Source organism: Brachyhypopomus gauderio, chromosome 14 (assembly GCF_052324685.1).
Source record: "Brachyhypopomus gauderio isolate BG-103 chromosome 14, BGAUD_0.2, whole genome shotgun sequence".
Classification (NCBI taxonomy): domain Eukaryota; kingdom Metazoa; phylum Chordata; class Actinopteri; order Gymnotiformes; family Hypopomidae; genus Brachyhypopomus; species Brachyhypopomus gauderio.
In genome coordinates, this window is record NC_135224.1 from 2571239 (window position 1) to 2713607 (window position 142369).

The window sequence follows — 142369 nt, forward strand, 5'->3', positions numbered from 1 at the left end:
AGAGGGCCGATGTTTCAGAAGATCTCATGTCTGTGCTGCTCCTTTAATCAGACCTGCCTGGCCCATTATACAGTAAACCCCCATTTCACGTGCTGTAGTACTGGCCCATGTTTCATAATCTCTCCTCCCTTTCTGCTGTTGTATTTTTGCTGTTTCTTGATCCATGTGGGATGTGGTGATGTGTCGCACCCCAGACTCCTCCCCCTGCTTTAGCTCCTCCCACCTCCACCAAACATTGGCTCTAGGTTGCCTGTGCATCTGATCCTGGGTTGTTCCAGTACCAGATGGGTTCCAGACATATTTACACTCATCAGGCCCGGGCTGGGACTTTTAAGAACCCAGTGTAGACTTTTATGATTATATGTTCTAATTGCTGATTATGTTGAATGAATGAAATGTTCAATTTATATATAGCACCTTTCAAGATACTCAAGATCGCTTTACAGTTTTAACACAGGTACAAGGTGTAGGTGTTGTGATGTCTGTTGTCAGGGGAGGATGAGGACGACGAAGAGGATGGTTCTCCCTTTGAGTTGTGGTTCATTTCTCGCTTTCTTCCTCACATGCGTGTGGAGTTTTTTCTTTGCTACCACTCTGCGTTTGACTTGCTGAGTGGGGTCGTGGTGTAAACCTCGCACAGTGGACGCATCTCTACTGACTTAGGCAGTCACTCATTTATAGTGCAATTAACACAGTGACCTTTAAATGAAATTAATCTGAACTTCAGTGAGACGTAGAGGAGCTAATAGCATGCACATGCACACTTGATCATGCACACATGCCCCTCCTCAAGTGGTCAGAGTGGAGATGCTGGTGGAGGACTCTTTCACACTCATCCTCATTCTCAGCATGAGACGGCGCTCTCTCTCTCTCTCTGTACCGATTGGCTCCTCTCTTACCCAATGGCCTTCCCCTAAACCACATGACATCACAGCTGCTGCAGGGCACAGGTTTAGGTCTTAAAATGCATTTTATTAAAATGATATTCAAACGGTCACAGTATTAGTGTTTGCAGCCCAACATACAGACATAAACAGAGACAGATATCAAGAATCCATCAACAATAATCCAACCGAGGTAGCAAGTCCACCAGAGAAACACCATCCAAGCAAGATGGCAGAGATATTTAAAAAATTCAGATTAAAAAATAACAGCCAGTATTTCACTACTTACTGAACTTCAACTACACCCGTCGCTGCTTGTGGCGTGCTGAAGAATCCTGACATTCTGTGCGTGTGCACGACACCACAGAAGGATAACACGTCAGAAAGGTCAGCAGCACCGAGCAGAAGCTCGCGTGCTCGCGGTTTACCAAACTGCACGTTTCGGATTTTCATCTGTGCGCGCATGCGCGGCCACCCCAAGGCCTCTAGTTTAACCCGCACGCGGCCACGTCTCGCGCTGAACGCCCACGTGCACGTGACGCCCAGTAGTCTAATGCGGGTCTTCTAAAGCACAGCGCACACGCACACATGTTGCAGCATTAGGTATTAATATAGTTAATTAATTATGCATTATGGATACATGACACGCAAGTTAATGCGAGGAACTGTTTGAATTGCGTCACCTGCTTTAAGTTTTTCCTGTTAATTATGTGCACTTTTCACGCGTCGCATAAACAGATTTTTTAAGCAGGCACGACTCATAAATCGAGTTAACAAGACAAGTTTTTACTTTTTAATCAAGACAATTTAGACAAGTAAATAAATTAGAAAATGACAGATTGGCGTGATCAGCGCATCAAATAATTGCAGCTTAATCACACGTGAAGCCCGCGGTGAGCGTTGAGAGGCCACGTGTCCTCCAGTGTGTGTTATACTGCCATCTAGTGGACACACTGCGGAGGAACAGGCAACCTCGCAGTCTTGGGTCCAGCTTATCTAATGAAACAGCACACAAATGTAAAAGACATCTGATGTAGGAGAAACGTGAACCACCGTTTTGAGACCCGGGTTTTGGTTCCGTTTTGTGTGACTGACATCTAAATCAACCAGCTTCTGTTTCTGATGAGATCTGCTGCAACTCTGCGGGTTCCTTATGTCAGAGGTGAAGTGGGCAGTGTAGTCCATTAACTACACCACGGGCCTAACTGGGTCGGCAAACGAACGGTTCGGTTCTAGTTCGGTTAATGACACTTGGGATTTCCCCATGACCAAACCATAAACAACCAATAAACAAACAACCACGAGCGACATGCTTCTTAATGGAAGTGCGCGTGTATTTCCATTGCATGCAAATGAGCGTCGTTCTGGTGAATGAATGCGCACATTCAGGGCCGCGCGCGAGCGATTGCGCCTCCACGCGTCTTCACGAGCCCATCACACCTGGCACGAGGCTCGTGGACGTCCGTGCACAGCGGGCTCCTGTTTACCCGAGTTCCTGCACGCAGTCAGTGGTGTGGAGGAAACGGTGATCCGGAACGAGGGAATACCTCGGAGGTGAAGGGGGGAGAAAGGCTCCATTCAACGCTGGAATGACCAATAGGTAAGACTGTTTACGTGTGTGCTGTTGACACAAGTATGCGTTTGGCTCGGTGGGTTATTGCTCGGTATTCGGGAATAAATCTGCACAACCGGGGGCCTCATGAAACAATGTTAATCTGTTTGGGCAAAAAGTGATTTATTTCAAAGCGATGGTCCCTAATGGCTCACTTTTTCACTCGCTCATCCCAGCACAGACGAGCTTTGTAACCCGCCCGAGAACTTCACCCCTAATAAAGTGTAAGTAGGTTGTATTTTGCTGCCATGTGCTGCAGGTATCTCTGTAAAAGTCTCATCACCATGCGTGTGAGCACGCAGCTCTAAAGCACCTCATTAACTCTCCACCAGAAGATGATGAGAGGAAACGTGTCCTCCCATGAATCACGTGATCATAAATCCTAGATCTGAGCCTCTCCTCCACTATCGGTGGGTGATATAACGTGGCTCTACTGTCCATTAGTGTCATTTATATGGCAGGGTTAGTACCGACATATGATTGATTCAAAATAAACGTGTGTGTTCACACACATCTGCCTTCGTTCATAAATGGCCTTTGTGTGTTTATGTAGCTCTAACATCGTCATTGTCTTCTGCCCCAGCTCAGCTGACAGACATGATGGTGTAATTCTCCAGGAAAAATAAAACTGATAGGAATCTCCTGACTTGTATATGAGTTGCAGTGGTTAATGATGTTAATGATGCGTTTCCTGTTTTCTCCCTGGTGTCATCCTTCATCTGAACTGGGCTGTCCTCCTCCATCGTAATGGGAAATGTATAGAGTAACTGGTTTCACTTCCAGCCATGTATATTTCTGATCTCAGCCATTTAACTTCAAACGAAAGAAGACCTGACGTCTTCAGAAAGGCTTTGGTCTCACCCACTGCTGACATTTCCACGTCTCGCCCCACTGTAGCCAGACGTGTGGACGCTGATTAGAAGCGACACCTGATTGCTTATGTTAGGAAATGAATCTCCTCGTGAAGTCACTGGTCACTTGACAGACACACCTAGACACTCGGCACCCGGACACAGTCGGTCAAACAGTTTGTCCTCTGGACTTTCAGGTAGACACAGGCTGTTTCTCAATTCAGGGGCTGCAGCCTACGTAGACCGCGTAGACCGCAGCCCACGGTGGCCACACACTTCGAAGGCAGGGTAGGCTGCATCTCACGGCTGTTAAATGAGACAGTCTAGTCTTCGCAAGACGTATGTTTGCGTGACCACGCTCTGCCCCGTTTCATACGTTACATACGTGTTAGCGAGCTGTCCGACAAATATCACATCACCCACAAATGCCTAAAAGAAAATGCGTTGAACATGTATTCACGTTTGACGGGAAGTATAACTTCATAACAAAATTCAATGTATTTTTATAAACGTTACTTTTACGTTACTTTTACGGATAAACGTTTAGTAAATACTCAAAGCACATGTTTACCTGCAATATCATTAATAACTGGCATGTTATTTAGCATCTCATTGCAGTATAAATGTCCATATTTAAAAAATACCGACATTTAAAAATGAAATCTTCGGCCCGTACACTAGACTCCGCCTGTTTATTGTTCATAGAGCAATGAATCCTGGGATATGGTGGGACGCGAAGGATACTCAGATGCATCCTTCGTTTTCGGGGTTTTGAAGGCTACATTCGTCGGCCGCATAAGAAGGAGTCCACGAATTGGGACAGCCTCGTCGCGGCGCAGTGACGTAACCGGCCTACAAATGCGCACTTCGTGGGCTGCAGCCCCTGAATTGAGAAACAGCCACAGGCTGCTCTCTGTGGCACTGGGACCCTGAGGGCCTGTACTCTGGCCGTGCAGGCTGGGTTGTTCTGGTGTGGCCCCGGGCCTCACCACCGCCCGTCTGGGTCCCGGGAAGTTGGACTACTGCGCTGCTTGACTCTGAGCACACGGCTTCAGCCACAAGGTTAAATTAGGCGTAGTGAGATGGTTTGGGGTTCTGGTTCTTGCTCAGGGTGTCGTAGCCGGAGGAGAGGCGGCTGATCAACACACTCTGGAGTGTGAGGAGTGTAAATCCCATTCTGGACACATCACCCGTCACCTGCACAAAAGTGCTCAGGAGTGTGCACGGGTGTGAGCGTGCACGGGGCCCAGTGGGCGGTCTCCAGCGTGATGCAGGAGTGTTCAGGGTTTGTTTTTGCACACAAGCCAAACACCGATGACGCTCTGCTTGCGTCAGAATAAGGGGCCGAACACGATGTTTCCATCTTAGAATGCCAAAAGAAAAAAAAGGTGAATTTAGCTGGATGGATTCCTGCATATTTCTTTATTTTGATTCTGTCGAGTGTAATCTACTGGACCCTCAGTCCATTAACACCACAGTGTTACACTATACTGATGTCTTCAATATAAATCTTTAATTTCATGTAGTAGTTACGTGTATGAAATATAAGATGTGAGATGAAAATCTTGGACCCTGGTCTGGTAACTTCAGTCACAGTGATGTATTCATCCCAGATAAGCTTTTGCGTGGCTGATTACAGCAGTGAAGGATGATGTCTATTACTCCGTCTTCCTCTATGATCACAGATACTGGCCTCATCAAAGTATGCATAAACACAGCCATTATCTTTGGCTACGCTGGCCTCATCGTTCTGGGCAGACGGGTGTGTTTTGTCTGCCTGCCCCCATATGGGACCTGGCGGCTGGATAATCCATTTTCCTGTGATTAACAGAGACCAGGACTGCACATGGCCAACAGCCCTAACATCACAGTAGCATCTAACAGGGAGAACTACTATCGTACAGAAGGCCTCCGCTGAGTGGAACTGGCAGACGTGAAGGGTTCTGGAGAGCTGAAGATTCTGGTGAACACAGCCAAGGGAAGCCTAGAAGATTCTGGAGTGGTCCCAGTTCTAGTGGAGGGCTGGGTTCTGGAGTGTTCCTGGTTCTGGAGCAGGGCTGTATTCTGGAGTGGTCTCGGTTAAAGAGTGGTCCCGTTTCTGGAGTAGGGCTGTGTTCTGGAGTGGTCATGGTTCTAGTGGAGGGCTGTGTTCTGGAGTGGTCCCGGTTCTGGAGTGGTCATGGTTCTAGTGGAGGGCTGTGTTCTGGAGTGGTCCCGGTTCTGGAGTGGTCATGGTTCTAGGGTGGTCCTGGTTCTGGAGCAGGGCTAGGGGTCCTGCTGTGAGTGTCTGTGCTGTCTGAGGGCCTGAAGGAAGACCTGCTTGACTTGGTTCATCATGCTGCTGTACAGCTGTAGATCTTCTTCTTTGGCCTGCAGTGCGTTTTTTAAAGACCCCCTCAAGGCCTCTAGCTCCTCCTGCTGGACGGCAACCCTGGAGGGACATGAAGCGCTTTGTTTAGAAGGTCCTGAGGCATGGGGTGGAGTTCTGGAAGTGCCAAACATCTTTCTAAAGCATTTTCTGAAGGGAGTTCCCACAGAGGGGCGTAGGGGGGGAGAAGAGCCTCACTGTGTGCTGAGCTCACTCAGCTGTGCGTCTCTGGCTGGTTCTGCTCCTCTTCTGGGAGACACACCCTCCTGCTTGTCTGGCAAACTCAGGCCACTGTACGATGTTCCTGGAGGAAACACAACAAAGCATAAAGCACCATGACACTCTGGTGTACAGACACTATGAACGAGTCCTACAGATGTGTGTGTGTACCTGTCCTACAGGTGTGTGTGTGTGTACCTGTCCTACAGGTGTGTGTGTGTGTACCTGTCCTACAGGTGTGTGTGTGTGTACCTGTCCTGCTGCGGTTGTTCCTGTCTCCTCTCTCCGTGTCCAGTCTGGCTCTCTCCAGCTGTTGTTCCAGGACGACGGTGCGGCGTCTCTCCTCCCGGAGTCGCTGCTGCACCTCCACACACCTCTGCTGCACCTCCTCCTCCCTGCAGTGCCACACGGAGTGAACACCTCCCCTCAGTCGTCACACATCACCCACACGGAGTGAACACCTCCCCTCAGACCTCACACATCACCCACACGGAGTGAACACCTCCCCTCAGACCTCACGCATCACCCACACGGAGTGAACACCTCCCCTCAGACCTCACACATCGCCCACACGGAGTGAACACCTCCCCTCAGACCTCACACATCACCCACACGGAGTGAACACCTCCCCTCAGACCTCACACATCACCCACACGGAGTGAACACCTCCCCTCAGACCTCACACATCACCCACACGGAGTGAACACCTCCCCTCAGACCTCACACATCACCCACACGGAGTGAACACCTCCCCTCAGACCTCACACATCACCCACACGGAGTGAACACCTCCCCTCAGTCGTCACACATCACCCACACGGAGTGAACACCTCCCCTCAGACCTCACGCATCACCCACACGGAGTGAACACCTCCCCTCAGACCTCACACATCACCCACACGGAGTGAACACCTCCCCTCAGTCGTCACACATCACCCACACGGAGTGAACACCTCCTCTCAGACCTCATACATCACGCACACGGAGTGAACACCTCCTCTCAGACCTCACACATCACCCACACGGAGTGAACACCTCCTCTCAGTCGTCACACATCACCCACACGGAGTGAACACCTCCTCTCAGTCGTCACACATCACCCACACGGAGTGAACACCTCCTCTCAGACCTCACACATCACCCACACGGAGTGAACACCTCCCCTCAGACCTCACACATCACCCACACGGAGTGAACACCTCCCCTCAGACCTCACACATCACCCACACGGAGTGAACACCTCCCCTCAGACCTCACACATCACCCACACGGAGTGAACACCTCCCCTCAGACCTCACGCATCACCCACACGGAGTGAACACCTCCCCTCAGTCGTCACACATCACCCACACGGAGTGAACACCTCCCCTCAGACCTCACACATCACCCACACGGAGTGAACACCTCCCCTCAGACCTCACACATCACCCACACGGAGTGAACAACTCCCCTCAGACCTCACACATCACCCACATGGAGTGAACACCTCCCCTCATTCCTCACACATCACCCACACGGAGTGAACACCTCTTCTCAGACCTCACACATCACCCACACGGAGTGAACACCTCCTCTCAGACCTCACACATCACGCACACGGAGTGAACACCTCCTCTCAGACCTCACACATCACCCACACGGAGTGAACACCTCCTCTCAGTCGTCACACATCACCCACACGGAGTGAACACCTCCTCTCAGACCTCACACATCACCCACACGGAGTGAACACCTCCCCTCAGACCTCACACATCACCCACACGGAGTGAACAACTCCTCTCAGACCTCACACATCGCCCACACGTTTGTTTCAACTGCCTGGACGTTACTCAGATACTCGGAGATCAGAGCTGAGTGTGATGTTGTCGTTTTAAGAAGAATTTCACCAAATTTTCTTTTTCTACAGTCAATTTGTAGAACAGAAAACGGGATCCACCGATCTTTACCGAGTGTTACTGTGAAAGACTGCATGCAAGGTAAAAGATGTTCATGTTTGGTGTGGGTGCCTGTTGGATGTGTGGGTGTGTCCTGAGAGGCGGGGCTTAAAGGTGGGTGGTTCCAGCTGGGTCAGGCTCCATCATACCTCTTCTGCTGCACCTTGGCCAGCTCCATCAGCCTGTCTCTCTCCACGCTAGCAGCCTGGTATAGAGCCTGGAGCTCCGTGATCTGGGCATGCAGGGCGGGCAGCTTGGCCTCACACACGGGGCAGCAGGGCACCTCTGAGCGCTCCCTGCCATGACAGCGTCAGTCACATGACAAGTCACATGACGGCATCAGTCACATGACAAGGAGTGTCTAGTAAACACGCACGACTGTTGTCATGACTTGAGCAGAAGGTGTATAAGAGACGTCACCTGAGGTCTGAACCCGGTCCAGCCGACAGTGACGGAGCTGACTCAACAAGCTTATGTCCCAGTTTGGAGACAGACCTGCAGAAAAGAAAACGCCAATCCCAGTCCAACCAGTTCTCAGCTACTGGACCTCACTGGTAGTCTGAGGCAGGACAGGAAGCGCCATGTGTAGATGTGTGGTACCTCGCAGACGTGCTGGCCCTCCCTCCACCCGCCAGGGTGTCCAGGGTGGAGGTGCTCGTGATCCTCTCTGCTCCACCCTCCTGTTTCTGGAGGGACACACAGGCGCTTGAGAAAAGACTGTTTACAGAACATCTGTTTCCTTTTCCTTTTTGGTAGGACATGGAAAGACTTTTGAAAAAATGTTCAAAAGCAAAAAAACTAGGGACAATTAGTCACTTATTATAATTACACGAGTACAACTTTTTGTTAATGTCTGTCGCTGACATAGAAATATCCTCATATCATATCATCTTACATAAGAATTATTCAACATGATCACCACCAGTTCTCCATAGGAGGGACTCTCCTCTCTTAAAGTGCTGCAGCTGAGTACGTCTCACCCTGCGGAGTGGTGTAGTCCTGTGTGGTGTGTCCGGGTGTCTCACCCTGCGGGGTGGTGTAGTCCTGTGTGGTGTGTATAAGTGTCTCACCCTGCGGAGTGGTGTAGTCCTGTGTGGTGTGTATAAGTGTCTCACCCTACGGAGTGGTGTAGTCCTGTGTGGTGTGTATAAGTGTCTCACCCTGCGGAGTGGTGTAGTCCTGTGTGGTGTGTATAAGTGTCTCACCCTGCGGAGTGGTGTAGTCCTGTGTGGTGTGTATAAGTGTCTCACCCTGCGGAGTGGTGTAGTCCTGTGTGGTGTGTATAAGTGTCTCACCCTGCGGGGTGGTGTAGTCCTGTGTGGTGTGTATAAGTGTCTCACCCTGCGGGGTGGTGTAGTCCTGTGTGGTGTGTATAAGTGTCTCACCCTGCGGAGTGGTGTAGTCCTGTGTGGTGTGTATAAGTGTCTCACCCTGCGGAGTGGTGTAGTCCTGTGTGGTGTGTATAAGTGTCTCACCCTGCGGAGTGGTGTAGTCCTGTGTGGTGTGTATAAGTGTCTCACCCTGCGGGGTAGTGTAGTCCTGTGTGGTGTGTCCGGGTGTCTCACCCTGCGGGGTGGTGTAGTCCTGTGTGGTGTGTATAAGTGTCTCACCCTGCGGGGTGGTGTAGTCCTGTGTGGTGTGTATAAGTGTCTCACCCTGCGGGGTGGTGTGTCCGGGTGTCTCACCCTGTGGGGTGGTGTAGTCCTGTGTGGTGTGTCCGGGTGTCTCACCCTGCGGGGTGGTGTAGTGTGGTGTGTCCGGGTGTCTCACCCTGAGGACCAGCTGCTGTATCTCCCGCTCCAGCTCCTGGACCTTGGCCTCCCTGTCTGACACCATCTGCTGTAGCTGCTGCACCAGGGAGCCGTGGCGCTGGGCCTGGGTTTGCAGCTGCGTGTCCAGGCCCTCCTGGGCCTCCTGACGTAGCGCCTCCTTCTGGCCCAGCTTGCACAGTGCGGCCTGCAGCTGTTCCTGCTGCTTCTGTGGGGGGGGGACAGGGAGCATTTAATAAATGTGCCATAATCATGTAGGAGTCCATCCGTGCAGGGAAGGTAATGCATTAATCTGAGCCACATGGCATTTTCTATTAACATTGGGGAGGTCTGTGGTGGGAGGTCCGGGGGACGGGGACACGTCTCTCACCAGCAGCGCGTGGACGAGTTCATCGTCGTGCTTGCCCTTGTCCAGCAGGGCGGCGATCTGTGTCCTCAGAGCCTTCAGCTCGGTGGACAGAACACGAGCCCGACCACGACTGGCCTCCAGTTTCTTCTTCACGTCTGTGTGCTCGCTGAGCAGAAGCTCGTAGTCCGCACTGAGCTTCTGAACACACACACACACACACACACACAGCGGGATGAGCCAAATTAACCTGGGTTACTATGTGGCTTATAGGAGAACTGAATAAATATGAGTTGGAAAAACTGCTCAGTGCTTTAAATAAAAATACTTTGTAGGCTGTGCTTTCTGGAGAAAAATAAGCAGCTTTAAACAAACACAAATATATAGATTTGGAAACATTGGTCCAGAAAATCAGAAACAGGAATAAATTCAGACATTAGACACATTGATTGTAGAATGATTGGCTGTAAAGACTCTGGTCTTACTCCACCGCCCACACCTGTGTGTGTGTGTGTGTGTGTGTGTGTGTGTATATGTGTGTGTGTATGGTGTGTGTGTGTGGGCCTACTCCACCACCCACACCTCTGCGCTCTCCTTCCTGTCTCTCTCCATGGAGCGGATGTAGCTGTGGTTCCTGTCCTGGTTCCTCCGGTGGACTCCACTACCCAACGCTTCCTTCTCTGGACCAAGGTCACCTGACCTGCTGGAGGCCACGCTCAGCTGCTGTTCCAGATCTCGGACCTGCATCATCATCATCATCATCATCATCAGACAGGTGTGTGTGCGCGTGTGTGTGTATATGTGTGTGTAGGCTGTCTCACTCTGTTCTGCAGGACCAGGATCTGCTGGGCGCGTCCTCTCCAGTTTCCAGGGCTGCTCAAGAGTTGCTGCACACACACATCCTCCCCCACCTCAGTGCTCAGTACCTGTTACACACAAACACACACACTGTCTGATAGTGTGATGTCCAGGAGAGACAGTTGTGCTGTGTCTGATAGTGTGATGTCCAGGAGAGGCAGTTGTGCTGTGTTTGCTAGTGTGATGTCCAGTAGATGGTTGTACTGTGTCTGATAGTGTGACGTCTGGGAGGCTGTGTCTGATACCAACCTTGTGGGCTATCTTGAGTTCTTGCTTCACAGCTTGTATCTGGTTGCGGTATTCTGTCATTTTGAACTGGGCAGTGAATAACTTCTCCTGGAGGGACTTCACCAGAGGACTGGTCTGATTACACACAGTGACGCGTGTTGTCAGTCTGTATTCCAGGAACTAAACCATCCACCTGGATGGTGTTTAATGCTGACGTGTGTGGTGGTGGAGCTGCAGAGAGACGTACCTCCTCCCCAACGCTCCTCACCTCTGGCCTGTGGTGTGTCACCCCGGGAGAGTGCAGCACGGCACCCTGCAGCTGTACAAACACCACCGGCCCGTCACACTCTGCAGGATTTACAGCCATCTTACATACTCCTGTTTTGATCTTTTTTTTTTTTTACCTCTTTCTCTAGTTCTTTCACTCGGTTGCTTGCCTGTTTGGTCCTGGCTTTCTCTCGCTCGACCTCTGCAGCTAACTCACGCATCTTCTTCGACAGCTCCACGATCTTGATGGCTGCTGCATCTCCGGCTAGACCAGTCATGCCTGGACCAAGAAGATCCAGTTTAAATAATAACTGAACTAATAACTGAGTAATGATTTTTTATTGTTTTTTTTTCATGAATTCGTTTTTTTATTATTGTTTTTGGGGCGGCTGCATCACGTGACCGTACCCACTAAGGCCAGTCTGTCCTCCTCTCCCTTCTTCTTGAGATGTTTGATCTCGAACTCCTTTTCGCCGAGCAGCTTGCGGAGTCTCCCGTTCTCGTCCCCGAGCTCTCGCGCGCGCTCCCGCAGGTGCGCGGTCTCGTTCTGCCGGTCGTCGTCGTCGTCGGAGAGGTTAGGTCCGTCGTGGGTCACGTCCTCCCCGTCTTCCTTAGACGAGATCTGGCGTCTCTTCTCCAGCCTCTGGCGGGCACGCTGCGCCTGGCTGTCCTGGAGTGTTTGCAGCTGTCGCCTCAGACGCGCTTGGTCGTCGTCGTGACCGTCGTGGTCGTCGTCGTCGTGATCCATCGCTGCCAGAGACGTTAAGACTCACCGAGAGACCGAAAGAAACGGGGCTCCTACTGGCATAAAATTCACCAGTATCACAGGATAAGACGATAAAGCTACTAAAATCAGCTATATTAAAATCCCCAGGGGAAAAAAACTTTTAATAAATACGTTAACGTTAAGATTTGGTTTGGTACATTTTAACGTAAACATGAGACGACTGCGTTACCTGGTTACCTATGAGCGCGTGCTCACGGCTAACGGTCTTGGGCTAGCTACAACACACATTAGAGGCTCACACTGTCACACTTACCCTTAAATTAATATCCCTTCTTCATGAGCTAGGGGTTTTTACGGTAACTGTAAAAAACTGGGTCGTATTAGAAGAAACCGTCTAAAGTTAAACGGTTAGCTAGCACAAGTATCCTTGTAGCCTCAGGACGCGAGTGTTTCCCTGGCAACGCATCTCCAGGAAGTCACGGGCCCGCATCGCTGCCGGTGACGTGCCGAATTCAGCACGCGCGCCGGGAGACGCGCCCCTTCTCGGGAACGCGCGCTGGACCCACACATACTAGAATTAGCCCAGCCCAACCCAGCCCAACCCAGGGGCGGACTGGGGAGAAAAAGTGGCCCGGGAGTTCCTGACAGACTGGCCCACTATATATATATATATATATATATATATATATATATATATATATATATATATATATATATAATGTGTGTGTGTGTGTGTGTGTGTGTGTGTGTGTGTATATACTGTATATGAATCTATGTATGGCACGTAGTGTATATGACGGCGTTTATTGTCATATGGACAATATTAATTCCAGCAATAATATGATTACACAGCCACATTGTGGCTTTTAAATAGTCCACCATAAGACCACCAAACAAGTTGTTTTACGCATCCTAAAGAACAACCTACAACTCTAACGTGGGTATTTCTTCCTCTTACCTATTTGTGGTGGTTAGTTTTAATCTAAGAATTTCAATAGCTTTAAAAAACAGTGCGCAGTGCTCTGGAACCTTTAAGACCGCCACTTGCGTCCGTGTTAACCGTGTTAAGGTAATTTGTACATGGTACCTTAGACGTTGCAGAGGCGACAGCAGTACATTTAAAATAACATGTTATCTACAATTTAAACTGCTGTATGTTTTCGTAGTCCGGCCCGGGACAAGTTTTTTTTCTGATCTCCGCTGCATACCGTCAACCCGCCCAGTCCGCGGCCCGGTCTAACTCGTTCATGTGTTTACAGGATCAGTCCGCGCTGAGCAGGTAAGTCTGACTGGAGCGGGGGAGGTAATAACACCGTTATACAGCAGCGTGACTACGGGCCGGGGCCGCAGTGTAGAGGTCTGCGCGGGACTGCTTTTTTAATCCCGCTCCCGCCCGCTCCCGCTTGTTTTAGACCCGCTCCCGCCCGCACCGGCCAAAAAATCGCTTGTTTTAATCCCGCTCCCGCCCGCACCTGCTTGTTTTAATCCCGCTCCCGCCCGCACCGGCCAAAAAATCGCTTGTTTTAATCCCGCACCCGCCCACCACATACACATTTCTGTCGCCCCCGCCCGCAATCCTAATATGAATTGAATTAATTAGATTTAGTACTTGAAATTTTCTTATGTATTTATTAAAACAGCAATATAGCGATTGATCGCGCTGTCCCATTTCTTACCACAGTCCAAACACATCCCGTTAGGTGACGTACACCAACACTTTCTGACATGTATCACAACAAGCCGATTTCCATCTCCATTAATTACAATGGAATATGACTTCCATACATCAGACTTTCCTGTAGTTGGCTTAATTGTGGTGTATTCGCCTGTTTTAATAGAATTTTCCACAGCTGAAACTGGTTGACCGTCTACAGCAGGGGTCGGCAACCTATGGCACGCGTGCCACCATTGGCACACCGAGGCATAATCACTGGCAAGCGACACGCTGAACCAGCATCAGCAAAAATATATATTTTAATATAAATTATTATATTAATGGATTATACTTTCGCGAGTGACCATAGCGCGCGACTCCGCACGCACACCTCGCGCGAACGGCGGAGGCGTTTAAACTTGGCGATCGATCGCGATATAATACTTTTTGTGTCGATTTACACCTCCCCCCCTCCTCGGTCAACAATTTAAACTCGCCGCCATAGTGGCACACTCATTGACTGGACATGTTAAAGTTGGCACTCCATGTCTCAAAGGTTGCCGACCCCTGGTCTACAGTCTCTGCCATTTCTGTATCAAAATGACGCACACTTCATGTTCACGTGATCAGTTGCTTAGCCAATATTTTGAATTAGTTTATTGCTTACTTACTGAATGATTAGTTGTTTTCGTCCTGTTCCTTATGCATGGAAATCATTGCATTATTATTATAATTTTCTAGACTATTAATTTGCGGGATTTTTCTACATGTATATGCGGTCCCGCTCCCGCATCGCCTGGACTAATTCAACTCCCGCTCCCGCCAATAACAATTAAATTCTGTCCCACGCCGCAAGATATTCTGTCGGGTCCCGCGGGATTACCGCGGGAGTGCAGACCTCTACCGCAGTGCACGGCAGTGGCTCCTTCACGGGCTGAGTTAAACCACCGGCGGCCCACCGGCCCACTAACCCATCGGCCCACCGGGGAAATCCCCGGTAGCAATGTATGCCAGTCCGCCCCTGGCCCAACCTAACCCAACATGTGTGTTGAATGTGAGAGCACCTGTCGAGAAATGCAGCCCTCTCAATTCTGGCTACACTGGTGCTACATACATGAACCTCATGGAGTCAACATGGATTGATCCCAACTACACGCCTCTAAACTATACACCTCTAGTGATTTTGAGGTAGGATCAACAGTCTGAGTTACTGAGGAGGGGATGTATCTGAGAGTGGGGATGCTGAGTTTGGTACAACACCTGTTTTGGCCCTGTGGGACTATGATGCAGGTGTCTCATGGTTGAAGCATCCATCGTTACCCTTAAAACGACCTGCATGGAATCGGCATGAGCAGCCGGTGCCATGTCAAGAGTAGTGTTCAAAAACGTGTTATTTCTACTTTTATTTTATTTGGCTTATATGTATACAATAGGTTTTGGATTGCCAAAATACAGCCTACGTTTTAATAAAATAAATAATACATTAAAAAACGTGCAAATACATTGCGAATGGTTACCAAGGAGCTTGGATAATGTCGAGAAGCTCCACAATTACACACCAAGAGATAAACAGAGAACACACTGATGGCTACTGCTCTCTTGGCCATTTACGTACAAATAACTCAAACTGTATTTTAAAAACAAACTCCACCTGCACCATTAATAATAAAGGCTTGTTCATGTAAATCTGAATAAGGCTCGGTGTTATGCAACCATCCACTTCACCATAAAAGATAATTATAGAATTAAACATTATCTGGCATGTTTATCATAGTGATTATTGAACAAGACAACCCATTCTATAATTACTTTTAGTCTTGGTAACCAACAAAGATCATTTTACAATCTTAAAAACATTGGTTTCTGAGGTCTTAAAGTACTCATACAAACTGTGTACCTCTTCCCAAATAGCTGCCTCTGCAGAGAGCAGATCAGATCTTCATGGGAAGTGCAGTGATCTACAGCTCATCTAGGCTTCCTGTCTTTACCATCAGCTCTTTAGGATAGTTGCCTGTTTATTATATTCCAAAATAAATATTTTTTTTCAGCCACAACATCTTCAGATCTTCATCTGTTCCCCTATTCACACGACAGGACATTGAACATAACACAAATACGAGTCAAGACAAAAACACAATGAACATTCCACTGAAGAGTTCTTCCCGCACACAGCTTAGAAGTGACACACCCCCTGTAAGTGTAGTAGAACCCTACATGTGATCAAATTAGTTCTTAAATTATCTTAATCAAAATCCATTGAAACAGGCACCTTGATGTCACACTGCCATTTCATCATAACACCACAGAAGTGCAAAGACATTAGAAGCAGTAGTACTTAGTAGTACAAACGTCGCACTGCTGCCTTGTGAAGAGTCTTTATGGTTGGGTGAAACACACATTCTCCTGCTCATGAACAGTTCCATGAGCTGAGTGTGAGAAACACAAATGTTTCCAAAATGTGTAGACTGAAAACCACAGCTTTAAATACAGTCCTATTAAATAATATGTACATATACGTTACCTTGGTCGCTTGTGCCCAACATGCTGTGTGGCGCTACCTCTGGTTTCAAACAGGAAAACTGAAGAGACCCGTAAGAACCCCCTGAGCAGCTAGTTCCCCCCAGTGTGTGAGACGGCTGACGCTCACATGAGCACAGCATCAAACCATCAGTTAAATCACATAGGAGCCGCTTTGAAGACAAAAAACTAGACACCATTTTACAACCTGAAAAGAAACTAAAAAAAAAAAAAAAAACAATTAAATCTAATGATGAGCAGAAATAAAGTGACATATATGTACTCTAAATATGCATTAGGAAGACACCAGAGACCAGAATAAAACTAAAAAATAAAACTACTCTAAAATGAAAAACACACAAGCTTCTGCTCTTCATTTATGTGACGAGGTCTTCTCTTCCAGGGCTTTCCGTGCTTCTGCTGGCTTCAGAACGTAGTCTTTGTACATGGAGTAGATGACACCTGCAAGACACAGAAGACTGCTGCTCAGTTCTCCATGTGAGAACATTACACCTGCTCCCCATGTTGTACATGCACACAGTTAACCTTCTATTCAGATTCAATTACATTTTTTGAATGTTTGTTATTTTGCTCCCATATCTAATTTTCACAAAACTACTTCAAGAACCATGTTAAAAACATACATGTCTACACTGAATACCAAACCATACATGAGCAAATTCCTGCAAATGACTGTGTTCAGTGGCCCTTCATTGCAGGTCCCAAGTCTTGGAGGACGTTTTCAGCGGGTTTCTGTCATGAAGGCGGCTGTGATTATGGAAGCCTTACCCATGGTCATGGCTCCAACGACAAAGCCCTGTGCTGCAACACGCATGTGGATCAGATGGACGGACATCTTCACGTCACCCCTGTTCTTCAACTTTAGGAGTCTGTACGCCACGATCGCAAAAAATCCCGCCATTCCTACCAGGGAGGGAGACCAAGCAACATCTTTCTTCACTCAACCATATTAAAACGTAGACGTTGATTAAAAGTCAGAACCAGTTCACTGGACTGCACTGTTAAACCTGCTACAACGAAGCAACACTGTAGTTCATTTGTTCCAGTGAAGCGATGGGTACTCACCAACAGGAACGAACGGATTCTCCTTGGCTTTCTTGAGCAACTTTGACTCCTCATAGTCGTCGTAATCTACGGCAGACATGGCTTAGCTGTGAAGATAACAGAAATCAAATAAGATAAAATCTGGATCTGTGCTCTCTCATGTAAGCTATTGCTACGTTAATCACTGGAAGCCACATTAACAAACACGAGCCTTGTTTTCAAAGTCTATTCACCTGTGAAGTGTCTACACTTCAACACACAACCAGCACAAATGACTTTAGAATTGTGCTAGTGGGCAAGTGTACTTGGTCCATGCTCAGGAAGGGCAGAGGACATTAGTCCTACGGGCTCAGGACACTACACAGGGGACGTTAGTCCTACGGGCTCAGGACACTACACAGGGGACGTTAGTCCTACGGGCTCAGGACACTACACAGGGGACGTTAGTCCTACGGGTCAGGACACTACACAGGACGTTAGTCATACGGCTCAGGACACTACACAGGACGTTAGTCCTAAGGCTCAGGACACTACACAGAGGACGTTAGTCCTAAGGCTCAGGACACTACACAGAGGACGTTAGTCCTACAGGCTCAGGACACTACACAGAGGACGTTAGTCCTACAGGCTCAGGACACTACACAGAGGACGTTAGTCCTACAGGCTCAGGACATTACACAGAGGACGTTAGTCCTACAGGATCAGGACATTACACAGAGGACGTTAGTCCTACAGGATCAGGACACTACACAGAGGACGTTAGTCCTACGGGCTCAGGACACTACACAGGGGACGTTAGTCCTACGGGCTCAGGACACTACACAGGGGACGTTAGTCCTACGGGCTCAGGACACTACACAGGGGACGTTAGTCCTACGGGTCAGGACACTACACAGGACGTTAGTCATACGGCTCAGGACACTACACAGGACGTTAGTCCTAAGGCTCAGGACACTACACAGAGGACGTTAGTCCTAAGGCTCAGGACACTACACAGAGGACGTTAGTCCTAAGGCTCAGGACACTACACAGAGGACGTTAGTCCTACAGGCTCAGGACACTACACAGAGGACGTTAGTCCTACAGGCTCAGGACACTACACAGAGGACGTTAGTCCTACAGGCTCAGGACATTACACAGAGGACGTTAGTCCTACAGGATCAGGACATTACACAGAGGACGTTAGTCCTACAGGATCAGGACACTACACAGAGGACGTTAGTCCTACAGGCTCAGGACACTACACAGAGGACGTTAGTCCTACAGGCTCAGGACATTACACAGAGGACGTTAGTCCTACAGGTTCAGGACACTACACAGAGGACGTTAGTCCTACAGGCTCAGGACACTACACAGAGGACGTTAGTCCTACAGGCTCAGGACATTACACAGAGGACGTTAGTCCTACAGGCTCAGGACACTACACAGAGGACGTTAGTCCTACAGGCTCAGGACACTACACAGAGGACGTTAGTCCTACAGGCTCAGGACACTACACAGAGGACGTTAGTCCTACAGGCTCAGGACACTACACAGAGGACGTTAGTCCTACAGGCTCAGGACACTACACAGGACGTTAGTCCTCATTCTGGATCTTTCTTCACTCTGGCTAACGCAGCTAGCTCGCTAAGCTACACGTTAACTCGCTATTTTCGGTCCGGTTACCTCAGACTCGTCCGTGTTGTTTAAAGACTAAACCTCAAACACATTTGAGACTAAGAACTGGACCAAACGGAGAGTTACGAGCGCCGGTTCAGTTTCATTACTCGTTATTTATCACTGTTACTACGGTAACGTGATGAAGGTCAGCGGTCCAAGGCGCGAGACACCGGACCGGTCTGAACCGGACGAGACCGCGCACGTAAGTACAACATATGCATACATAAGTACTTAAGTACAACATTATATACACACACAAGTACTTAAGTTCAACGTTTAGTGGCGAAGCTACTTCAGTTTCTGGCACGCGCATCCGTAACGGCCTCGCGCCGAACTACGTAGAGACGAGCGCGTGAACCAGCCACGCGACGTTTCGGGTCACAGATTTTAGATTAAAAACATCTTAAACATCATTAAAAACATCTACTGTAATATGTTAACAATATCTGAGAAAACTTAGCTGGGTTACCGTTGGGTTTTTGTTGGGTTTTTTTTCTGAAACCACGAGCACTTCCTACCGGCTTCTGATCCGCTACTGACTACTGAAGCGGCGCCGAGAGCGCGTGAGCCGCGTCATAGCGCTGAGTCATCGTGACGCAACCGGCGGGTTACGACACGAGGTGCATTCAATGCAGCCTTGAAATCGTGTTAAGACGAACGAAACTAAAAGGTTTCGACAAGTGTTAAACATGCACAAATTCGACTCTCTAAGCTCAAAAGTATAAAAGTATTGTATATTTATGATTATTTATATTTTATTATGATTTATATAACTATCATTATTCATGGAGTTAAGAAATGACCGTTTTAGACGGCAGAGTAACGTCCGAACGTTATTTTATCTGTACCTATTCTACTATGGCCAATTTATTTTTATGAATTTGTGGTATATGTTTACTGAATCGTATATTTGTACTACTATTGTTTATTATTTTTAATTCGTTTATAATAACGGCAGTGAGTGGACATTCTCGCATGACTATCGCATAATAAATATTGTTCGACGATAATCCGAGGAGCTGTTGAAGGCAGCATGACGGAAGTATTTCAGCCAAGTGTCTCGCGGGAGAGAACGTCCTCTGCTTTTCGTCTACGTGCAGAGACACACATCAAATGTTCAAATTAAATTAAACCTTTAACCTACTATTTTTTCTTCCTTCACATAAAACAGACTTCACTAAACTATAAACTATACTGATTAAACTTTGTAGATGTTGGGCAATCTACTCACAGTGCGCACACAAGCGGCAACTTATGAGAGCAATGCACGATGAACCAGCATGATGCTGGTTTCTTAGTTACAGGGATGATGCTGGGTTTTTAGGGATGGGGATGATGGTTGAGACTTTGAAGGTGGTAGGTGCAGTTTGAGAACCCAGGCTGGAACGCCTGCTGCTTAACGACCCAAGACCCTCAAGTACATTTCTCAGTAAGGAGGTCTGTGTATAGAGGTACTGACTCTGCTCTTGTGGGTTCTTGGATCTCTTGCCACGTGTGCCGGGGGTCTGAGTCTGAGGTGCTGCAGTAGACGGCAGTTTGAGTGCTGGACGTCTGGTTAGCAGCTCTGATGCCCTCAGTTTGAGTGCTGGACGTCTGGTTAGCAGCTCTGATGCCCTCAGTTTGAGTGCTGGACGTCTGGTTAGCAGCTCTGATGCCCTCAGTTTGAGTGCTGGACGTCTGGTTAGCAGCTCTGATGCCCTCAGTTTGAGTGCTGGACGTCTGGTTAGCAGCTCTGATGCCCTCAGTTTGAGTGCTGGACGTCTGGTTAGCAGCTCTGATGCCCTCAGTTTGAGTGCTGAACATCTGGTTAGCAGCTCTGATGCCCTCAGTTTGAGTGCTGGACGTCTGGTTAGCAGCTCTGATGCCCTCAGTTTGAGTGCTGAACATCTGGTTAGCAGCTCTGATGCCCTCAGTTTGAGTGCTGAACATCTGGTTAGCAGCTCTGATGCCCTCAGTTTGAGTGCTGAACATCTGGTTAGCAGCTCTGATGCCCTCAGTTTGAGTGCTGGACTTTTGTTGAGCAGCTCTGATGCCCTCAGTTTGAGTGCTGGACTTTTGTTGAGCAGCTCTGATGCCCTCAGTTTGAGTGCTGGACTTTTGTTGAGCAGCTCTGATGCCCTCAGTTTGAGTGCTGAACATCTGGTTAGCAGCTCTGATGCCCTCAGTTTGAGTGCTGGACTTTTGTTGAGCAGCTCTGATGCCCTCAGTTTGAGTGCTGGACTTTTGTTGAGCAGCTCTGATGCCCTCAGTTTGAGTGCTGGACTTTTGTTGAGCAGCTCTGATGCCCTCAGTTTGAGTGCTGGACTTTTGTTGAGCAGCTCTGATGCCAGATTTGAATGCTGAATCTTGTTCTTTCAGCAGACTGCAGACTTCCCTGTTCATCCACCGTTTTTGGTTTGCAAGTGTGCGAATTCATTGTTCATTCATTGTCTTTGAGGCACATTATCTACACACTTCTTGATGAATCCAGTGACAGATGTTGCATATTAATTTATGTCAGTCACAGAGTCTCTGGTGGCTTAACATGTCCCAGTCAGTGTACAGAAAGCAGTCCTGTATACGGATCAACATGATACTGTTTTTCCCAGGGCATCCTCACTGTGCGTGCCAAGCCTGCAGGTCTGCTTTGTTCTCGTTTACCACAGCCTGCACACACCCTCCCACGTGTTGAGAACGTGCTGCATTATATAGAGGATGGAACAGAAACTATAACCCCAACCATGACTCAGCAAGATGAGACAGAACATAGTGTGCTTTTTTCCACCTGCAGGGACACATAACCCAAAAATTTACATGTCATCCTCTTCAAGCAGAATTTCACATATGGTCCCGCCTGCCTCCTGTCAGTTTTGTTCTCCCTGTGTTTGTGTTCGTTTCTCTTATTGTGGGCCTTTATTTTAAAATCCCTGCTTGTGTCTTCCTTCACGCCACTCCCTTGTACCTGGCCCCCTCATCATTGTGTGCAGGTGTCTCGTTTGATCCCTTGTTTGTGTATTTAAGTCTTGTGTTTTACTATTACCAACCATCAAGACGTTTGGGACTGTACAGGACTTACGAACTCATGTTTATAAATCCACACCAAGATGGACTTTATCCCTTACATCTTTTACTTTTCCCTGTCTCGCTCTTTAAATTGTTGTTGTCATAGTGACCGGTGTCGGCCAGAGGAGGATGGGTTCCCCCCCTGAGTCTTGGTTCCTCTCAAGGTTTCTTCCTCATGCAAAAAACTAGGGAGTTTTTCCTTGCCACTGTCGCCCTTGGCTTGCTCACTGGGGGCTAGGACTCGGCACTTGTAAAGCTGCTTTGTGACAACAACTGTTGTAAAAAGCGCTATATAAATAAAATTTGATTTGATTTGTTTGGTAGTGATGGTAAAAGTGGCACTTTTGGGAGATCGAATCAAATGAACCAATTGATTCGGAAAATGATTAGAACTTGTGAGACGTTCGAATCATCACACGCCACAGTGACATCTAGTGGACAACCAGGGTATAAATCCACAACTTTTTCTTAACATGAACAGAAGTAGGCTAATGTGTTTTTTAAGTGAAAAATGACATGAAATATTCCCCCATAGCATATTGTGTCCCTAAATAAATTATAGTCATAAAACACATCATTTAGCAGAGAACAGGGTTGTTTTAATGATGTCATTAAGACAGGGTTGCCAACTCTCACGCATTGAGCGTGAGACACACGCATTTGACCGTTTTCACACGCTCTCACGCCACACTTCCGATATCTCACGCCGAAAAAAAATCCAGTTTATTTACCTCAGATCCACATATATGATTCAATAAGTTAGTTCGCTAGCTCTGGCGCCATCCACCGGATATATAACACTGAATCTGTGTCCATTTTACGTTCGCCACCCCCCCCGCTCAACAACTTTCGTTCGCCACCTCCCCCCCCCCTCCCCCCCCGCTCAACAAAATACACTCGCCACCGGCTCCAGGTTAAAATCTCACTCCAAGCGAACGTCAAAAGATGTATTTTTCATTATAATACACTGTTAGTCAGTGGATTGATATAGCTGACATTATTCATTTTACATTGCAAGGTAGGGAAATGCTTGTGTAATCCTTTATTTACTAAACATTACAAGTAATCAGTTGTAATCAGTAAACATTCTGATCTCAGACCAGCTGCTTGAACTTAAGTGCGGACTAAAACGTGCGAAAAGATTCGAAACGTTTCGAAACCGCCTGACGTAACGAACCTCGTTTTTTGAACACGTGATTTTCCCCTTTCGATACGGACCTCGAAACAGTGTTTCAGAACACCGTGATTCAAATGAATCGATTCACTTCGATTCCGCGTTTCGAGTTTGACATCACTAGTGTTTGGTCTCCTGGTTGTTGATTATTGTAAGAACTGTGAGTCTGAATTATGTATGTGAGCTTGTGATTCCTGTCCAGTACATGCTACACTTTGTGTTCTCCTTTAGTGTTTGTTTGTGTATTTGGTTAATGTTTGATTTGTCTTTGTTTAATGTCAGTATATGGAGCATTGTTAGTTTTAGTAATAAATAGTGTGGGGCAAGTGAAACCGCATGAAACACTGAGCTAAGGTCAGTTGTAAGGTCATTGTGCTCGTTTGTCTGCAATAAAACCAAGCAGGTTTTCCATGCCTGACCTTTTTATAATGTTTTATAACGAAAAAGCTCCAAATATATCAAAACTCCCCAATAACCACCAACATATTTTATACTAGGACTAGAAAATGTAAGAATGTCGCTAAAAGGGTGATGGAAAATCGTTTTTAGAATACTCTTACGGAGTAAATCTCTCTAAAGCCACCATAACCATTGTGGATGGAAACACCACGTATATCATATTTTGTCCTGTCGAAATATCTTAAATGCGTTACATTTGCAAAACGTTTGGTTGAAAATCCGGCTATAGACTTATATAGGCCAGTGTTTTTCAAACTTTTTTTCTAACGACCCATATTTTGTCCCTGATTTTTCCCGCGACCCAGCCTACTAAGAAATATATATACAGTATACTCGGTCGCGAGCGTAAGTTGTTGACGGGGATGGCGAACGTATGTTGTTGCCCGAGGGGGGGGTCGAAAGTAAGTTGTTGACTGGGGGGGGGGGGGGGGGCGGCGAACGTAAGTTGTTGACGGAGTTTAACTATTATATCGCGATCGATCGCCAAGTATTAACGCCTCCGCCGTTCGCGCAGTCGCGCGCTATAAATATAATTTATTAAATATATTAACATTTATTTTTTAGCGACCCTTTTTTTTTTGCCTCGCGACCCATTTTAGGGTCGCGACCCATAGTTTGAAAAACCCTGATATAGGCTACATGTATTTAATGCTTTGTAGAGGCCCTTCTTCATATCAACCACTAGATGGAGCTGTCTGTAAAGAAACGGAGAAGGGTGTTGGTACAGGGTCTCCAGGGTCAGTACATGGTCTCCAGGGTCTCCAGGGCTGGTACAGGGTCTCCGAGTGGTCGGAACAGCTTCACTTGGCCGTAGCTTAAATCCTACAAACCTCCGGAACTGGACTGATGGTGTACAACAATTTAAAAAACGTTATAGACTCTTGTGTCCTTTTCATGAGGGGTGTATACACTGCAACCATACTATAACTACGATTATAGAAAAACAGTATTTTCCTCAAGGTTGTTGGGCTGCAGCTACACAACATTGCTTGTTTGTTTATTTGTCACAAGTAAACAGCCAAACAGGTTACCAGAGGTACAGGCTACACAACATTGTTTGTTTATTTGTCACAAGTAAACACCCAAACAGGTTACCAGAGGCCCTCATCCCCAGAGTCTTGAACTGTCTCCCTGCCTACAAGCTCATTACACCAGTCTCTCTGTCCTCATTGGATTCACCTTTAAAACTCCACTTCGTGCCAGGTGTGTTTGCTTTGACTTGTAATTCTAGGAATTCTTCTATTGCCCAAGAAGAGCTTCGCGGTTGGATCTGGGCTTGATTTTGTTCTCTTGTGATGTTCTCTTGTGATCGAAATGTGTTTGCTCTGGTTGGTTCCGTCGCTTTGGGCTGTGCCCTGACCCTGAATTTGAATTGTTTTTGTTACTCTTGGCGTAGCACTAAAGCGTGCGAGTGGATCTCCCTAAATGACCTGCAGCTGCATTGTTGAAATGTTCTGTTTTCATTTGCACGCGGAGAATCTACAGGTGGGTTTTCTTGCATGTGGATACTGGTGTAGACTAACTTTAGTCTGACGACACAGGAGAGATATCCGGATTGGGGGAGAAAGGGGAATAGAGAGAGAGGGAGAGAGGATGAGGGGGAGGAGAGGGAGAGAAGGAGAGAAATGGGGAGGGGGTAGGGAGAGGGAGGGGGGAGGGAGAGAGAGAGAGGGAAGAGGGAGAGAAAAGTGGATGAGTCCTCAGAGGTATTGCAGAATGTTATCACCTCTTAAAATATTGGAAGTACAATAATTTTCTATTTATTTTGATTTTTTTATTCATGAATCATCAATTGTGACGTGTTTATCATGTGGCATAATGTGACAAAATACAACGAATAGTTTCTGATGCCATTAGTAACATAATACACTTTAACTGAACAAAACGAGTTTATCAGAGCTCGAAAATGTACTGAGTAAAAGCAGGAAAGACAGGTTGTAGAGGAAATACTAACTCATAAAAGTGATAAGGACAAAATGAGTACTTTCACAAAGTGGTGGGGAGAAGATTATAATCAATAAATGATTTTTTATTTTATTTTGGAATTCTGTGTCATTCTGTCCCGTGACGCAGTACAAGTGTCTTTGGCAGAACTCACTGGGCTGATAGATCAACTCCAGCAGGCTTGACAAACACAACCATGAATCCTTTAAATCCATAAATCATTTCACCAACTTTTATTTCTTTCCTTCTCATAGCTAATTTTCTTTCCGTGCATGCATGCATTCGAGGTCTTGGTTCTTAATGTGATGAACACATTCTTGTCCTCAACACTATTCGAATAAAAATCACACCTGTTGTTCTAGGAATTCAAGTGAATTCAGGTGACTGCACTAGTGACCACTGTGAAACATGACAACACACTCGACCCTAACCTAAGTTTAGAAAAACAAACATTAAACAGAGACGTACTGATACACCACCAAAAAACCAACATCTTTTATCTTGTCTGTGTTCGTGTCAATGAACGTTGGGTCAGGACCTGGTTCCCATGTGTAATAATTATCATTTGTGAATTACAAAGTCAAGTCGGACAGGAAACCTGGATATAATTATAATGGAAGGTCTGAACAATAAGTGCAAAATCTTATTATTTCAGGAAAATTAAATGACACTGATAAAATATTATATATTAGGGTGACATCATTAAACATGAAGATCAAATCCATAAATCTTGATATTTCATTGACAAATCCTGGTTAGAATTTGTTCTAATATTTCCAAATTAGACACAAGTCATTTAAGTCTTCATGAATTATTTTTTTCTTTAATTGTGTATGCATGTGATGTGTTGGTGTCCTGATCCTGAATGAGGACCGTTCTCCAAAACAGCTTCTACCTCAGCAGGCGAGTACAGCATTCTCTCACTCTTACAGTGATGGATCTTTATTTTATATTTCAAATGCAGCAGTTCAGGACGGACCCACAGTGGTTCTTTGACTGCAGTCAGCTTAGAGCACAATTAGAGGAAGTGCTGCTCCCTGACTGAGGATGACCTCTGACCTCTGTACCGTATCGGCACATTGCAAATAAACCATTCTGTTTAGCAATGATTGCAAGTGAGTGCAGCTTTGCTAGCAGCTCGTTTTATGTGTTATTGTTATTTCTTGTGTATGTGAAGTGTTGAGGTGCTTGAGATGAGATTCTGCAACAGTTTCCCTTTTGCATCAGTAACCTTTACTTCATCAGAACAATGTCCAGAAAAAGACTGCAGTTGAACACTTCCTCTAAATGAATGTGTTACCCCAGTGAGCATAATAATAATATTAATAAAACTTCCTGTAAGGCCCCCCAGCTTTGGAACAACCTTCCAAAATGTGTCCGGGACTCTGACAAAGTCACAATCTTTAAGTCTAGGTTGAAAACTTACTTATTACTTAGATAAAGGTACAGATCCAGGGGTTCATAGGCGAAGGGTTTTATGGTAGACTGGGGCGCTGGTGCTGTCATCCTGTCACTGCTCGTGGTCACTCAAGTTTGTTGACAGTGCAGTGGATGGATGCCAATATCTCAGGATGCCCCCAAGCCTGTTACCTTCTGGTTCTGCCTTTCATCTGTCCTGCATAGGATCCTATGCAGAGCTAATTTTCCCTGTCACCTCCTGCCTAACCAGATATGATGGAGGATCAACCCACTGCCCTGACTAACCAGTGTGTATGAAGGATAAACCCACTACCCTGGGCCCTTTCACTGCCCTGAATTCTCCTCTGCTATGACTACCATTACCAAGATGTTTAGGTAACACCAAGAGGAGATTTAATTATCCTTTCCATCTTTTCTTTGTTTTTCTATCTCTTTAATTTTTGCTATGGTGACTGGCGTCGGAAAAACAGCACCACAGGTGTTTCACTTCATCAGTGATGGAAGTTCTCCATCTCTTTCTTGGTTTGTACCGTTATATTTTGGGGCAGATGTAATGTTTGCATTCAACTGTCCTGTTTGCTAACAGCTCATGATCAAAGTAAGTGCTGTCACATGTTAATCAGCACACTGGCAGGCTTGGGCAGGAGAGCTGTGTGGTGGCACATGTGATGTGCTGTTATTTAATTCCCCAGTGAAACTAACTGACCACGTGCTCTCAGTCTCCTTCCTGCTGGCCTTCCTAGAATGTCTTGCACACTGAAATTAGCTTTTGAGCCAGGGACACAATTTCAGTGGTAGACACAAGGAGTCTCATGGTTCCTGCTCAGGATATGGGGTCAGGGTCCCACAAAAAAAAAAGAAACACAATGTAAGCACCAGCACATTTGCACCAGTTCATTACAGGTATATGGCTTAGGCTTGGACTAGTCTGGGACTAAACCCCTGTGTCTGTGCTACAGCACCATTTGCAAGGTTAGCATATTACATATACCCAACAATCTTCTAATTACTAAATACTTATCAAAGACCGTTTATCTACTTTAATCTACATTAATAATCTTCTTTAATCTCCTTTAATCTCCTTTAATCCTAATGTAAACACATAATAAGTGATGAAGCAGCTAGATTCCTAGAGTACCCCAGGAGGTTGAACTTTGATCCGTTAGCTTGGCTAGCCTAATGGGAGACATCTGGCAATGCCTGTTCTGCATTTTGGAACTGGGCTTTGCAACCTGCCCCTTCAAACATGTTTGTTCATTATAACGTAGAATCATAGTTCTGCAGTAATGTGACGTGAGGAGGAATACACACTGGGTTTTGGAAGGAAGTAACTGTACTGCTTTGTGTTTATTTACCTAGTGTTAGGAAATTTGATTCCACTGGACATGAAGGGGTTAAAGGATGTGCCGTGTTCTAGAAGAGTCGTGTTTACTTCTAGTCAGTTCCTTCCATAATTCCACACTTCCAGTCTGTGTGGAGCTGAACAGCACAGATGTGGGGTTTCTGTCCTCCGACATTTAGACTGTTGTTATTCCAGTGTTACGTCTTCTGGAACTGGACATGAAAACATGGACGTGCTCCATCCTTCATACATCAATGATTCCTATGATTACAGCTATGAGGACTATTACCACTTAGAACCCGAGACGGAATACAAACCCTGTGAGAAGCATCAAGCCAGGACGTTCAGCAAAACCTTTCTACCAACCTTCTACTCCATCATATGTGCCCTCAGCGTCATGACTAATTTAACTTTAATCTCTGTTTTCGTTAGGCGCAAGTCTCGGTGCAGAGTGTTGCCTCTCAACATGGTCACTGCCGATCTTCTGTTTACGTTGACTCTGCCCTTCTGGGCCGTGTATGCAGACAGGGGCTGGATTTTTGGGCATCACATGTGCAAGGCTGTCACAGCTGCCTATATGGTGGGTTTATTCAGCAGTAACATGTTCGTTGGGTGTCTGAACCTGCAGAGGTATGTGAGCGTAGCACGCGTGTGTCTGGGACGACTGAGTGCGCGTAAGAGGAACGCGCTGGCGTGCGGTTCTCTCTGGCTCCTGGCACTGGTAGCTGCTGCTCCCCATCTCAGCTTTGTGGAAGCTCAGGAGTTCCAGGGGCAGAAGATCTGCACCTATCACTTCACACACAAACACGGCTGGAGGATCTACATGAGGTTTCAGATGATCGTCCTGGGCTTTTGGGGACCCTTCCTGGTCTCGTTGTCCTCCTCCTGTGCTATCCTCCGCACCATGGCAAAGAGGACTTCACTTCCCAAAAGATCCAGGACCCTGACACTGGTAATGGGATTCACGATCTTGTTTTTTATCCTCTGGTTCCCGTACAGTCTGGTGAACTTGCTGCATGCTTTGCAAGAGCTTCATCTCATATCTGAGTGTGTGACAAGCCTACACCTGGACCTGGCCATTCAGAGCACTGAATGTATTGCTTTCACGCACGTTTGTTTGAATCCGGCTACCTATCTCCTTCTGAACCAGAAGATCTGGAGGAAATCACAAAGGGAATATACAGCATCTGCTAACTATTTGATTAGTGTTTCTGACAGCACTGACTGCAGGTCCAGTCAGAGCGGCGCTGTCGTGCTTAACGCTCTGCAGACATTCTCAGATCAGGACTTGGACCGCTCTGGCACTGAACGCCAAGGTCACCTCCTACCACACGCTGCATACTCAGATCAGATCGAACTCACATTGTTTCAGTGACATCCCAATGTAGTCCACATAACAGGCCAGTATGGCTAAAGTGACCTCAAAAATACTTTAGCATTTAGCCATGCTTGCGTTTTCTGATGAATGTTTTCAGTGCTTCCTATCCACACACCGCACTAGTAAACAGCTTGCAAATAAATAAATAATTTGCCATGGAAATATTGCTTCCATTCCTGCTAGACATAATCTCACATCTTGCACCATCCAGAATCTTATATAAGTAAGTTTCCTGTGTGTGTGTGTGCCAGGAATCCAAAACATTCACCCCAATGTTAATCACACGAGTCTCACAAGACCCTTCAGCACAATGAAATATTTTCTAATATTTCAGAATTGCTTTCTTATTTCAAACAATGTAAATTCCAATGAAAACACTCAATCTGTCTACAAAGGATACTGGATAAGTTACTCATTTGTGTGGCATCAAGCTCACTTGTCAAACTTTCTACATGCAGTGTTGCCATAGTTACTTTGAAACAGTAATCCGACTACTGACTACTGACTACTTCTTTAAAAAGTAACTCAGTTAAGTTACTGACTACTTGCTTTTAAAAGTAACTAAGTTAGATTACTTTTAGTTACTTTCAGCAGAGGCTGATCCCCCGCCCCTATAACATGAAAATGACTACCAGTTCTGCCAATACTCACTTTATTGACATGTATTTTAACCGGAACATCAAAAATGACACTGGCATTTGTAAACTTTTTCTTGAAATAGGCTTACATGTTTTTTAAATAAATAAATAAGACAGTCTTTCTGTTCAACTCCGCCCACTTACAGGGTTGCCAACTGTCACGCATTGAGACACACGCATTTGACTGTCTTCACACGCTTACGCCACACTTCCGATATCTCACGCCGAAAAAAAAATCCAGTTTATTTACCTCTGATCCACATCTATGATTCAATGAGTTACTAGTTCGATCTGGCGCCAACCACCGGCGATCGATCGATCGCGATATAATACTGAATTTAGTCAATTTTACACCCCGCCCGGTAACAATTTACGTTCGCCGCCAAGCCCCGGTTTTTTTTTTTTTTTCAGGTTTGACGTTGTGTTTTTGAAAGTAGACAGCACTCTGTCGCCAGGACAGAGTGTACAACGGACATTAATGTTGTCTTCCTTAGCCGAAATAAAATCAAAATAATGCCTGTATTTCCAGCTGCTAAAGGCGAACCTCTCCTTCCATCTGACTTTGGCGCCGCAGAGCAGAGATGACGTAACCGCGTAAGAAACGTGTAGCCAAAAAATAAGAATGAATAAATATAACCTACGTTCCCCCGAAATGCAGAAATAGTAACGCACGATGTTTTAGATAAGTAACTTTAATCTGACTACTAGTTTTTAAATAGTAGTTGCGTTAGACTACTCGTTACTGAAAAAAGTAGTCCGACTACAGTAACGCGTTACTAAGTAACGCGTTACCGGCATCACTGTACATGAGTCACTCTGGTTGTGAATTTATATGAAGTCTTTAATATCAGAGAGCAAATATAAAGTTAAATCGAGCAAAGTCAAGAAAACCGACCCAAAATCGGGATAGCGAGAGCAGAGAAACAGGAATTACACAGTTAAGTGCGCTTGCTTCACTGTTTTCAGTGCATGTTTCATATTTCTGCTTGCTTCCTGATTATAAGAGGAAATACATCACAGGTCAAGGCTAGGTAGATAAGATTAGCTGAACCATCTACTGCATTGTTTTTTTTTAACAATTAGATGTCATTCTTAGATAAAGTGCCACAGATAAAACATTTACCACCCAAAGCCAACAAAAAGGTGAATGTTTATGTGCAATAATCAGCATTCCAAAACGATCCTAGTTTGATGCATCAGCCGTTAAACGTGAAATTAACAAAACATCTGAAACAAAGTTTAGGATGCAGTTTCACCGTAGTTATCACTACGTAGCTAGCTAGATGTCGATTTATGCGGTATTTTAATTCATCTAGGTAGCTGTCACGGTACGGCCCCCTACTGGTCACCCCCGTTTACAGCAGCAGCTGTCCTGTAATTGTTGCGTTGTGTGCGTCCCTCAGGTGGGCGGAGCCCGTGATCCGTTTCACCGGAGGGTCGTTTGTTTGTCTATATATGTCTTGTCTTTGTACCAGTTGACCGCTGGTTATTATATCCTTAATTTAGATCATGTCACGGGGTTTTTGGTTTGCGCACTTTCTCTATTAAACCATCCTTTTCCCCTGAGACTTGGCGTGATCGCTTCCATTTTATTTCGCTCACCATGCCCGTCACAGTAGCTACGTTTGGATTCCTAGAGTTGTGCACACAATTAATTTTGTTTGTTTTGGACGTTACATTAGCTAATTCTCTGTAACTTCAGATTCACAATGAATTCAAAATTTAGAATTATTTTTAATCAACACATATATTCACCATTTCGTAGGATTTGGGTGGTAGATGTTTTTTTACCTATGGCACTTTAGCTAACCGTGATGTCTAATTTTTTTAAATAAATTAACCAACATATCTCATGTATGCATAAGATTGGCAGCACCTATTAAAGGTATCCACATAAAACAAGAGCTAGGAGGGGTGACCATTTTCAGCAAATGTTATTTAAAAGCAAAACCATGACAGGCAAAAATGTATTCTGCATACTGGCTCACAACATGACCGAGTGATCAGTCACACTACTCACTAATGGAATCCAATACCGGAATGATCTGCAGGTGTAGCAGGTTAACTGGTGCACAGGTTTTCACAGCCCGCATTGCATTTGGCTTTATGGAAGTGGTCAAAACTGTCAGAATGTTACTGTTATGTTTAATGTTTAATCAGCCCAAAATGTACATACATTTTGTTTCTGTTCTTATATCACGAAGTAACTGATTTATTCCTGGTGTTTGTTCCATCAAGGTTTTAATAGTACAATAAAAAAAATTATTTTATTTTAGAAGTGCAGTAGACAAACCAACAGCATTCTCCCTCTCTCTCTCCCCTCTACCTCCCTCCCTCTCTCTCCCATCTACCTCTCTCTCCCCCTCCCTCTCTCCATCTACCTCCCTCTCTCTCCCCTCTACCTTCCTCCCATCTACCTCTCCATCTCTCCCCATCTCCCTCTCTCTCTCTCTCCCCTCTACCTCTCTCCCATCTACCTCTCCATCTCCCCCTACCTCTCTCCCCCTCTATCTCTCTCTCTCTCCCCTCCCTCCCTCTCTCCCCATATGATTCTTATAAGGCTACAAATGTCTCTCTTACTTAAATCAGATATGTCTACATGCTATGTTTTTTATATGTTCAGCACAAGTCAGTTTTTTTTATGATTATGGCCACATTCATACAAAAACACTTGACATATAAGGGACTTTTATTAAAAAGTTGTAGTACATTAATTTTATATGATTGTACAGAAGTATGATCTCTTTATATATATATATTTTTTTAGTGGTGGGCCGTTAACGGCGTTAACGGCGGTCGTTAATTTGATAATCTTATCGGGCGATATAAAAGTTATCGCCGTTAATCTATTCTTAAAGTTGGGTTGGGAACTGGGTCAAAATGGGTAAGCAGCAAACTATGATGACTTTCAACTTGATAGTTTAGCTCGGCTGTATTCCTATCCAGATTGCACAGTAGGGGCGAGAACGAGTTTTCAAACCTGTGAATTACAAATCGTACGTGTTTACATGGATGCAGCCACGAAGTCGCCAGGTTTGCTTCATGGAAAATTCATTTTTAGTAACGTAAAGTGTTACCGGAGCGGAGCTCGGAGCGGTCGTTTTCTGCATGGTCCTAGCGCTAGATTCATCGCTATTTAAATATTTCTTTTTATTAACCGTTAAAACTGCAGAGGACCAAAACCGGCTTTTGAAAAAGTCCCCCCAAATTACGTCCATGAGGTTAAATGTACTAAATGTTGGCTTACATTTCAAATATCATGTTTAGCTGAATAAACATGTTATCAACCCCTTTTAATGTACAGTATGTAGGCTTACAAATTCATGTTTAACTGAATAAACCGTTGAACACAAGTAGCCTACATTTTATTGAGCATGTTTTTCTTCAAATATCAAAGTAGAACAGCTTTCTCAAGCAGTCATTGATGCATTTTGGAAACAGGAGATGAGCCCCTGTGTCACGTTGAGGACCCCGGCCCCTCCCCTTTGGGCGTGTGTAAACGTGGTCCATGTGCTTTGTCTGCGTCTATGGAACTCTGTGGTTAGGGTTATGTCGTGTGATAATGTGTATCACCTGTGAATCGTCTCGTAATCACATGGGGCTAATGTAGTTTGTCTATTTAATGTGTGCTCGCGCGGTGTCCTGTGCTCGTCAATGTCTAGGTTTACACGTTGCTGTGTGTACGAAAGTTGTTTGTTGCTCGTGCGCTATTGCGCAATATCTGTTAAAATAAACGAAGTGACGTCAATCCAGAGGATTCCGTGTCTCGTCCTTCGTGAGAGCCCGAACGTCACAGATTGACGAGCCTTAGAGACACAAAGAAAGGGAAAAAATGCAGGCTACAAGGCAAAGTCAAGGAAGGGCCAGAAGCCCTGCACGCGGCATTGCCGCGCGTCTTCCTCCCCCCTGCGCCGCGGCTCCATGCCGACTCAGGCGCAGATGAAGCGGGACCCCGAGTGCGCCTACCTGCTGTGCGCGGTTCGGGAGACCTCCATACCAGGGTTGGCAGAGGAGTACCGCAAGACAGCGGCGCGGGTGTGGCAAGAACGACACGCCGCGCCTCCCAGAGAGCTCTCGCCCATACGGGTTAGCGTCCCCGACCTATACGGGACAGGGACGACACCAGAGGGCGAGCTCGAGGGGGACTCCTTCCCGCGCCATAAGACCGTGCCCACGCTGGAGCAGCTGGAGACAGACCCGGTCTGTGCGTCCCTGCTGCGGTCTGCTCAGGAGCAGGACAACCCTGAGAAGGCGGAGAGGCTCCGCCAGGAGGTGGTGCGGATCTGGGGTACGGAATACCCACCTTTCTCCCCTTTGTGGGTGGGCTCCTTAGAGCAATACGCGACGGAGGGGACCCCCGAGGGTGAGTTCGGGAGTGGGGACTCCCTGAGCGAGGAGGAGGAGAAAGATGAGGGCGAAGAACCCGCTCCCTCGGTGTGCGACGCCTCCACCGAGGAGGAGGAAGCCTACCCTCCGTCTGTGTGTGACGCATCCACCGTAGACTACGGTGGGGAAGGAGAGGACTACCCTCCCTCTGAGAGCGAGGCTGCCACCGATGACTACGGTGAAGAGGAGGGGGAGGAGTCGGAGGACGAGGATTACCTTCCTCCGCCCGTGTGCCCCTCTCACACCACAGGGGAGGATGGGGAGTACCCATCGGCGGAGGGCTCCTACACCACAGAGGGAGAGGTTAGCCCTCCCCCCTCGGAGAGGTCTGCAGAGACTATGAAGGGGAAGTGGACTCCCTCTTCCGATCGCTCAGGCGACAGTGAGATGGACTGTTCCAGGGGTGGCAGCCCGGTGCAGCCCATGGAATGGAGCCGGAGAAGAAGAGGAAGAGGAGATGGAGACGGAAGGGGACCTCCCGCACAGCCCGGTCGGCACGTCCGCCAGCCGCGCTGCTCCAGGCGCGTACGCCAGCCGCGCTGCTCCAGGCGCGTACGCCAGCCGCGCTGCGCCCTGCGGAGGGTCCGCAGCAAAGGCTGGAGGAGGAAAGTCTCCCGCAGCGCCTGCAGCTCCCGACCTCTCTCCTCTCCTGGCTCTCCTCCTGGCGCGTAGCCTGGCGCCCATGTCGTGTGTGTGTGTTCCAGTGTTTGTGAGTCTTCCCGTATGTGTACCGAATCCCCTTTTCCCGTGTGTGCCTATGTGTGTAAGCGTGCCTGTGTGTGTATTCGTGTCTGTACCGTTGAATGTGTCTAACGTCTTCTCCCCGGTCTTCCCAGGGAGGTGGTGCTAGGCGATTCGTGACGGAAGCTTCGCCGAGGGCGGTTAACCCCCAGACGCAGGACTGAGCGCGTCGGATCCGCCCATCGTCGTGGGTTCGGGGCACTCGGTCCTGTTGGCACCCCGGGACGGGTAGTGCCCTTGGAGGGGGCGTCTGTCACGTTGAGGACCCCGGCCCCTCCCCTTTGGGCGTGTGTAAACGTGGTCCACGTGCTTTGTCTGCGTCTATGGAACTCTGTGGTGAAGGCTATGTCGTGTGATAATGTGTATCACCTGTGAATCGTCTCGTAATCACATGGGGCTAATGTAGTTTGTCTATTTAATGTGTGCTCACGCGGTGTCCTGTGCTCGTCAATGTCTAGGTTTACACATTGCTGTGTGTACGAAAGTTGTTTGTTGCTCGTGCGCTATTGCGCAATATCTGTTAAAATAAACTAAGTGACGTCAATCCAGAGGATTCCGTGTCTCGTCCTTCGTGACAGCCCGAACGTCACACCCTGGTCTAATGCACCCTCTGTATTAAGAAACCCTATCTCAAAAACTGACTTTTAGTCATTACTTGGGTAGCACGCATATGAGCCATTTTAATCTAGATTAATCTAGATTAATTTCAAGATTTCAGTGAGATTAATCTAGATTTAAAAAATTAATCTATGCCCACCCCTAATTTTTTTACAGCAGATTTAACATGTTATAAATGTTTTGAAGATGTTGAGTGTTTGATCTTTCATATATTTATATGTCTTACACTATAGAACAAATTACTGCACTGTTTTGGGAGTGTTTCTATATGAAATATATGATCAAATGCTAGATTATGTACACACAGAGAATGCAGGCAGTATTTATTGGAAAGAGACAACTTATAACACTTGAACGTAAGTTGTATATTGCGATCAATCGCCAGTGGAGGGCGATATAGATATGGATCTGTAAATATATATAGATAGGGGCCTATAGATATGTAAATAAGCTAGATTGTTTTCGGCGTGTGAAATCGGAAGTGTGGCGTGTGAAGACGGTCAAATGTGTGTGTCTCACGCTCAATTACTTGAGAACACTGCCTAAAACAGTAAGTTCCTCAATAAAACCCAACTATAATCTTTAGACTTTGTAATAGCTAAAAATTATAAACACTCTGCTTGTATTCACCTTAAAGCATTAATATTTCTTGAGGCTGCTCTATTTTTCTTCCCTCTTAGTTCTGTCAGTTTGGCATTGATTTTAGAGCTAATGGTTGAAGACGTGTACTTTAAAAAGTAATGTAAAAAGAGCTATGCTATGCTAACTGTTTTAGCTTGCTAGGGTAAGGCTAGTTACATGAATAAATCTGGAAGTTATCAAGCTAGCTCGCTAGGTAAAGTAGCCTAGTATCGCTAACTAGACCTTGGCCGGTTTAAAAAGACACAGAAAACCACTATAGGCAATTAACACCATACAGTAACGTTAATGAATATAACTGCTGTAATTGAAACAAATTAAAGCTTCAAGACGTATTAGAGACAACTAACTAACGTAAATATAAAGTTTATTCATTTATTCATGTAATGACTAAGTAGTAGATGGTTGCCCCGTGAGAGATCCAGACTAACGGCGCGTGCTCAATCCCGCCAAAACAATCCTGTCAGCAGCAGATCGGCGCGCGCTGTTCCCGCTCGTCAAAATACCGCCTGTTCTCGCACTCATGATTGGTTGTAATACTTATAAACTAGAGCTAGCTAACTACCTCTAGAAAACACAACGTAAACGTAGAATTTACTGCAATTCTAATACACAAGAAAAAAGAAAAATATTCCATATCGCACATTAACAAGAAAAGAAAACAAGGTAAACAAAAGTAGCTTAATGTTTGAAACTTAGGCCACTGGTGCGCACTAGACTACATGTCTTCTTCTACCACCTGCTTAGATCAGTCAGGTGAATAAATGGGGAGTCATACATGGATTGGCACCCTTTACATGTTTTTATTATCTGAACCTTCCAGATACCGATGACATTCAAATATAAACACATAGGATAGTTTTCCCACGTTTTCCCACTTTATCACATGTATGCAGGCCATAAATTGTATATGAATTACATATGTATATATGACATATATGTCACACAGTACATACATTTAATACATACAGTATTTAGAATGCTATATACAGAATTTATATGATAAGGGTAAAACTCATAAGATTTATATGATAAAAAAACTTTCTCTCTCTCTCTCTCTTTCTGACCATATATCCAGTAAATCTATATATATTACAGATAAATTCCTCTCTTCATTTAGAGCTTCCTTTATCTTCTCAAAAATCCAAAGATTATGCACAGAAAAAGACATGCTAATTCTGCCCCAAAATAACACTGCCCCAAAATAATACGGTTTTAGCAATAGTACCCAAGCAGGGTGACATCAAACAAGCAGACTAAGATCAGCTTTTTCAACCCAAACAGGTCAAATTCTGTAGACTATATACCAGACCTGAAACCCAATTTAAATAATCTTATCATTCCCTGAATATTACATTTCTTCATTTTTAAACTCTCTTGTGTAGTGCTTTGACCTTTGGCCCTTTATGTTTTTGAGAGACTATCGCTCACTGACACAGAGTGCAACAACCTTGACTTACTCTGTGTCCTACAGTTCACTATGCTGAGAAACATGGACATGAGTTAACTCTGGTTCAAAAACTGAGCTAAAAGGTATTTAATGTATTTGGGTCACATCTATGTTTGACAGGAGTTACAGGTTTATATTAAGCACCACAAACCCGCAGTTTCATAAATGTGCCGCTATTTTCAGAGTTTGGGGGAGAAACATAGAGAGATAACATTAAGAGAACACAAAAAAATATGATCACAGATTATTCTCTCAAAAGGACAACAGTCTGTGAACACACAAAAAACAGCACATACACGCATTGATAACACAGACAGTCAAGCAGAGAGAGGAGGGGGGAACCACATGCCTGACACACTGTTTTTGTGTCAAAGTTTGCATAAAGAGAATTTTGTTTTGGCGTTGAATATAGATCAGCAAGAATGTAGATTTAGTGGGAAGTCCATCCAGTTTAAACACGAGAAACTGTTCTGAACTCAGTGATCTCCCAACTGATCCAAATTCATCTGTAGAGCTGTGAGTCTCTCTATGATCAAATCCAAGCTTTTACTAACAGTCACAGTCTGCATTCTGATAATTCTACCCTTCACATCAATCATGTTGGGCAATTTCTGCCAGCGTTTGATAACTGACCCCTCTCTAGTACACCAGGGCAATGCCTAATCCAATCAGCAGAAACTCAGGCCTCAACATCTTCCAGGGAGAGAGGCGCGAGACACAAACCACACCACATCCCCCACGAGTCAAACACATGAGAAGGTTCCGTCCAGACATGTGGGTTCTCCATGACTCCTCTTGAAAAAAACAGTATGAATTGCATTGAGTCCTAATCAATTCCATATTTCTTGTTTGAGATTCGAAGAGCAGCGTCAGTGAGTTGGAACAATAATCAGAATAAAGCAAAAGGAGAAATTCGCTCACCCCTCCTCATCTATAGTTTGCATATGGACTATAACTGCATTGTAAAATAATCTCTCCTGAATTATTAGTCTAGGACCAGTGTCTAGTCTAGGAACAGTGAAGGATGCCCATAACTAATATTTTGTTATTGCTGGCGTGTGAGATAAAAACAGTATTTATTGCTTTTTTTAAATGACTTTGGCAGGGTGAGCAGAAAAGTTTGGATCAAATAGTCTTTATTTTTCTCCACACGTTCCTCGTGTCACAGTGTGCTTCCTGCTTGTGGACTCCTGCCACTGTCTGATAAGGGCAAACGAGTTCACAGTGAGGAGCTGATTAAACGCACGTCCACTCACCCAAAACCGAATTCATCTGTGCAATTTTCTCATATTTACCCCATCTAAAAAGCTAAAACATGCTAAACAAACAAGTGGCTGAAATGAGTCTCTTCCGCAGGGTTTTCCCGGATCTCCCGTACAGATAAGGTGTGGAGTACGGTCATCTGGGAGAGACTCGGAGTAGAGTTACTCCTCCATGTAGAGGGCAGCCTCCCTTGTGAGACGCTCCGGGCATGTCCAACTGGGAGGAGACACCAGGGACGACCCAGGACATGCTGGAGAGATAGCGTATTCTATAGAGATATACGCCTAATATGTAATATTTTATTATGGCATATAGTATAACTATGATATAATAATAACAGTAGTATTATAGTATTAAATATATTATTGCATATATCACACAGAGCCACTCACATTTTATAAATCGTGAAATTTACACATGGCAATCTATCATGAGAAAAGAACTCCAATAAGTATGTAAATAATTTATTTGAAATGTTAAGGAATACATTAATGTATCAATGAATGCATATCAATTATGTAACACCAACATGATTTAAATCATCCTAATATTATTGCGTGTACGAGCATGTGTGAGAATGCCTTATTATAGTGTTCTTGTTCATACCACGTTTCAAATACGAGGACACCTTGATGCTAGCTTGCACGCACAAGAACAGTCTGGTCATCACTGTACATCTCTTCAGTTATTGTTGTTATAGCAAAGCACTCTCCTGCACCTGCTTCCAACAGTTTATTTCTCTCCTTTAATACAATTTAACTGCTTGAAAGAGAAACAAGAACGGAACTCTGTATCTTTACCAATCATATTGAGAAACAGGAAGAAGTGGATTCAGATAGGCTCTTAATATATGCAAAGCAATTCTGAGCTCCAACCACAATAGAGTATTCAGATAGGAGGAGGAGGGGGGAGGGGCATGTCTGAACATGAAACAACAGGAGCTCACATTCAGCGCACTTCAGTTAGCACTGGTGAGGAGTTAACAATGAGCATTCTGTTTCAAATCCTGTTTGCTCTTTTCACGTCCCTGCTGGGTGGACTCTACCTCCTGGGAGCATTTCGACGGCGAAGACCTGGAGAACCTCCCTTAGATAAAGGGCCTGTACCCTGGCTGGGTCATGTGTTGGAGTTCAGGAGAGACACAGCAAAGTTCTTGGAGAGGATGAAACAGAAACATGGAGATATTTTCACAGTGCAACTGGGAGGGTTCTACTACACCTTCCTGACGGATCCTCGCTCCTTTAGTTCTGTGTTCAAGGAGACGCGGGCAAATCTAGACTTCAATCAGTTTGCAAAACATCTGATTGCACGTGTCTTTGGCTACCATGCCATCGAGGGCGATAACAAGATGGTTCAGGCATCCAGCACCAAGCATCTGATGGGTGATGGGTTGGTTGTGCTCACCCAGGCCATGATGAACAACCTCCAGAACCTGATGCTCCATAACATGGGTGCTGGAGATGATGGTAGAGCCTGGCAGGAAGATGGACTCTTCGACTACAGCTACAACATTGTTTTTCGTGCGGGTTACCTGGCCTTGTTTGGGAATGAGACAGCCAAAACAGGAGGTTCGGAGAAAGCCAAGGACATTGACCGAACTCAGTCAGACAAGCTCTACTATGAATTTCGCAAATATGACCAGCTCTTCCCTAACCTGGCATACGGTGTACTGGGACCAAACAGTAAGAGAGAAGCTGAGAGGCTGAAGAAGCTATTCTGGAAAATTTTGTCTGTGCAGAAGGTAAAGTCCAGAGAGAACGTCAGTGGCTGGGTGAATGAAATGTACCAGGAGAGGGCTGACATCGGTGTGGAGGAGGTCATGTTGGACCGATACATGTTCCTTCTCCTGTGGGCATCTCAGAGCAACACAGGACCTGCTTCTTTCTGGCTGCTCCTGTTCCTCATGAAGCACTCTGATGCCATGAAGGCTGTGAGAGGAGAAGTGGAGGAGGTTCTACGTGAAACAGGGCAAGAGGTGAATCCCGGCGGGCCACTGATTAACCTGACCAGGGACATGCTGCAGAAAACCCCCATTCTGGACAGTGCGGTGGAGGAGAGCCTTCGAATGACAGCGGCCCCTGTGCTTACCAGAGCCGTCCTGCAAGACATGACCTTGAACACGGCCAACGGACAGCAGTACAGCATCCGCAAGGGAGACAGAGTGTCACTGTTTCCATACACCGCAGTTCAGATGGACCCAGAGATACACCCTGACCCACACACCTTCAAGTATGACCGCTTCCTTAACCAAGAGGGGGGCAAAAAGACTGATTTCTATAAAGGTGGGAAGAAGGTGAAGTATTACACCATGCCCTGGGGTGCTGGTTCCACCATGTGCCCTGGGAGGTTCTTCGCTACAAATGAACTGAAACAGTTCGTTTTCCTCATGCTTACATACTACGACTTTGAGCTTAAAAACCCAGATGAGGAGATTCCAGATATAGATACCAAAAGATGGGGATTTGGAACTATGCAGCCAACCAGGGATGTGCAGTTCAGATTCAGACTCAGAGGATAGGTTGAACAAATTGTTTGTGCACTTTCACAAACAATTTCAATTCCATTATCAAATATTACCTTAAATGGAAACTCAAGGAACAATATTAAATTGTATTATGATTTAATTAACATGTACATTAGAAGAAAAGCTAAATATTGCAAAAGAAAAGATGAAGTGGGTGTATGCTGGCAGTCATTTTATGTTCTAAAATTCAGGTATTATTACAATCTGTTTTAACATCTTTGATGTATATTCAAAACATAAAATAAAAATATCAGTTCTTCAGTATATATATATCAGTTTTTTTTTTTGTTATGCCAATGGGGCACATTGATATAAGAGCATATTGTGAAATCTGTGCAAATTGATACATTTCTTTTCTTGGCAAAGTCCATAATGACGTGGGCATGTATGGGTATGAAAATCAGTCCACCATGAGGAACGCTTCCAATTTGGGGGTTTTTTCTGTACTCATTTTCCAACAGTGCATGTTCTTTAACAGAAGAAAAGCAGGTTTCTTTGAAAGAACAGCTTAATGTTATTGAGAAAGTGTGTGTGTTTGTGTGTGTGTGTGTGTGTGTGTGTGAGAGAGAGAGAGAGAGAGAGAGAGAGTATGTGTGAGAGGTAGGTGAAACAGAACCTCAATTATCCAAAACAAAGCAGATGATTGACCCTACTGGAACACAGTGGTATATAGCAGGTCAATTCGCTCTGGGTTTTCGGTGCTTTAACACTGGGCCCTGGGCAAAAACGCGTTCCTAGTCTGCGAACCCTGTTCATTGGCAATGGCAATAAAACTTTTTCTGATACTGATTCTGATTAACATCAGAACATTTTACATCAAAGGACACAACAGACCCAAGATAAATTATGTTATGGTTACCTTTTTAAACCCATAAATCAGAACATATCTCAAAACTCAAGTTACACTTCTCTTAATCTTCAATCATTGTAAGACAGTAATAAAGATTTTTCAAAAACAAATGATCAGTTGTTACAGAATATCTGGAACTAAACACAGTTATGTCAGATTTATTCTGGAAATAAACACAGTTATGCGAGATTTATTCTGTAAATAAACACAGTTATGTGAGATTTATTCTGGAAATAAACACAGCTATGTCAGATTTATTCTGCTTTGTAAAGTCTTTTGTGTCTCACTCACAGGAGTCTGAGAGGAGTCCTTTAAAGGCACACACACACACACACACACACACACACATTTATCTCCACACTAAAATAAGGTCCAACCTGTCTAGACTGGCCCCCAGGACTGCAGTCACTGCTATCACTGCTGTATTCACAAGTCCCCTGTTAGTTCCTCTCTGGGCTTTTGATCTGTCCTAAGAGACCATACAGTTCTTGTTATGTTGCCACAGGTATTGCTTTACCGTGATTGGTCTGCACGTGTGTGGTCTGCATGTGATTGGTCTCTCTCGGCTTCCCTCCCTCGCTCACGTCGTGTTGCCCTTGGTGATATTTAGTATTTCAAGAAGCAAAATGTTGTAGAACCACCACTGTGTGGAAATGTGTGATGAGTGCAAACTGAAGAAGTGTGACAGCATGTGGAACTAGCAAAGGAGTGTTAGCACATCAGGAGTGCATACCAAACCAATCACCAATCACACCTAATCAATCACCTCCTTCTGTACTGGTGTTGGTGAGGTCTATAATGCCACAGTGGACTGATCCCTACATGTATATCTCCCTTTATTTGTCCCACATCATACATCATGCTGCTGTGTAGATTTGTGTTAATGTTCTAAGTGTTAGGCAGTTCCTAGCAATTCACTAGCCTGTCCAACATGTTCAGCACGTCACGTGTTTGCCAAGACACTGCATCTGCATTATATGGTGGTGAGGTGTGTGCAGTCTGTAGTTGTGGGTGGAGGGCCAGGGCTGTTGGGTCTGGCATACCGCACATTAGCTAGTCTCTTGTTTGAGACATACCGCTCATTAGCTAGTCTCTTCTTTGAGACATACCGCACATTAGCTTGTCTCTTGTCTGAGACATACCGCACATTAGCTTGTCTCTTGTCTGAGACATACCGCACATTAGCTTGTCTCTTTTTTGAGACATACCGCACATTAGCTTGTCTCTTTTTTGAGACATACAGCACATTAGCTTGTCTCTTGTCTGAGACATACCGCATATTAGCTTGTCTCTTGTCTGAGACATACTGCACATTAGCTTGTCTCTTGTCTGAGACATACCGCACATTAGCTAGTCTCTTGTCTGAGACATACCGCACATTAGCTAGTCTCTTGTTTGAGACATACCGCACATTAGCTAGTCTCTTATTTGAGACATACCGCACATTAGCTTGTCTTTTGTCTGAGTCACTGCACATTAGCTTGTCTTTTGTCTGAGACATACCGCACATTAGCTTGTCTCTTGTTTGAGACATACAGCACATTAGCTTGTCTCTTGTCTGAGGCATACCGCACATTAGCTAGTCTCTTGTTTGAGACATACCGCACATTAGCTTGTCTCTTGTCTGAGACATACCGCACATTAGCTTGTCTCTTGTCTGAGACATACCGCACATTAACTTCTCTCTTGTCTGAGGTATATTACACATTAGCTTGTCTTTTGTCTGAGGCATACCGCACATTAGCTTGTCTTTTGTCTGAGACATACCGCACATTAGTTTGTTTCTTGTCTGAGGTATATCACACATTAGCTTGTCTTTTGTCTGAGGCATACCGCACATTAACTTCTCTCTTGTCTGAGGTATATCACACATTAGCTTGTCTTTTGTCTGAGGCATACCGCACATTAGCTTGTCTTTTGTCTAAGACATACCGCACATTAGCTTGTCGTTCATCTTCCCCTGCACTGGCCATCTCAATGGAGTTGGGCATTTTAATGCAATATATATATATATATATATATATATATATATATATATATATATATATATATATATATAGGTTATATAGATCCAAGTCATGTTATCTCCTAAAAAGATCTTTTCTAGAAAGTCCTTTGATGACAGGAGAGTTCACAAGTTCATCCCAGAGTTATCCAGGTAAGGCATGCACAACTCTGGCTAGGATAAGGGCCAATATGCATATTTTTTAACAAGAAACAAATTGTCATTGTACTGAGGCCCCCTGCTGGCCGCCTCCGACACCTGCAGCAGTAATTCATGTTCGTCTTGTCGTTCGTCTCTCAAATGGTGCCCATTAGGCAGTGCGACACCTGAGACTCATTTGTCGTCTATATATGTCTTGTTTTTGTACCAGTTGACTTGTCTCTGTTTCCTTCATTTGGATTAAGTCACGGGTTTTGAGTTGGTAATCTATTAAATCTCAATTATTCCTGAGAAAGGCGTTATCGCTACCTTATTTTTTACACTTCCACCCGTCACACAAAGATCCACACCAAGATTGTTGTACCCAGCAATATGACAAAATGTGGAGAAAACTCAATAAAATTTATCAACCTAAAACATTAACCAGTAGTAGGTGAAGCAGTCTAACAGCTTAAAATGTAACCATAAATAAAGAGTGTAAAAATAAGGAGAATTATGTCTTCTCTACCCTTCCTTGGGTTCATCTGTGTGTGTGTGTGTGTGTGTGTGTGTGTGTGTGTGTGTGTGTGTTCATTTATATCACCTGTTTATATCACCATTGTTACGACCCGGCCTAGGCTACCAGATCGTAACAGGAAAAGACAGAGCAAGAAGTATAATAAAGGAAAAATGTTTATTTGTGGTGGGACAATATAGACTTCAGGAGTTGATATGGCCAAAGAAAAATAACAGCTTCGAAACACAAACAGAATTGCTAACTTCCTATTTATCAGAAAGAAGAAAGAAGATATACAGAAACCTACCCTAACTCCCTAGCCGTAAACAGAGGACAAAAATGGAACAGAAATAGCCTCAACTCCCTACGTCCCAACCACTGGTCTGCTAAACCAATGAGGTGATTATACAGGCTATGTACAAGTGTGCTATATACAAAGGCTATATACAATAGGCATCCAGTCTATCATAAAGGGGGAATCCGTATTCGTAGTCAAAGGAGAAGCATAAGGTCATAACCGGCACACCATCCAAAATACATACAATAAACACTTCTAAACTCAGAAACACCACGAACAAACTAGTCTCAACTATACAGTAGCCTACTACTTAATCAGAATCTTCAACACACAATCTCAACACCGAACAACCCTCAAGTTTCTCCTTCCTGCCTCCCCCTCTCTTCATTCCCGGGCCGGTTTAAATGGGGGTGATGACAGCAGGCACAGCCAACAGGATCGTCGGAAGGACGTGGTGTGACGACAGACAGCCAATGAACGCAGACATCGTCGTTGCGGAGCGCGAGTGGACGCGTTGCCTGGGGAAACACAACTCACACACGTATCGTACGGCGCTCTCACATAGCGCGCCTTAAAACAACCCTAGTGAACGATATATATATTATCCTGACGACCCGAGGGTCGTAACACCATTTAAACATAAGTTTAAATGTCCTGAGCCATTTGTTCGGATGGTGCAATTGGGCTTAAACTGTCAAAATGTCGTCATTTGAATGAATTGCAGAATGCCAAATGAATGAATGGCAGAAACTTCAAATTCTAACTGACTGTAACGCAGCACAAGCTGCGGAACGAGGAGACGGACACAAATGCGGAGGAGAGCGAGATTTATTCAGGGGGATTCCATAGTCGTGGTCATCTAAACAGGCACGGGACATAACAGGGGGGCAATCCGAATAACACAGGTAGACAGGCATGACGAACAAGGACTCACAGACCAGGCAGGAACACACGGAGTTCGCGGGGGAAACAACGAGGCATGGAACACAAACAACCGATACCGACATGGGAAATACAGGGACTATATATACATGGGACTAACAAGACACAGCGGAGGATGATAACGACACGGGCGTGGCAGACAGAGGGAAACCAGTGCAACAGACAACATGGCGGGATCAACAGGCAAGGGACAACACAGACACGAGGAACAGGGACACCAGAGTGACAGCTAAGAGAGGGGGGCGTAGCCCTACGTGACACTGACATTGATAACGCTGTAGGCCACACACACACACACACACACACACACACACACACGTCACACAGGGCGCCTCATCTCAGATTTTCAAATTCTAACTGCCAGTTAGAGTGTGCTGTCGTAAAAAATGATCAAACACCCCCTGAATAATCTGCTGTAAAATCCTTACACCTTCACCTAGAAAGTCAATTTAAATTGGAGATGCCAGATAATCTTGTCCTCAACAAGATTGTGAAACCTCAACAGATCTAATCATTTGATCAATGACTTTTAGAGTTATGAGCATTTGTTTGGCCCTGGGCACAGCAACCTGCCCCATTGTCTCCCAAGTCAATTTCTTAAAATCAGAATTGGCTTTTTTGAATTTTTTTGTTTGTCATAACTCTGACATTTTCTTCTCAATCTCACCCACACCCTCTCACACACACACACACACACACACACACACACACACACACACACACACACACACACCACAGACACACACACCACAGACACACACATCTGGGACTCCCTAGCAATCACCTAGTAAGACCACTGGTGTTAAGTACACTGTTTAAGCCAAGAGTTATGTACACCAAAACTAAAATGTATTAAAATTTAAATCCTCTCATAGAAATTAATAGCCGAATACTGTCATACTCACACAAATACACCCACACACACTTGCAGCTGTTTTCACGCACTAAGTATTACCGCCAGGAAATGCAAATCTGATTACTATTATTGTTATTATTGTAATTAATAATCATAGTGGTGATGTAATTATGGTCTGTTCAGTCATGTTTTGCCGGTGGTCAGGATGTTCTCATTCCCTGCTGTATCAGCCTCTCACTCCTCTCACACTCTCACACCCTGACACACCTCTTACACTTCTCACACTCACACCCCGACACACCTCTCACACTGGGACACACCTATAACACTCTCACACCCAGACACACCTCTCACACCCCGACACACCTCTCACACCCCGACATACCTATCACACTCTCACGCCTGGACACACCTCTCACACTCTCACACCCCGACACACCTCTCACACCCCAACACACCTCACACTCACACCCCGACACACCTCTCACACTTCTCACACTCTCACACCCCGACACACCTCTCACACTGTCACACCCTGACACACCTCTCACACCCGACACACCTCTCACACTCTCTCACCCAGACACACCTCTCACACTCTCACACCCTGACACACCTCTCACACTGTCACACCCTGACACACCTCTCACTCTCACACCCGACACACCGCTTACACCCTGACACACCTATCACACTCTCACACCTGGACACACCTATCACACTCTCTCACCCAGACACACCTCTCACACCCTGACACACTTCTCACACTCTCACACCCTGACACATCTCTCAAACACCTCTCACACCCAGACACACCTCTCACACTCTCACACCCAGACACACCTCTCACACTCTCACACCCGGACACACCTCTCACACTCTCAAACCTCTCACACTCTCACACCCTGATCTGCAGGTACAGCCATCCAGTCCTGCACATTCCTCTCGTGTGGTGGTGATCCCAGAGGACGACGTTACTCATGGGGAGTAAAGGAGAGACAAGAGAGACAAACTGCTTTGCACGCTTTTGTCTTTATCAACAGTAGGCTTTTGTTCAGGCGCATTGCGCTTTTTTCAGTTTTCCTTAGAGCTGCTTATTTGAGTCTTTAATGGCAATGGACAATAGGGGTGTATTCAACTAAGGATTTTCATAGTCGAATCTGATTTGTCAGCTTTTCCCTTTAGTCGACTGATAGTCGAATCGGGTTTACTATTATTATTATTTTTTATTTAGAGTACCTTAAACGGGATCCCGTTCTCATTCAGGACTTTTTTCCTCTTCAAAGTAAAAACCTAAAACACTCAGATAAATGAATAAACACAGTAGGTTGGCTTTATTCAGCTTTTATTTATTTACTTATTAATTTTTTAATGAAACGCTAGAGAACATTAACCTCAGTGCGCATTGCGCATATCAAACTGTCAGACAGGCATTGTGCAAAATGTCAAAAATATTTTAAATAAAATATGCCTGCCTGAAAATATTAAAAAATTGCCACACAACAGCAAAAAAATATAAAGAAAGTTTCAAGTAACGGGGTTTAAAAGCAAACAACAAAAAAATGTTTATAGGCCTACTTGCCGAGACGCACCGCAACGAGACGACATGACCGAAACAACAAACGGCTGAACAGTTTTTTTTCGCCTTACCCGTTTTAAATTGTATGCCGTGTTGGTTGTTGTCGTGCGAAATGAAAGACGTTGATGACATAACTTGCACTTTACTTTGTTTGATTCATCTTTATCTTTTTCAAAAAGATACTTTTGAAGTTTTTTAGTAGCCATTATAATCTCGGCAGATGCTGCGTATTCTGTAGCGTGTTCAGCTCCGCTCGTTTGGATTGTGCTGCAGGGTGTGATTTATTATTGTGTAGTAATGAAGATGCCTAATGTTAATGCGCAAACATCATTTAAAAATATTTATTAACAGAAATTAGGATGATTTTATTTGACAAAAGGCTATATATAATGAAAACAAAGACATTTCATTTAACAACTAATTCTTAGCAGCATCCTTGGGCACCCCCATGCAGTTAGAATGGTACATTCGACTATGACGTTCATACTCCACTAGGAGGAATAGTCGACTATAGTCGAATCAGCGACTATTGCAGGTCACCCCTAATGGACAGTGAACCCTGTGTAGCTCTAGCACCACCTCCTGCTGACTCTGTCCTGTCCATGACGTCAAAGAACACGCAGCCCCAAGGCAGCAGTGCGGGGACCACCGAGGTGGTCCAAATTCTGACGGGCTGTATCAGCTGCAGATGTCCGACCATGCCCGGGTAGCTTACATCATCTCACTGTTGACGAGGGAGCCCGGGCCTGTGGAGCGGCCCTGGTGTCCGGAGCTTCCCCACTGCTCCAGAACTACTCTGGTTTCATCACGGAATTCAAAGAGGTGTTCCCTCAGAGAGATGTTCCCTCAGAGAGGTGTTCCTGCTCAGAGGTGTTCCCTCAGAGTGGTGTTCCCTCAGAGAGATGTTCCTGCTCAGAGGTGTTCCCTCAGAGTGGTGTTCCCTCAGAGAGATGTTCCTGCTCAGAGGTGTTCCCTCAGAGTGGTGTTCCCTCAGAGAGATGTTCCCTCAGAGAGGTGTTCCCTCAGAGAGAGAGGGGCAGCCTTGCCGCGGGTCTCCCAGGTGCCCATGGTGCCAGCTGCTGTCCCGGCAGCTCCTACTGCTCTCCTGGAGCCAATGCAGCTAGGAGCCACCTGTTAAGAACAAGGACGGGGGGCTGAGGCCTTGCGTAGGTTATCGAAGGCTCAATTCCCTCTTAGTGAAGTACCCCTATGCCTTGCCTCTCGTGCCGGCGGCACTGCAGCAGTTGAGAGGGGTGCGGTGCTTCACTAAATTAGGTCTACGCAGCGCCTACGGTCTCATCCGCATACACAAAGGGGATGAGTGGAAAACCTCCATTAGCACCACCACAGTGCTGCCTCACGGCGTAGCTACGGCCCCGTCACTCTTCCAGGCCTTCTTCAACGAGGTCAATGGGAATGGGAGTAAATTCGTCATCGCTTACATCGCTTCCCTAGATCAACATATGCAAGAGGTACACACAGTCCTGAACACTCTCCTGCGCAATCGGTTGCATTGCAGGCTGGATAAATGCGAGTTTCATCTCACAGACACAGACTTCCTGGGTTACATCATTAGGCAGGGCTCCGTACGCATGCAACCGTGCAAGGTGGAGGCAGTGGTCTGGTGGAAGTGACCCCAGACGCGCCGTGAGGTCCAGCGGCTTCTGGGGTTCACTGAGCACACTGGCTAAGCCCCTTATTGACCTTCCTTTGCTTGTGTGTGTTTGTGTGTGTTTTGGGGTTGCAGTGATGAGTGAAATGTTAATGCATGTTTGCAACAGTTTCCCGTTTGTGTCCGAAATAGCCTAAATACTGGTGTGGTGGTGCAGCCCTGGCCCTCCCGTTCAGGTGTTTGGATTCATTTGTCTGCATGCATGTATGTGTTTACTTCCATGTGTGCTGTATTGTGATGTTGTTATTGTCAACACAGTACCCACGGCGTTCCTCTGAGTAAGGGAGTAAGAGATGCAGTGAGCGTGATCATACTCAGATTACATACTCAGATTCAGTGTTGCGAATAGGTAACGGCGTCATTTTGTCAGTAACGGGATAATATAATTAATTACTTTTCCTGTCGATACAACGCCGTTGACATTACTGGTCATTAAAAGCGGTGCTTTACTATATATTGATATACTAACAGTAATGCGAGCGGACCCCTGTCCAGGCTAGTGAGGAGTAACAGATCTCGATAGGTCACAGTTCTCGGTGTAACACCTGTTTAACTTAACAAGTCAGTAAGCGAATCAGAGCCAGTGTTTTTACACGCGCGATCAAGCACACCAGTGACACGGAGAGACACGCGACACAAATGGAGAAGAGGCTGAAATGGTGCGCTGAAATGGCGAGTCAGGAGCAAGCCGAAGAAAAATTTGCATTTTCAAGGTGGCGATATAAACATTATTTAAGAAAATAGTTGAAGTTCCTTAATGTCTACCAGACTGGGTATTTGATTTATTTAATTAAGGATAGAGGTTTTATTGTTAAGTTTACTTCTGTTGTGAACAAATCAGTTGTCTCAGGTTGAGAGAATTTAATTAAATTTGATAGATGTAAATGCACTTTATATAGTGTAACTGTTTACTTTTTTTTTACAAAGATTTGGGATTTTAAAGGATTTTATCCTACACTGGTCTGTGGATGTGCAATAAATATCAAAAGTTAAACACCTTTCTGATCTACTCATTTCAACTGACTGTGAAAACTGCTTTTTCAAAAAAAATCCTTATTCATCCGCGTATAACTTTTTTTTTAGCTGTAACGCAAATATTTACTTTCCCTGGTAACGAGTTACTTTTATTATAGAGTAATTCAGTTACTAACTCAGTTACTTTTTTGAACAAGTAGTGAGTAACTATAACTAATTACTTTTTTAAAGTAACGTTCCCAACACTGCTCAGATTACATACTCAGATTACATTCACAGTTTCCATACTCAAATTACATTCTCAGATTGCATACTCAGATTACATACTCAGGGCATCCATATTTTTCAGTATTATCCTAAGTGAGCAGGAGCTGCCTCTCTGGGCCAAAGTGATGACAGTGATGATGACATCCAAAGCTGTGGACAAAAAAGACCAGAGAATTCTGCCCCCTTAAGATGACCTTGGATTAACCCAAACCGGTCAATTCTGTGGACTTTAAGCCAGACTTGAAACGCTCACATGCACACATGCAGAATGCTTTTGCACAGCTGTACAGATCTTTTCTGTTAATGTTAACATCATCTGCAATTTTCCCCAAATAACTTAATATTCATCCTCCTTCAGGAAACATTTAGATACAATTATATTATGTGAAGTACAGTTGTATTTAGCTGTTAGCTCCTTCATCATCAGCTCTTCATCAATTTATAACTTTAATACTTTTTAAAAACGGATCTTATTCTTGGACATTGGATTAACCCAAAGTGGTAAATTTTGTGGACGTTAAACCAGACTTGAAACCCAAATGTAACAATTTTTTAAATCATGTTTCTGTCTTTTTGCCTGTGCCATGTCTTGTGTCAATGCAGGTTGTTGGTTCTGGTTTTCTTTGTTCTCCTGGTGTGCCCCTCTCTGGGAGGCATTGCATGTCTTCTGTTGGTGCTCCCTCCCTTCATGTGGGCTGAAGTCCTCATCCTGGTTCTGTATCTGCGCCCACGTCTGCCTTTACCTCCACTTCTGTGTTTGGTTTTGAAGTTTTCTGTCTGGTTCTGTTTTGCATGTTGAACCCTGTGATTCATGTGAATCACATTTGTCTCTCTCAATTATCCAGATTTCAACCCAGGAGTGCTTTCATGATTCAGATTCTGGTGTTTGCTGATAATAAATCTTGCCCATCTCTGTATTTGTGTCTGCCTCCTCATTGCCCATGTATGTGGCGCAGAATGTACAAAAACAGAACATACTAAAACAAATGTTAACCCATGTTAACCAATATTTTACATTGTAAATGTTTCATCTCTGGGTAGTGACCGAAAGAATGAGATTCCGATCTCAGCCACACCAGCATGGTTGTGGAGTCTGTCCACATTACGGTTAGCTTGATGTCCAGGGTAAGCTCATCGCTCAGGAGCTTGGAGAGCTCTAGTGAAGGCACCACACAGCTCCAACCTTGGCATGGACTGTAGACGTCTGGGGGCCACTCTGGATCGAGCCATGACAAAGGCCAGGTGTGGTGCGCTGCTGCTGTCGACCATCCTGAGGTATGCTACCGCTCCATAGGCCAGCTCCGATGCCTCACAGAAGATGTGAAGCTCTCTCTCGCTTACGGCAGCAGCGGCACCCTTAGGTAAGTATGGATGGACTTCAGGGAGAAACTCTAACTCTCCTTCCCAGTCTCTCCACTGCTAGAAGTGATGTGGGGGCAACTGTGGGTCATCTGTGGGTACTCACTGGTGAGCACCTTGTAGATGTTGCGCATTGTGGGCTAATCATACTGGATAGGCTGACATTTGTATCCCAGAATGTCAGTGGAGAACTGCAAGCTGAGACCTAATGTTGATTCAGGACTGTCTGTTTTCTCATGCGGCAACCAGACGTCCGCGTTACTGGATCTGAGGTCCTCAGCTAAGTGACGGATTACTTCAGGTACGTTGCTGGCCCACTGATGATGCACAAAACCAGCTGAGGACAGGAGGGCTCTTAACTTATCTCTGGCAGCAGCGATGGTAGGGAGGGACTGCAGACAATTGTCCACATAGAAGCACCACACTACTGAAGCCCTCACCTCATCTCCAGGCTGGGTGTTCTCTCTTGTATGGTGCTGCAGGGCGAACACAGCACAACACAGGCTACAAGTGGTGCCAAATGGCAGCACTTGCCACTCATGCACTGAAGGAGGTTCATGTTGCTGTAGGTTGCACCACACAATGCGCAGGAGAGGCCGGTCTTCGGGTAGCAGGCAAACTTGGTGGAACATGCTCTTTATGTCTCCACTCACAGCCACTTCATGCTCCCGGAACCTGAAGAGGACTCCCAGCAGATGCTCCGAACGTAGGCCCAGGTAGGATGTATTCGTTGAGGTACTGACTTCGATACTGGAATGAGCAGTTGAATACAAGGCAGTGTTTACCATTATGGCTAACTAGGTGGTGGGGAATGTACCATGCCTCCTTTCCCCTGGTTACTTCCAATGGGTCAGGCCTGACAACAGACCCTGCCTGTATCAACTTGTCGATCTCAGCGAGGTACACTGTGGCCTTCTCAGGATCTCTCTGCAACCATCTTTCAATTCCTCTGAGGCTCGGCAGGACTGCAGCAGGGGTGGCTTGAAGGCATGGCATGTCCTTATGCTGCAGCAGAGGGGTGGCAAACTGAGAGATGCCCTCAACTTTGACACAGGTTGTCTTTCCTTCAAGCAGGCTGATGGCTAGGTTGTCTTGTTTGGAGCGGGTCACCACTTTGCTGCCCCTGATTGGTATAAGGTCAGCTTGCCACAGCTTCTCAACATGCTTCATTAACTTGGTCACTTGAAGGTGGACTGAAGTGAAGAAGCAATGCTGTGGGCTGGAGAGCTGGCCTATACCACTGGAGGGGCCCTGCAAGGCCCAGCCCAACCTAGTGTGGACTGCTGCTGGACCACCAGGGGGACCCAGTCATACTTTCTGGCTATGAGTCACCAGGTGGGGATGGTCACTGCCTACGAGCAGGAGTGGTTTGACCCTCTTGAATGGCTGAAGGGGCAGTCCTGAGAGGTGCTTGTACTTCCTCCGTAACTGTTCCAGAGGGTAAGTATGGTCGGCAAGATCAATGCGGGCCGAGGTGAAGGCATTAGTGATCTGGTCTTGGGCCTCACCTTGGAGGCAATGGTGAAGGACACGCTGACACCTCAGAGGGTTCGGACACCCTTTCTGATTGTACATAGATGTAAGGATTCAGGAGTTCCTTGGCCTCAGTGGCAGCTGGCAGCAGCATCATTCTCTCTGACCTAGTACAGCATAGGTGTTCAGAGTGCGGCTGCCGTGGTACAGGAGCACTGGAACCACTTTCAGCAGCACCATTGCCTTCAGCTGGCCGATCAAGGTATAACACTTCGGTTGAGGTTGTGCCTCCGTCTGGAGGTGGCGCTGTTGCTTGCGTGGGGCCTCTCTGGTCTGCTGTATTGACGTTGTGTAGGGCCTGTAGGTGGCAACATTGACACAGGTTGCAGGTCTTCTTTAAGTTGCACTGTGGTGTGAGCGCACAAAGCGCCAGCATCTCCTATTGGTTTTAATCCACTCAGTCAGCTGTTCTTTGCTAAGCTTACAGATGGCTGTGCACTGACTCAGGTGGTATTCTCAAGTTGTTGCAGAATGTAAGGTGCTGGCTTGACTACCACTGGTAGGTTTGACCTCCGTAGGTGTACTGTCAGTTCCGTGCAGCACAGTGATGGAGGGCTTCTTTGAGTGGGTGCTTGGCTCGGGGGCCCCCAGATGTTGAGATTTCTGGTAATCTGAGATGTTGATGCTGTCATCCAGCTGTGTCATGGCATCACTCTAGTTGTGACAATGACTTGACTGGAAAGCAATGTCTCAGTGAGCCCTCATGACTGTGGTCACCTCTGAACCCCTCCCTTTACTTATGCTGCTATAGATTAGCCTGCCGGAGCCACATACTAATCACTGGCATGTGAGCTATGTGCGTTTAAATCAATGGTGGTTTAAATTAAAAAAATTAAATTAAATTAAATTAAAAATCTTTTTGCATGCTTCTACCCAAGACGATTGGATACAAGCACCTATAAGCACCTGGGAGATGGTCTGGCTTGCCGGTGGATGTACTGATGCCGGGGTTGGATGTACCATTGCCACAAGAGGTCATGTTGATGCTAGCTCCTACCTGAGGCTCACCACCTGCACCGAAGGGACTGTGACTACTTGGCCGGGGAAGAAGAACCTTAATTATTAATGTAGAACCACCCTGCACACCATGGACTTGTGCTAATGGGCGACCCAATGGAGGATGGGTTCCCTTTTGAGTCTTGGTCCTCCCGAGGTTTCTTCCTAATCCCCACCACCATAGGGAGTTTTTCCTTGCCACTGTCTCCTTTGGCTTGCTTATTAGGGATCTGGACCCATACGATTGTAAAGCTGCTTTGTGACAACAAGTGTTGTGAAAAGCACTATATAAATAAATTTGACTTGACTTGATCTGTGTTCATACGTTTGCATGATCATTGATCATTTATGCACACAAACACTAGGATTAATTGGATGAAGGAGCGAACTTTCTGAAGTCAGGTAACACAAATCAAGGCTTCTGATTTTTTTGGCTAAAAGAAACAAAAATCAAAGATCCTTTAAGGTACTGGAATGTACCCAGCAATATGACAAAATGTGAAGAAAACAAAAGTTACCAGCATACATAATCTTGTGTTCAGCAAGGTTATAATCGTTAACGAAAACGAACGAAAAAATGAAAACTGATATTGAAAAAAAAAATTTCATTAACTGAAAGAAATTACGGTAATTAAAAGAAAAAACGATAACTGTATTATATGTTTAGAAAACTAACTAAAACGTTCTGAAATTATAGATAGGCTACCCTTCGTTTTCATGTTTGTCAGTTTATAAATCGATTTTTTTTTCACTAGAAGTTTTACATTAGCTGGCAGAACTGTACGGCACCTCATGGTCCGTCACGTCAGCAGTATTACACATTTTACACTTTAGGCTGCTATTTTGTGGACTGTTTGTTGTTCAACAGTAATTGAATGCATTTTTCTAAATTGTATTTTTTGATGAGTTTTTATTGAATCCTGCACCTGACAAATAACCCAAAGTATGAAAAACTAAAACTAATACTAGAACTAATGAAAACTAAACTAAAACTAAACTTAAAAAAATAAAATAAAAAACAAACATGCTCTAAAAACAAATTAAAACTAACTGAATTAGGGGAAAAAAGTCACAATTAAATAAAAATTAAACTCCAAAAAATAAATAAATAAACTCTCTTGGACTCACGGAAAGACCTGCTATTCTTTCACTTCCTTCTTGATCAGTAAAGATCCATCTATCTATCTGTATGGGTAACTGCTGTCATTAACTTAGCAGCAGATTAGCCTAATTTTACCACAGGCATGCCTGAGGTGGTTACTTGAGGAATTTAACATGCAGCTGCATGTTAAACGAATCTTGATTATGTTGTCCAAACAAGCACAAGTCTTTGTGATTTACCACTAAACTGTGTGGACTGACAAATTACATTATGATCTGTACAACTACAACAAAACACTGATATATTTTACTATATAAAAGCTTTCAGATGTTAAACTTTTTCAGTTAAATGTGAATTTACTGTTGAAACAGTGTAAGGAAGGTGGGGTGGCAAGATGAGAGCACTGTATCGACTACACGCACACTTAAATACAAACACTTAAAAAAGACACAAGCAACACAACGTTGAGACAAGAGGTGATACGAATAATGTAGCTGCATGTGGACACAGATTAACATAACACACAGACATGCATGAGGGAGAAATCAGGGGTTGTACTGTGACAATTGTCTTTTTAAAGGTTTTACATTTCATACCATATATTTAAAAAATCTGATTTTATTTTATGATACATACATATATAAAATACACACACACGCGTGCACACACACAGACCTTTTGGACAGTGTTACTGGGAGGCTGAGTGGCCCAGCTCCCTGAGTCTCTCTGAGTCTCCCTGAGTATCTCTGAGTCTCCCTGAGTATCTCTGAGTCTCCCTGAGTCTCCCTAAGTCTCTCTGAGTCTGTGGGGTTTAGAGGTTGTAAGACGGGTGACTGAATCTGGCTGGCAAACAAAAGTCATGATTGATACAGCAAACGTAGCTGCTTCACTTCCAGGAGAACAATGGAGCTATTGGCTGGAGGTCTGACTCCTGAGTGTCACTGCCTGTACTTGGTGGGGGGGGGGGGGATGGGCTGAGTGTTTGTGGTGCTCTACCACATATGCAACTCCAACAGGCCATGCAGCATCTCCTCTCCTTCTCTTCTCCTCTTTCCTCCTCTCTTCTCCTCTCTCCTCCTTCACCTCCTCTCTTCTCCTCTCCTCCTTTCTTCTCTCTCCTCCTCTCATCTCCTCTCTCCTCCTCTTTCCTCCTCTCTTCTTCTCTCTCCTCCTCTCTTCTCCTCTCATCTCCTCTCCCCTCCTCTCTTCTCCTCTCACCTCCTCCTCTCTTCTCCTCTCTCCTCCTCTCTTCTCTCTCCTCCTCTTCTCTCTCCTCTCTCCTCCTCCAGCTTCAGTTCTTCCTGCACACAGTATTACTGCTGAATTTATGACGTTTTAAATATCTTACTCTAATTGGTCCAGCTTAGCTGTTTTTCCTGCATTCAAATGGGAATTGAATCAGATTATAATGCAGTTGAAAGTGCAAACTCTGTCCTCCAGGGGTTCTCCTAAGTCAAGAGTTTGCTCTGAGTTTTTAGTAGTCTTTAACACATTAATAGTCAGGTTCACCAGCAGCTGGAATATATGTTTGTATAGTAAATACACAGCACTGCCTAATTTATGATTTTAATTATTTGTCAAAAAGATATAATAATAATAATATATAATCCCACCTGGTCCTGGACATGGCTGATGGACAGCAGGACAACGTCCACAAGGGGGACAGTGGGGGACTGCTTCTCTACACCGGTTCAGATGGACCCAAAGACACACCATGACCCACATGACCCAAGGGATTCAACAGCAACTGTTGCCAAAGTGTTGTTACAAACACTCAGGATGTGAACAAATCAAACAGAATTTACATGAAAGTACACACACTCCACACATACACACACTCCACTGACACGTACACACACTCCACACATACACACACTCCACTGACACGTACACACACTCCACACATACACACACTCCACTGACACGTACACACACTCCACACATACACACACTCCACTGACACGTACACACACTCCACACATACACACACTCCACTGACACGTACACACACTCCACACATACACACACTCCACTGACACGTACACACACTCCACACATACACACACTCCACTGACACGTATACACACTCCACACATACACACACTCCACTGACACGTATACACACTCCACACATACACACACTCCACTGACACGTACACACACTCCACACATACACATACTCCACTGACACGTATACACACTCCACACATACACACACTCCACTGACACGTACACACACTCCACACATACACACACTCCACTGACACGTACACACACTCCACACATACACACACTCCACTGACACGTACACACACTCCACACATACACACACTCCACTGACCCGTACACACACTCCACACATACACACACTCCACTGACACGTACACACACTCCACACATACACACACTCCACTGACACGTACACACACTCCACACATACACACACTCCACTGACACGTACACACACTCCACACATACACACACTCCACTGACACGTACACACACTCCACACATACACACACTCCACTGACACGTACACACACTCCACACATACACACACTCCACTGACACGTACACACACTACACTGACATGACTGGCATCTATAACCACAGAGTCCGAAGGAAAGCTGCCGCCATCATCAAAGACCCCACCCACCCCCAGCACGGACTGTTCAAACCTCTGACCTCAGGTACAGGAGCATGATGTGACCTCCAGATTAAAGAACTCCTTCTTCCACACCGCAATCAGAGTTCTGAACCAGAAATGACTCCTCACACTTCAGACTGTCCAGACATGGGCACAGAAGTGTGATGTGTAATTCCACTGGTAAAGAACTCTTTCCTCAGGAATAATCGCACTATTGCACTTTACAACACTACCCTTATCACTGTAACTTATACATTGTACATTTTTCTTAGTGTAATTTATTCTCTGGTGTAAATTTAAGATCCTCTACTGTAGTAGCTCATGTTTATTATTATATTATTATTTTATTTAGTGCATATTTCCTGTGGCATTCTTAGCGAGGAGCAAAGTAAGATTTTCATTGCATCAAGGAAACCTGTTTCCTCTGTGCACATGACAATAAACACTTTGAACTTGTACACACACTCCACACGTACACACACTCCACTGACACATACACACACTCCACTGACATGTACCAGTACACACACTCCACACGTACACACACTTCACTGACATGCATGGACGTAATTTTGATTTCAAAAGTGGGGGGGACATGGATTCGTCGCTATTTAAATATTTGGTTTTAACCATAAAAACTGGGGGGGACCAAAGCCGGCTTTTGAAAAAGTGGGGGGGACATGTCCCCCCCGTCCCCCCCCAAAATTACGTCTGTGCTGACATGTACACACACTCCACACGTACACACACTCCACTGACACGTACACACACTCCACATGTACACACACTCCACTGACACATACACACACTCCACTGACATGTACCAGTACACACACTCCACACGTACACACACTTCACTGACATGTACACACACTCCACATGTAAACACACTCCAATGACATGTACACACACTCCACATGTAAACACACTCCACTGACACGTACACACACTCCACATGTAAACACACTCCACATTAGGAATGCACCGAAATGAAAATTCCTAGCCGAAACCGAAAACCGAAAATGAGGAAACCAAGGCCGAAAGCCGAAAACCGAAACACCGAAATACATTATGCCAATTATTAGTAACATTGGATTTATGGCTAACCTCACTAAAATCAAGGCATTGCTATTCAAAGAATAAATCAACTACAAAATTTGATTTGAAAATATTTATTTAGCACTGACATTACAGTAATGCATATTATAAAATAAAATTAGTGGTGGGCCGTTAACGGCGATATCGCTGACAACGGCCGACCACTAATTAAATTAAACTCGCTTGCAGACCGTTTTTATCTGAGAGGATAAATATATGTATTTTATACGAGTTACATTTAATTATAACTGACTGGCCTGAAAGATAAATATAAATTCTCTCATAAAAACGTGACGTGAGTTGCAACAACATTAAACAGCTCAGGTAAACACACTTCTGAGAAATGTCGTCTGCTCGGCAAAACATAACGGGGCTCAATGTGCTCTATTAGCCTACGAAATCCCACATCCTCTACGACAGAGAACGGCTGATCGTCTAAGGCAACGAGTTCCATAATTTTTGGTGTAATGTCCTTTGCCTCGGCGCCATCACTGGAAAACTTTTTTGCTAGCTTTATCCAAATAAACACGTGCAGGCGATTTTTGCTTGCGTCATCACAGCACATTGTTTCGGCCGTGTTGTTTCGGTGATGAAAGTATTTCAGCCGAAAATGCAAATTTAAGCCATTTCGGCCGAAAATTTTCGGTGGCCGAATTTTCGGTGCATCCCTACTCCACATGTCTCCAGAGTGGTTGTCACCACACAAGGGGGGGAGGGGGGGGGGGATTAAACTTCACAGTGATGGTATCAGGACCACTTTAGACTTTACTTCACCATAGTTAGCAAACCTTCTTACCAATGAAGAAAAAGAAAACTGGAGAAGTGGATGAATGGATAAAGCTCCCTCCCTCCCTCTCTCCCTCACCACACACACACACACACAGACACGCACACATTTACACTTGGGATGTTTGGCTGGTAGTTCTGTGGGTCTGTGGGGTTTAGAGGTTGTAAGACGGGTGACTGAATCTGGCTGGCAAACAAAAGTCATGATTGATACAGCAAACGTAGCTGCTTCACTTCCAGGAGAACAATGGAGCTATTGGCTGGAGGTCTGACTCCTGAGTGTCACTGCCTGTACTTGGTGGTGAGCGGTTTTGAAGAAAAAATACCCATTGTCCTTTTGCTCCATACATTTAGGACACATGGTTTCAAACTGCAGGTTAAAAAACTCTATGATCTTCACAGGGGAATTAATCCAGAAGTGATACAGCGATGAGCTTCCAGAATGCGGAGGTAGGATCTGCTGTTGGGGACCTTTAATCTTTTGCTTTAATCTAGCTGCAAGAATGTTTGGAATGAGAGAGACTTTCATTGTAAAGGAGACTTTACTTACCACCATAAAGAGGTGCTTCTTACCTCGGTATCTGTATCTGGAAAAAAAAAAACATCAGTGTTGTTTATAGGATGAGTTTAATGCTTCTAATTTAATGCTAATCCGTACAGATTGATCAATCGATTTATATATGTGTCTGTCTGTCTATCTGTTTATGTGTAGTAAGCTGGTTGTGACATTAACTGTCACAAATGCAACATATCTGGGTTTGTGAATGTTCCATTAAAGATGCAAAGGCTTTGCAGACCAGCAGGCTTTGCAGAAGCCTTAAGTATACGCACTAGCACACACGAAACACGCACTAACACACATGAAACACGCACTAGCACACACGAAACACGCACTAACACACATGAAATACGCACTAGCACACACGTAACACGTACTAACACATATGAAACACACACTAGCACACACGAAACACGCACTAACACATGAAATACGCACTAGCACACACGAAACACGTACTAACACACATGAAACACGCACTAGCACACATAAATCACGCACTAGCACACATGAAACACGTACTAACACACATGAAACACGCACTAGCACACATAAATCACGCACTAGCACACATGAAACACGCACTAACACACATGAAATACGCACTAGCACACATAAATCACGCACTAGCACACATAAAACATGCTCACTCTCTCCTCCATCACTACCAATCTAACACAAAAGCCAGGAATGGATATTCTTGAGAAAGATATTTGGGGTAGAAGGTTTGCAGAAGACAAGCGTACATATTTCGTGTTACCAACATCTTCCTGGTCTGTGCAAAACTATAAGGTTTGTAAAACATCCAGATTTGTGAACTAATTTTATACTTGGTAACTTAATCTGACCTACCGAGCTGGACCAGCTGGGGTCAGTGAGTACAACCATCATCCCTTATTCACTCCACACTGAGGCATCTGAACTCTGACTGACCTGAAGATCATGTCACAAAGGAAACAAGCCCTAGGAGAACTATAACGCAATAAGCCATCTTTGATGCAAACCTCCATGATGTACCAAAACATGGCTGTGGTCATGATCTCTGTCCTTCTTCGTAAATGAACAGTGGTAACTAACCCCTCCAGGCTGGAATGTACCAGGCTGGGAAAAAAGCTGTTAAAGATAGTTTTGCAGACGCTAAGACACAATTTCTGAAACTATGTCTCATGTATAATAATAGCGTTTAGATGCAATAATATGTACATATGAGGCGTACTACTTCTATTTAAATACAAAATGTGGTGTACATTATCGTTTAAAACTTGTCAAATGTTAGAGATTTGGCTAAAACAATTGAGAATCAATGGGCATATTTAACAAATAAACTCTTTATACAATGGATTATTACAATATACAAGCCCCTGAGCCTACGGCATGCATTGGAACTGCTGGTCTAGACCTGCAGTTGGCTGTCGTTAGCTACATTCCGAGCCGCTAGGTGGCGCATGTCTAAAACTACAGGTCTAGAACTGCAGTTGGCTCTCCGGCTGTGCAATTGGATGCATCTCCCTTCAGGTTCAAATCTCCAAGCGATCTTGAAAAGTTGGCAACCCTGAATAAATTAGGTAAATAGATAACTAAAATGGACTACTAAATAGAGGAAACCATACAACATTTACTCCCTATTGTAATGTACTCACAAAAAAGCAAAAACACACCGCAACTTCCATCGCAATTTTTTTGAAAAACACCCACAACATCAAACATTTTAGCCCGCAACAATCACAAAAAAGGCCCGCAAAATCCTGGTGGGACTGAGTAATGGAGAGTTTGGTGGAGGTGAATCACAACAAATCGTGATTGCTCAGTGAACCAGTTTGTACTTGAGCAGCCCGGTGCAAACTTATGTTGTCCCAGACGACAACAAACCTGGACTGTTCTGGTTCATCCCCCTGGTGATGGAGAATGAGTGTGTTGTGCTCTGTGTTGAAGAAGGTGATGATGTGCACAGTGTTGTAGGGACCAAGAGTGGCATGATGATGAGTGGCAAATTCATAGTGCAGTTGTTTCACACTGTCACTGGTCCAGTCTGGATAGACTCACTGAATGGATGTTGCTGATGGTGACTTTGTCAGTAATAAGGTTGGACCCTTTTCCTCCAGAAAACCCAACGCATGCTTGACCAGGGCAATAGATAGGCTACATGGGTTAGTGTTTTTCAAAAATTGTGCTATAAGGACCACTTTTTGGGTCTTAGCAGCTGCAAAAAACAAATTTTTACATTAGCACGTGGCAATAAACTGCAGTGTATAAACGTCTAATTATCATTTCATGCAGAATTTAATGCAGTTTCGAGAGTATTTACAGAAAGGCATGTTATAGAATGCTTTACTGAAGGTAATACTACCTGCTGGTACAACTTTGAATTACATCCAAATTATCCACCCATCAAATGCAGTGTAAACAAACAAAAGTTAACTAAATAAATAAATAAATAAAATGTCATTTCAGACAGGGAAAAAACATACTGAAGCACAACAGGCTAACGGATCAATAAACTCATCTTTTCTCTGCATTAATTATGCTACCATGTTGAGCAAGTATATCTCCTGATTTTAGACCCTGGGTCTGGACCATGGCAGCACTGATCAGATAATCATTACCTGAATTCTCCTTCATCACTTCTTTCTATCTCTCAGTCCCTGTAAACAGTAGTCAATTTTAAAGTAATTTTTACTCCACTTACATTTGATAAAATCAACTCACAATTGAGTTGAATTGAAAGAGTATAATTCAAGCAGTTGAGGGTTAAGAGTCTGGCATAACCTTCTGATTATCAGTCCAGTTGCTTTATCACTGAGCTATGTTCTCTGTGAGCGTACCAGCAGCTCTGAGTTCAGACCCGAGTGGGGGATAACTGCTCAGTGGGCTGTAAGCCAATGATTCTCCATCCTGCTCCTTCGGCCCAGTACAGCACACAGAGGACGGAAGAAGTCAGGGGAGGACAGATGATCCAAACACAGCTTCACCTGTTGGAGATGGTCGGTTCCTGTTAAACTCTGGTACGGTTCCCACAGCAAAGAAACACAACCCTTACCATCTCTCCCCAGAGAGTGACTGTAGGCTGCCCGAGGCTCAGATGAGAAAGACAGGTAGACACCTAATGGTAGATGGTAGACAGCTGCTACCTTTAATGGTAGACACCTGCTACCTTTAATGGTAGACACCCTTCACACACAAACAACTCAAAAGTAATTTAGAGGGGTAAAGGGATGGTGCAGGCCTCAGTTAACATGTCGGTTCCTTAAAATATGAAAGCCAAGAGTCATTTCTATCTATCCGGTAATTATTGTTGTAATTGATGTAATATCGGCTTAAATCAGCCTCACAAGAACAATGGGACGTAGTGAAGTGTCTCCAGCAGTGACTCACCCCAGGGTGAGAACTCCAAACCGACTCATCCTGGATAAACATCTGGCAGAAGCTGAAGGCGAACGCTACACTGCATACTCCTGTCCCAGTTCATCTGGAAGTTTCCTTAAGGCTGAGACACACTTTAAAGTAAGGACACACCTGACAACAGGCGAGAAGAACAAGTGAGAGGAATCTGTGAGAAGAACAAGAAGAGGACAGTGTCCTTCCATCCTGCCTTCCACAGAAGGAACACTAGCATGGACAGTGGACATGTCTTCACACACAAGATGACCCTCGGGGGATGTCAGCAAGATCCTCATCTCTGAAGATTTGTCTCTGAAGTTTGAAGTGTCATTCCCAGCCAAATCAGCTCAGATCTCCACAACTCACACCCCAGTCACTTATCAGGTCTCTATCACCTGCTGATTAGCTCAATCACCTGTTGATTAACTCAATCACCTGTTGATTAGCTCATTCCTGTTACCTGTCACTCACTTGTTTGCCTCTCCCTTTTCAAGGTCACAGGTCGTCATACCTGATGCTCTGCGGTAGCCTGCCAACCAGACTAACACTCTGAGGACTGTTCCTTTAATTTTCTTGTTTACTGCCCGCTATTGACAGTCAAAGGAACAAGGTGCTATGTGCCCTGAACTGGCTGATTAACCCTTTAGTTTGAGTCTGTGACTTTCTCCTTGTTAAATTTTGCATGAGTGTCCTGCTAACTGTTAAAAACACACTGCAGGAGTTTTATACTGAAGGCCTGAAGATCTGAATGGCCTTTCATTGACACAAGGCCAAGATCAGCCACGGTAGAAATATAGAATCTTGAAAACTTGGAATATAGCTGTCTTCCTTAGTCTATAGAATTCTTTGTCCTTATTTGGTCTTCTTTAGTCTATTTAGTCTTTAATCCTTTTTAGTCTTTAGTCTTCTTTAGTCTGTAGTCTTCTTTAGTCTTATTTGGTCTTTAGTCTTATTTAGTCTTCTTTAGTCGTCTTTAGTGATCAGAAGCTTTTTTCCTTGCTTTTTTCTCATGAAATGAAGAACCATTATTTAAAACAGATTTTATCACCAATATATAATCTTTCAAAATAGTTATAGCACAAATTTTACAAATTATATTAGTTATATGACCATATATTAGTGATATGGGCATATGGTTTTGTCAGTTTGTTACACCACTCTCAGGAGTATTAAAAGTGTGTGTGGTGAGTTAAACCACTCTCAGGAGTATTAAGAGTGTGTGTGGTGTGTTACACCACTCTCAGGAGTATTAGGATTGTGTGTGGTGTGTTACACCACTCTCAGATGTACTAAGAGTGTGTGTGTGGTGTGTTAAACAACTCTCAGGAGTATTAAGAGTGTGTGTGGTGTGTTACACCACTCTCAGGAGTATTAAGTGTGTGTGTGGTGTGTTAAACCACTCTCAGGAGTATTAAGAGTGTGTGTGGTGTGTTACACCACTCTCAGGAGTACTATGAGTGTGTGTGTGGTGTGTTAAACAACTCTCAGGAGTATTAAGAGTGTGTGTGGTGTGTTACACCACTCTCAGGAGTATTAAGTGTGTGTGTGGTGTGTTAAACCACTCTCAGGAGTATTAAGAGTGTGTGTGGTGTGTTACACCACTCTCAGGAGTACTAAGAGTGTGTGTGCAGTGTGTTAAACCACTCTCAGGAGTACTAAGAGTGTGTGTGTGGTGTGTTACACCACTCTCGGGAGTATTAAGATTAAGAGTGTGTGTGTGGTGAGTTAAACCACTCAGGAGTATTTAGAGTGTGTGTGTGGAGTGTTAAACCACTCTCAGGAGTACTAAGAGTGTGTGTGTGGTGTGTTACACCACTCTCGGGAGTATTAAGAGTGTGTGCATGTGGTGTGTTATACCACTCTCGGGAGTATTAAGAGTGTGTGTGTGTGGTGAGTTCAACCACTCTCAGGAGTATTACGAGTGTGTGTGTGTGTGGTAAGTTAAACCACTCTCAGGAGTATTAAGAGTGTGTGTGGTGTGTTAAACCACTCTCAGGAGTGTGTGGAGAGATCTAGTTTTTCTTGTTTTTCTTTACATGGCACTGCTTGTACCATAATGAGCTATAAGTGCCCACATATTCAATACACAAACTTCATTAAAATGCATATGCTCAACCTATCAAAGCCCTCCCACACCCATCACTGACCTTTTGACACACTTATTCAAACTGAACTAGAGATACTACCGTCAAACCTCAGACTCAATCTCAGGCTCTGTTTCATAGAAAACAATGTTGGTGTCATTTCAGTGTAATTTCTAATCTGATTGTTACTTTTTTCTTTAAAAGTTCAGATGTGCTGGTTGAAATGTCTGATTGTAAAATGTATTTTCAGGCTCACTCGAGACTCACAGGCAGCAAAAACGAATAAGATCAATGAGAAATGGTTTTATCTGATAATCAGAATCAGACATCTGGGTGATTATGCTGCGCCTTGGCATGTTTGATCCGTGTTGATCCGTGTTGATCCAGGTTGTCTCAGTACACTCCAGCATCCTCTCACACATGTTCTCACACGTAACTAATGTTTTTTTGGATTTGCTGACTAATAATTTGCAGAGGTGTAACATTTAAATCATACCAGTGTAAGTTACTGGTTACTGTACCACCGTTACTGGTTGTTCTAGTCTTCTGTTGGACGTCGAAGACTCCACCTGTCACTGTTCTGTCCTGTCCTTGTTCAGGACACCCCAGTCTCCACCTATCACTGTTCTGTACCTCTCTGCTACTGGTCATGGTCACCTGTTCCTCGTGTGGATCCTAAATTGGTCCTGTGTGTTAACTATGCACCTGCTGGTTGACCCTCCCTGAAGTTCGTCTGAGTGTTGCTCCTGTCTGTCCTATGATTCCTGCCGCATTACCATCACATTACCTCATCAATTCAAATTTTCTCAAAATGAGCGAGTCAGTTTTCTGTGCACCTAATGAAAATTCAGATTTTATGCTGACCCTGTGAGCAGATGATGGAGAAGAAACGTGGGACAATTTGTCAGAATAGATAACATGAATGCCACCTAGTGGTTTAGAAATTGTACTCAAGAATTTAGAGGTTAGAATGTCATCTGACAACAGCGCTGAAGACCACCGAAGAGCCCCACAGATCCCTGGGCCAGATTGTAGCCCTGGTCCTGCAGTTAGGAAGTTCTGTGGAAACACGTCTGTCATGCCTCATTATTCCTTCTGTCATTACACACAACCTGCAAACAGAAGCCGTTCCTGTCAGGACACGTCTGTGAAGCTGCTTGTGGTCACAGCTTTTGTAAAAAGACACAGTTGTCGACAATAAACCTGACAAAAAACATGATGTAACAATGTGAGAACGAGCGGACGTCAGCTAATGATGAGTATTGTGAGCCGGAGTGAGCAGAGTGTCCCCAGCTCAGAGCAGTTCGCCTGTCAGGGCTTCCCAAGTGCTGATCCAATCTCAGTGCCAGCCCACATAACCTGACATGTGGGAAAGGCTCAGTGGGCCTCGCCTTAGCTGACGTGACACAGTTGAATAGGAATCACACCGAGGGTAAGGGCGTGTGTGTGCGGTGGCATCTCTGGCACCGACAGCCTGGCGGGGCACAATGAACTTGGGGCAGTATCTGACTCGTTGGTGAAGCTACACACAAACCTGCTTGCTCACTGAATCCAAACACAAACACTCCTCCCCAAAAAAATCACAAATACACACATTTACGTACAGCAAGAATTAGCAGAAGCCCAGACCAGAAGATGGATGACATTGCCAATAACAGCATTTGAACTCACACAACTAGTACCATATTTTGCTAGCCTACATGTGTTAGCACTGGGTAAATCAGGAGTAACAAACCAAGGTTAACTACCCTGAAACAAAATGGTACAATCCTACCCTGACGGGGAAATATTCTGGCTGGTGTTGTCTCAAATGCCAAGTATTGCTTCAATGGCAAGCTACTAATTTTACTGTTAATTAAACAGTTGACTTGATTCACATTTCCTTGCCAATACACTAGAATCCTTGCTATTTGGAGAGGCTAACAGAGCTGTAAGGGCTATGGCCATGTTAGCAAGGCTGATACCATAAACGTTTACAAAACGTGTTGACATAGACCTTTTTTAAATGGATTCTCTCAGCATGGGTCTCAGATGATAGTGCCCCACAGCTCATTATTGGTTGCGCTTTGAACATTTCAACCTTTTCAACTGCTCGCTTGTTTAGATGAACGCTGATGGTCCAGCGCCATGCTAGCCAAAAGAGGACTGCTAATAGACGCTCTGACTCGCACAGAAGATGTTTGTAATGAAACTGTCATGTGTAATAAAGGCACAACAATATTACTTTTAAAGAAAACTGTGCATATATTAGTCATTATGTTGAATTATTGATCATGTCATGCACTAGATGGATACAAAGACATGACTAATGCTCCCTTGCTGTTAAATGCATGTATTAAGGATTCCATCACCGAGTTCATAGTTAGAAATGGAATCAAATAGATATTTCAAAAGGGAAAAGTGAATCAACTCTAAAATTAAATATGACTGGTGTGATTATGTGTTTTATGACACTGATTATATTTTGTTTCTAGAGTTTTAGCTTTGGTCAGTGATTCAGGAAGCAAACTGAAGCCCAGATTACATTTGAATATTTTGCATCACCCCTTTAGATCTGATTTAAGAGAAAATTCTAAATTTGGAATAAGAACAAAACCTTTTCAGAGATACAACCTTGTGAAATATGGTGTATTTGGTTCCACTACAAAAAGATCCTGCTGTTATCAATAAAACAGTGTGTCCTGCTAAGACTGTTACTGTGCTGTTTGTATATGGCATCAGTCATTTCTAACAGGTTTTCTTTTGTTTGACATTCTGAGATGGTTCTCTATGCTCTGATTAAGGCTCCGTCCCTCAGCAGAAAGAGCTAAACTGTAGTCTGGTTTCCTGTGCTGTAGTATAAAGGTGGTTTGTTCCTCCCAGAGTCAGAGGTGTGCACCACCTGGTTCTCTGTTCTCATGTTTTTGCCCTTGTGAGCTTAGCTTGACGAGCTTAGCAGACTGGGAGAAAGAGGCCAGGCTGGGTGAGCTATTCCAGTTTGAGTATGAGCCGTTCTAGAATGGGCAGCGCTACAATGGGCTGCGCTAGTATGAGCCACGCTAGAATGGGCCATGCTAGAATGGGTCGCGGTAGTAGGAGCCGCGGTAGTATGGGCCGCGCTAGTAGGAACAGCGCTAGTATGGGCCTCTCTATTAGGAACCTTGCTAGTATAGGCTGTGCTAGTAGGAAACTCGCTAGAATGGTCCGTGCTAGTATGGGCCGCGCTAGTATGGGCTGCGCTAGTATGGCCTACTCTAGAATGGGCTGCGTTACAATGGCCCACGCTAGTAGGAGCCACGCTAGTATGGGCCATGCTAGTAGGAGCCACGCTAGTATGGGCCACACAAGTATGAGCCACGCTAATATGAGCCATTCTAGTATGAGCCACGCTAATATGAGCCATGCTAGTATGAGCCAAAAGCCTCCTGGGCAGAGTCACTTAAGTGGACTGGAGTTTTCTTCCAGCTCAGCATGAACAGTGGAGCCTTGGGCAGGGTGGAGTGAGGAGATATTCGGCTCATACTAGATTTCAGCTAGTGAGACAAGCAAATTGCCACAGGCCTGTGTGTCCTGTACCATGCTAACACAGGATCATTTACAGTGTGTGTGAGCATGTACAATGCTCTGTACTTGAAGGAAACCAGATCTAGGGTCGATTGGCCACTTATTTATGTAGGCTATGTGTTTGTTTGTTTGCTTGTTGCTTGGTGAGTGGTACCAGGGTTTGTCTGATGGGACACGCTACTGTCATGAAGTGCCACTGCCATGAAGTGCCACTGCCAGATCTCTTACATCATGGAAACTGCGGTTAGCCTGTTCCTGCTAGTTTGCCCACTGTGTCCAACATAACTTGTGCAGAGGAACTCAACAGACAATACTCGCATGGCAGAGCAGGGTAGGAACGCTCCCTTCACCATCTGAGCCCTAATCACAGAGCAAACGTGCTTTCTAACAACCTTGGCGGAAGCCATGATGTCAAAGGGAAAGTGTTGTGTCTTGTTTCGGAGAGGCTCAGGAATGGCCCTGCAGGCAGGAATGATGAGGACATGTCCCCAGAAGAAGAGAAACTTTAATCACATGTAATTTTCAACGCTTTTGGATTGGCTGACTAATCATTTGCAAAGGTGTAAGATATTTAAATTCACACAAGGATAATGATACCAGGATTAGTTACTTAATCATTTTTATCGTCCTTGTTCAGGACACCCCAGTCTCCACCTATCATCTCTGCTACTGGTCAAGGTCACCTGTTCCTCGAGGATCTTGTGGTTCGTAACTTAGACTTGTGTGTTAAGGATGCATCTGCTGGTTGGCCCTCCCTGAAATCCTGCTCCTATGTTTACCTTACAAGTTGTTTAGTCCTGCCTTTACATTCTTAATCGTCTGCGTCATTTCTAATCCTTGTGTCTTTGGTGGGTTTTGCTCTGTGCTTTGTCTAGTTTAGCCTCTGAGCCGGTCTCTTGGTACTAACCTGATTATGGTGTGGAGACCTGGCTGGCCGTGAGGTTTCAGCTTCGTCTGAGTCTTGCTCCCGTCTGTCCTCTGATTTGTGCCACACACTCACATGTCTCCAGCAAGAACATTACCTTATCAATTCCAGTTTTGTGGTGGTCAAAATGAGCGAGAGTCAGCTTTCTGTGCACCTAATGAAAATTCAGATTTTATGCTGACCCTGTGGGCAGATGATGGAGAAGAAACGTGGGACAATTTGTCAGAATAGATAACATGAATGCCACCTAGTGGTTTAGAAATTGTACTCAAGAACTTAGAGGTTAGAATGTCATCTGACAACAGCGCTGAAGACCACCAAAGAGCCCCACAGATCCCTGGGCCAGATTGTAGCCCTGGTCCTGCAGTTAGGAAGTTCTGTGGAAACACGTCTGTCATGCCTCATCATTCCTTCTGTCATTACACACAACCTGCATACAGAAGCCGTTCCTGTCAGGACACGTCTGTGAAGCTGCTTGTGGTTACAGCTTTTGTAAAAAGACACAGTTGTCGACAATAAACCTGACAAAGAACATGATGTAACAATGTGAGAATGAGCGGACGTCAGCTAATGATGAGTATTGTGAGTATTGTAGTAGTCGGGCCTTCAGCCTTGAAGCCTGGGGCTGGAGTGAGCAGAGTGTACCCAGCTCATAGCACTCTGGCTGGGCTTCCAAGGTGCTGATCCAGCTGGCCAGCTGGGACTCTCGATGCCAGCGCACATAACCTGGGAAAGACTCAGTGGGCCCCGCCTTAGCTGACGTGACACAAGACGGTTTGACAGGAGCATGTATCACACCAAAAGTGAGGGTGTGTAAATGTGTGTATCTTGGCATGAAAGTAAATGAATGTGGGTAGCAGATGTTCTCGTGACAAAATATAACAGTTCTAATTGTTCTACATTAGAATTTATGTTTCAATCAAGACAAAATGTTCCAAGCTGATGTCTTTATTTACGTTCCTTTACTGTTACATGGATACATGGTAAAGACATGATTATTATTCCTTTACAGTTAAATGCATGTATTATGGATAATATCACTGAGGTCATAGTTAACATCATGGAATTAAACAAATATTTCAAAAAGAAAAAGCATTGCAATTCTGAAATTAAATGTGACTGATGTGATTATGTGTTTTATGACACTGAACACATTTTGTTTCCTAGAGTTTTAGCTTTGGTCAGTGATTCAGGAAGGAAACTGAAGCCCAGATAACATTTTATTATTTTGCATCACCCCTTTATATCTTCTCAATAAAACAGACAGTGTGTCCTGCTAAGACTGTTACTGTGCTGTTTGTATATGGCATCAGTCATTTCTAACAGGTTTTCTTTTGTTTGACATTCTGAGATGGTTCTCTATGCTCTGATTAAGGCTCCGTCCCTCAGCAGAAAGAGCTAAACTGTAGTCTGGTTTCCTGTGCTGTAGTATAAAGGTGGTTTGTTCCTCCCAGAGTCAGAGGTGTGCACCACCTGGTTCTCTGTTCTCATGTTTTTGCCCTTGTGAGCTTAGCTTGACGAGCTTAGCAGACTGGGAGAAAGAGGCCAGGCTGGGTGAGCTATTCCAGTTTGAGTATGAGGCGTGCTAGTATGGGCCACGCTAGTATGAGTCACGCTAGTATGAGCCACACTAGAATGGGCTGCGCTAATATGCGCCACACCGGCATGAGCCATGCTAGTAGGAGCCGTGCTAGTATAGGCCATGCTAGTAGGAACCGTGCTAGTATGGGCTGCGTTAGTAGGAGGCACGCTAGAATGTACTGTGCTAGTAGGAACTACGCTGGCAGGAACCATGCTAGTAGGAACCACGCTAGTAGGAGACTGGGCCATGCTAGTATGTGCCACTCTAGTAGGAGCCGCACTAGTATGGGCCACGCTAGTATGGACCTCGCTAGTATGGGCCATGCTAGTATGGGCCACGCTAGTATGGACCTCGCTAGTAGGAACAGCGCTAGAATGGTCTCCTGGGCTGAGTCACTGTATCTCATTTGTTCAAATGTTTGCTTTATTTCTACTCACTGCTGACATTGCCCCTTGTTCTGAGGCCACTGCTGTCTACAGATGTGACTCTACCCAGCAGACCGGTGGCCTGTTCCAGCACGGCCCTGGCTAGCTCGGACAGCCATTTTTCCATTTCTTCAAATTCAATTCTTTGCTTCCCTTGACCAGGACATAAACTTGTGACCTGAAGTAATCTGAAGTAAACATTTCTGTTTGGATCAGTAATAGTTGCACATACTGTCACCGCCCTCTCAGCAAGGTTCCTAGGGAACTCTGGGTGCTACGTCACTCTCATAATATTTGCTAGAGCACTCTCTGTGCTCCCTCACCCTCAACATGGTTCCTATGGCACTCTGGGTGCTACCTCACTCTCAGCCTAGTTCCTAGGGCAATCTGGGTGCTATCTCACTCTACACTTGGTTCATAAGGCACTCTTGAGTGCTATCTCACTCTCAGCAAGCTTCCAAAGGCACACTGACTGAATCCTTTCAGGTTCTGTGTTACAGAGCTGCCTGAATCTGTTAGTTGTTCAGTGACAGAATTTGGGGGCAGCACACATTTCTGCTACACCCACGTACACCCCCCCAACTGCCCCAGGATGCCTGGATACTCAGCTGCTGGAGACCCGGGAGGTCAAGGCCTTTTGCTGCAAAACAGCCTGCCAGCAGTGAAGGCCACGTGGGCACCAAGCACTGGGGCACTGGGGCTCTGGGGTGTGGGCACAGGGGGGCCAGTGGCCAAGCTAAGGAGACTGATATCCCAGTTAAGGGGACGGACTGGAGGGCAGAAGCTAAGTGAGGGACCATCTGGACACACAATGCCTGTCCACTGCAGTGATGCCACTAATGAAGCAAACTTGTGAAGTATTTTATAAACACAAACAAATAAATGTGAATAAAACTGAGAGGTTTTCTTTTCTCGTCTATACTGAGGCATCTAGTGTTGTTTGAGGACGTATCCGTAATATGGAAGAAAGAAGAAGTGAAATGTTAGTGTTGAAGAGCAGTCTGGATATTCACGACAGGCTTGGAGATGTGAAGCAGGTGATGGGCTGTTGCCTAATAATGTTTTTTATGGTCTTGGAGGAGCTTACCTTTCACACACAGAAGAAGGTGCCATCCAGTTAATTAAAACCTGTGTCACAGGTCTTTGCTCTTCCCATATCCAGATGACTGTAGGCTGGAGAGGAAGCTTGTGTTATGACTGAGGATGGGATACAAGCAGAGGTGGGTAGTGACATGTTATTCTGACTCTCTTACTTTTTCGTAGGTAAACGAGGGCTCTTTATACACTAACTTGAGTACATTTATGAGTTTAAAATGTACTTTAACTCTGTAACATTCGTCATCATTACTCCTGTTACATCATTTTTATTCAGTGCACATTTTATGTTTTCATTCAACTCTGTGCTTGGGTGTTTTTACTAGATCCGTTTACTTAAGGAATCATTTAAATGAGGATTTTTACTTCTACTGGAGTAATTATTAAGTATTATTGAGTAGTCATGTATTAATATAACGATATGTTTACTTGATAAATTATTAAGTATTATTGAGTATAGTACTGTATTAATATAACAATATGTTTACTTGAGCACACATGTTGTTTCGTCCTATATTTTGTTATGCCTGAGAATGAATTACAGTCGAGAGTGTGTTATGATTGAGAATAGGTTACAACATTTTTGAGAAGCTGTTGGAAATCGTTTTCATTTCTGAGCTGCAAAGACTATGCAGTCTGAGCCGCAGCTACCGATACCGTTAACGGAACATAACGGCATTTACTAGAAATTTGGTTGTGGCGTCTTCGGAGCCTCCAGACCTCGTTACGACAGACACGGCGCTGTCCCTGTCTGTCCGTCTGTCCCTGGGTCAGTTACCTGACACACTCAGGTCTCACGTTTATCACGTGAGATTGAAATATCCACGAGGTGCAGCTCAAGTGATGAAGTGGTCCGTTAATGTTAGTGAAGCTGGGTGTTTCTGCTAAACGGCTGGTTTATTTGTCATGACAGCATAAAGCAAAGGCTCATGTTAGCCTGGGAAGTTTTAATAGGCTCATATTGCCATTGACGCATTATTACGTCCGTATCATCTTACATAAACGTTTGCACGTTCAAATATTTAAACGTTATGTTTGAAAATCTAATCAAAATTATGTTTGAACGAGGGCGAATATAACTGCGATGACAAAACCCAGAGACTTACTCATTACACTGCATGGCCAGTTATTTATAACACAAGAGATCATAAAACGTTATTTCAACATTAGAGACAACCTGCCAGATTCCAGTAAGCGTAAAGACAAGCCGAGACATAAAACACTGCTGTAGTGCTGGGATTAAACGAATAAGGCACAAGTTTTATTTGGCCCACCTGTCGCTAGGGGACAGGTATAAGTGCCCGGCGGGGGGGGGGGGGGGGGGGGGGGGGGGGGGGTTGGAAGGGCCTGTCGCTGCGGGATCGTCCTGAGTCCTGACCCTGCAGAGAGATCTTCCAGTGTAAACACGTGAGCGCGGAAAGGGTCACGTTTCTCCACTGGCTTCAGAGCCGCTACAGAACATCTAAATATTATGACACGGGATATGACAGAACATATCTGGTACAGAGACACCAGAACATCTCTGGTGCAGAGACGCCCGGGGGTTCGTGTTACTGCGCGTTGCTTCTCAACTGTTTGGCGCTTTGTTTCTATACACCAGGCTGTGCCAACCAGATCATCTGACCGCTGGAGTTACTGCAAACGTGTGTGTGTGAGTGTGTGTGTGTGGTGGTATGGGTCGAGGGACGGGCAGTGGCGGAGACAAAGGGGGGGCAGGAGGGGCAGTTGCCACCCCCAACAGAGCCCTTGCCACCCCTAGTGCCACCCCACTGGAAATGGTCATTTTAAGAGAAAATATGTGTTTCCTTTCGTTCATCATGTGTATATGGACCCCTCTGATAAATCCTTGCTCACCCTTTGGCCACCCCTTGAAGTCTAGCTCCGCCACTGGGGACGGGAGCAGTGTGTGTTATTCGTTTAGTTTGTTTGATTACTGGGACGGATTCATTACGCCTGTAATTAAGCACCCTGTAGCTATTGGGATGATTTGGAAGCTGTTATGGTAAATGTTATAACGTCTGAACTACACGCGAATAAATAGATTGTAGTCTCAACACCTAATTAAAGCCCTTTCAAACTGATGTAAGTTGCAACCCCACGAGTCTCGAATTAAATTCAAATAAACTAGTCCAGTGAAGAGCCCCGTTGGGATATGTCCCAGCTGGACCCTCACTATCAGGGCCCGCAGATGGAGGAACATTTTCGCTTTCTGTAGTTCTATTATTTTATTGCTACTCCTTTTTCCAGAGGGCTGGTGTAACACACACCAGACTCAGTGCGTGTGGGGCGGTGTCCGCCAGCCACTGGGCGCGCGCGTTCCCATATGCTGCTGCTGCGTTTATACTGCTCGAGACTAGCAGGGCACATACGGAGCGCGAGCGCGAGGCTGGCGCGTGCACCAGCAGTTCCAGATGTGGCTGAAAGGAATATATCACTATAATAAACTACAGAAGAGTCACGCATTCTTCACGCATCCTTCACGCATCCTGTCGTCCTGTCTGATGAATAATAAACTCTCCTGGTGAACTGATACGTTATGTCAGAACTCGTCAAAAGTTGTGAATGTCAAGATCTGGTTCTTTCTCTACCCCGAAACTGTAAGAGAAAACACCTTAAATAAACAGATCGTAAATGACGAGGCACATTAAGAGCATCTGTTTAGCAAAACGACAAAACACACATTTAGAAGATGTTATTTCCACTAAAGTTTCCGTTTAGTGACCGCAGCTCACCCCCTCCGTGTGTGAGTTTGCTGCCGGCGGCTGCGTGCTGCTGGTGACGGTGCCGGTACCGGTCCGACCGGTGTCTTGCACAACCGACTTACCCGTTAGTTAAATGTAGGACGCCGAACTCAACGAGTTTGGGCAAACCAGTTTCTTTCACGTTCCACTCAAAATCACGAACCCAGCAGCCCATCCCAGAGCACTGCTACTGTGGGCGAGCTGCCGGGCTGCTCAGACCCATGTGTGGTGTGTATGTGTGTGTGTGTGTGTGTGTGGGGATCAGGGTGGTGTCCTGTTATTACTGTTATATTAGTTCCACCATCGCCCCCAGCCTGTGTCCCCCCCCCACTACGGCAGTGTGAACGGGTCGTGCTTCCTCAACCGTTTTTTTTCAATATAGCACATGGGTGGGCCAAGTTTTCTGGACCGGACCGCAGTAGAGAAGCGCACCGCACTGGTTAAGACAGGACACAGTGAACATGGTATGTAACTACTTTTAATATCAGGTGTTTACTTTTGATTGACTGGGCTCTGAGAAATTATTAAAGATATTAAGACATCCCTTAGAAAACGCCAAGTTCCGACTGCGAAACTGAGATGAATAGGTGGCTGCAGCAGCTTACTGAAGCATTCAGCTTCGCAGACCAGTAGAATAAATAAAATAAAATAAATTAATCTTCGGTTATAATGATCGAATCTTTATAAGAGATCGAACGTCGCAAAACAATTTATCAGAAATTCTTGCGTTATGTAACTCACCATCAAATCTAAAGATAAAAAACAATTGTTCACAAGAAAGGAAAAAAACTAATTTGAGCAAATATTTTTAGATGCGCCATTTCTGGAAGCAACTACATCTGTGTGAAGTTTAATGTGTCTAGTATATACTCAGTGTCCAGGAACTGCTGACTGCTATACGTGTAGAAAAGTGCATCACTAAAAAGTTTTATTTGTCCATTCATGCAAAAATAAAAAAGATATTTTACAATAAAAAACATTTAACATAAAAAATTGAGACGAATAGCAATTCACATATAAACCTTAAATATTTCCTAAACACTATGTCATATTGTTGATAATTATGTGTGCACTACATTTAGTTAAAAACAGATTATGCACCGCCTCCCTTAACAACCAACGCCTGTTATTAACTTAATTGGTATCATCCTCACTGTATTATTGTTTCCACAGCTGAAGTTGATGGACTTTTTTTGAAAAACATTTTCCAGCCATTTGTGAGAATGTCAGAGCCTAACGATGCGATCTGAGTTCACACTCTCCTTCAGGGTCTTTGGGGGTCCATTCAGATTATTGGCCCCACTGGCTCATAGGTGCTATAAGCACACAGAGCCTGTAATCTTGAACTTTTAAAAGTTGTCCCGCTTCATAACAAAAAACTCACCAATCACACATGCTTTGGAGAGATATTCAAAGAGAAGTTTCTGCTCATGAACACCAGTCCCTTCTAAGGGAGTTTTCACAAGGCATTACATACCATTGTGTGTTTGACCAGTTCAGAACAGGAGTGAACCCTGGTATGACATGCAGATGAACCCTGGTATGTCATCTGCAAATAACTTAATTAACGTTTATGGCCTGGCAATTTTAAATACTCATTGTGTTTGATTATTCCCTAATGAAGCAGGACACGTCAATATGTGTTAGATCAGTTAGATTATTTTTCTAATGGTGGCATCTTGCCCAGTACTGTAGTCTGGTCTCTCCACCATGTAGTCCGGTCTCTCCATCATATAAGCACCATCTATTCACATTCTGTCAGTCTCTCTTTCTCTCTCTCTCTCTCTCTCTCTCTCTCTCTCTCTCTCTCTCTCTCTCTCACACACACACACACACACACACACACACACACACACCCACACACAGAGTTTGTTAATGTTTAAAAGTGACAAAGCACTAATTCCTTGCCTCTCTCTCATTCTCTCACTATCATTACAGAACGTAGGTGATCACCCTCTTTGACCAACATGAGTTGGGTTTTTCTCACACGTTTACTGGAGGAGATCCACAATCACTCCACGTTTGTGGGGAAGGTCTGGCTCACCGTGCTCATCATCTTCCGCATCGTCCTGACAGCCGTGGGTGGTGAGTCTGTCTACATGGATGAGCAGGCCAGGTTTACCTGCAACACCCAACAGCCGGGCTGCGACAACGTGTGCTACGATGCGTTCGCGCCGCTATCGCACATGCGGTTCTGGGTCTTCCAGATTATCATGATCTCCACCCCCTGCATCATGTACCTGGGCTACGCCATCCACAAGATCGCCCGCATCTCCAACGAAGAGCAGCATAAACAGCACCGCCAGCTTGGCAGGAACACGCAGAAGGGCACGTGGCAGGACGAGCACCATCTCAACGAGGTCCTGGAGGAAGATGAAGATGATGAAGTCTTGGAGCCCATCATCTACACCAATGAGATGAAGGCTCAGCCGCCTCAGCTGGAGAGGACGGAGAGCTTTAAGTCCCTCAAGCACGACGGCCGTAGACGCATCATGCGGGAGGGACTGATGAGGATGTATGTGGTCCAGCTCCTGTCCCGTGCTGTCTTTGAGGTGGGCTTCCTCACTGGACAGTACCTGCTTTTCGGATTCCGCGTCAACCCGTTGTATGTGTGCGACAGGGTCCCGTGTCCCCACCGAGTGGACTGCTTCGTCTCGCGCCCCACTGAGAAGACCATCTTCCTGCTCATCATGTACGTGGTGAGCTTACTCTGCCTGCTTCTCAACCTATGCGAGATGTTCCACCTGGTCGTCGGCGCCTTCCGTGACAAGCTGCGTAAGCGGCGGAGACCGGGACCTCAACCGCCGTACTCCTACGCCTTCCACCGGAACATCCCCGCCTCCCCGCCCAGGTACAACCTCGTCATGAAGAACGACAAGCCCAGGCGTGACCTGCCCCCCCCCAAGCAGCCCGCGTCCGGCTCGGGGCAGGAGGGACACTGCACCAGCCCAGACGAGAACATCCCGTCAGACCTGGCCCGGCTGCACCGGCACCTCCGCGTGGCCCAGGAGCAGCTCAACATGGCCTTTCACACGTACAGCATGAAGACGCCACACACCTCCAGGTCCAGTAGCCCAGTGTCTGGGGCCACCATGGCAGAGCAGAACCGAGTGAACGCAGCTCAGGAGAAAGAGGGCGCCCAACCCAAAACCTGCTCGGAAAAGACAGGGACGATAGTGAAGAATGAAAAGACTTCAGTGTGGATTTAGACGAGAGGAATAACAACAGACTCTCCTACGAACCATCGTCTGTGTCATTCACAGAAATCATAGGTGACATTTACGTGTGTTTGCCTTCTAGCCAGGAAAAAAAACAGTTAAGGAAGAAAACAAACGTGTGTTGAGCTGTCAGTGTTCCAGTGTAACGGTAGATTTGATGTCAGATCCTGCAGGAGGAACTGAGATATCGTACGTGTGCACAACAGCACCTCTGTCATCGTGTGGTTTCTCACCAACCCTCAGAGAAGTACTTGCAGTTATTGTAATTACTGATTCACACATTGAGTTTAGAATCATTTTCTCTCATTTTTAGAGCATGCGAATGTGTGGACCACATCAGAAGTGAGGGGAGGTTTGTTGCTTTTTAATAATCATGGGCTGATTTAACTTATTTTATGTGTCATAAATCAATACCTGAATGGAGCAAGTTAAGAGCAGCATTAATACAGCTGAACATTAACTCAACACGTGACTCCACTCCCATCATGCACCTCACCCTCTTTACCAAAATGCAAGTCATAATTATTACCGTTGAACATTTAATTGTTTCTCTTTTTAAGTATTTTTACTGAAGTATTTTTACTTAAGAAAAAAAACATTCACAATGCAGTGGGTTAGAGGTCCAAACCCTCAGCAGAACTCTATGGAAGTCAAAAATAACCCCAAATGCCGAGAGTAACAATACCTTAAGACAGTGGTGTGTACTTTGATTAAGTTGCTGTGTTTTATGAGGGAAAAAGACAGTAATACTCACAACTGTAAATACAAGTAAAGTAAGCTGTGGTCGTAATATGTGGTTTACACATTTTTTAATATATTATTTTAAAATATATGTAGGTACATAATTCTGTTTCCCCACAAAGTATTTTTCATAATTTATTTTCCATATAACTCTTTTACAGCTTTTGAAAAACAATCTTAACCAGAGTGACCTGTATATTTAACAGTACGTACACTCCCTGGGAACAGAACCCATGACCTCTGTGTTACTAGAACCAAGCGTTACTGGCTCTACCAGATGAACTGCTGACAGGGATCATGTGCAGAAGTGTATGAGCTCTCCTAAACTGTGCAATAATGTCCAGCTGTTACTAGCATGCCAATGTTGATGTCAAATACTATTATTACAAGAGCTGTGAACTGTGTACTTGGAATTTTATTTTTAATGAGTTACATAAGGTTTAAATGCAATGGACAAAACAGTTTTGGAGACTATGCAATACGTATTTTTGGAGAAAGAATACATTTCTGCTTTGGAACATAAGTGTGTTTTCCCCGGATGTGCCTTTACTGGTTATGACTGTAACAGTAATGTGATTTGTATTAAAATAATAATAAATTTGGGATTAACTTGACGCTGTTCTGTATCATGCCTCTGTCTTTTCTAGTATCTGTTTTACGGTTTATCGCTGGACAGTCGGCGGCACGCATGCGCAGTTTTGTCGTCCTCCATCCCTACAGCTCCTAGCTGATGTGTTGAACTCTGACATCTCTTCGAGGGCAGACTGGTCCCTGTGGAGTGTACAAGCAGAGCTATGCTGTCTGACAAGATCTTTATTAAATCTCGCTTTTCAAAGCAGTAGCTCGCTAGGAATTACTGAAGCAGTTAGATAAATGTTGGACTGTTGTTCAATGTTTTGGAAACAGTTGGCAATACGAAATACATTTTATCCTGTAATACAACTCTGATAACGGCTGGTGTGGACATACAAAGAAAACGTCGCTTATCTGGGATAAAAAACAGGCAGTCTACATGGCTGACCCTTATATGTCCATCCATCCATCCATCCATTATCTACATTATCTACCATTATCCGGAGCCGGGTCGCGGAGGTAGCAGTCTGAGCAGGGAAACCCAAACCTCCCTCTCCCCAGACACCTCAGCCAGCTCCTCGGGTGGAACACCGAGACGTTCCCAGGCCAGTCGAGAGACATAGTCTCGCCAACGTGTCCTGGGTCTTCCTCGGGGCCTCCTCCCCGGGGAACATGCCTGGAACACCTCCCTAGGAAGGCGTCCAGGGGGCATCCGAAACAGGTGCCCAAGCCACCTCAACTGACTCCTCTCGATGTGGAGGAGCAGCGGTTCTACTCCGAGCTCCTCCCGAGTGACCGCGCTTCTCACCCTATCTCTAAGGGTGCGCCCAGCCACTCTGCGGAGGAAACTCATTTCGGCCGCTTGTATCCGCGATCTCGTTCTTTCGGTCATTACCCAAAGCTCATGACCATAGGTGAGAGTAGGAACATAAATCGACCGGTAAATTGAGAGCTTCGCCTTTTGGCTCAGCTCCTTCTTCACCACAATGGACCGGTACAGCGACCGCATTACTGCGGAAGCTGCACCAATCCGTCTGTCGATCTCACGCTCCATTCTTCCCTCACTCGTGAACAAGATCCCGAGATACTTAAACTCCTCCACTTGAGGCAGGACTTCCCCACCCACCTGAAGGGAGCAAGCTACCCTTTTCCGGTCGAGAACCATGGCCACGGACTTAGAGGTGCTGATTCTCATCCCAGCTGCGTCACACTCGGCTGCAAACCGCCCCAATGCATGCTGAAGGTCCTGGCCTGAAGCTGCTAACAGAACATCATCTGCAAATAGCAGAGATGAAATCCTGTGGCCTCCAAACAGGACTCCCTCCGGCCCTTGGCTGCGCCTTGAGATCCTGTCCATAAAAATTATGAACAGGATCGGTGACAAGGGGCAGCCCTGACGGTGTCCAACATGCACCGGAAACAGGTCCGACTTACTGCCGGCCATGCAAACCAAACTCCTGTTCCGATCATACAGAGACCGGACAGCCCTTAGTAGAGGACCCCCGATTCCATACTCTTGGAGCACCCCCCACAGAATACCACGAGGAACACGATCAAATGCCTTCTCCAGATCCACAAAACACATGTGGACTGGTTGGGCATACTCCCATGAACCCTCGAGCACCCTATGAAGGGTATAAAGCTGGTCCAGTGTTCCACGGCCAGGACGAAAACCGCATTGTTCCTCTTGGATCAGAGGTTCGACTATCAGCCGAACTCTCCTTTCCAGTACCCTAGAGTAGACCTTACCAGGAAGGCTAAGAAGTGTGATATCCCGATAATTGGGGCACACTCTCCGGTCCCCCTTTTTAAAAAGCAGAACCACCAGTTCCCCCAGTCTGTCACTCCAGAGGAACTGTCCCAGATTGCCATGCGATGTTGCAGAGGTGTGTCAACCAAGACAACTCCACCACATCCAGAGACTTAAGATACTCAGGACGAATCTCATCCATTCCCGCTGCCTTGCCACTGGGGAGTTTGCAAACCACCTCAGTGACTTCGGCTTGGGTAATGGACGGGTCCACCACTGAGTCGTCAGTCTCCACTTCCTCCATGGAAGACATGACAGAGGGATTTAGGACAGGGGTGCTCATTACGTCGATCGCGATCGACCGGTCGATCGCGAAGGAAGTGTCGGTCGATCGCGAAGGAATGTGCGTAGATCGCATCACATAAAATAGTAGTAGATGAATCGCACATCTGCACTGACGATTGTATTTTGATTGACATTCACGGTAGCCAATCTGCAATCCACTCAACAAATTACGTACGCCACCCCCCCCGCTCAACAAATTACGGTCGCCGCCACCCCGGTAGATCTTTCTGACTTGGTCATCTTATAAGTAGCTCGCAAGCTGAAAACTGTGGGCACCCCTGATTTAGGAGATCCTCAAAGTATTCCTTCCACCGTGCGACAATATCCTCAGTCGAGGTCAACAGCTCCCCACCCGTACTGTAAACAGTGTTGACAGAGTACTGCTTATCCCTTCTGAGGTGCCGGACGGTTTGCCAGAATTTCTTTGAGGCTGACCGATAGTCCTCCTCCATGGCCTCACCAAACTCTTCCCAGCTCCGAGTTTTTGCTTCTGCCACTGCCTGAGCCACCGCACACCTGGCCTGCCGATACCTATCAGCTGCCTCGGGAGTCCCAGTGGCCAACATGGCCCGATAGGACTCCTTCTTCAGCTTGATGGCATCCCGTACTTCCAGTGTTCTCCATCTGGTACGGGGATTGCCGCCGCGACAGGCACCAGTGATCTTGCGGCCACAACTCAGTACAGCAGCTTCAACGATAGAGTCGGAAAACATGGTCCACTCAGACTCCATGTCCCCCGACTCCCTCGAAAGCTGGGAAAAGCTTTCCCGGAGGTGGCAGTTGTAGACCTCCCTGACAGAGTGCTCAGTCAAACGTTCCCAGTAGACCCTCACCATACGTTTGGGTCTTCCAGGTCTGTCCAGCCCCCTCCTCTGCCAGCGGATCCAACTTACCACCAGGTAGTGATCAGTTGACAGCTCAGCCCCTCTCTTTACCCGAGTGTCCAAAACATAGGGCCGGAGATCGGATGAAATGACAACAAAGTCGATCATTGACCTCCGACCTAAGGTGTCCTGGTGCCAGGTGCACTTGTGGACATCCCTATGTTCGAACATGGTGTTCGTTATGGACAAACCATGACTAGCACAGAAGTCCAATATCAAAACACCACTCTGGTTCAGATCGGGGAGGCCGTTCCTCCCAATCACGCCCCTCCAAGTGTCACTGTCATTGCCCACGTGAGCGTTGAAGTCCCCCAGTAGAACAATGGAGTCCCCCATTGGAGCACTTCTCAGTACCCCTCCCAGGGACTCCAAGAAGGCTGAATACTCGGTGCTGCTATTTGGTCCATAGGCACAAACAACGGCCAGAGCCCTGCTCCCAACCCGAAGGCGAAGACAGGCAACCCTCTCGTTCACCGGGGTAAACTCCAACACATAACGACTAAGCTGGGGAGCTATGAGAACGCCCACCCCAGCCCGCCGCAGTTCACCATGAGCAACTCCAGAGAAATGAAGAGTCCAGCCCCTCTCAAGGAGCTGGGTTCCAGAGCCCATGCTGTGCGTAGCGGTGAGCCCAACTATCTCTAGCTGGTACTGCTCAGCCTCCTGCACAAGCTCGGGCTCTTTTCCCCCTAGTGTGGTGACATTCCATGTCCCAACAGCTAGCTGCCCTGTCCAAGGATCAGGCCGCAGAGGTCCCCCCCTCCGGCTGCCACCTAATCCACACTGCACCGGCCCCCTACGATAGCCTATGTGGGTGGTGAACCCACAGGAGGTTGAGCCCACGTCACCAGTTCGGGCTGAGCCCGGCCGGGCCCCGTGGGCAAAGGCCCGGCCACCAGGCGCTCGCTTACGAGCCCCAACCCTGGGCCTGGCTCCAGGGTGGGGCCCCGGCTGCGCCAAACGTCACTGATCCTTTATTGATGCCGTTGTTCATAGGGGGTCTTTGTGAACTGCTCTTAGTCTGGCTTGTCACCTATATGTCATCTGCAAATAACTTAATTCACGTTTTATGGCCTAGCAATTTTAAATACTCATTGTGTTTGATTATTCCCTAATGAAGCAGGACACGCTAACATGTGTTAGATCTGTTAGATTATTGTTCTACTGGTGGACTCTTGCCCAGTACTGTAGTCTGGTCTCTCCACCATATAAGCACCATCCATTCACATTCTGTCTGACTGTCTCTCTCTCTCTCTCTCTCTCTCTCTCTCTCTCTCACACACACACACACACACACAGAGTTTGTTAAAGTTTAAAAGTGACAAAGCACTAATTCCTTTCCTCTCATTCTCTCTCTATCTTTGCAGAACGTAGGTGACCCTCTTTGACCAACATGAGTTGGGCTTTTCTCACACGTTTACTGGAGGAAATCCACAATCACTCCACGTTTGTGGGGAAGGTCTGGCTCACCGTGCTCATCATCTTTCGCATCGTCCTGACAGCCGTGGGTGGTGAGTCTATCTATGCGGATGAGCAGGCCAGGTTTACCTGCAACACCAAACAGCCGGGCTGCGACAACGTGTGCTACGATGCGTTCGCGCCGCTATCGCACATGCGGTTCTGGGTCTTCCAGATTATCATGATCTCCACCCCCTGCATCATGTACCTGGGCTACGCCATCCACAAGATCGCCCGCATCTCCGACGAAGAGCAGCATAAACAGCACCGCCAGCTCTGCAGGAACAACCAAAGGGGCACGTGGCAGGACGAGCACCATCTCAACGAGGTCCTGGAGGAAGATGAAGATGATGAAGTCTTGGAGCCCATCATCTACACCAATGAGATGAAGGCTCAGCCGCCTCAGCTGGAGAGGACGGAGAGCTTTAAGTCCCTCAAGCACGACGGCCGTAGACGCATCATGCGGGAGGGCCTGATGAGGATCTACGTGGTCCAGCTCCTGTCCCGTGCTGTCTTTGAGGTGGGCTTCCTCACTGGACAGTACCTGCTTTTCGGATTCCGCGTCAACCCGTTGTATGTATGCGACAGGGTCCCGTGTCCCCACCGAGTGGACTGCTTCGTCTCACGGCCCACTGAGAAGACTATCTTCCTGCTCGTCATGTACTTGGTGAGCTTACTCTGCCTGCTTCTCAACCTATGCGAGATGTTCCACCTGGTCGTCGGCGCCTTCCGTGACAAGCTGCGTAAGCGTCGGAGACCGGGACCTCAACCGCCGTACTCCTACGCCTTCCACCGGAACATCCCCGCCTCCCCGCCCGGGTACAACCTCGTCATGAAGAACGACAAGCCCAGGCGTGACCTGCCCCCCCCCAAGCAGCCCACGTCCGGCTCGGGGCAGGAGGGACACTGCACCAGCCCAGACGAGAACATCCCGTCAGACCTGGCCCGGCTGCACCGGCACCTCCGCGTGGCCCAGGAGCAGCTCAACATGGCCTTTCACACGTACAGCATGAAGACGCCACACACCTCCAGGTCCAGTAGCCCAGTGTCTGGGGCCACCATGGCAGAGCAGAACCGAGTGAACGCAGCTCAGGAGAAAGAGGGCGCCCGACCCAAAACTTGCTCGGAAAAGACAGGGACGATAGTGAAGAATGAAAAGACTTCAGTGTGGATTTAGACGAGAGGAATAACAACAGACTCTCCTACGATCCATCGTCTGTGTCATTCACAGAAGTCATATGTGACATTAACGTGTGTTTGCCTTCTAGCCAGGAAAAAAAACAGTTAAGGAAGAAAACAAATGTGTGTTGAGCTGTCAGTGTTCCAGTGTAACGGTAGATTTGATGTCAGATCCTGCAGGAGGAACTGAGATATCGTACATGTGCACAACAGCACCTCTGTCATCGTGTGGTTCCTCACCGACCCTCAGAGAAGTACTTGCAGTTATTGTAATTACTGATTCACACATTGAGTTTAGAATCATTTTCTCTCATTTTTAGAGCATGCGAATGTGTGGACCACATCAGAAGTGAGGGGAGGTTTGTTGCTTTTTAATAATCATGGGCTGATTTAACTTATTTTATGTGTCATAAATCAATACCTGAATGGTGCAGGTTAAGAGCAGCAATAATACAGCTGAACATTAACTCAACACGTGACTCCACTCCCATCATGCACCTCACCCTCTTTACCAACATGCAAGTCCTAATTATTACCGTTGAACATTTAATTGTTTCTCTTTTTAAGTATTTTTACTGAAGTATTTTTACTTAAGAAAAAAAACATTCACAATGCAGTGGGTTAGAGGTCCAAACCCTCAGCAGAACTCTATGGAAGTCAAAAATAACCCCAAATGCCGAGAGTAACAATACCTTAAGACAGTGTTGTGTACTTTGATTAAGTTGCTGTGTTTTATGAGGGGAAAAGACAGTAATACTCACAACTGTAAATACAAGTTAAGTAAGCTGTGGTTGTAATTTGTGGTTTACACATTTTTTTAATATATTATTTTAAAATATATGTAGGTACATAATTCTGTTTCCCCACAAAGTATTTTTCATAATTTATTTTCCATATAACTCTTTTACAGCTTTTGAAAAACACTCTTAACCAGAGTGACCTGTATATTTAACAGTACGTACACTCCCTGGGAACAGAACCCATGACCTCTGTGTTACTAGAACCAAGCGTTACTGGCTCTACCAGATGAACTGCTGACAGGGATCATGTGCAGAAGTGTATGAGCTCTCCTAAACTGTGCAATAATGTCCAGCTGTTACTAGCATGCCAATGTTGATGTCAAATACTATTATTACAAGAGCTGTGAACTGTGTACTTGGAATTTTATTTTTAATGAGTTACATAAGGTTTAAATGCAATGGACAAAACAGTTTTGGAGACTATGCAATACGTATTTTTGGAGAAAGAATACATTTCTGCTTTGGAACATAAGTGTGTTTTCCCCGGATGTGCCTTTACTGGTTATGACTGTAACAGTAATGTGATTTGTATTAAAATAATAATAAATTTGGGATTAACTTGACGCTGTTCTGTATCATGCCTCTATGTCTTTTCTAGTATCTGTTTTACGGTTTATCGCTGGACAGTCGGCGGCGCGCATGCGCAGTTTGTCGTCCTCCATGCCTACAGCTCCTAGCGGATGTGTTGAACTCTGACATTTCTTCGAGGGCAGACTGGTCACTGTGGAGTGTACAAGCAGAGCTATGCTGTCTGACAAAACCTCCTGGGCATAAATCACATCTTTATTAAATCTCGCTTTTCAAAGCAGCAGCACGCTAGGAGTTACTGAAGCAGTTAGATAAATGTTGGACTGTTGTTCAATGTTTTGGGAACAGTTGGCAATACAAAATACATTTTATCCTGTAATACAACTCTGATAACGGCTGGTGTGGACATACAAAGAAAACGTCGCTTATCTGGGATAAAAAAAAACAGGCTGCAGTCTACATGGCTGACTACATGTAAAAATAAAAAAAAACAATCTTGTAATTAACTCAGTCATAATTTAAACATTAAATATATTCTTGAGACTTTATTCCCAAACGCCAACTACTACAGCCTATATTATATAGTATATATGTGCTATATAGTTCTAAACTGTGCATGTTTATGGTAAGAAAGCAACTATGGTCAGTTCACTGTGGTTTATAATGGAAAACAAGAACGAGTGAACGTCCTGTGCACCCTTTAGGTTAGGGTTAGTGTTGTGTTAGGGTTTAGGGTTTATTGTTACAGCGAGAAACGCGCTGCTGATGCGCACTCCTGACGCGCGCTCCTGATGCGCGCGCTGCTTGAGAACGTCGGCCGTGTCGTCCGGGATTCGCAAGGCAGTCTGGGAAACAAAGATGGCGGGAGGTAGGGCTGAGGATCGAGGTCGCTGCCCAAACTTTACGAAACGCTCCTAATTATTATAAATATGACATAAAAAACACCGCTGCGGTGGACAACATGAACAAGATGAGTTTATTGAACGGCGCGGTGCGGGCCGTGGCGGGGCGGACACGCACTCCGTACACCGGACCCGTCTGTGTTTTTAAAGGCTGTTACAGCCAGGCGGAGCGACCGGGACGATTAATCGGGTACCGTGTACCGGGTAGAGGCCTCGTTAACGTCCGGGGACAAGACACCGGCGTGTTTCTTCAAGGAATGATCACGAATGACATGAACCTCCTTGCAGGAGGAGGAGGACAGAGATGTCTGTATGCTCACATGCTCAACGTTAAAGGCAGGACCCTGTATGACCTGATCATCTACAGGTAACGGTACATGTAGGGACATTATATTTAATCTACTCACATTACATGTCGCTCTTAAACAAGTGGACAGCTGGCTACACACCTGTGTTCTCTTCAGAGCTGGCCGGCTTTATCTAACTGAAGTTGTAGAGTAACAGGAGGGGAGTGTCCGTTAAACCTTATCTTTCTTCTTCAGGGTCATCTGTCATTTCTGTTTGTGGCTAAACATACAAATTCGGTTTTTTTTTTTTGGTTGATGTACAACAGAATTTGACATTGTGCTTCGACAGACAACTGTATGTTGTGACATATATTGATTGTATTGAAGTATAGACTGCAACTGAAGATCCACCACTACAAACATTTAGTTGGGTTTGGTCATGCTTGGTGTTTGTTTGGTGCACAAACGTTCAGGACAATCATACTAGAATTGTAAAAACTAAGAGCCTCTGTTGGCCAACACAACATGCAAAGGAAATACTATATATGAAGAATATCACTGACATTTTCACGAAATGCAGCTTCACACAAGCTACAGTGAGTACGGTACATATGGTGTATATGGGTGATTGCAAGATTGAACACAAAAGGTCACGAACTGCTCCTGCTATTTCTGCTTGTGTGTTTAATGTTAGTCTGAACGAACCCTCGGAGGACCTACACAATGTTCTCCTCGAGTGCGACAGCTCGGTGGTGGATGACATCACGCGACACTTAAAGACGTACAAGATCAGGCGCAGAGTAACTGTGGACACACGTGCTGATCTTTCACTGTGGGCACTGCTGCCCCGGGACACACACACTGCCCCGGGGGGCCCAGAACCAGAGGCGTCCCCTGCAGACAAAGGGCTGGTGCTGGTCGGAGACCCCAGGACACGCCTCATGGGCTGGAGACTCGTCACCAGCAGCAATGACAGTCCTGTTGATTTTATTGGTGGGTGTCAGCAGGGTGAGACTGATGAGTACCACGGCCATCGCTACAGAATCGGTATGTATGCAAAACACAAAGTGTTAGGAGGCACCTAGCTCTGGACTCCCTAACCCTAACCGCTAACCCAAGCTGTGGACTCCCTAACCCTAACCGCTAACCCTAGCTGTGGACTCCCTAACCGCTAACCCTAGCTGTGGACTCCCTAACCCTAGCTGTGGACTGCCTCTTTGAATTTATTTTAATGTCTCAGTTTTGTGTTTTACAATATGACCACCATTTCCCTTATTCATTGACATCATAAGGTCAGATACAGTATGTATAAAATATTTGTACAGTCCGAATTACACAGAATTACATTCATTTTAATTATCCTCAGCAAACGGTTCAAAGACTGTCTAATAACACAAAGAAGAGTGTGCAGTGCCGATGTATCGGTATTAGCTACATGTGACCGTGAAGCATCCTGTAAGCGTTTGTCTTCCCTTGTGCAGGACTGCCGGAGGGCGTGAGGGACCTGCCCCCCGGGGAGGCGCTGCCCCTGGAGTCCAACCTGGAGTTCATGAACGGCATCAGCTTCAGCAAGGGCTGCTACCTGGGTCAGGAGCTGACGGCCCGCACCCACCACACGGGCGTGGTGCGCAAACGGCTGCTGCCCCTCACACTCTCCGCCCCGGCAGACGACGTGCAGGCGGGGGCCGGTCTGCGGGCCCCCGGCGGGAAGTCTGCTGGTAGATACAGGGCAGGGCTGGGGCAGGCTGGCCTGGGGCTTGTGCGATTGGCTCATGCCAAAGAAACACTTGAACTCACATCCTGTCAGGACAGGACAGTGACCGTCGAGGCCTCCGTACCAGACTGGTGGCCAGAAGACGCTAAGGGGATATGACACTGCAGAACAACACAAATGACCTCATTCAAAACTCGTGTTTATAAATTGTCCAGTGGTAATTTATATGTATTGCACATTTCAGTATATTAAATAAAAAATACTTTTTTTTCTTTAACTCTTCTTTAGTCTCATGCCGCTTCTGATAAATCAGACATTATAACAAATCCAGATTTATGCTGTTGATGTTTAGTGTTTATTTAAATAAGATTGCTGCAAGTTTTGAACTTCAATTTTGGAGCTATGGTGCATGTCTGAGCTGTAGATACTGTGAAAGTCCTCCATCCCCAGTAGCAGCACCAACGGCCTGCGTTTCCCAGTCTTCATAATGGACCCAGTCTTCATCCAGAAACATGGCATCATCTCTCAGCCCTTACCTGCCAGGAGACATCTGAACGTCTTTCCTGAAGGGAGTGGATCTGAGCATCAACACCTGCTCAAAAGGGTTTAATGTAAGACCACCGCTGTGATGTAAGACCACCTCTGTGATGTGCAGCAGTGATGTAAGACCACAGCCGTGATATACAGTATGTTTACCGTATACCACAGAACGTAACTAGATGATGTGATGACGGGGATCTTTTAAAGTGAAAATGGCACTAAAAAACAAAACATGAAACAGACTCCTTTAACAGGAAAGCAGAGTTGGAATTTTATTTGAAATGAAATTCATTTAATACATATGGCAAAAACACTTCAGGGGCAGCATGTAACCCGCGAGGTCTGCGTAACCCGTGAGGTCTGCAGTGTCCTCCGAGTTCTGATGGCACAGACGTTCTCAAACGATGGTGTGGACAGCCTCTCTGATCTCCTGCAGTAGATCATCTGGGCTGAATCCCAGCGCTGATGGCTCGAGCCTCTTGAAATCTTCATTGCTAAGCATGCTTTCTAAGATATGAATCACCCTCTGAAGGTCAAAGGCCGCGTGATGAGGACCTAGAGCACAGAGGGCTTCTGAGGGGTTGCCCTGGCAACTGAGTGCACTTCCGGGGCAAGAGTTCAGGAAGGATATTCGGTTGTTTGCGATGGTCTTCAGAAACGAGGCGAACTCCATGTAGTCGATCCCTGTGCATGACTTCATGATCACCTGACAAGAAATAAGAATCTAGTTTCATTACAGTTTTATTACATCAGATCTCTGTTACACGATGAACACAGGATTTGAATGATAATATCAGGGCTCCATGCTAATTATTCATGTTACAAGTTAAAGCCATGGATTGGTGCTGATGTTGAATGCTAATGCTATGCTAAATGCTAATAATACCAGGTGCTGGGTGGTAATGTGAGGTGTTGGGTGGTAATGTCAGGGGCTGGGTGGTAATGTGAGGTGTTGGGTGGATATGTCAGGGGCTGGGTGGTAATGTGAGGTGTTGGGTGGATATGTCAGGGGCTGGGTGTTAATGTGATGTGTTGGGTGGATGTCAGGGGCTGGGTGTGAGCATTTGGTGCTACCTGACAGTGCTGGTGCCAGGTGTCCATCGTGTCTCTCCATTCCTCGATCTCTTTCTGCACGGACAAGAGTTCATCCTGCAGGAACTGCCACATGATGTCCAAGTTACAGCCGTTCAGCCAGTTATGATTGATGGAGATCGTGTCCTCCTGGACGCAGAGAAAGTCTTTGCTGAAATGCTGTGTAATTTAAAGGCAGTTTCGCACCAAACTAAACCCTGTGCCTCTTCACTTAAAATCATGGTTTAATATATTGCAAACCAGTTTTTTTTTAAATAACAGATTCTCACCAAATTGTAAACTTGGTGATGCCACCCGCTTGGCACAAAGATTATCTCGCCAGCCTCCTGGATGATCTCCAGGGGCGGGCACGCCTTGTCTGAGTGCGGGTACAGCCCTTTGTCCTGAAGAATGGTTGCCGTGACATCATACGCCAAGTTGCCATGGCAGTCCTTCAGGAACTCCTCCTGGCCCGGAGGGTACAGGAGCCATTTCTTCCGGCCGCAGATGTTGGCGGACCAGCTGTAGGAGCGGAGAACGTCCGCGTGGAACGGAGTCCTGGTGGCCAAAGAGGGAATCTGAGCTGAACTGTTCTAGGTTATGTTCTACAATATGTTCTGGAGCAGGGAAACACCAAGCTGAGCTGATTGTGGGTGAAGAATGTGCAGGATTTGTATGAAGTGAAGTAATGTCCTTTACTCGTACCAGGAACCTTTAGGTCCCATGTAGACAAAACGATAGTCGTCCACTTCAATAGTGTCCCAGTACTCATTCAGCCAATCAGAGGAGAAGTAGATGGGGGTCTTGTACGCGTCATGCTCTGGAAATATCCTGAAACAGCAGGCGCAGGACTTTCTTATGCTACTTTAGAACTTGAATAATTGTAATAAGGTCATGGTCACCATCTTAAAATATATAAAATCACTAAAATAATATGTTAAATGAATATAGTCATGTGAGAAATAAATAAAAGATAAATGAATAATAGATAGACAAGAAAATATTCCAATTCCAAAGATGCAAAAGCTAAATAATCAAAACGTGCACTTGTGTTTCCTCCTGTGTCAGGACACCTACCTCTGCATATGCCAGTCCTTTAGGTACAGACATCCTCTGGGCGAGGAGTGGCCGTTCTGAATGTGCTCCCTCCAGTACTGGATGAAGTCTTTAAAGGAAATGACTTGTTTGGGATTGGCGTTGTATTCCTTTGCGCTGCAGTTGGCCACGGGCACGGGAGCCTCGTCTGTACACATGAAATGAAGACGATTGACTAATAAATGTTATTAAATAAATAAATGACTTATTGTAGCTGCTCAGATCTTCGCACCTTTTAAGACTCAGATTATACGGGTGGACAACATTTATGATATATATATATATATATATATATATATATATATATATATATATATATGTGTGTGTGTGTGTGTGTGTATTATACTCACCAAATTCCTGCAGAAGCCTCTGAAAGTTAGGTTTTCCATCATCTGTGACCCACAGCTTCCTGCAGTTCCAGTCCTCTGTGAAGTTCCTGGAGAAGATGCACGGGTGGTTGGGCAGCAGGTAGTTCTTGAAGAACCTGGTGTAGGTGATTCCTCTCTCGATGTAGTCCACGAAGTGAGCGGAGCGGAGCTGCTGGTTCCGCTGGTGCCGCTGGGTCTGCAGGAGGCTGTGGCAGTTGTGGAACATCTCTCTGTCCATGTGTCCGGGAGGTGTGGCGCCTAGGGGCGGCCACGGCAGGCACACATCGGTGTTGTGATCCAACACCGGGCGGTGTTAGGCTGGTCCTGCCGCACCAGGGTCGTGCACTCACGTCGGTACCGAACCTGCTGGTGTCGGCCGAGGCGACGGTGCTGCGCCACGGGGGAAGAAACACGGCGGCGCACATGCGGGTTAAACGCACGCAGTGTCCGCAAACGCCCGGTTATTTTAATCACACCGCAGCGCACACGTGTAAAATGAAGATTTAGGAGGAAACGGACACGTCCGTCTGCAGCTGTGAGTCCGTTTATAATCGAGGCGGAAAGTTTTCTGTTAGTTCCTGTTCCACATCGGACTGTAAATACGGTCGCGCCCCGGCAGCCTCTTCCGGACGCGCAGCTGCGTTATTTACACACCCGCAGATTTGGAGGGCTGAAGAGCGCAGTGTGTTGGGTCGTGTCGTGTTGGGTCGTGTTGGGCTGGTTTATCTGTTTTCTGCATGTTGGCTAACTGACGGGTGGAGGTTGAGCATGTAGCTGTATAAAACACGTCCCAGCAGCCCGTGTTGGGGTCCGTGTAAGAGATGTTAAAGGGTTTGTTGTAGGACAATAACATCATCATCCATCATCGCGCTGAAGCTGCTCCGCTGTTTGAACGGTAATGTTTTAAACGTGTGGTGTATCTACACGACGTATTTAATCTCCCCTATTTAATCATGACTGTGGTGCATCTCGGGACTCGAACCTGTGACCTTGGTGCTGCACACTGATGTACCAGACCCAATATCAGAGATGACATCACACGTGGTTGTGGGTCTTGTGTGGAGTCTACAGTCATCATGAGATGTTTCCATGAAGGGTGGAGCTGCTCCATCGTCCAGCTCGTGCATGCTCGTTCTTCTCTGATTTAAACCATAAAGAAAACGATGATAATCACCAGACTGAACAGTAATTCTGTACAGTTAATGATTTTAGAAGAGATGTAAGACTCTTTTACTCCATGTTCTGTGATGCTGAAGGGGAGGGGTAGATGGTGAGGGGGTGGGGTAGATGGTGAGGGGTAGATGGTGAGGGGGTGGGGTAGATGGTGAGGGGGTGGGGTAGATGGTGAGGGGTAGATGGTGAGGGGGAGGGGTAGATGGTGAGGGGGAGGGGTAGATGGTGAGGGGGTGGGGTAGATGGTGAGGGGGAGGGGTAGATGGTTAGAGGGTGGGGTAGATGGTTAGGTGGAGGGGTAGATGGTGAGGGGGTGGGGTAGATGGTGAGGGGGTGGGGTAGATGGTGATGGGGTGGGGTAGATGATGATGGGGTGGGGTAGATGGTGAGGGGGTGGGGTAGATGGTGAGGGGTGGGGTAGATGGTGAGGGGGTGGGGTAGGTGGTGAGGGGGTGGGGTAGGTGGTGAGGGGGTGGGGTAGGTGGTGAGGGGGTGGGGTAGGTGGTGAAGGGGAGGGGTAGGTGGTGAAGGGGAGGGGTAGATGATGATGGGGAGGGGTAGATGGTGAGGGGTGGGGTAGATGGTGAGGGGGTGGGGTAGGTGGTGAGGGGGTGGGGTAGGTGGTGAGGGGGTGGGGTAGATGGTGAGGGGGAGGGGTAGATGGTGAAGGGGTGGGGTAGATGGTGAGGGGGTGGGGTAGATGGTGAGGGGGTGGGGTAGATGGTGAGGGGGAGGGGTAGGTGGTGAAGGGGAGGGGTAGGTGGTGAAGGGGAGGGGTAGATGATGATGGGGAGGGGTAGATGGTGAGGGGTGGGGTAGATGGTGAGGGGGTGGGGTAGGTGGTGAGGGGGTGGGGTAGGTGGTGAGGGGGTGGGGTAGATGGTGAGGGGGAGGGGTAGATGGTGAAGGGGTGGGGTAGATGGTGAGGGGGTGGGGTAGATGGTGAGGGGGTGGGGTAGATGGTGAGGGGGAGGGGTAGGTGGTGAAGGGGAGGGGTAGGTGGTGAAGGGGAGGGGTAGATGGTGAAGGGGAGGGGTAGGTGGTGAAGGGGAGGGGTAGGTGGTGAAGGGGAGGGGTAGGTGGTGAAGGGGAGGGGTAGGTGGTGAGGGGGCGGGGTAGGTGGTGAGGGGGCGGGGTAGGTGGTGAGGGGGCGGGGTAGGTGGTGAGGGGGCGGGGTAGATGGTGAGGGGGCGGGGTAGATGGTGAGGGGGAGGGGTAGATGGTGAAGGGGCGGGGTAGATGGTGAAGGGGCGGGGTAGATGGTGAGGGGGCGGTGTAGATGGTGAGGGGGTGGGTGTAGATGGTGAGGGGGCGGGGTAGATGGTGAGGGGGCGGGGTAGGTGGTGAGGGGGCGGGGTAGGTGGTGAGGGGGCGGGGTAGATGGTGAGGGGTGGGGGTAGATGGTGAGGGGGTGGGGGTAGATGGTGAGGGGGTGGGGGAGATGGTGAGGGGGTGGGGTAGATGGTGAGGGGGTGGGGTAGATGGTGAGGGGTGGGGGTAGATGGTGAGGGGGAGGGGTAGATGGTGAGGGGGTGGGGTAGATGGTGAAGGGGTGGGGTAGATGGTGAGGGGGTGGGGTAGATGGTGAGGGGGTGGGGTAGATGGTGAGGGGGTGGGGTAGATGGTGAGGGGGAGGGGTAGATGGTGATGGGGGAGGGGTAGATGGTGATGGGGGAGGGGTAGATGGTGAAGGGGTGGGGTAGATGGTGAGGGGGAGGGGTAGATGGTGAGGGGTGGGGGTAGATGGTGAGGGGGAGGGGTAGATGGTGAGGGGGTGGGGTAGATGGTGAAGGGGTGGGGTAGATGGTGAGGGGGAGGGGTAGATGGTGAGGGGGTGGGGTAGATGGTGAGGGGGTGGGGTAGATGGTGAGGGGGAGGGGTAGATGGTGATGGGGGAGGGGTAGATGGTGAGGGGGAGGGGTAGATGGTGAGGGGGTGGGGTAGATGGTGAAGGGGTGGGGTAAACATGTCACCTGTTTTGGTGTCAGAGATCCAATCAAAATGAATTTTGTGTGGTGACTTCACTGAATGTGCTGAAGGTGTAATTACACTGTTTACATTACAGAATTACATTCTTATTGTCTGTAAATGTATTGAGTGCCTCAGTGTGGTGTAGGAGGTGGTATGAAATTGAAATGTGGCTCATGTGTATATTAGACATCATGAGAATTTTAGGTCCTTGCATCGTAAAATAGAAGTAGGTGTTACATATATGAGCAAATGTCAACAATCTGAATGTGAGCAGGTTATTCCTGTCCTTGGCCTATCAGGTGAGCTATAACCAGATCCCGGCGGAGCCCAAGCTCCACCCATCAGGGCGGGATGAGCCGGGACACGCCCCTCCGCTCCTGGTCCGCCTCCTACTACATAAGCGGTGAGAAGCGGTGGGTGGGTGGTGTGCTGTCCCTGAGCCGAGCCTCCATCAGCTTCACGTCGGAGCCGAGCCGCGGGGTATCGGCCAGCGTCCCGCTGTCCCGCGTGGTGGAGATCAAGATGGAGTCGTCCAGCTTCATCTTCGGCGCCCTGACGGTGCTCGAGCAGGGCGGAGTCAAGCACTGGTTCGGCTCGCTCCGCCCGTGCCGGGCCGCCGTCTACCACGTGGTGGAACACTTCTGGAGGGAGAGCCTGCTGGGTCCCGATGAAGCCCACACGGCCCCCGCTCCGCTCAGCAAGGGCCAGGAGCTCATCGGCCTGGTGTCCGGAGCCCAGCGCAGACTGGCCGACACGGGCAAGGTGCTCGGCCACCAGGGGGAGCAGTTTGACAACATGATGCAGGGACTGGACAAGATGGAGTCTGACCTGGGTGTGGCTGACAAGTAAGAGATGTTTGTGCTGGCTTGTTTTTAGATTTAGCTTCAGGTCTTGTGTTTTGGGAAAGGGAGAGTAAAGTTTAGTATTATTATTATTATAAAAAGGTATTATTATCTTTTAGGCCAGTTTAATGGAAGCAGAGCAATACATAAAAATATGTGTGCAGTATTTATATTCCACAATGCCAAAACACTTTTATATGCTTAGAATTACCATACAATGAGTGCAGAAATTAGTTACTCCCTTCTCATGCTTACAGTGATGAATGTTTATCAAATATCTGTTGATCTCGAATCAGGACACCTATGTTTACAGACTTTTAAGGGTAAGAACGGAGACCCTCTCAGTATTGAGAGCTCAGGTTATTCTCAGATGTGCTGGTCTTGTGTGCAGGTTGCTGTCTGAGCTGGAGTCTCCGCCCTGGTGGCCGTTTGGCAAGCTGCCCTGGAGGAATCAGCCGGACGTCAAGACGGAGGCGGCCGCCAAGGCTTCCTGCCCCAAAGGCTCCGGCAAAGCCCACAAGGTGATCAGTAGCATCCCGGCGGTGGTGTCGCGGGGCAGCGAGCCGGGCCAGGTGAAGCCGGGCAGCCTGAGCGTGCTGGTGTCGGGCCTGGAGGTGCGGGCGGCCGGCGGCCAGCTCCTGCACCTCTTCCAGAGGGAGGAGGTGGACGACATCCGTGTGCACAACCCCTACGAGATCAGCGTACGTCAGCGCTTCATCGGCAAGCCCGACGTCTGCTACAGGCTCCTCTCCGTCAAGATGGCCGAGGCCCTCTCCGTGCTGGAGGTGCAGTACAAGAAGAAGGTGGAGTTCGCCAGCGATTACGCCGCCCTGCAGGCCACGCCCACCAACACTCCCGGGAGCGCAGATGGTGCCGCCGCCTTCTGGGGTCCAGGTGTGAGGGCCGGGCCTTGCAGTACCTGCTGCTGCCACCGGGGGCTTCATTCTGTCTTTCTGTTCAGTGTTGTTGAATGATATTTAGTTTGAGGAAGAAAAAAAACTTGAATTTCTGCCATCACAAATCTGTGTATCTTAAAAAAAAATTATTAATTGGCTTAATTTAAAGGTCATTTAATGTGTTATTTTATTTAATTTATTATCATTGTGTTTTAATATAATAATGTAGGAAATGTAAAGTTCCTCATCAATGTCAATTCCTCATCAGTTTGACATTTTGCAGTAAACCTGAAATTCCTTTTTCCACCACACGATGGCAGTGGTGTCACAGCTGCTTGTTATGTGGAGTGAATAAAACCCCTGGAAAAATGGGGTGGATTGTTTCCTCGTCCACCTCCACGTTTACTTTTGCAGAATACGTTTAACAGATCATCACTCACACTACGCACTGCAGTTATTCTTCTTTACTATTTGAACCCTGCCAGTTATTTTCCCCACAGTTGTTCGTTTCTGTAGGATTATACGTCCAGCTCCACTAAATCAACGTCTAGCTGTCATAAAACCACCTACAAAGAAGCAACCCATCACATTTTTGGGATGTGTTCAGATTGACTGCTGTGGATATCGAGGCCCTTAATGTAATCTGTTTTCTGTGCTGTCTTGTATCTGCTACGTACATTGAGTTCTGGGCCTTCCTGTGTGGGTGTGTTTGTCGCCCCCTGCAGGTGTGGCCTCGCTACACATGGACACAGAAGTACCTGTGGAGGTTCCTGCTGGGCCGCTCACTCAGGTGCAACTGCACGTCCTGCGTCCCACGGTGACGGAGGCCGAGGCCCAGGAGCTCAAACAGGTCTGTTTGACGTCCTCACGTAACCCTTCACGTTTAGAGGAGGAGCTTGAGTTCCTCACGTAACCCTTCACGTTTAGAGGAGGAGCTTGAGTTCCTCACGTAACCCTTCACGTTTAGGGGAGGAGCTTGAGTTCCTCACGTAACCCTTCACGTTTAGGGGAGGAGCTTGAGTTCCTCACGTAACCCTTCACGTTTAGGGGAGGAGATTTAGTTCCTCACGTAACCCTTCACGTTTAGGGGAGGAGATTTAGTTCCTCACGTAACCCTTCACGTTTAGGGGAGGAGCTTGAATTCCTCACGTAACCCTTCACGTTTAGGGGAGGAGCTTTAGTTCCTCACGTAACCCTTCACGTTTAGGGGAGGAGCTTTAGTTCCTCACGTAACCCTTCACGTTTAGGGGAGGAGCTTTAGTTCCTCACGTAACCTTCACGTTTAGGGGAGGAGCTTTAGTTCCTCACGTAACCCTTCACGTTTAGGGGAGGAGCTTTAGTTCCTCACGTAACCTTCACGTTTAGGGGAGGAGCTTTAGTTCCTCACGTAACCCTTCACGTTTAGGGGAGGAGCTTTAGTTCCACATGTAAACCTTTACGTTTAGGGGAGGAGCTTTAGTTCCTCACCTAACCCTTCACATTTTAGGGGAGGAGCTTTAGTTCCTCACGTAACCCTTCACGTTTAGGGGAGGAGCTTTAGTTCCTCACGTAACCTTCACGTTTAGGGGAGGAGCTTTAGTTCCTCACGTAACCCTTCACTTTAGGGGAGGAGCTTTAGTTCCTCACGTAACCCTTCACATTTTAGGGGAGGAGCTTTAGTTCCTCACGTAACCCTTCACTTTAGGGGAGGAGCTTTAGTTCCTCACGTAACCCTTCACATTTTAGGGGAGGAGCTTTAGTTCCTCACGTAACCCTTCACTTTAGGGGAGGAGCTTTAGTTCCTCACGTAACCCTTCACGTTTAGGGGAGGAGCTTTAGTTCCTCACGTAACCCTTCACGTTTAAGGGGAGGAGCTTTAGTTCCTCACGTAACCCTTCACGTTTAGGGGAGGAGCTTTAGTTCCTCACGTAACCCTTCACGTTTAGGGGAGGAGCTTTAGTTCCTCACCTTGAGATCTTCCCTGCAGAGTTTAGGTTCTTCCCAGACACTTGTGACTCTGCTATAGCTAAACTGTGGGACAGTATATCTCCAGGAGCTGGACTGGAGCTAAGACCAGTGTAGCTTTAGTTCTCCAGAACTGGGATTTGAAATGTTCACCCCTGTTTGAGGGGGTGTCCATATTTGTAGTTTTATTAATACCTCTTGAAATGTTCACCCCTGTTTGAGGGGGTGTCCATATTTGTAGTTTTATGAATACCTCTTGAAATGTTCACCCCTGTTTGAGGGGGTGTCCATATTTGTAGTTTTATGAATACCTCTTGAAATGTTCACCCCTGTTTGAGGGGGTGTCCATATTTGTAGTTTTATGAATACCTCTTGAAATGTTCACCCCTGTTTGAGGGGGTGTCCATATTTGTAGTTTTATTAATACCTCTTGAAATGTTCACCCCTGTTTGAGGGGGTGTCCATATTTGTAGTTTTATGAATACCTCTTGAAATGTTCACCCCTGTTTGAGGGGGTGTCCATATTTGTAGTTTTATTAATACCTCTTGAAATGTTCACCCCTGTTTGAGGGGGTGTCCATATTTGTAGTTTTATGAATACCTCTTGAAATGTTCACCCCTGTTTGAGGGGGTGTCCATATTTGTAGTTTTATGAATACCTCTTGAAATGTTCACCCCTGTTTGAGGGGGTGTCCATATTTGTAGTTTTATGAATACCTCTTGAAATGTTCACCCCTGTTTGAGGGGGTGTCCATATTTGTAGTTTTATGAATACCTCTTGAAATGTTCACCCCTGTTTGAGGGGGTGTCCATATTTGTAGTTTTATTAATACCTCTTGAAATGTTCACCCCTGTTTGAGGGGGTGTCCATATTTGTAGTTTTATGAATACCTCTTGAAATGTTCACCCCTGTTTGAGGGGGTGTCCATATTTGTAGTTTTATGAATACCTCTTGAAATGTTCACCCCTGTTTGAGGGGGTGTCCATATTTGTAGTTTTATGAATACCTCTTGAAATGTTCACCCCTGTTTGAGGGGGTGTCCATATTTGTAGTTTTATGAATACCTCTTGAAATGTTCACCCCTGTTTGAGGGGGTGTCCATATTTGTAGTTTTATTAATACCTCTTGTTCTTTCAGTACCTGCTTCACTGTGTTGAGTGCCAGTGTTTTATGTGTGAAGGGGAGTATTCATGAGGTTCCTCCCAGTAAAACCTCTGAGAAGAGTTACGGGGGCAGAAAGAGCTGATGGAGTGTTGCCCCTGCGGGAACAGCCAAACTGCCTGCTGGGAACCTTCTGGAAGGACTCAATAATCAGTATTCCACATCTATTACTTTATTCGTTTACCATACTGCGTTCTCACTTGCACAAGGTGAAGTGAATCCAGTTCCTTCCGTAATAAACCACCTTTGTTTTTTCTGGTTGTGGCACAAATCACTTTTATGAGGCAGTGAGTAAATTCAGCGTTGCTTTTGAATTGATATCTGTGTCCAACTGTTTTAAAACCAGGTCGTTTTTTCCCCGGCAGTCTGATTGTGGCGAGTCTGCCATATGTATGAGTGGACAATGATGATGAGGATGAACTTTAGCATTTATCACATTACACAGAGGAACCAGAGGTGTTGGGTACGCTGTAGAATCCAGAGGCGTTGAAATCCTTGAGCGTTCAACAACACATCAGCTCTGTCTCAATATGTTGGTACTTTGGCATTAGTCCACGTTGGCATTGTGATATAAAATCATGAATGAAGTTTAGACTTCATACACAACAGGAGGCGTCATGAATTAATTACACGCAGGGACTTATTTTTACCATATTTAAAATTTGCTTAGATATACTTATATTATTATATGTATTTTATCTTTATATTTAAGCCATACATACTTTTGATAAATGCTTAATTATTCAGGTGATTTATCTGAATGGCTAATTGTGTTCTAGTTTCTCCAGTGGATTCCATGGGGCATTTTTGTTTTAACCAATCTACATCCTTGTTGGTGAGTAATGGTGCCCAAACCCAGGAGGGCAGTGGTTTGATTGGTTCTCTATGATTGCACTGATTTTTGCTTCGAGCTCAATGGTTCCTGCGTCAGCGTTAGAGGGGGCGGAGCCTACAGTGTTTCCTCTCAGTGTTGTTGAGCAGGACGTTTACCCCGTGACACTCATTTGCACACTGCGTGCGCATGACGTCACCCTAGTGAGACAGCGCTGGAAGAGTGAGACTCTTCAGAAGAGTGTAGCTTCTGTGTCCGGCTCCATCAGCTCCATCAGCTCCATCAGCTCCATCCACGTGGAAGTGTGACCCATCACCCCCGCCTACCCAGAGTGGGCAGTTCTCTACGTGGGCGGGAGGCGGTGGTCTCGCTGTAGCACACATGACCTATGTTACCCACAATGCCCTGCTACAGTTGCCCCGGGTGACGTTGACTTCGTGTGCAGTGAGGAGGAGGATGTTGGGAGTTCTTGGAGTGGTGCTCACTGCACAATAGTTCCTGTTAATGCAACACATGCATTCAATATACACGTGTTCCCATGTGCAGTCCTGCAGTAGAAGTAATGGTGTGTGTGTGTGTGTGTGTGTGTGTGTGTGTGTGTTCAGATGCTGATCCAACTGAAGAGTCTGGCCCTGGAGGCGGAGACTGAGCTGGAGAGGCAGGATGAGACGCTGGATGTGTTGGTCTCCTCTAGTGACCACGCCACCATGAACATCGACAAACACACACGCAGAATGAGGAAACTGCTGTAGCCACCACCCCTCTGTCGCCATGGCGGTAAGACATGTTTGTCTTGACAGGAAGGCCTGTTTTCCCTCTCACGTTAATGTCAGCACAGACAGTACAGACATCATTACAGCGTTGGGAGGGATGATGTGTGACAGACAGTACAGACATCATTACAGCGTTGGGAGGGATGATGTGTGACAGACAGTACAGACATCATTACAGCGTTATGAGGGATGATGTGTGACAGACAGTACAGACATCATTACAGCGTTATGAGGGATGATGTGTGACAGACAGTACAGACATCATTACAGCGTTGGGAGGGATGATGTGTGACAGACAGTACAGACATCATTACAGCGTTGGGAGGGATGATGTGTGACAGACAGTACAGACATCATTACAGCGTTGGGAGGGATGATGTGTGACAGACAGTACAGACATCATTACAGCGTTGGGAGGGATGATGTGTGACAGACAGTACAGACATCATTACAGCGTTGGGAGGGATGATGTGTGACAGACAGTACAGACATCATTACAGCGTTATGAGGGATGATGTGTGACAGACAGTACAGACATCATTACAGCGTTGGGAGGGATGATGTGTGACAGACAGTACAGACATCATTACAGCGTTGGGAGGGATGATGTGTGACAGACAGTACAGACATCATTACAGCGTTGGGAGGGATGATGTGTGACAGACAGTACAGACATCATTACAGCGTTATGAGGGATGATGTGTGACAGACAGTACAGACATCATTACAGCGTTATGAGGGATGATGTGTGACAGACAGTACAGACATCATTACAGCGTTATGAGGGATGATGTGTGACAGACAGTACAGACATCATTACAGCGTTGGGAGGGATGATGTGTGACAGACAGTACAGACATCATTACAGCGTTGGGAGGGATGATGTGTGACAGACAGTACAGACATCATTACAGCATTATGAGGGATGATGTGTGACAGACAGTACAGACATCATTACAGCGTTATGAGGGATGATGTGTGACAGACAGTACAGACATCATTACAGCGTTATGAGGGATGATGTGTGACAGACAGTACAGACATCATTACAGCGTTGGGAGGGATGATGTGTGACAGACAGTACAGACATCATTACAGCATTATGAGGGATGATGTGTGACAGACAGTACAGACATCATTACAGCGTTGGGAGGGATGATGTGTGACAGACAGTACAGACATCATTACAGCATTATGAGGGATGATGTGTGACAGACAGTACAGACATCATTACAGCGTTGGGAGGGATGATGTGTGACAGACAGTACAGACATCATTACAGCGTTATGAGGGATGATGTGTGACAGACAGTACAGACATCATTACAGCGTTATGAGGGATGATGTGTGACAGACAGTACAGACATCATTACAGCGTTGGGAGGGATGATGTGTGACAGACAGTACAGACATCATTACAGCGTTATGAGGGATGATGTGTGACAGACAGTACAGACATCATTACAGCGTTATGAGGGATGATGTGTGGTGGGGTGAGTTCACCTGATCTTTAACAGCACTTTCACACACTTTGCCTTTGCTTGCTGTCGCCCCCTGCTGGACAGAAACCCAATACAGAAGGAAACATTAACTATGTTCTCAGATTAACAATAATTAATAATAATGATAATAATAATGAATTTGATTTATGTATAATTTATTATTATTATTTGTAGTAGTATTATTATAGATTTAACTTATTTGACATATGAAAATTGCCAGCAAATAATGTTTAAACCTGAATTTTAAATCTGTGCCCAGAGTGGTGGGCAGCCCTAGCCCTGCACCCGGGGAGCAGTTGGGGTTAGGTGCCTTGCTCAAGGGCACCTCAGTCATGGCCTCAGGTCTGGGAATCGAACCCACGACCCTCCGGTCACAAGACCAGTTCCCTACCACCAGGCCATGACTGCCCCATAACACTAATAAACAGGAGTGTGATGACCTCTCTGTTGTGGAGTGTGTTTCAGCAGTGAGGGGACAGTGGTGAGGACGGGTCAGATGTGTGAGACTCTTCAGCACGTGGCTGGACCCGTCCATGACTCATAACATACCATAACATGACTCATATCATGACTCATAACATACCATAACATGACTCATAACATACCATAACATGACTCATAACATACCATAACATGACTCATAACATGACTCATAACATACCATAACATGACTCATAACATACCATAACATGACTCATATCATGACTCGCAACATATACAGTGCCCTCCATAATTATTGGCACCCCTGGTTAAGATGTGTTCTTTAGCTTCTAATAAATTGTTATTGTGGAAACATACTCTTACACTGACAATTGTAGAAAAATGTAACCTTTAACTCAAGTGAAGTTTAAGGGGGAAAATAAAATCCCTGACTAAGAAATAATTATTCTTCATAAAATCACCTGTTCCACAATTATTGGCACCCCTAACAATTCTTAGGAAACAAATGTAATTAAAGAATTTCTGTCACTTCTACAGTAGTTCACGAAGTTAATCAGAGTATGTAGGAACATTTAATTAGCAATTTACAACTTCCTGTTTCCCTGGGGTATAATTATGACGTGACACAGAGGCCATTTCTCTTCAACATGGGAAAGACAAAGGAACATAGCATTCAAGTAAGGCAGATGTGTGTTGACCTTCACAAGTCAGGCAATGGCTACAAGAAAATAGCCACTCTCCTACACCTGTCCATATCTACTGTCAGAGGAATTATTAAGAAGTTTAAAACAACTGGGACAGTGGTAAACAAGTCTGGACGAGGACGCAAGTTTATTTTGCCACCACGCACAGTGAGGAGGATGATGAGAGAAATAAAAAGTTCTCCAAAGCTAACTGTTACAGAACTGCAACAAATGGTAGCATCTTGGGGTCACGAAGTCTCCAAAACAACCATCAGGCGCTATCTACACGCCAACAAACTGTTTGGGAGGCATGCACGGAAAAAACCTTTTCTCACTCTCAATCATAAACGAAAACGTTTGGAGTTTGCTAAGCAGTACTGGAACTTCAACTGGGACCGTGTGCTTTGGTCAGATGAAACAAAGGTAGAGCTTTTTGGCAACAAATGCTGTAAGTGGGTCTGGCGTAACACAAGAGCTGAGTATGCAGAAAAGCACCTCATGCCCACTGTGAAATACGGGGGAGGATCAGTGATGCTGTGGGCCTGCTTCTCTTTCAAAGGCCCAGGGAACCTTGTTAGGGTGCATGGCATCATGAATGCTTTGAAATACCAGGACATTTTAAAACAAAATCTGGTGGCTTCTGCCCGAAAGCTGAAGATGGGTCGTCACTGGGTCTTTCAGCAAGATAATGACCCTAAACATATGGCAAGATCTACACAGAAATGGTTGACCACACACAGAATCAAGCTCCTCCCATGGCCATCTCAGTCCCCAGACCTCAACCCCATTGAAAACCTGTGGGGTGAGCTGAAGAGGAGAGTGCAGAGGAGAGGACCCAGGTCGCTGCATGATTTAGAGAGATTGTGCAAAGAGGAATGGTCGAAGATCCCTCTTTCTGTGTTCACCCATCTTGTGAAACATTATAGGAGAAGATTAGGTGCTGTTTTGTTGGCAAAAGGGGGTTGTACAAAGTATTAACATCAGGGGTGCTAATAATTGTGGCACACATTATTTGATGTTAAACAATTATTTCTTAATGTGGGATTTTTTTCCTACTGATTAAATGCACTTGAGTTAAAGGTTGGATTTTACTCTTTTTTCCATCGTGGTCCTATATTATTTAGAAAAAAACTCAATTTATAAGAAGCTAAAGAACACATCTTAACCAGGGGTGCCAATAATTATGGAGGGCACTGTAACATAGCATGACTCATATCATAGCATGGCATATATCATAACATGACTCATAACATCATGACTCATAACATCATGACTCATATCATAACATGACTCGTATCATAACATATACCATATCATAACATGACTCTCTGCTCCTGAGTCAGACCAGACAAGAAGGGTGCAGTGCTGAGACCAAGCGGGTCTGTCCCGGTCTGTCTCGTCTGGGTCTGTCTCGTCTGGGTCTGTCCCACTTAACTTCTGTCCAGCTGCCAACGTTACTGCTTTTGGAACACAAATCCAACATCTGGGAGTCATCAAAGCCACCTAAGTGAAAATGCTCTGATAGCAGCTTCAGATTGGCAGGACCAACATGTGGAAGCGTTTAGGTTTATTGATCGGGAACAAGAGGATGTTCTGCTGAGGGGTGGGGCTACACAGACCCTTGTTTGAGTGGAGGGGGGGCACAGGACGCTAGCAACAGCGCTAGCAGCCTCGCTAGCAACCGCGCTAGTAGCCTCGCTAGCAACAGCGCTAGTAGCCATCACAGGTCTGCACTGGATATTGGTGATTAACTGAAAAGCACTGAACTGAGCAGAGGATGACTTGTAATGTACTCTAGAGTGTTTGTGTTTATGTTTGTGTTTGTTTGTTTTTGTGTTTGTCCCCAGGTCTACACGGAGACCTTCTGCCATTCCCAGATCACCTGTCCAACCTTCCTGCTCAACAACCTGCATGCCTCAGTGTCCCCCCCTAGTGGAAGTGCATGGGGCATGTGTACTCTACAGTGCCACCTAATGGGCATTGTGTGTAATATATCACCCTCACGCTGACTCATTGTTGTAAATATAGGAACCATCCCTTAAGAAACAGTCAGGTGTGATCTCAGGTGGTCAGTCAGGTAAACTGTTTAATTGAAATGCCCTGGTTGGGTTTGGCTTCAAGGGCCAGATTCAATATTAGAGCTGCTTCACTAAGGGAGATTAATACTGTGCCACATCATGACTGTATATTTTAAGGCTGATCATGGTTTATTTGTATATTTATGTGTGTATGCTGTACATTGACAATGTTGCCAAATGCTGTAATCTTGTGTCTGACTGTAAAATAAACTCTGATTAACTAAAATTCACCTCTGTTTTTGTGCACTTTTCTGGGTGGTGGTTGGTGTAGTTTGCTGTTGTTGGTGTACTTTGCTGGGGTTTGCTGGTGTTTGGTGCAGTTTGCTGGTGTTTGGTGGTGTTTGCTGGTGTTTGTTGGGGTTTGCTGGGGTTTGGTGGTGTTTGCTGGGGTTGGGTGGTGTTTGCTGGGGTTGGGTGGTGTTTGCTGGGGTTTGGTGGTGTTTGATGGGGTTGGGTGGTGTTTGATGGGGTTTGGTGGTGTTTCATGGGGTTTGCTGGGGTTTGGTGGAGTTTGCTGGGGTTGGGTGGGGTTTGCTGGGGTTTGCTGGTGTTTGGTGGAGTTTGCTGGAGTTTGCTGGGGTTCGGTGGCATTTGATGGGGTTGGGTGGGGTTTGCTAGTGTTTGGTGGAGTTTGCTGGGGTTTAGTGGCATTTGATGGGGTTGGGTGGGGTTTGCTGGTGTTTGGTGGAGTTTGCTGGAGTTTGCTGGGGTTTGGTGGCATTTGATGGGGTTGGGTGGGGTTGGGTGGGGTTTGGTGGGGTTTGCTGGTACATGCTGCAGGGGGCAGCAGTGTTTTGGAGGGGGCCAAATTCTCTGTAAACAGGCTGGTAAACGGGCAGGAGGGCCTCATCATTACAACATCCTGCTGGCAGTGTGAGAGCAGCTTCTGCTCAATGTCCCCTTGTGAAACTCTTCCACCACCACGTGGGACACCAAAGGGCCTCATTCATCCGGCTTGCTGAAGATTCAGTGTTGTGGGCAGATCTCTGTGCTGGACCTCTCTACAGGAGCTCAGAGCAGGGTCTCTCTCTCTCTACAGGACCACAGAGCAGGGTGTCTCTCTCTACAGGACCACAGAGCAGTGTCTCTCTCTCTCTCTACAGGACCTCAGAAGAGGGTCTCTCTCTCTACAGGAGCTCAGAGCATGGTCTCTCTCTCTCTACAGGACCTCAGAAGAGGGTCTCTCTCTCTCTACAGGACCTCAGAAGAGGGTCTCTCTCTCTACAGGAGCTCAGAGCATGGTCTCTCTCTCTCTACGGGACCTCAGAAGAGGGTCTCTCTCTCTACAGGAGCTCAGAGCAGGGTGTCTCTCTACAGGAGCTCAGAGCAGGGTGTCTCTCTCTACAGGAGCTCAGAGCAGGGTCTCTCTCTACATGACCTCAGTGCAGGGTCTCTCTCTCTACAGGACCTCAGAGCAGGGTATCTGAGCGGCTTGATGTGTCTGAGGTGTTTTCAGACTGAAGAGCATGGAGTCACATGACCGCTGTGTATCACTGCAATTGTGACATGATGAAGTCCAGGACATTTTTCTCAGTAAAAGGCAGAAGTCAGTTTAAGTTGTACAGGGAAGAGGGTAATAATGGTGGTGTTGATTAGCTTTAACATCACGGGACACTCAATCCCTCTATTGTGCGTCGAGATTTACCCAGTGAACTAGTTTAATGCGCTGTGTTTGTTAAGCCATCACCAGGAGCAGACATTTAAAACGAGATCCCAGCGAGCGGTTGGAGAGGGTTTACTACGGTCGCCACGGGCATGTGCTAGTTGGTCTGGCGTGAATCCTCAGGAGAAAACTCCCCTCTCCTCCCGCCACAGCGAGGCAGCGTAGCGTCGCTGTTTGCTTGTTCCACTTACTCTGCGGAATGTTTGGATGGTTTTGACTCCTTGCACGCATCTTTTATTTCTGTTTGCTTAAGGGATTATTTACCGCTCCGCCGACTTTTCTCTCCGTCACGTTATAAACCGCCAGCCCTCGGGGATTTTCCTCATAAACTCGTGCGCCGCGTGGCTGCCTAGATCCTGCGCTCGGAGCAGCATCGGGTCGAAGAGAAGGAATCCACGCTGGCGTGGTGCAGAGGGCGAGGAAGTGGCGGCGGTCGGACCCGACCACATCTTCTGTGCGAGAGATCCGGCCTCGCGGCGGATGATACGCAGACATCGCTGGTTTTTACTGGCTCTGAGTCACTCGCGTGTTTACACGCCGGGCCCGCGGTGCACCACAGCAGTGGCGAGGGTGTCTGTGTATCGATGGTGAATCGATCAGTGGCTGTCGTGGGAAGACCGTGGAGGGAGTGGCGGGTGTGGCAGGTATGGTGGGGCGCAGCACCACCGAAAACATGGCACTTCCATCGCTGTGAGGGAATTATGCCAACTGTAGTCTTCAGCGGTGCGCTTTCCGCCCATAACACGCGTCAGGACAGAGGTCTTTGATGGTTAAACTTAATAATGTGACTCTGACATTTTGTTTTGGTTTTGTTTACATTGGTTTTGTTTGTAGGACTTCTGGGTGTGTGCATCTGTTACTAATTTGAGCCACTTAAGATTTGTATGGAGCGGGATAGCTGTGTCTGTAGGTCCACTAAAGCGGGATAGCTGTGTCTGTAGTTCCACTGGAGCGGGATAGCTGTGTCTGTAGTTCCACTGGAGCGGGATAGCTGTGTCTGTAGGTCCACTGGAGCGGGATAGCTGTGTCTGTAGGTCTACTAGAGCGGGATAGCTGTGTCTGTAGTTCCACTGGAGCGGGATAGCTGTGTCTGTAGTTCCACTGGAGCGGGATAGCTGTGTGTAGTTCCACTGTAGCGGGATAGCTGTGTCTGTAGGTCCACTGGAGCGGGATAGCTGTGTCTGTAGGTCCACTAAAGCGGGATAGCTGTGTCTGTAGGTCCACTGGAGCGGGATAGCTGTGTCTGTAGTTCCACTGGAGCGGGATAGCTGTGTCTGTAGTTCCACTGGAGCGGGATAGCTGTGTCTGTAGGTCCACTGAAGCGGGATAGCTGTGTCTGTAGGTCCACTAAAGCGGGATAGCTGTGTCTGTAGGTCCACTGGATCGGGATAGCTGTGTCTGTCGCCCTCTGTTGCGAGCCCCTTCAGGACGCGTCCGAGTGTGGGATGTGACTCACTCGTTGGCGGGCGGTACTGTGGATGCAGGTGCTGTGTTGCTTTGCGCGGCCGCTACACTCTGGGAGTGTCGGGTTTCAGGAAATCAAGCTCTCTGCTTAATGTCGGGTGGGGGGGTCTGTTTAGCAACCTGCTGTCTGCTTAGCAACGCTTTGGGAGGGGGGTGGGGGGGGGGGCTGAGGAAAATATTACGTCTGGTTGCTGTTTAAAATACATTTATGTGTAATCACATTTCCATATTTGTATGTTTTTGTTTTGATTTACAGGAGAGGAAAGAGAACAGGGGACTGAAGAACACATTAGTGAGGGAAATGTTCTCACTTTCCACAAACTGAGTCGACTGGCACACCTGGGATTTGGAGTGGCCACACCCACTTCCTGCTGGGAGCATAATCAGAGCATGTAGCTTTACTGACCTTTCCACGAAGTTAGCAGATCATAGTGGAAGCATGCTGTCCTGACACCAACACGTTTATTTTAGTTTTATATGCTGGGCATGTACAGTTGTGATCAAATTTATTCAACCCCCAATGCTGCGAAGGGTTTTATGAAATTCAGTGCACATTTGTAATTGTGTTCATAATGAAATCTTACAAGGACTTGTTAAAGAACTAAATGCAACTAAGATAGCATCAAATTTTTTTGTCATAAAGTATTAAATGGCCTTTTTGTGATTTCTTCATTGACACAATTATTCAACCCCTTTACGACTACCACTCCTAAGAACAGAGGTTCATTCCAGTGTTTTCCATCAGGTATTGAAAACATCTGTGGATGTCAACGAGCAGCAATCAAGCATGATAAGCACCAATTAGGCAGATTTAAAAGGACTGTGATACTCAGCTCCTTCTAGACATCTACTGGTGTGTTTCCAAGCATGGTGAAGGCAAGAGAATGGTCCCAGAAGACAAGAGAAGAGGTTATTGCTCTTCACAAGAATGGCAATGGATATAAAAAGATTGCGAAGTTGTTAAATATTCCAAGAGACACTATCGGAAGTATCATTCGCAAGTTCAAGTTAAAGGGCACAGTGGAAACGTTACCTGGTCGTGGCAGAAAGAAGATCCTGACCGCGACTGCTGTGCGCTACCTGAAGCGTAATGTGGAGAAAAATCCCCGCGTGACTGCTAAGGAACTGAAAAAAGACCTGTCAGATGTGGGCACTGAAGTTTCAGCTCAGACAATAAGGCGCGCACTGCATAACGAAGACCTCCATGCCAGAACGCCCAGACGCACCCCCTTGCTGACTCCAAAGAACAAGAAAAGTCGACTGCAGTATGCCAAAAGTCATGTGGACAAGCCACAAAGGTTTTGGGACAGTGTACTGTGGTCAGATGAAACTAAATTAGAACTGTTTGGGACAATGGACCAGCGCTATGTTTGGAGAAGGAAGAACCAGGCTTATGAACAAAAGAACACCTTGCCTACTGTGAAGCATGGCGGGGGGTCAATTATGCTTTGGGGCTGTTTTGCTTCTAATGGTACAGGAAAGCTTCAACGTGTGCAGGGTACCATGAATTCCCTTCAGTACCAGGAGATCTTGGAGGAAAATGTGATGGAGTCAGTCACAAACCTGCGGCTTGGGAGACGTTGGACCTTCCAACAGGACAATGATCCGAAGCACACATCCAAGTCCACTAGAGCATGGTTGAACATGAAAGGCTGGAACATTCTAGAGTGGCCATCGCAATCACCAGACTTAAATCCAATTGAGAACCTCTGGTGGGACCTAAAGAAGGCAGTTGCAGTGCGCAAGCCTAAGAATGTGACTGAACTGGAGGCTTTTGCCCATGAAGAATGGGCTAAGATACCCATATGTCGCTGCAAGACACTTGTGTCAAGCTATGCTTCACGCTTGAAAGCTGTCATAACTGGAAAAGGATGTTGTACTAAGTACTAAAAAATAATGTCACTAGGGGGTTGAATAAAACTGATAATGATGTGAGCACAGTAAAGACATTTGTGGTTATTCCATCATAAATATTATGTTATGTTTGTCTAATTTATAAGTGCCTCTTTGATATAATTGTAAATAAGATGACTGAAATGATCAAAATCAATGTCAAACTGGCCAAAACACTTTATTTCAGTGGGGGTTGAATAAATTTGATCACAACTGTATTATCTCTTCTAACTGAAATGCTTTCCTCAGTTGGTAGGATGGCTTTATTTATTCTGTACTGCATATGAAAACAGCCTATTGAACAGTAATGTAATATTTCTGTTCCAGAGTTGCAGTATCCTGGATGAGGTAAACCTTCACGTAAATGGGCTTAGACGTGTATCTGTGAATTGTGGAGGATCACATGTGTGATCTGCCCTGTTGTGTTTGGTGATATCATTATCTGAGCACCTCAGATACACACGGACTCAGCCACGCAGGACAGAAGTCTCTTCTGAATCGGGCTGGAGCGGGCGGGGCTCAGTAGGCTAGACGTGGGGAACACGGACGCCTTCAACAACGCTGAGTAGCCTACGGGATATCCCAGAGTTCTCAGAGAGTATGACCATGATATGAGCAAGTTCCTGAAGATGTTATCGTCTTCCGTTTGGTCCCGAATGGGTCTGTGATGTTTTGTTTGAGTCCATTTAGAGGTGGAGAGATACGTTTAATCTCTGCTTGAGGGCTCATCACACACACCGAGACGAGCAGATCTCAGGTCAACCTCGTGCACCAGAGCTTTAACAGGACAACCTGCTTCCATTAGACTTTTATATCTGACGTTTAACCGTAGTTGCAGTCTAATCTCACAACACGGCAGTGACGGAGGTCCCAGTCCGTGTAGGTGGATGTCAACATCTGGTTAATGTTGTTGTTCCTACATACAGGCGCTGGGATAACTGCTGGCAGTGTAAACCAGATACCTCCTGTTGTGGGTCTGCTTTATCAGACAGAGATCCTGGGTTGGATCAGGTAATCTTGCAGAGACCGATACACTCACTGCACAGTAGAGGGCAGCAGTGTTCTGAGACACGCTTACAGTGTTCACAAAACTACGATTCTGTAACAGTGTGAATGTGATGCACCAGGTGACGCTTTGTTTTCTAGCATCTCTTTGTATTTTAAGATCTTACTGTTGCTTTAATATATCCAGAGTAAACGGTAAAGGACACGACCCCGGGGTCCTGGAGACACGGACCTTCTAGGCAGTGAGACCTGATCAGTATTCTGCTGGTACCTTCCCTTAGACCTGGCTGGAGTACAGACCAAACACCTTCTCAGGAGCCATCGGGGAAGTCCCAGACTGCTCCAGTGTGAGGTGTCCCAGCGGCCTTCTGTTTACCCCAAACTCCACCGTGTTTTCGTCTGGCTCGTAATCTTCAGCCGACACTGTAACCTTTAATAGAGGTTTTCATCATTTCCAGTGTTCATATGGGAGTGAACTCACATGGCGATGAGGTCAGTCGCCCCTCTAATGCCTGTGTTTCCTTATTCAAAATATAAAGTTGGCATCGTTCACAACATAGAAAAACATGGCATGTCCTGAAGCATCAGGTGACTGTTTTTGTTGTGTGTGTGTGTGGGCCTGTACACAGGTGACGAATTTGTTGAATACTGCCCATCTGTGCAGACCGAGCAGGTTATTAGGCATGCAGCCAACAGTTGTTTCATCATAGCCTTAAAGGGTCAGCCCCCCCAACCATGCCTCCAAACCAAGGCCAAGTGGGAACACCAGGAAAACACCTCCACTCCTGGGACCTCCCAAACACCTCCACCCCTAGTAAACCACCTGACCATCAAACACCTCCACCCCTAGTAAACCACCTGACCATCAAACACTTCCAGCCTGGCAGGAAGCCGCTTTCTGGATTACCTGCTTGAAACAAGTGGGTTTCCATGGCACCGATGATTAGTGTGGTGGTGAGTATCATAACTGGACTGACTGTTGTAATGTTGTTTTTGTTATGCATGTCCAGAAGGTGCTGATCTAAACCTAAACCTAAACCTAAACCTAAACCTCAGTGTGCTGTATGACAGTAAAGGGGTAAACACAGAAATGCGTGTCACCTACATATGAATAGATTTTTATATCTAATGGGAATTTGTTTAGTGAAGATGGATTTGCTGGACTAATAATCTGGATTACACACAGGCAGGGTTCACGTTACACACAGGCGGGGTTCACGTTTCACACAGGCGGGGTTCACGTTACACACAGGCAGGGTTCACGTTACACACAGGCGGGGTTCACGTTACACACAGGCGGGGCTCACGTTACACACAGGCGGGGCTCACGTTACACACAGGCGGGGCTCACGTTACACACAGGCGGGGTTCACGTTACACACAGGCGGGGTTCACGTTTCACACAGGCAGGGTTCACGTTTCACACAGGCGGGGTTCACGTTACACACAGGCAGGGTTCACGTTACACACAGGCAGGGTTCATGTTACACTCCGCTGTACAGCCCAACACGCAGGTCAAACGGTTCATTTCTCCAAGTGCTTCATTGTCATTCCAGCTGTTATTTCAGCGTTCTCACCAACAGTGTTCCAGACCACAGTTGCACTGTTGTATTAGCGATGTTTGCAAACGCAGTTGATCCGAGTTTGGGCTTCCAGGCGGTCAGGAGCACGTGAGCCCGTTTCTGGGTTCCGGGCAAGTCCTCTCGCGTAGAGCGCAGAGAGCTCACGGCGGAAATCCACTCAGGTTGGAGCCCAGCTGCACATTCCTGTGTGAGGTCCGGGATGACGGAGAGTCGCCGAGCCACTGACGATTAATGAGAGTGACGGGGAAGGTGTCTGCAGGTCCGTGATTCACACGTCAGCCAGCCAAGAAGCGAAGCACAGAGTCCAGCACAGAGTCCAGCACAGAGTCCAGCACAGCGTCCAGCACAGCGTCCAGCACAGCGTCCAGCACAGCGTCCAGCACAGCGTCCAGCACACACTGCGAAAAACACACCGGCTAGACAAGCTCAAGGCAAATGAAACTTTTCCCTCAGGGTATTGCGTCTGCAGAACGTCCACACACTGCTGCTCTGTGATGTTTGCTACAGGTCACGTGAGATTCATGGTTGGTGAGCTCAGTGTTAAGTGTGATCAAAAACACACTTTAGGTTGGGTCGTATGGAGGTGGGTCTACTATTAATGAAGCGTTTAATGGTAATCAGTGTTGTTATTACTCAGTAGGGAATCCAACAAATTAACTAATATGATTAGTGTCAGAAGGTCTGGAAGAACGTCTGGATATTTCAGGGAAAAGGGGTTTTTCACTGAATCTTGATTCTAGATCCCAAATCTTGGTTGTGGAAATTTTCACTTTAGAAGGAAAGGAGTTAATCCCAGGAGAGGTGAGGGGTCATAAAGTAGCCCAGCAGCTAATTATACGTTATTAACAGAGATCCAGTCAGCAAAAAGCCCTTGGAAACATTCTAATCCACCAATCACACACCCCCACAATCACACACACCCAATCTCACGCCCCCACAATCACACACACCCAATCACACATCCCCACAATCACACACAACCAATCACACACCCCCACAATCACACACACCCAATCACACGCCCCCACAATCACACACACCCAATCACACGCCCCCACAATCACACACAACCAATCACACGCCCCCACAATCACACACACCCAATCACACGCCCCCACAATCACACACACCCAATCACACGCCCCCACAATCACACACAACCAATCACACGCCCCCACAATCACACACACCCAATCACACGCCCCCACAATCACACACACCCAATCACACGCCCCCACAATCACACACACCCAATCACACACCCCCACAATCACACACACTCAATCACACCCCCACAATCACACACCTCCAATCACACACACCCACAATCACACACACCCAATCACACCCCCCCACAATCACACACCCAATCACACCCCCCCACAATCACACACACCCAATCACACCCCTCCACAATCACACACGCCCAATCACACCCCCCCACAATCACACATGCCCAATCACACACCCCCACAATCACACATGCCCAATCACACCCCCCCCACAATCACACACCCAATCACACCCCCCCACAATCACACATGCCCAATCACACCCCCCCACAATCACACGCCCCCACAATCACACACACCCAATCACACGCCCCCACAATCACACACAACCAATCACACGCCCCCACAATCACACACACCCAATCACACATGTCCAATCACACGCCCCCACAATAACACACCCCCATGATTACGTACCCCCAATCACACGCCCCCATGATCACACGCCCCCACAATCACACACACCCAATCACACACCCCCAATCACACACAACCAATCACACACACCCCCAATCACACACACCGATATTTATGACAGCAGCAATAAATAATAAATAAATAATAAGCATAACAATAATTTAACCTGGTCCACACACACATATACAAACACATACAAACATATACAAACACATACACTACCCTTAGCCATGAGAACCCGTTTCCTAAGGTTGCTGTCCTGGGAAACCTTTGTAACTTTCTCTACTTTCATTGGTTTCTGAGGGTTTTTTGTGTGTACACAGTTTGAAGACATCAGCTGTGGAACATTTCATGACTGTGGTAACATTTCATGACGAGTCAACCAACATAAATAGCCCAAATTATTTTGTATAAAATCTTGTTTTTCTTTTCTCCTATAAAGTTCTATTTTCAGACATCTTTCTTTCATTCTTTCTGTCTGTCTGTCTGTAGGTCTCGATTTTACAACAGTGAGGCTGTTTATCCATGTGTGTCCAGGCCGTATATTATCAGATGGAAGTTGAGGTTTTTCAGCCAGAGTGCCTGACACCTATTCTGTTCTGTATCTGATTCAGTTCCTCTATTCGTTATCAGTCTCTGCAGGGGCCTAAGTCAGAACTGAGAAAACTGTGTAGTCCATGGGGTCACCTGGAATTGGAATTGGAACCAGAATCTCAGATAGACACTGGGAAAAGACGTGGAAATACAATTCCAACCTTCATTCCAGACTGTTTTAGGATCCCTCCTGAAATAGTGCTTTTTTAAATCCCATGTGTGGAGTGTACTTATTAAGAGTGCTTGACTCTTGAGTTTGTGAGGTGACACAAGGTAATGTAAAAACATTCTTGAAATATAGTGTGGACAGTGCCAAGAGAGACATTTGCAAAAAACGAAGAATAATGGAAAATTATCATTATTATTATTATTAGCATGTCATGCTATGATAATGAGTTCAGTTTCATGCTGAGAAATTCCAAGAACAGATTGTACCACTACATGGCGCACACACACACATACAAACACACACACACACACACACATACAAATACACAAGACAGACAGGCACACATACACACACACACACACACAAACACGAATACACAAGACAGACAGGCACACATACACACATACACACACACACACACACATACAAACACATATACACAGACAGACAGGCACACATACACACATACACATACAAACACACACACACATACAAACACATATACATACAAGCACATATACACAGACAGGCACACACATACAAACACATATACACAGACAGACAGGCACACACACATACAAACACATATACACAGACAGACAGGCACACACACACACACTCACAGACAGTAAGGGAGACAGACATTCTTTGTGGGTTTATTTCTCTAACTGCATGGAATTTGTGGACAACACCTATTTTTGTGGAGAAGCCTTCTGCAGTCGAGATCATATGTGTGTGTGTGTGTGTGTGTGTGTGTGCGCGCGCAGGAGCTGTGGGCCTGAAACTGGAGCCGTCGGAGGGTTCAGAAGGTGCGTGGTCCAAGGTCCACTACGCCATGGAGAAGCTCGGTCAAAGAGTCCCAGATGGGGGCCTCACTTCACTCACGCCTGCCATATGTGGAACAGATATGAGAGAGAGAGAATACAAGTGAGGGAGTGAGAGAGGGAGTGAGAGAGGGAGTGAGGGTGTGAGACTGAATGAGGGTGTGAAAGAGTGGGTGAGGGTGTGAGTGTGAGTGAGGGTGTGAAAGAGTGAGTGAGGGTGTGAGAGTATGAGGGTGTGAGAGAGGGAGTGAGAGTGTGTGAGAGGGAGTGAGAGTGAGTAAGGGTGTGAAAGAGTGAGTGAGGGTGTGAGTATGAGGGTGTGAGAGAGGGAGTGAGAGTGAGGGAGGGTGTGAGAGGGAGTGAGAGTGAGTAAGGGTGTGAAAGAGTGAGTGAGGGTGTGGAAGAGTGAGTGAGCGTGTGAGAGGGAGTGAGTGTGTGAGAGGGAGTGAGAGGGAGTAAGGGTGTGAAAGAGTGAGTGAGGGTGTGAGAGAGGGAGTGAGAGTGAGGGAGGGTGTGAGAGGGAGTGAGAGTGAGTAAGGGTGTGAAAGAGTGAGTGAGGGTGTGGAAGAGTGAGTGAGGGTGTGAGAGTATGAGGGTGTGAGAGAGGGAGTGAGTGAGGGTGTGAGAGGGAGTGAGGGTGAGTAAGGGTGTGAAAGAGTGAGTGAGGCTGTGGAAGAGTGAGGGTGTGAAAGAGTGAGTGAGAGTGAATGAGAGTGTGAGAGGGAGTGAAAGTATGGAAGAGTGAGTGAGGGTGTGAGAGTGAGTGAGGGAGTGAGAGTGAGTGAGGGTGTGAGATTGAGTTAGAGTTAGTGAGGGTGTGAGAGGGAGTGAGAGTGAATGAGGGTGTGAGTGAGGGTGTGAGAGAGTGAGTGAGGGTGTCAAAGAGTGAGTGAGGGTGTGAGTGAGGAAGTGAGGGTGTGAAAGAGTGAGTGAGGGTGTGAGAGAGTGACTGAGAGAGTGAGAGAGTGAGTGAGGATGTGGTGTCATTACAGACATTACAGACAGGTGGGAACCAGCGAGAATGATAGTTCCAGTCCAAGCGCTGACTGTGTGTGTGGTTGGTGAAGAACAGTGACGTTACTGGTGCACCATGTTCCCTGCTGGGAAGGGAAGTTCTCCTCCTTGGAATACAGCAGTGAAATCCCCTTCATAAAAAACTGCATTTAGCCAAAGCAGCACAGTGTATGACTCCAGACTTATCTCAGTTACTATGGCTGATCCCATTTAGTGCCCAGAACATCAGAGAACATCTCTTTCTTTTTCATTGAATGCTTCTTATTGTCTTTTATTTATTTGTTTGTTTTTGATCAAAAATTTGATCTGGGATTTTGAGTTTTGAGTACAATTGGCCTGGAAAGATCACTCTGTGATCGGCCAATGTGAAAGATTCACACCTGTGATTGGCCAACCTCACTGTTACCTTGGGGTCTGAACATGAATCAGAGTTCATCGTTCTTCGAGGTTGCCTTTCCTTTCAACCCCCTCATTAACGCTTTTATTGGATTTAACAATGAAATGTCAAAAACAACAAACACACACACACACACACAACCACCCGAGTCTAAATTGGCTCTACTGGGTAATGGGCTTAACAGCGATGAAACTGTGAAAACACCAAATGAAAACTCTGTGGTCCAGATCTGCTTGTGTGTTTGTCTTTAAGATGTCCCTCTTTATTAAGGGGCACCACAAATCTGTAGTAAAACTGTTGCAGTAGTGAGATCGTCCATTATGTCTTTCGGTGTCAGAGCAGCGTGGTCTGGTGCAGAATTATCCTACTTCACCCACCTGGTATGTTTAGCAGAATCAACCTCTAAGCATCCAGTCAAAATGGCAAACTTGCTTTGTACCAAATCATTTCTCCTCCAGTACAGCACCACACCAATCAGCTGACCTGTATGCATCAATGTTCTAGTTTCTTCATGGCCAGACCTCCTTCATGACCAGACCTTCTTCATGACCAGATCTCCTTCATTACCAGACCTTCTTCATGGCCAGACCTTCTTCATGACCAGACGTCCTTCATGGTGAGAGGTCACGATGACACACCCCTCTTTCCTCAAGGTGGATCTCAACGTGGACAGAGGCCTGTTTGAGTTTGGAATAACTTCCAAAACACCAAAATCCAGCCATGATCCAACAGTGAATCTGTAGGTGCTTCAAACACCTAGTGGTAGATGCTGCTTGTAATACATCACTGTCACTCTGAGTGTTCTTTCTTTGAGTGTTTGGAGTAAGTGTGGAGTTTAAAATCTGCTTTATTCAAATGAATCCAGTTCCTGAGGACCAAGAAAAGGGAAATTATAATTTTTGAAAAACAGTCACCTCCAGGAGATACCAACCCTCTGGGATTGTGCTCCAGGAGATACCCACCTCTGGGACGGAGCTCCAGGAGATACCAACACTCTGGGACGGAGCTCCAGGACTTACCCACCTCTGGGACAGAGCTCCAGGAGATACCAACACTCTGGAAGCTCCAGCTGAGCACTAAGCCTTCTACTCCCAGGCTTACATGATGCCTCCGATCTCACGGCAGCCTGTGGCACACATCTTCTCCATCCTCACAGTGTCACCTGGGCCTCCAAAGGTCATCAGTGCACCTGGAGCGTGGTGTAGAAGATGCACAGATAGACTACTCTGCTACTTTTTGGAATATTTTCAGCTGTAAACGGGCTGATGTCTTGGAGCCCGATCTCTAAGGGTGTTTATCAGCTGCTGCTTGGACAAACGCTGTAGGACCAGGAATCCCAGACGCTGATTTTAAAACTCCAGACTGAGCAGCGAACAGCCTGCTTGGGTCAGTGCAGAGCGAGGCTAACACGTTCATGCCCATCTGCTCAAAACTGCTGATCTCCGAGTCATTCCTCCGGGACAGGCTTGGACCGGCCTGTGTGCTAACGACGGGACCAGTGTTTCTCCATCCAGGCCCTGGGGAGTCCTAAACCCCCCCCCCCCCCCCCCCCCCACTCAGCTGGGCACCAGCACTGCAGCAACAACAGTTCATTTCCTGTTGTGAAGCAGCTCTTGTGTTGCAGACACGGTTGTCTGTTTAGAATGAAAACACGGAAACTCATCACTGCTACACGTTTGTTTGAGCTCCTGTTGGTTAGCGTGGTTGGCTGCAGGGGAAGAGAGGGCCCACTACAGCACGAGATGGTGTCTTCTCAGAGTTGACCAAACATTCCTCAGGTTACACAATAACACCCATAATGCACCTGTAGAATTTGATTTGGGTGAAGACATCTAAAACTTTGGAAATACAAAAACATGACTGGAACATTGTTGAAACTTTTTCTCTGCATTCAAATGTAAATATGCTACTAACGAACACAGGTGAACGCAGGTGAACACAGGTGAACACAGGAGAACACAGGAGAACACAGGAGAACACAGGAGAACGCAGGAGAACACAGGAGAACACAGGAGAACACAGGAGAACGCAGGAGAACACAGGAGAACGCAGGAGAACACAGGAGAACACAGGTGAACGCAGGTGAACACAGGCGGCTCGCCAGGGTGCTGGGTCACAAACATGTCTTCCTGACTCCACATTTTATTGCTGTTGCTGTTGAAAATGAAGGATGTTGTAAAGACTGACAAAGCCTTTCTGAGCCAAGCAGAACGATTAATGGCTGAGCAAGATGTTTGTGATTTTTGCCCAAACCTTCATGACGTTCCAGACCAAGTGGCTGGGAACTCTGAGGCTCTGTAGAAAAGAGAGACACAGTGTCCCTCTACACACCGCTCCTTCATTCAGTACCAGAACACTTGACACCTGTAGATCAGAGCAGACCCAGCACTGTCTCAGGTACTGTGGCGGGAGCTTTGTTGACTTGTCCTGGAGGAGAGGGGGAAGACCTGAGTGTGTAGAGGGACATGACCCGTGACCCTGAGGTCAGAGGGAACATGAACCCCAGGCTAAAATGAAACTGATACGGCACTGAACATTTGATTTGGAACAGAATGTAATGTTGTGGTTAACTAGCCTGTTTATGGAACAAGGAAAAGCAGGTTAATCACAGCTAGTCAGGCTGAAATGGGCTGTTCTGATCCACACGGCCCAGAATTCTCACCATAAAACACAGAAAGATTCATTTAGTTTCACCACAGAATGGCTAATTTAATGTATTTTTCCTTTCACATTGAACAAAAAGCACTAGAAACTGGTGATTTGAATTTCGATTGTCCTATATAAATGTGTAGTATGTACCCGTTACTGAGGTCAACATTACTATCAATTAGTTTTCCCTAACAATGAAGACTCTGGTGAATAAGGGTATTTTTTCTGTAGGGTTCTCTAGTTTGTGCCTGTGATGTCAAACAAAACTCTGTCAGGTTGTCTAACAGCTGCCTATGATGTCAGGTAGAATAACTGTAAACGGCTCAGGAACCGTCATATTCATTCTGTAGACACATTTAAAATGGAAAAACAGTGAGGTGTTCCAGTTTTATGTCCCTTCTTTCTTTCCTCTGCTATTTCAGTACGACTGCGACTATGAAAACGCAATACTGCCCGAATCCCAGAGCACAACCCTTTCACACTCGTGTCCATGCCATTGATTTATGAGAGTTTAATATTTCATAATGCAATAACTTGAATTTATAGGTTTGGACCTAACAATAGGTTCTACAGAGCACGTTTCCTCCTTAGAGTCCACAAGCACGCTGATTGCACAAAGTCTTTTTGTGACTTATCAGAACCAAATATCTTTAATGGTTATCTCATGGGTGCAATAAAAAAACACACAAGCTCTGAAGAAATATTATAGGTTTGTTTGACTAGAACTTAGATTTAAGGGATCATCAATGTATAGTGATTTATCAGTATGGGAATTCTTGCCTAAAGCCCGAGTCAGAGGGACTGCGGGTGAACAGAAGGGCTCGTCATGTCTGCTGCACAGGGCCTGAGGTACAGGAGGGGACTGGGCCCCCCGTCATCCACACACAGACCTCCACATAACCCAGACAACCAGAGCTCTGCTGCCACGGTGGGGCGGGGACATGGTAGGACGGGGCCACGGTGGGCAGGATCAGGCATGGCAGGGGTGATGGGGTCGGGGGTAGCGCAGTCGGTGGGGTCAGGGGTCGGCGGGGTCAGGGGCGGCAGAGGCTGTACCTCCATGGGCACTTCACATTGTCACTTTGGAGCGTTTAACTAAACAGTATGTTTTTATGAAATTTAGTGAAATTTAGTGACTGAGCTTGACATAGGAATTAGTGCCCTGTTAATTAAAGACAGGTACATTTACATTTACTTGTGAATTCTATTTTCTGGTTAAAATAGCAAGTGTGACGCTTTCATAAACCTGCTATGATTAAATATGTGTACCATGTATGTGCTTGGTGTTATAAATATTATTATTCTCTACATTTTGACTGTCATCACATATGATGTACTTCTTTTTCACAGATATCCGTTTTCATAAACTTTTAACTTTGAAACATGCAGATCTTATAGCACATAAATATTTGAATGTGAAGTATGTATTTTAAGAGCATTATCAATCAATGCTCATTATAATTTTTGTTATAGTTATGTATGGGCATTATATTAGGGCTGTAACCCTACAATAAAATGTTAGGTAATTATATACTTACAGTTCATATTAGCAAATCTAAAAGGTATTAGGAAAGAGGATCTAACCTCAGACATACCAGTGGTCTTTAATTATATACAGCTGTGTCACTTTCTACAATGAGTATTTACATCTGTTTGGTCTAGGCCTGTTTTCCAGTGTTGTATGCCAGGAGATATCAACATCTGCTTCACATTCATGAATATTCCATAAATTATATGGATATTTTGCTAATGAAGAGTGAATAATTTCAAAGCCCCCACAGGAGAGTGTTGATTAAAAAACAGGTTCCTTCTGAACACTCACTGCACTGAGTGTTGATTAAAGACTGTAGTAAGGGTCATGAGTAATGCAGGCTGGTGTCTTAGTAATGAATTCCAATGCGGACACAAAATAGATCACAGGATGCATTTAGGCCTTAACAGCTATAGATTCAGGAAGGAACCCAAGGTGTAGAAGCTAATGCTACGTATCTCAGACAGATAACGCTGTGTATCTCAGATAGATAATGCTGTGTATCTCAGATAGATAATGCTGTGTATCTCAGATAGGTAGCGATATGTAACTCAAAGTTAATGCTGTGTGATTCCTGGCATTGTAGTTTTCCACCATCGTCCTGCATGGCCGTTCCCTTAAACCTCAGCGTTCATGGATTCTAAAATGTCTTGGTATGCTGTAGCATTTATATAACCCTTCCCCAAGCACTGAAACACATTACAGCTCCTCCACCAAACTTTACAGTCGGCACTCTGCATTCCAGTAGGTAGTTGTTGATTGGCTGTGTGCCTGTGGAGGCGGAGCCTTGGGAGCCTCACTGGGGTGCGTGGCACTGCACCTGCGTTGTGATTGCTTCTGCTCTACAGTGCATCTGCATTTTTGGCAGTGAGAGCTTGCTCTGCTCTACAGTGCATTAGAAGCCCAGCTCACCATTCTGACCATAAAGCGGCCAATGATGTTGGAAGCAGTGAGTGTAACTGGCTTCTGGTCAGCGTTGAATTTGGGGTTTGGCTGATACACCGTTATTCTACTGCCGGAACCCCAAACCAATCTAGGATGGACATTTTTGTTCAAAGGGACATTTTCACATGGACACGAGGTTAGCTGTTCAGGCTGGTGTGTCCTACCCACAATCCCTTCTGGACTCATTGAAGAGCTGAGCGGAAGTCTGTCTCTACGGCAACAACCCATCTACGTTCTGACTCGTGGCGATTTTAAAACACCTTTCCTGGAAGCCAAGAGCTCCACTGGCAAGATTTTATGGTTGGTTGTTAGGGTGTGGATTGTGTGGTTTTGGATAGCACGGTACATTTACACTATCGGAACACAGAACCAATCAGCCTTGGTAGAGGAGACCCAAAACTGGGTTATGGGCATTTTTCGCTCAGACCCTGGACTCTTTAAACCTCTTTAAATCTCCGAGTGCAGCTTTTGGGTTCCTCGTCCTCATCCTCCATCTCTCCTCCACCCTCATCCTCCAACTCTCCTTTCCATGTGTTCATTTCTGATGATTCTTCTGCTCAGCATTTCACTGACACAGATGTTTACTTTCTACTTAAAAATCAACAGCTCTCACAATACCGTGTTATGGATTCTGCAAAGGATTATAGAGCTCCATAACTACATCTGTACCAAGCCAGTGTTGATGATTAAATATTCCAGAAGTAGTTTGAGATTCCCATGTGTCTCTGAAGCCTCCTCTGGTAAACTGCAGTATCTTTCATGACCGTTGGGTTTGATGCTGTCCTTTTTTTATTGCAGATGTTCAAAGCTTTTACGCTCAGAGCTGGCACAGTGTGGGAAATTCCTCTGCAAGATTTCTTTTTTTCCACATTTGAAAAGAACAAAATCCAAAAGTATAATTAAAAAACACACCCAGTCCATGTTTAATTAGCCATACACCCTAGCAAGCCAAAAACACACTATTAAATGTGTTGAAATGTCAAGATCCCACACCACCATCAAATTCCAGTGATTTATAATGTGTTTCACAGAGAGGAGAAAATCCACCATAGCATGATATTCCCACAACAGCAAAGCAGCCTTGCTGCTTGATATACCTACACCAAGACCTCGCCAGTCCCAGTGTGTCTACACCAAGACCTCGCCAGTCCCAGTGTGTCTACACCAAGACCTCGCCAGTCCCAGTGTGTCTACACCAAGACCTCGCCAGTCCCAGTGTGTCTGTACCAAGACCTCACCAGTCCCAGTGTGTCTGTACCAAGACCTCGCCAGTCCCAGTGTGTCTGTACCAAGACCTCGCCAGTCCCAGTGTGTCTATACCAGACCTCACCAGTCCCAGTGTGTCTGTACCAAGACCTCGCCAGTCCCAGTGTGTCTGTACCAAGACCTCACCAGTCCCAGTGTGTCTGTACCAAGACCTCGCCAGTCCCAGTGTGTCTATACCAGACCTCACCAGTCCCAGTGTGTCTGTACCAAGACCTCACCAGTCCCAGTGTGTCTGTACCAAGATCTCGCCAGTCCCAGTGTGTCTGTACCAAGACCTCGCCAGTCTCAGTGTGTCTGTACCAAGACCTCGCCAGTCCCAGTGTGTCTGTACCAAGACCTCACCAGTCCCAGTGTGTCTGTACCAAGACCTCGCCAGTCCCAGTGTGTCTGTACCAAGACCTCGCCAGTCCCAGTGTGTCTGTACCAAGACCTCGCCAGCCCCAGTGTGTCTGTACCAAAACCTCACCAGTCCCAGTGTGTCTATACCAAGACCTCGCCAGTCCCAGTGTGTCTGTACCAAGACCTCGCCAGTCCCAGTGTGTCTGTACCAAGACCTCATCGGTCTCAGTGTGTCTGTACCAAGACCTCGCCAGTCTCAGTATGTCTGTATGATGACCTTGTCAGTCTCTGTGTGTCTTTATGAAGACCTCGTCAGTCTCGGTGTGTCTCCATGAAGACCTCATCAGTCTCATCAGTCACTGTGTATCTGTATGAAGACCTGTCTATGAAGACCTTGTCCGTCCCAGTATGTCTGTATGATGACCTTGTCAGTCTTGTCAGTCTTGGTGTCTTTATGAAGATCTCATGAGTCTCAGTGGGCTTGAATCGTCAGTCTCAGTGTGTCTGTAAGAAGAAATGTCTATGAAGACCTCATCAGTTTCAGTGTGTCTCTATGAAGACCTCGTCAGTCTCTGTGTGTGTCTATGAAGACCTCGTCAGTCTCAGTGTGTCTGTAAGAAGACCTGTCTATGAAGACCTCGTCAGTCTCAATGTGTCTGTAAGAAGACCTGTCTATGAAGACCTGTCTATGAAGACCTCGCCCCTCGTGTGACCTAAACCATCACAGATTTATTGATGAAATATTCAGGAGCTCTTGTTTCTTCTTCCCAGCCCTCCCTGTCTAAGAATGCTGAGCTTTACAGACGACACTGTCCATTATCCACAGACTTTTCCAAACCTGTCAGGGTAGATTTAGAGTGGACTAATATCTGGTCTTATTGGAAAATCAGATGGGTGTTACTTGAGCGCCAAATTCAACATTTTTAAGGTCAATACTACCCAAAAAACCACTTAATGGGGTAGAATTATATCAAAATGGGAAATAGAAAATCACCCCTCAGGAGAACAATTCTTTTAAATCAGTTGAGCAGGAACCCCACTGGACCACATGGAGAACATTATCAGAACCCAACTGGACCACATGTAGAACATTATCAGAACCCAACTGGACCTACAGTTTGTCTACAAGCTTCTTTCTTCCAGATACTTAATCTTCACAAAGAATTATGTGATGCTGGAGGTCAATTATATCACCAGTCGCTGCTGACAATAATGTATGCCTGAGGGTGGCGATATGGGACCTCACAGGGCTGGACCACACTGTAAGTCACGCATACTTTAACAAACACACACACTGTACGTCACAGATGCATGTCAGTACACACACACACACACACACACACACACACACACACACACACACACACACTTCCTTGGACAGACACACAGGGTTTGCAGCTACTAAAATTTCATTAATACCTTTTATTTTGCATCTTATTGTAGCACAAGTGTTTCCTAACAAGTCTAATTTAGGTATGAATGGAGCAACAGGGTCCATGAGAGCTGGTGTTATGTTAGTGTTGTGTTAGTGTTGTGTTAGTGTTGTGTTGGTGTTGTGTTGGTGTTGTGTTGGTGTTGTGTTGGTGTTGTGTTGGTGTTATGTTAGTGTTGTGTTAGTGTTGTGTTGGTGTTGTGCTGGTGTTGTGCTGGTGTTGTGTTAGTGTTGTGTTGGTGTTGTGTTGGTGTTGTGTTGGTGTTGTGTTGGTGTTGTGTTAGTGTTGAGATGGTGTTGTGTTAGTGTTGTGTTGGTGTTATGTTAGTGTTGTGTTAGTGTTGAGTTAGTGTTGTGTTGGTGTTGTGTTGGTGTTGTGTTAGTGTTGTGCTGGTGTTGTGTTAGTGTTGTGTTGGTGTTATGTTAGTGTTGTGCTGGTGTTGTGTTGGTGTTGTGTTGGTGTTGTGTTAGTGTTGTGTTAGTGTTGTGTTAGTGTTGTGTTGGTGTTGTGCCGGTGTTGTGTTAGTGTTGTGTTAGTGTTGTGCTGGTGTTGTGTTAGTGTTGTGTTGGTGTTGTGTTGGTGTTGTGTTGGTGTTGTGTTAGTGTTGTGCTGGTGTTGTACTGGTGTTATGTTAGTGTTGTGTTGGTGTTGTGTTGGTGTTGTGTTGGTGTTGTGCTGGTGTTGTGTTGGTGTTATGTTGGTGTTGTGTTGGTGTTGTGTTGGTGTTGTGCTGGTGTTATGTTAGTGTTGTGTTGGTGTTGTGTTGGTGTTGTGTTGGTGTTGTGCTGGTGTTGTGCTGGTGTTGTGTTGGTGTTGTGTTGGTGTTGTGTTGGTGTTGTGTTAGTGTTGAGTTGGTGTTGAGTTGGTGTTGTGTTGGTGTTGTGCTGGTGTTGTGTTGGTGTTGTGTTAGTGTTGAGTTGGTGTTGAGTTGGTGTTGTGTTGGTGTTGTGTTGGTGTTGTGCTGGTGTTGTGCTGGTGTTGTGCTGGTGCTGTGTTGATGTTTAGCTGGTGTTGTGTTGGTGCTGTGTTGATGTTTAGCTGGTGTTGTGCTGGTGTTGTGCTGGTGTTGTGTTGGTGTTGTGCTGGTGTTGTGCTGGTGTTGTGCTGGTGTTGTGTTGATGTTTAGCTGGTGTTGTGCTGGTGTTGTGTTGATGTTTAGCTGGTGTTGTGTTGGTGTTGTGCTGGTGTTGTGTTGGTGTTGTGCTGGTGCTGTGTTGATGTTTAGCTGGTGTTGTGCTGGTGTTGTGTTGGTGCTGTGTTGATGTTTAGCTGGTGTTGTGCTGGTGTTGTGTTGGTGTTGAGCTGGTGTTGTGCTGGTGCTGTGTTGATGTTTAGCTGGTGTTGTGCTGGTGTTGTGCTGGTGCTGTGTTGATGTTTAGCTGGTGTTGTGCTGGTGTTGTGCTGGTGTTGTGTAGTGCTCACATCAGCCTCTCTATGCTGGCTGTGATCTTTAGTAACTCCACCTTTCACGGTGATTCTGAAGCACCCCTCTTTCTCCTACTCCTTGTCAAAGGATTAACAACACACACACACACACACACACACACACACACACACACACACACACACACACAGGCAGACTTCAGGAGAGAGGAAATGTTTCTCTCTCTCTCTCCGTAACTTTTGCTGGTCCGATCATGCTGCTACACCCCCTATCACTCCTCGTTCTCTGGAGCACTGTGTCCAGGGGAAACTTCACTCAGGCCTGACATGACGTGTTTGTGTAATATTGTTTGACATGGTTTGGAAGGAATGTCAAAAATGTACCTGTTCCACAACACCAGGCAAAGCAGCACGGTGTGAGTGGAAAAGAAGTTAGATGAATTAGCATTGCTAACCTCATTGAGTAGTTCTGTAACACACTCTGTTGCTCAGGTCCCATCTGATAAACTGCTTTACTTCATATTCTCCATATGTCTTTTTTTTCGGCTTTCAGCTCTTTTCTTGTGGCTGTTCTTTCTCCTCCCCGATTAGCGATGTGCAGATTACACACTTTGCACAGAGAACACTGTTCAGGCATTCATGCCACAAAGCTACCGAGATGTTTTTATAAACTTTTGAATTTCCTCACGAATGTCACTTCCACATTCTTTCATGTATAACATGATTTGTCAGCAGCATTTTTAGAGGGGGGGGGGGGGGGGGGTAGTTCCCCGTCCATGTCAGAAAACCACAAATATGGGTAGGATCAGTCTGACAGGATCAGTCAGACAGGATCAGTCAGACAGGCCCCACCTCACAACCTTTTCTGATTGTCAGTGGTCTGGGTAAAAATGTCCATCTTTGGCAGGCCACATTTCTAATGTGAAGCCACAGGATGTGTGAGGAGATTCCAGCGTAAGCCGCAGGATGGAGTCACTGGCCGTGACGCTGGAGTAATGGCGTTCAGGCAGTGAGGCTCAACACAGCACCCAGTTTCTTGTCCCACCGGTCTTGCTAACAATGCCTAGAGCTCACTACACAGAGCGTAGACAAACGTTTATCATGTGTTCGCAGATGGTTTTACTTTGTGTGTTTGTAGAGCTTTGGGGAAGAAGTTGACCACCCTTCTTACCCTAACAAAATAGCTAAAGTTCGATGGCTTTGAATTTAGATAGGAGGTATTTTACTGCAGTATTGATGACAAAGAGTGTGGCTGTCCGATTTGTGACTTGAACTAGACGTCCAGTGGTGCAGTATCTCATTATAGTGTTTAAGACAAGAGGGTCTGTCTCATTGTAGTGTTTAAGATCAGAGGGTCTGTCTCATTCTTAGTGTGTCAGACCAGAGGGACTGTCTCATTGTAGTGTTTGAGATCAGAGGGACTGTCTCATTGTAGTGTTTGAGATCAGAGGGTCTGTCTCATTGTAGTGTTTGAGATCAGAGGGTCTGTCTCATTGTAGTATTTAAGACCAGATGTTCTGTCTCATTGTAGTATTTAAGATCAGAGGTTCTGTCTCATTCTAGTGTTTGAGATCAGAGTGTCTGTCTCATTCTTAGTGTGTCAGACCAGAGGGACTGTCTCATTGTAGTGTTTGAGATCAGAGGGTCTGTCTCATTTGCAGTGTCTTAGTCTAGTGTGTAAGACCAGAGGACTTGCAGTGTTCAAAGTCGGAGTAAAGAGCTTTGGGTTCAGGAAGTGCTCGCGCCAGCCAACACTGAATACCTTCCCTGCCTTAGAGCCCAGAACAAGTCAACACCATTGAAAGTCATTGAAATTCCACTAGAAAATAAACTCTCCCAGTCTTCATTTTCTCTTCAATTTACCATCGTTCAAGCTCATGATAAAATTAGAATGTGGTTTTGCTACAGTAAGTGTCAAGGTTGGTGGCCATGTATTTATACAAATCCACACACACACACACATACCCACCTACCCACACTCACACACACACCAACACGCGCACACACCAACACACACTCACAATGCTGAATAAATGGGTTGTAAAATTTCCATTCAGGTTCTGTCGTAGGAAAGCACTGTTTCATTCCCTACACACTCTTTGGAGAATGAGCTGTGAGTAAAACACTTTGGCACATAACGTATCCTCAAACTCCTCAGAGTCCAACTACAGTTCTTGTTTCAGTTTTTGACTTGTGCATATTGTAGTGAGTGGAGACACCTGATTCCAGATCAACTTCATGCTTCTGAGGTCTGAACTGAACTGGTCGTGACTGAGTGACAGGGTCGTGTGTAGAGAGGTCTGCTCACTCCAGGAGTCTCACTCCAGGAGTCTCACTCCACTACCCCACAGCCACAAAGGAGCAGCAGACAGCGCTTACACTATCCTGAAACACTGTCCTTACACACTGTCCTGAAACACTGTCTTGAAACACTGTCCTGAAACACTGTCCTTACACACTGTTCTGAAACACTGTCTTGAAACACTGTCCTTACACACTATCTTGAAACACTGTCCTTGCACACTGTCCTGAAACACTATCTTGAAACACTGTCCTGAAACACTGTCCTGAAACACTGTACTGAAACACTCTTGGCGAACCTCTAAGGGCCACTGTGAGTCCAGCTGTAGGAAAACCTGTGAAGAGAGTGTGAAGGTGTGGAGGGTCTGTACCTCAGAAAGAGGTTACAGTCCTAGGACATCCATACAGTGGATGGATGGATGGATAATGTAGTATCTGGCTGCTCAGGAGGTCTGCACAGGGCTGGGGAAGTGGACCAGAGGCCTGTGTTTGGGTGGCTGACTCTGGGTGGGGTGCTATTGCCTCTCGATAGCAGGTGCTGGGAGATCTTCATCTGATCTGCCATGGCTGTGAATCCACCTGTCTGCATGTACTGAGGTTCTCCAGGAACAAACACACAGGTTGACCAGTGGGATGTGTCCGTTCTGATGAAGACACGTTGGTATGCATTCAATCTACTCTGTGTTCTACTCTGTGTTCTACTTTGTGTTCTATTCTTTGTTCTATTCTGTGCTCTACTCTGTGATCTACTCTGTGTACTACTCTGTGCTTTACTCTGTGTTCTACTTTGTGCTTTACTCTGTGTTCTACTTTGTGCTTTACTCTGTGTTCTACTATGTGCTCTACTCTGTGTTCTAATCTGTGTTCTACTCTGTGCTCTACTCTGTGTTCTAATCTGTGTTCTACTCTGTGCTTTACTCTGTGTTCTATTCTGTGCTCTACTCTGTGTTCTACTCTGTGTTCTATTCTGTGTTCTACTCTGTGCTCTACTCTGTGTTCTATTCTGTGCTCTATTCTGTGTTCTACTCTGTGCTTTACTCTGTGTTCTAGTCTGTGCTCTACTCTGTGCTTTACTCTGTGCTCTACTCTGTGTTCTACTCTGTGTTCTACTCTGTGTTCTACTTTGTGCTCTACTCTGTGTTCTACTCTGTGTTCTACTCTGTGCTTTACTATGTGCTCTACTCTGTGCTCTACTCTGTGTTCTACTCTGTGTTCTAGTCTGTGTTCTACTTTGTGCTCTACTCTGTGTTCTACTCTGTGTTCTACTCTGTGCTTTACTATGTGCTCTACTCTGTGCTCTACTCTGTGTTCTAGTCTGTGTTCTAGTCTGTGCTTTACTATGTGCTCTACTCTGTGCTTTACTCTGTGTTCTAGTCTGTGTTCTACTCTGTGTTCTACTCTGTGCTCTACTCTGTGTTCTAGTCTGTGCTCTACTCTGTGCTTTACTCTGTGTTCTAGTCTGTGTTCTAGTCTGTGTTCTACTCTGTGTTCTACTCTGTGCTCTACTCTGTGTTCTACTCTGTGTTCTACTCTGTGTTCTACTCTGTGCTTTACTATGTGCTCTACTCTGTGCTCTACTCTGTGTTCTACTCTGTGTTCTAGTCTGTGTTCTACTTTGTGCTCTACTCTGTGTTCTACTCTGTGTTCTACTCTGTGCTTTACTATGTGCTCTACTCTGTGCTCTACTCTGTGTTCTAGTCTGTGTTCTAGTCTGTGCTTTACTATGTGCTCTACTCTGTGCTTTACTCTGTGTTCTAGTCTGTGTTCTACTCTGTGTTCTACTCTGTGCTCTACTCTGTGTTCTAGTCTGTGTTCTAGTCTGTGCTTTACTATGTGCTCTACTCTGTGTTCTACTCTGTGTTCTACTCTGTGCTCTACTCTGTGTTCTAGTCTGTGTTCTAGTCTGTGCTTTACTATGTGCTCTACTCTGTGTTCTACTCTGTGTTCTACTCTGTGTTCTACTCTGTGTTCTAGTCTGTGTTCTAGTCTGTGCTTTACTATGTGTTCTACTCTGTGCTCTAGTCTGTGTTCTACTCTGTGCTCTACTCTGTGTTAAACTCTGTGTAGCAACATTTACTCCCCCCGTGAACAGCTGAGAGAGGGTTGCATTTCAAATGGCACTTACAAATCACCTGCTGCCATGGAAACCAAGCTACACACATGTAAACACAACCAGACAGCCAGGGCACGAGTGTCCTGTAATTATGTCTAATCGTGCTGCTTAATTACAACTGTTAGGGTCCTGTTGCATTTTTATTACTGGTCCCGAGTTATTAATTGATTTTCCATCCCACACAAGACTGATGTGGAGAACTTTTGTTCTCAGCTGTTTTTCGTCCACCACCTCTACACCTGCTGCACCTCCCATGTGGCGTTTCATGCTGCTCTCACCTGTCCAATCACTCTCCTGGCTGTAGGTGTTTGGCAGAAGATGTGTGGTTTCAGGGCTCATTTGAGAGCACCGTGTCAGGTTCATGTTTTGGTCAAGACCAGGGAAAAGGAGCCCTTGAGTCTCCATAGCAACACCTTCCCCTGACCCGGCATGGGTGGCTAAGACTGCATGACTGAAACTGGTTCCTGACAAACTACATAATGGTCATAAAGAACTCGTTAAGATACCAGAACCACACGGGAGGTCTGCAGCAGGAGTGATGAGAGCTTAACGAACTTAACAAGCTCCGAGTCTCAGACCACCACACCCCGTAGTGACGGAGCAGGCTGAGAGGCTGCAGTGGGATTCACACGCAGGGCCTGTTTTATTTTTAAAGGGCAAAGCAAGGGGCAAAATCCGCCAAACCAGGGTCAAAACCAACAGAGAGAATCCAGAGGAGCAGGAGGGCGAGGGTAGAACCCAGAGACATGGTGAGGTCAAATCCTAGATCAGTCAAAACACAGAAGAACGTCGTGGGATGCTTACTAGAGTAGACACAATACTTCACAAAGTCTGTTCTGTTTGACTGGGTTAAATAGGAGAGATAACTAATTAGCATCAAGTGTCATGTCTGTTGTGAGGCTAATACTCCAGGAATGAGGCCCTCTGGTGGTGTGAGAAGGAACTGTTGACACAGCTGCTGACAGTAGTGTTTCACAACAAGGCCTACCTATCTGATGGTGCAGAAAGTGTGGGTGGAGGTGATGTGAAGGTGTGGGAGGAGGTTCTGTTGCAGTACTGAAGTCCAAAACTGGGACAGGCAGCTTTGGACAAGGCAACATGAGGAACTGAGTAAAACTGCGAAGAATCTAAAGGAGATTAATGTATAAAAATTGTTAGAGTGAATAGAGTGAATTTAGAATGACAATGATGAGAAAATCAGAGTCATCTCTAAAACTAGACATGTCCTGGGGGTTAAGGCAAATTCTTATGATTGCGACTTTTTACTGATATACAGTGTGCCTGAAAAATGTATCAGATACATTGTATAGTGCTTAATTACAATGAGATTGTTGTTGACCTTTCCTGTGTCTGTACAATAATGAGTTATATATTATTAATTTGACCATTGTCAAAACATTGCTCTGTTGGACAGACCTTAAACACATTAAACACAGGCTGATATATCTGTCATCAGGCAGGCTGAAGTAAGACCAGCAAAAAAAAGCTAAACAAAACCAAAAAGTAAAATAAAATCATTTCCCTCAGAGTCATTGTGAAGGTTTGCATTTTGCTTTGTCTGAATCCTTCATTAGGGTTAGGGGTTCCAGTTATGTAATCTCTAAACTGGCAAGGTCTTCTAACAGCTGTGGTGCATTCTCAGCCATTCAGCCCCCAACAGAATACTGTATTTCTCTCGCTGCAAATCTGCTTTTGTCATCTTCACACACTTTTCCTGCATCTCATGTGAACCTTCGAGTGTGGGATCAGGGGAGTTCACTTCCCCAGGCGCGGTGACACTGACCTCAGATGCCACTCTTTTTGGGAGGCGGGGGGGGGGGGCCGGGGTCACACACACACACACGCCCCGTGCGGGAGGAAAGGCAGAGACTGTGTGAACTGTCAGCACCAGATAGCACCAGGAGCAGTTAGTCCACCCAGCCCAGCATTACTACGCACTGGTGGCACACACGGCCCCCTCCACCACACCACGACCCCCCCCCCCCCCCCCCCCCCCCCCCCCCCTTTGGAAACGGCTGGATGGGGGAGGGGAGCTGGGCCGATCTGGACCGATCTGGACCAAGCTGGACCGATCTGGAGTGTGTTTAGAAGAGTCGAGGACCATGCGCTGAATTCAGACTCTCTCCCTGGCTTAGTGAGAACCATGTTGTCTCTCCTCGGGATCAGAGTTCTGTCCCAGGCCCGCGGAGACAGACGTATGGATTCACAGGCTGCATTACCTCGTACCATTATTCCAGGTGCTGACAGGGAACTCTTAACAGAATATTCCAGTTCTCAAACAACGGAAAGTAAATCACTTAATCAGCCTCTCCCTGCTCATAAAGGCGAAGAACAAACACAGGACTGTTTGTACAATGACTAAGAATTGGATGAATGGAAAAACCTCTCTAACTGTAGCTGAGACAGGAGACCAAGCCCCAGTGATTTCACGTCTGCACAATCGCTTCCAGATAGTCGAGAAACGCGACTGTAAAGTGCTCGTGTGATCAGGAATGAATGGAGTGATCAGCTCTAGCTGTGACAGATGAAACACTTCTGCTCAGATGTGAAGTCTTATGTTGGGCAAACCGTATGAACAACAGATGTTTTGGGCTGATGTTTTAAACGAGGAATGAAAGATAACAACCTTCGCACAACTGTCAGAGCTGTACGTAATCTTCATAATTCTTATGCCAGAAGGCCTAGATCAGAGAACTGCAGCGCATATCTTAGATCTGCTGATCATAATCGCTCTGTAATCTCTATGTGAAGGAATACTGATCTGTTTCCAGAAAACACATGGTCTGGGATAAAATTACTTGCCTTGACTCAAAAAATTAAACAGGCCTTTTGGACTCAGTAGTTTGGCCTACTGTCAAATGGTGAGCTATTTTCTGCATATTGCAATTTGGTTAGATAATGATTAGAATCACAATTATTCGTGTACTGAGGAAAACTACAGAAATACAGATGAATACTGTATTCTACATGCTGTATGTTTGGAAACATGTTTTCATATAGATTAGGTGACCATATAAAAAACAAGCGTCCTTTAAGTCACCGTTAGTGCACGCTGAGGAAAAGGATCAAACACACCAGCTCAAAAGGAGATTATCAGACTCATATCTTCTAAATGAAAATGATCAGTGGTAAATAATAATTATGATTAATGGACATGACATTTATTTCACCTGCTGTCCCATTAATACCAATACCAATCTGCTGGCATTTTTGTTTTGTGCAGGAGTCTATGGCTGAAGACATTTGTTTTCTGTGAAGTGTTTGAAGAGCATCGTTCTCATTGGTCAGTGTGCAGGTGTAGATTTGATGACTCGTGCAGCCCCATACTGAAGGTCTTCATAGCACTGCTGAGCTCAGGATTTCACAAATCTTCAGAATGTCACTTGCAGTGTCAGTCTTTTGTGAGTTTTATGGACGTCTATTTGTTTGCTTTTCCTGACGAAGCTTCTGAAATTTGTGCATGCAACCTCCGCTATTGAAATGAGCGTGGGGAGTCAGCGTGGAGGGGCTGATAAAAGCCAAACACAACACCCCACCAAAGCAGATAAATACACGCTTCCTGCCTGCGTTAGCCTGCCTGCTTCTCACACCCTGGCTGGTGAGCTGGTCCTTAGACAGAGGAAATGGGTCACCACATCAAGGATCTGCCCCTCCCCCGCACGGAGGGCAGCGCCCAGATACCACTCCACTTCCTGTAGGGTGATGATGCGTGTGGCGGTTGCCAAGTTACAGAGAAAGCGAATAATTCCAGCGACCGCCATTTAATTGCACGCAAGCGCTTGTTGCTGGAGGGTTTGAAGTGCGTGTGTAATTATGGAGGGGAACGGTTTGGAAATTCCCCCTTCAGTGATCCCTAACTGGAAGGGAATTGTTGACATTTTACTTTTAAAACACACTTTATTGGATTAAGATAATTATGTGTATTTCACTAAATTTTTCAGAATACATGGCTTAAGCTGTAAATATTTTAGTCTTTTAGCCCCACTTAGTTGATGTAGATGTTAGTAGATGTTATAAATTCCTTGAGACTGACTTGTATGCTCAGTCATATGACCTTTGACCTCATGCATAAGATGACATCTTAGTCCTAAAGCTTAAGAAAACGCGTTAGTGTGAAGTGCACATTTTACTGTTCTACAAACACACATTACAAAACCAAGATCATGAAAGTTTAAAGGTCTCCAAGCAAACTTCAGCATTAGAGCGGATACAGGCTTTCTGAGTTTTTATTAAGTACCACTAACTTTGATTATTGAAGTTGGACAGGTTTTCCTGTAGGTACTGACGGCTGGATGTCAACATCTTCATTGTCCATTAATCACTTCCCTGTTCGTTTATTGTGCCACAGGAGAAATGATCAGCCTGTCTCGCTAATGTTTTCCTTCCTGCCAGGGAGGAAGCGGCAGCCGGTTTCCTCTCTGCCGCACGGTGGACGGTATAATCACATCATGAGATTAACATCTTCCAGCCCGTCATGGTCCCATCAGGGTATCACGGCCGATTAGGTTTGACTTGTTTAGACCAACTTTGAGATGTGCAACAAGTGAGATATTGATTCTAAAATCTTGGCCAAGATGCCATGTAGGAAAACCCCCGTATTAAATCATGCAGGATGTCTAGCACGAACAAGGATTAGGTAAGAATCAAAACATGTCATCTGCTGAAATCTGAGGATGACTGTTTCATCATTGTGTGTTTTGAAGTAATTCTTCATGCAGACGTTTCTCACAACAGTCTCCTGCCAGGCTGGGCCTGCTGAATAACCATTACAGGGGAGCAGCGTTCTGACTGGATGGATGTGCCACTTCCAGTGAGAACGTTGAAAAGCCCAGCAGTAATTCACTCAGCAGCTACTGCAGGGCTGTGGCACACACACACACACGCGCACACACACACACACACACACACACACACACACACACACACACACACACACACACACACACACACACACACACACACACACACACACACACACACACACACACACACACACACACACAGCTGCTGCTCTCTGGTTTGGCACTGTGTGAAGATTAGCACCTTCAAACGGTCCCACTCCAAGAAAGGTGTGTGTACACTCCGCACCGCACAGGCCCTCAATCACACACACACACACACATACACACACACGCACAGTCCTACAATGCAACAATGTAAAAAAGGAAAACTGCTTGAGAAATGAATGATCAAAGCCACCCAAACAAAAACTGCAAAATTATATCACTCCAGCAAAACAAGGTGTGAGTGTACCAGGCTGCCAGAGTACAGTCCTGCTCCAATGTCCTGCTCCAATGTCCTGCTCCAGGGTCCTGCTCCAGGGTCCTGCTCCAGGGTCCTGCTCCAATGTCCTGCTCCAGGGTCCTGCTCCAGGGTCCTGCTCCAGGGTCCTGCTCCAATGTCCTGCTCCAATGTCCTGCTCCAGGGTCCTGCTCCAGGGTCCTGCTCCAGGGTCCTGCTCCAATGTCCTGCTCCAGGGTCCTGCTCCAGGGTCCTGCTCCAGGGTCCTGCTCCAATGTCCTGCTCCAGGGTCCTGCTCCAGGGTCCTGCTCCAGGGTCCTGCTCCAATGTCCTGCTCCAGGGTCCTGCTCCAGGGTCCTGCTCCAATGTCCTGCTCCAGGGTCCTGCTCCAGGGTCCTGCTCCAATGTCCTGCTCCAGGGTCCTGCTCCAGGGTCCTGCTCCAGGGTCCTGCTCCAATGTCCTGCTCCAGGGTCCTGCTCCAGGGTCCTGCTCCAGGGTCCTGCTCCAATGTCCTGCTCCAGGGTCCTGCTCCAGGGTCCTGCTCCAGGGTCCTGCTCCAATGTCCTGCTCCAGGGTCCTGCTCCAGGGTCCTGCTCCAATGTCCTGCTCCAGGGTCCTGCTCCAGGGTCCTGCTCCAGGGTCCTGCTCCAATGTCCTGCTCCAGGGTCCTGCTCCAGGGTCCTGCTCCAGGGTCCTGCTCCAATGTCCTGCTCCAGGGTCCTGCTCCAGGGTCCTGCTCCAATGTCCTGCTCCAGGGTCCTGCTCCAGGGTCCTGCTCCAATGTCCTGCTCCAGGGTCCTGCTCCAGGGTCCTGCTCCAGGGTCCTGCTCCAATGTCCTGCTCCAGGGTCCTGCTCCAGGGTCCTGCTCCAGGGTCCTGCTCCAATGTCCTGCTCCAGGGTCCTGCTCCAGGGTCCTGCTCCAGGGTCCTGCTCCAATGTCCTGCTCCAGGGTCCTGCTCCAGGGTCCTGCTCCAATGTCCTGCTCCAGGGTCCTGCTCCAGGGTCCTGCTCCAGGGTCCTGCTCCAATGTCCTGCTCCAGGGTCCTGCTCCAATGTCCTGCTCCAGGGTCCTGCTCCAGGGTCCTGCTCCAATGTCCTGCTCCAGGGTCCTGCTCCAGGGTCCTGCTCCAATGTCCTGCTCCAGGGTCCTGCTCCAGGGTCCTGCTCCAGGGTCC

General features: G+C 46.2%; 10 protein-coding genes and 1 long non-coding RNA gene across 19 annotated transcripts; 7 read left to right on the plus strand and 4 right to left on the minus strand.

The window, feature by feature from the left end:
* Window positions 1-3639: 3639 nt before the first annotated feature.
* Window positions 3640-12659, minus strand: ccdc13 (coiled-coil domain containing 13). Of its 4 annotated transcripts, none has more exons than XM_076973345.1 (15): window positions 12377-12658; window positions 11745-12086; window positions 11474-11616; window positions 11317-11388; window positions 11091-11204; window positions 10805-10909; window positions 10566-10724; window positions 10008-10184; window positions 9639-9845; window positions 8469-8554; window positions 8289-8363; window positions 8018-8164; window positions 6187-6329; window positions 5914-6019; window positions 3640-5778 (listed from the first exon to the last, which is right to left on the minus strand). In XM_076973345.1, exons 2-15 carry the CDS (start codon window positions 12082-12084, stop codon window positions 5613-5615), a joined length of 2040 nt encoding a protein of 679 aa, XP_076829460.1. In that variant the 5' UTR covers window positions 12085-12086; window positions 12377-12658; the 3' UTR covers window positions 3640-5612. The 4 variants fall into 4 exon arrangements, with proteins under 4 accessions (XP_076829460.1, XP_076829459.1, XP_076829458.1 ...); XM_076973344.1 differs by having other exon boundaries at window positions 11745-12134; XM_076973343.1 differs by having other exon boundaries at window positions 11745-12137.
* A 2446-nt stretch (window positions 12660-15105) lies between these two features.
* On the minus strand, window positions 15106-19576 carry higd1a (HIG1 hypoxia inducible domain family, member 1A). Its single transcript, XM_076973350.1, has 4 exons — window positions 19428-19576; window positions 17321-17406; window positions 17024-17158; window positions 15106-16696 (listed from the first exon to the last, which is right to left on the minus strand). Exons 2-4 carry the CDS (start codon window positions 17397-17399, stop codon window positions 16608-16610), a joined length of 303 nt encoding a protein of 100 aa, XP_076829465.1. The 5' UTR covers window positions 17400-17406; window positions 19428-19576; the 3' UTR covers window positions 15106-16607.
* An 8620-nt stretch (window positions 19577-28196) lies between these two features.
* On the plus strand, window positions 28197-38975 carry LOC143475496 (C-C chemokine receptor type 5). Its single transcript, XM_076973348.1, has 2 exons — window positions 28197-29290; window positions 35577-38975. The coding sequence occupies exons 1-2, from the start codon at window positions 28565-28567 to the stop codon at window positions 35643-35645; spliced, it is 795 nt and encodes a 264-aa protein (XP_076829463.1). The 5' UTR covers window positions 28197-28564; the 3' UTR covers window positions 35646-38975.
* Window positions 30034-35542, plus strand: LOC143475497 (uncharacterized). Its single transcript, XM_076973349.1, has 2 exons — window positions 30034-30173; window positions 31166-35542. Exon 2 carries the CDS (start codon window positions 34276-34278, stop codon window positions 35410-35412), a length of 1137 nt encoding a protein of 378 aa, XP_076829464.1. The 5' UTR covers window positions 30034-30173; window positions 31166-34275; the 3' UTR covers window positions 35413-35542.
* Window positions 38976-39341: 366 nt separating the features above from the next.
* LOC143475500 (uncharacterized) lies at window positions 39342-39873 on the minus strand. Its single transcript, XR_013121033.1, has 2 exons — window positions 39844-39873; window positions 39342-39719 (listed from the first exon to the last, which is right to left on the minus strand). It is a non-coding gene; the product is annotated as an uncharacterized LOC143475500 (long non-coding RNA).
* Window positions 39874-40345: 472 nt separating this feature from the next.
* LOC143475495 (7-alpha-hydroxycholest-4-en-3-one 12-alpha-hydroxylase-like) lies at window positions 40346-42239 on the plus strand. Its single transcript, XM_076973347.1, has one exon. The coding sequence runs from the start codon at window positions 40368-40370 to the stop codon at window positions 41967-41969; it is 1602 nt and encodes a 533-aa protein (XP_076829462.1). The 5' UTR covers window positions 40346-40367; the 3' UTR covers window positions 41970-42239.
* Window positions 42240-61926: 19687 nt separating this feature from the next.
* On the plus strand, window positions 61927-89438 carry LOC143475786 (gap junction gamma-1 protein-like). 3 transcript variants are annotated; one of them, XM_076973743.1, is made up of 3 exons: window positions 61927-62045; window positions 65064-65156; window positions 86806-89438. In XM_076973743.1, exon 3 carries the CDS (start codon window positions 86832-86834, stop codon window positions 88071-88073), a length of 1242 nt encoding a protein of 413 aa, XP_076829858.1. In that variant the 5' UTR covers window positions 61927-62045; window positions 65064-65156; window positions 86806-86831; the 3' UTR covers window positions 88074-89438. The 3 variants fall into 3 exon arrangements, with proteins under 3 accessions (XP_076829858.1, XP_076829857.1, XP_076829856.1); XM_076973742.1 differs by lacking the exon at window positions 65064-65156 and having other exon boundaries at window positions 61998-62045; XM_076973741.1 differs by lacking the exons at window positions 61927-62045; window positions 65064-65156 and adding an exon at window positions 75231-75311.
* On the plus strand, window positions 61999-82500 carry LOC143475785 (gap junction gamma-1 protein-like). Of its 3 annotated transcripts, XM_076973739.1 has the most exons (3): window positions 75259-75311; window positions 78310-78391; window positions 79866-82500. In XM_076973739.1, exon 3 carries the CDS (start codon window positions 79895-79897, stop codon window positions 81134-81136), a length of 1242 nt encoding a protein of 413 aa, XP_076829854.1. In that variant the 5' UTR covers window positions 75259-75311; window positions 78310-78391; window positions 79866-79894; the 3' UTR covers window positions 81137-82500. The 3 variants fall into 3 exon arrangements, with proteins under 3 accessions (XP_076829855.1, XP_076829853.1, XP_076829854.1); XM_076973740.1 differs by lacking the exons at window positions 75259-75311; window positions 78310-78391 and adding an exon at window positions 61999-62045; XM_076973738.1 differs by lacking the exon at window positions 78310-78391 and having other exon boundaries at window positions 75254-75311.
* A 742-nt stretch (window positions 89439-90180) lies between the features above and the next one.
* Window positions 90181-92577, plus strand: iba57 (iron-sulfur cluster assembly factor IBA57). The gene is made up of 3 exons (XM_076973401.1): window positions 90181-90672; window positions 91287-91639; window positions 92074-92577. Exons 1-3 carry the CDS (start codon window positions 90365-90367, stop codon window positions 92463-92465), a joined length of 1053 nt encoding a protein of 350 aa, XP_076829516.1. The 5' UTR covers window positions 90181-90364; the 3' UTR covers window positions 92466-92577.
* Window positions 92578-93092: 515 nt separating this feature from the next.
* On the minus strand, window positions 93093-95931 carry jmjd4 (jumonji domain containing 4). Its single transcript, XM_076972324.1, has 6 exons — window positions 95363-95931; window positions 94995-95160; window positions 94623-94748; window positions 94208-94475; window positions 93921-94067; window positions 93093-93552 (listed from the first exon to the last, which is right to left on the minus strand). The coding sequence occupies exons 1-6, from the start codon at window positions 95616-95618 to the stop codon at window positions 93244-93246; spliced, it is 1272 nt and encodes a 423-aa protein (XP_076828439.1). The 5' UTR covers window positions 95619-95931; the 3' UTR covers window positions 93093-93243.
* A 31-nt stretch (window positions 95932-95962) lies between these two features.
* Window positions 95963-109896, plus strand: snap47 (synaptosome associated protein 47). Of its 2 annotated transcripts, XM_076972325.1 has the most exons (6): window positions 95970-96275; window positions 98824-99369; window positions 99758-100260; window positions 100988-101112; window positions 104806-104977; window positions 109446-109896. In XM_076972325.1, exons 2-5 carry the CDS (start codon window positions 98876-98878, stop codon window positions 104950-104952), a joined length of 1269 nt encoding a protein of 422 aa, XP_076828440.1. In that variant the 5' UTR covers window positions 95970-96275; window positions 98824-98875; the 3' UTR covers window positions 104953-104977; window positions 109446-109896. The 2 variants fall into 2 exon arrangements, 1 of the variants encoding a protein (XP_076828440.1); XR_013120850.1 differs by lacking the exon at window positions 100988-101112 and having other exon boundaries at window positions 95963-96275.
* The last annotated feature ends 32473 nt before the right edge of the window (window positions 109897-142369 follow it).

What these genes read in the sequence shown, in the direction of transcription:
- higd1a (XM_076973350.1), bottom strand. Translation starts at nt 17,399, where the DNA reads ATGTCTGCCGTAGATTACGACGACTATGAGGAGTCAAAGTTGCTCAAG. An exon ending in GAATCCGTTCGTTCCTGTTG is followed by an intron (nt 17,159 to 17,320) that starts GTGAGTACCCAT and finishes CCTCCCTGGTAG; the next exon opens with GAATGGCGGGATTTTTTGCG. An exon ending in CGTTGGAGCCATGACCATGG is followed by an intron (nt 16,697 to 17,023) that starts GTAAGGCTTCCA and finishes TGTGTCTTGCAG; the next exon opens with GTGTCATCTACTCCATGTAC.
- iba57 (XM_076973401.1), top strand. Translation starts at nt 90,365, where the DNA reads ATGAACAAGATGAGTTTATTGAACGGCGCGGTGCGGGCCGTGGCGGGG. An exon ending in TATGACCTGATCATCTACAG is followed by an intron (nt 90,673 to 91,286) that starts GTAACGGTACAT and finishes GTTTAATGTTAG; the next exon opens with TCTGAACGAACCCTCGGAGG. An exon ending in CGGCCATCGCTACAGAATCG is followed by an intron (nt 91,640 to 92,073) that starts GTATGTATGCAA and finishes TCCCTTGTGCAG; the next exon opens with GACTGCCGGAGGGCGTGAGG.
- LOC143475495 (XM_076973347.1), top strand. Translation starts at nt 40,368, where the DNA reads ATGTCTGAACATGAAACAACAGGAGCTCACATTCAGCGCACTTCAGTT.
- snap47 (XM_076972325.1), top strand. Translation starts at nt 98,876, where the DNA reads ATGAGCCGGGACACGCCCCTCCGCTCCTGGTCCGCCTCCTACTACATA. An exon ending in CGCCGCCTTCTGGGGTCCAG is followed by an intron (nt 100,261 to 100,987) that starts GTGTGAGGGCCG and finishes CGCCCCCTGCAG; the next exon opens with GTGTGGCCTCGCTACACATG. An exon ending in AGGCCCAGGAGCTCAAACAG is followed by an intron (nt 101,113 to 104,805) that starts GTCTGTTTGACG and finishes GTGTGTGTTCAG; the next exon opens with ATGCTGATCCAACTGAAGAG.
- LOC143475786 (XM_076973743.1), top strand. Translation starts at nt 86,832, where the DNA reads ATGAGTTGGGCTTTTCTCACACGTTTACTGGAGGAAATCCACAATCAC.
- LOC143475497 (XM_076973349.1), top strand. Translation starts at nt 34,276, where the DNA reads ATGCCGACTCAGGCGCAGATGAAGCGGGACCCCGAGTGCGCCTACCTG.
- ccdc13 (XM_076973345.1), bottom strand. Translation starts at nt 12,084, where the DNA reads ATGGATCACGACGACGACGACCACGACGGTCACGACGACGACCAAGCG. An exon ending in TGAGGAGCGTTGGGGAGGAG is followed by an intron (nt 11,205 to 11,316) that starts GTACGTCTCTCT and finishes GTGTGTAATCAG; the next exon opens with ACCAGTCCTCTGGTGAAGTC. An exon ending in AACTCAAGATAGCCCACAAG is followed by an intron (nt 10,910 to 11,090) that starts GTTGGTATCAGA and finishes TGTGTGTAACAG; the next exon opens with GTACTGAGCACTGAGGTGGG.
- jmjd4 (XM_076972324.1), bottom strand. Translation starts at nt 95,618, where the DNA reads ATGGACAGAGAGATGTTCCACAACTGCCACAGCCTCCTGCAGACCCAG. An exon ending in AAGGACTGGCATATGCAGAG is followed by an intron (nt 94,749 to 94,994) that starts GTAGGTGTCCTG and finishes CTGCTGTTTCAG; the next exon opens with GATATTTCCAGAGCATGACG. An exon ending in CCTGGCACCAGCACTGTCAG is followed by an intron (nt 93,553 to 93,920) that starts GTAGCACCAAAT and finishes ATTTCTTGTCAG; the next exon opens with GTGATCATGAAGTCATGCAC.
- LOC143475785 (XM_076973740.1), top strand. Translation starts at nt 79,895, where the DNA reads ATGAGTTGGGTTTTTCTCACACGTTTACTGGAGGAGATCCACAATCAC.
- LOC143475496 (XM_076973348.1), top strand. Translation starts at nt 28,565, where the DNA reads ATGGACGTGCTCCATCCTTCATACATCAATGATTCCTATGATTACAGC. An exon ending in GATCCAGGACCCTGACACTG is followed by an intron (nt 29,291 to 35,576) that starts GTAATGGGATTC and finishes CGGTCTTCCCAG; the next exon opens with GGAGGTGGTGCTAGGCGATT.